Source organism: Lemur catta, chromosome 1, assembly GCF_020740605.2.
Source record: "Lemur catta isolate mLemCat1 chromosome 1, mLemCat1.pri, whole genome shotgun sequence".
NCBI classification, from domain to species: Eukaryota; Metazoa; Chordata; class Mammalia; order Primates; family Lemuridae; genus Lemur; species Lemur catta.
In genome coordinates, this window is record NC_059128.1 from 176,350,589 (window position 1) to 176,494,767 (window position 144,179).

Sequence of the window (144,179 nt, forward strand, 5' to 3'; positions counted from 1 at the left end):
AGAAATTTAACAAACAGACTGAAATAATAATAATAATAAACTTCAGTATGATGTTCTACATAGTTCAAGGTGGTAGCAGCTTGGCATCTAACATGAAATGATTCTTCCAGGAAGAAGTTTGTAGGGATTAGCTCAGAAAGTAGCATTGAGTATCTCAGAAAGCTTAATTCCTTTACAACAGGCACTGTTGTATAAAATTTAATTTCTAATAAAACCTCTCCCTGTATGTTGGCCATTTTGTTCTCTGGGATCCCAAGAATAGAATGCAAATAACTTGTAAAAGCAGCTATAGCAGAGTCTTTATTTTGATGACTACTTCAGCATTTTCCAAATGCCTGAAATGGCAGGATTCTTTTCTTTGAACATTTTCTCAATTGTCATTATGACCTATAGTTTATTTAAACTTTAGTCAAGGGTGAATTCAAGTAGCTTCAAGTTTGTGATTTTTATTTCAATATTCAGTTTCTTTCATCTTATCTATTTTACATTCTCTCAGAAAAATTTCATAATTTGGACCCACTGTAGTTTCTTTTTTTGTTTTTTACAGCTTGATTATAAGTGGATTTAAAATTTTTATTGTTTTTTATACAATTTATGGTGATTTGGGACAGAAAGGAGAGCCTATATTATGTGCATAATCCTACCAACATCTTTTTATCTGTAGAAATTTCTCAAAATTTCTGGTCTCCTCTGCAGATGCTGATTCAGTAGGCCTGCAATGGGGTTCAGGCATCTACCGTTTATTAAACTTTCCAGTATATTTTTATGCAAAAAATATCTGTAAATTGTCTGTAATGAACAAAAATCTAATTCAAATAAGGAAACTTGGGTTTTATTCCAAGCACTATCACTTAAAACAAGTCACTTACCATTTTGAACCTCAGTGACTTCTACAAAAGATGATATCTACCACTAATAATTATTGTGAGCAATAAAATGGGTAATATCTGCGAAGCAAAGTGCCTGACTGGTAATGTTCTATAAATATAATTTCCCATTCTATTCTGTGCTACCTTGATAAAGGGAAATAATCTACTTGGGGAACCTTCTAGAAGTATTGCTAGTATGGGCTCATCTGATCTCAGGTCTTGTATAACCTAGCTCTGTCATTATCATGCAGGGGAACATGATTGTCTGTACTTATGTTAATTTTCCCTGGTTTGTACCTCGCACCCACTTGGTAATATACTACATTAGTTTAGATTCTAATTATTTGTTATGTGATGATGGACACTGTGTGGCTGTCCCATGGACACATCTGTTATGCAGCTTCTGGCCATACCTACCCTGTTTGGACTGGTGGAATGGAAGGCAAATCCAGAAGTCAAATCTGCAGTAGAAAACAACAAAAACCAAGAGAGACTTAGGTGAACATTCTTCTGGTTTAAACATAATTTTATTTTACATTTAAATTTTATTTTATTTTATATATTTCTTTAATAAAGTCAGGAGAGAAACTGCAGGTTCATTTAAAAGTAAGATTTTAGAAGAGTTCTGATTTTTATCTCTTATACTTTTTTCATAACCCATGTAGTTATGAAAAACCTCACTTCTAGGACATTCAGTTCCGTTAAATTCTTCAAATCTTATTATATTAATAAATTTTAAGTTTTTACAAGTAAGTTTTTAAAATCTACTATGGCTAAGATAATCTGATTGCTATAGGAAAGATCGAATACTTAAATACGTACATGCATATATAACTAAAACATTGGCAAATAAAATTGTGCATCCTTCAACAACGTGATTATATAAACAAGATTCACATCCATAAACTATATTATAGCTTTACTCCTTGGGCATTTAAACACAATAACTATATTCACCACCATTCATATATTTATATACCAATTCCAAATTGATTAATTAGGAACTTTTTAATAGAATAAAGGGGTAATTCTATTTCCATCTTTCATGCAAAAAACACTATAATTTACTTGAAAGATTCAATAAAGATATTGATCTTCATTTGTAACATCTCACAAATATGCATACACTTATAGAAATAATGTATTTTTAGTTGTTTTATTTTTTAATTTAAACTAATACCTAATCATAAAATCAAATATTGATTAATAAGCCCTCTATAATAGGTGTTATGGAAAATTCCAGTTTAAAAAAAAGGCAGAGTACACCAATTAAAAACTAGTGAAGATTAAAGTGTTCTTAATTCCAATTTTCAATCTATTTGAAGTTTATCCACCCTCAGAAAGAAGATGAATAAATAAGAAAATTAATTCTGCCATTTTAAACAATAAAGTCATTAAAGAAAAACAAAACAAAACAAAAAGATGATTGTTAAAACAAACATTCTAGTTAACTACTAAAGACTGTGAAATAGTTTATTCTCTGTGTAAAATAAAATAAACTGAATTACTATATTGGAGGCATGACAAATATAAAAATATGGCAGATATTTATTTTTATGGATAACTAAGATATACACAATCTTTTTTGGTAAGCATAATCAGCTCAACCTACAGGTATCATTATGCTAACAATTCTTATACATGATTCTAAAATGTAACTTCAGGAGGTTTTTTGGAGTCAAAATGTTAAATTATGTTATTTTATATGAAAAGATAAATTATATACAGATTGAAAACTTTCATGTACTTATGCCTTCTTATATATTTAAGATATATCTCTTTGTTTAACAAGTATATATTAGTGTTTATTCTCTAAAGATATATATTGTTGCCTATACTGTAAATGATATTACAGACTGAATATTAAAATATTCTCTGATGTATCTATGTATTGTCAATTAAAATCTGTATATCATTCTATATACAAAAATCAAGTGTAATAAAAATAAATTCAACACAGCTAAATCTAAAGATCCAAATTAAAATATATTATAATTGAGTAGAAACTTTGCTTCAGTATAATTAGATTTAAAATCTCTATGGGAGCAAAATAATACTATTATTTGAAAGACATTTTCTGACTATACCCATCTCAACTACCCATTTTTCCTTTAGACTTTCTATAAGTGTTTATGAAAATGTAAAAGAAGTTTCTGGAGGTTTTTTTTTTTTTCCAACATCCTTATTTTCCATTGTGTTGGCTAGAGGAAGATGTGAAGAAAAGGAAGCTCTGACTCGGGGGAATGGGGGTGGGGGGAGGGGATGGGTATATACCTACATGATGAGTGCCATGTGCACTGTCTGGGGAAGGGACATGCTTGAAGCTCTGACCCAGGGGGATGGAGGGCCATGGGCAACATACATAACCTAAACTTTTGTACCCCCATAATAAGCTGAAATAAAAAAAAAAGAGAAAGGGTATTTCAATTATTTTATTTACTCATCATTGTCTCTTATTTCTTTAATGTCTGTATCAACTTAATTCTTCTTAACCAGCTATAGAATTTATGTTTTCAATGTAAGATCTCACTTCCTTCTTTACAAGAATATTTAAGCTATCATAGATGCACTCAAACAACTTTGTTTCTTCTACTTATAACAAAAATAACAACAATCACCTTCCTCCCTTTTCTCATTCAGGGTACATGGTTACACATTTCCAATCTAATTCTGAGGACTTCCACTTTACTTCTACTTTCTGATTGGTCTATCTTCATTAATTCTCCTAATTAATTTCATCTTTTTCTTCTCTCTTAACTGTTCCCTTAACCCTATAAACATTTCCATTCTTTCTATAAATTAACAATAAAAAACACTTTTCTTGATTCTTTCTTTATCTCAAGCAAACTTCTTGGATGGCATGCTGTGGTGTGTTTTCTGACATGAACCAATTCTCCAATTCAATTCTGACAATAACTACCTGGAGCTACAGCAGACACCAGGTTAAGGACTCAGTCCAACAAGACTTCCCTGACTTAAGACACCAGTCACAGGTTTCAGGTCATCTGTACTTCTGACCAACTGGTCGTAAATTAGGTGTTCCCATGATCCTCTCCTCAAATTTCATAATTGGCTAGAATGACTCACAGACCTTAAAAAATAAAAAAAGAAACCTTTTATTAGTACTTACTGGTTTATTATAAAGAATATTAAGTAATAGCCAATTGAAGAAGGGCATAGCGAAAGGTCTGAAAGGCAAATAATTTAACCTCTTTAGTCCTCAGTTTCCTTATCTTAAAATGGATATAATACAGTTCCTACCTCATATTGTGAATATTACATGATTAGTAAATGTAAAATGCTTAGAATGTTGCCTGGAAAAATAGCTAATTAAAGATTAGCCTTTTTTATTGATGGTGTTGTTATTTTTGACAGACAATTTAGTGAAACGATTAAGAGATGCACAAAGTTTGAATTCCAGCTCCATCACTTACTCATTTTGTGATCTGTCAGATATTTACTTAACATAACAGATCATCAGTTTCCTTAACTATAAAAGGAGAATTTTAACAACCTCTTACTCAGAGTTGTGTAATGATCTGATGAATTAATCTTTGAACAAGAAAAAAACATTATCTGGTGTCTAGTAAGCACTCAATAATCACAACTGGTATAATTATTATTGTCATTTTTTAATTGCCAATACGATAGGTATGAAATGGTATTTTATTTTAATTTGCATTTCTCTGAGCTCTTGGTAAAAATTGAGCATCTTTGCATGAAAATGTTGATAGTTTTGATTTCCTTTCATGTGAATAACTGATTGTAGAACAAATATTAATACTATACCTGATCTAAGGACTTCTTAGCATTTCTGCCAGAAATACCTGATTGGACAACACTCATTTCAGAAATAAACATGTACTATGTAGTGCAAACCTGAAGAGGCTGCAGGATAAGGTTGAAAACTGTTCTTATCTGAATAAACTATGTGCTGCTGTCATATTGTGTACTATATAGATGAGTGTGACTCAGTAATGTGGCCTCTGTTATATACCAAGATAAAGCCACATGGAGGACTGGTAGAATAAGTATAACTTAAGGGAATTACTCAAGGAATTCTGTGAGAGTTTTGCCCTCAATCTGTTCCAGCCACTGACATAATTCAATAGAGGGGTCTGCACCCATTCATGGCCTTTGCACATGTTTCCATGGGATTACTGGTCTCTTTATTTGTGGGAATTATTTCAATATTTCGAACAATAATTCTTTGTTACCTGCATCTTCTGCTAGTCTAAGGTTTGCCTTTGTTTATTTTGTTCTTCACCTTAAAAAATTCTCAACTTTAACATAATAAAACTAACCAGTGGATTTGCTTTCATTCTTTCTTCCCTATGGTACATTTTTCTTATGGGCAAGATGGCTCATTAGAGACATTTGTCATCAGATAGTCTCAGTAAGTAGAAAATGTTTTAGATGGAAAAATTATTTATATCATTTTGTTTTGTACTCTTCAATATTATTCCTTTTCTTTTCATTTTCCTTTCTTCCATTTGGATTTACTTATACCATTTTATTTTATGCTTTTAGTTATCATGTCCTTTTATTTCCCCTCTCTTCTTTCTAATGATAAAACCAAGTGTCTTTTGTTCTTCCTTTTGCTTTCTGCAGCTTTGGAATTGTATTTTCATTCTACAGTAATTTCCCTAAATATTTTACTTACTTGTTTGGTCTGAAGTAGCTTAAGGTTACTACTATTTCTATTGCCATTCTCTATTAATTTTTTTTTTTTGAGACAAAGTCTGGCTCTGTCACCCCAGCTAGAATACAGTGGTGTCATCATAACTCACTGCAACCTCAAACTCCTGGGCTCAAGTGATCCTCCTGCTTCAGCCTCCCAAATAGCTGGGACTACAGGCACATGCCACCACACCTAGCTGATTTTTCTATTATTTTTAGAGACATTTTGCTCTTGCTCAGGCTGGTCTCAATCTCCTGGCCTCAAGCAATTCCCTCACCTTGGCCTCCCAAAGTGCTAGGATTATAGGCGTGAGCCAAAGCACCCAGCCTAAACTTGGGTTTTAAAAATGCTTTAACTCTGCCACCTCATCCCAATTCTTCATTCATGTTATTATAATACTTCATATTGCTTGCATTTGGTTTTAAAGTATTCCTTTTTTTCTGGAACATGAGGATTTTTACATGTTCTTTAAACCTATAAATTTATGTTTTGCTATATATATATATTGATGAAACATGTAGTCTATACAGATATTATATTTGTACATATACACATATACTGGGAATCTATTTTATCAGTGTATTTAAAATGAGATGTGAGGTGTTACAGTTCTCATTATAGTCCTCCATATTGTGGAAATTTGTCAATTTAAAAAATAAGAGGATTTAAGAATATCACTTTAATATTCTTCCTTATATTGCATATACAATCTAATATTTGAAAAATTGAGTCAGCAGTAAAACTCAGTAAACTAGGAATTGCACATAATCTGAAACCAACATAATTATGCTGTAATCTACGGGAATTTTTCACAATTATGCACCCATTATTAGTTATGGTAGTGCTTCATATCTCCAAACATAACTGGAAAGTTTCAGTAAAATACGGACCTGAGTTTCATGTGCAAATGCTATTTCTTAAGTGTATAGGTGTGAGAAATTTTTGAGAACTGTTTCCTGTTTTTTAACCCTTGGTTTTACCTGCATCCATCCTTGTCCCACTTCTCTCTTTCCACACACTTACTGGTAATCACCATGGTGCATGTTATGCATCCTTGTGGTTGTAATCACCTGTAACACATTACTGATCTCACTGATCTTCAAAGTGACTATTTCTATTTGAATGTACCACCGTTACCTCAAACTCACCAAATTGAGCAATTCATCTCTTCTTTAAACCCTTTCTCCCATCATAGATTTTTCACGTTAGTCACACAAAGTCACTAATTTTAAATACTGTGTTTGAATTCATCCATGTGAAAATCACATCACAATACTTTTTTTTTTCATATAACAAAGCCATTATACAGAGCAAACTTATTTCATTTGAATTACTTTTATGTTTGTGGAAAAAGAAAAACATATCTTTTCCTTAGCTTACCCTTACTATATGACAATATTGAATTGATTTTTCATATATTTTTTGAAGTATAAGGTAGTGAATTTAGGGATTTTTGACATCTTTAACCAGGAAATTTGTAAATAAGAGTATTCAGGCAATGTATTAAAAGGATACAAAAGCATATATAAATTATTTCACCACAATTTTTGGTATATGAAGTAAGTATTTTAAGTAATACTTGCTGGAGGCTGTTTTAGAAATGTACTTAGTTTCACATTTCGGAACCCCAGATGCTGATCAATGCTACAGTTTAAACTAAACAAAGACAAATTAAATTTTTGCCCATATTGTTGAATTCTCCAATGAATTTTCTTACTGCTATTGAATATGACAAAGACTAAGATGCAAAACGTTCTATTAGAAAATTATTCCTCTTTCAGAGACTCTTGTAGTCTCAGCAAACATTTGCGTACAACAAATACATATTCAATTATAATGTAAATATGCACTAGGGTGCAGTAGGAATGAAGATATACTGCATTTATTATAATAACTGCTTTGTATTTAGTGCTATGTACAATATTATTTCCAAGTCTTTTAAAATAATTAGATCTTTTTTCTCTTTTCTGTAGGGAAAATTTACAGAATGATGCTGGGCAGAGGAATATAAAAGGAAATGGAAAAATATATTTCAACTAATTATTTTCCATTATTTGGATTAAATCAGAGTAGTCGGGGGGAATTTCTTTTTCATATATAATACAGTAAAAGTACTGCTTTTCCTTTATTTTCTTAGCTTTTTTGTCTGTTGTGTTTCCTCTCCATACATACATGTGTAAGACTGCCCACTCTACTCTCACATTATTAACAGCCAGCACTTACTTTTAAAATGTATATTCACTTCTGGGCCTAAAGTAATGCTTTGAATTCACTCAATAGTTATTGAAAAAAATATGTGATAAAGATCTACTATGTATCAGGTGGCATATGAAAGACAGGAACATAAAAAAAACAAATGGCAGTGATGGCAGCATCCCTGTTCTAAAGGAGCTCATAGTTCAGTCAGGGATATAGACATGTAAAAAATAACTCTGTTCATGGGTGACACATACCTTAATAAGCCTATGTGGCCATTAGAGATTGGTCAAGAGATCCTTCACCAAAAAAGTTGTTTAATTCATTCTGGAAGATGAGTACTGTGCCAGACAGAAGGCATGGCATTTGCAAAAGCATTGGGCTATGAAAAATACATTTTTGAGCATATTACAGTTTAAAAGAGAAGCCATTGGTGAAACTACTTTAAGTACATGAACTAAAAAATCAACTATTCATGTGATTAAAGTTTTATTTTTCATTTGTATATTAACAGTGTTAAGTTGTTAGATTAGTTATAAAATCAGAATTGCATCAAAATTAAACATGTGTATATGTGATCATTGCAAATCAGAGAAAAGGGACTCAGCCAATTATCAGAAAATGATCAGTTTCAAAGAGAACTATTAGTAACACACTCTTGAAAATGTATGTTAAATTGTGATAGTGCATATAAAACATATCTCAGAGGGACTGGAATCACATAGCAAAGAAAAGCAGAAGACTAGTTACAACTGGCTATGTGAATGAAGAAACAGTACGAAAGCCACTATTTTATGGGCATGTGGCTGCTTTAGTTCTCTGGAAGAAAAATGTACAGCAAAAGCAAGATAATTACACTTGTTATAGGTTCTAAGTAGTCATTAGAAAGGGTTTCCTAATAATGACCTTGATTTAAGACCTGGGCAAGGCTGACTTTCATGCAGTTGGAAAGATGATTGATAATTTAAGAACAGCTAGAAAACTAGCAAAGCTGAATGACGGAATTCTGATCAACATGCTAGATTTTATTTTTTTTAGTTTTATAGTTTTCTGTCTAAGGAATACTTTTGCTTATGCTGTTTATTTTAATGTTCATGCAAAACACTCGCATCCTGCAAAGTGATTTCAAATATTACATCTTTGAGATTTTCCCCAACTCATCACCTTATCCCCACATTCAAGGGAATGTGAAACTCAGCAGTTTAATCTTTGTTCTCTCAATAGAAATATGTACACTTTCTATGTTAAAAGTTATCATACTGTATAGTTATTTAGAATCTAGGATATGTCCGTTTGTAAAAAAGTAAATGGTTTTTAAAAATGAGCAAATCATAGCCAAAAATATATTTTTAAAAGCTAAAAAAATGCTACAAACATTTTATCTCAGTTTTCATTTTTTTGATTCTGTTAGGGTACTTCTGTCATATTATATTAGACTTTTAGTATGTGCAATAATTCTGACATATAAAGTTGAGGCACATAGAAGAGCCATTTTAATGCATTTTTAGATTTCATTGCATTGTATTAAGCAACAGAGTGAGAACTGTGTAATCAAATTGGTCTATTACTACATCTGCTGTCTTCTGCATAGATATAGGTAGGAACTGATTCACTTATAATAATATGGTCTTTGGTTCATTACCCAGAATGTTCTGAGTGGCTTAAGAAGACATTAAGAGGGCTTTCCCCCACACCCAAATTCACCGATGTTTGTGTGAAATTGTCTCTTTGGTAGTAACAGGTAAAACTATATACTAGCATTTAAATATTAGAGATCCTCTTTTCATAGCTTTTTTCTGATTTCTAATACAGTAGTCCCCCCCTTATCTGTGGTTTTACTGTCCACAGTTTAAGTTACCCACAGAAAGGTAAGTATAGTACGATTAAGATATTCTGAGAGAGAGAGAGAGATTACATTATTCACATAACTTTTACTGCAGTATATTTTTATAATTGCTCTATTTTATTATTTATTATTGTTGTTTATCTCTTACTGTGCCTAATTTATAAATGAAACTTTATCTTAGATTTGTCTATATAGGAAAAATTATAATACATATAAGTTTTGGTACTACCCATGATTTCAGGCGTCTGATGTGGGTGTTGGAAAGTATCCCCCAACTATAACAAGAGACTACTGTCTGAAAAATTTGTATCAGAATAAACAGAGAGGATAAAATGTTACTAAATAGAATTTCATATTGAAGTTTTAAAATCCTTCCTTTCCTTTGATAGGTGATGTAATTCTACCAATCACATTTTTTTCCATCAACTCAAACATTTATCATTTCTTTGCTTTGTGTTGGGAATATTCAAAACCTGATCTTCTAGCTACCTGAAAATATACAATAAATTGTTGTTAATTATAGTCACCATGCGGTGCTATAAGATCACTAGAAATTATTCCTCCTATCTAGCTATAATTTTGTATCTTTTAATCTCTGGCTATTCCCTCTTCCCTAGCTTTCCAGCCTCTGGTAACCACTATTCTAATCTCTATTTCTATAAGATGAACTTATTTTAGCTTTCACATATGAGTAATAACATGCAGGGCTTTTTTTTTTCCTTCCTGTGGTTGGTTTATTTCATTTAGCCTAATATCCTCCAAGTTCATCCATGTCGTGTGATTGTGCTTTTTATGGCTGAATATATTGCTGTATGTGTGTGTGTGTGACATTTTCTTATCAGTTCATCTGTTGAACACTTAGGTTAATTCCATATCTTGGCTCTTGTATTGTGAATAATGTTGCAATAAGGATGGAAGTGCGGATATTTCTTTGAGATACTGCCTTTCTTTCTTTTGGGTATGTATCTAGTAGTGGGATTGCTGGGTCATATGGTAGTTCTATTTTTAATTTTTTGAGGAAGTTTCATGCTGTTTTCCATAGCGGCTGTACTAATTTACATTTCCACCAATAGTGGAATACTATAAGAGTTCCCCTTTCTCCTCATCCTGGTATGCATTTGTTATATTTTTGTGGGACATGCTTTTTTGAAAATATCAGATTGTTAGACTCATAAAGTAGACACTTGATTGTAAGTTTACTTAAAATCATGAAAGGATATTATAGAATAAACTTAATATGACAGAGAGGCAGAGTATCTAAAAGAGAAATAATTTGTATTTGTTTCCATCAATATAATTTCTTCAAACTGGTTATAATCTTTCAAATAATGTTCTCTGTTACTTGACACTGTTTAGCTTTATCCACAATCACTGGAGAGAGGGGAGGGGGTTAAGGGTCACAGCTGATTGAATGTTACTCTCTCTAATTCTGAATCTGTGTAATTAATAGCCATTCATTATAAAATTTCTTTTCCTTGGAAACATTCATTTATTTTATGAAGATTGGAATTTCCCTTTTGTTCATTTAATATTTAATAAGATTTTATCCTCCCATCTCATTTTCAATATTGACCTTCATTTGCTCATTTTATTCTAGAATAGTAAGTGATGGCCTGCTTCTATCATCTTAGCTTTTATCAGTCACTGTCATATTTTCATTCCTAGAGGTTTATGCAGCGCTTTGCATAGTGATTGATTATATTTAATTATGAGAATGCTGCTGACAACCTGATAGCTGTTTACAGTCCATTCTGGTTCATAAAAGGAAAATTTTTAAAGGAGGGAAGGACCATTATATCTTTTCCACAATATTTTGTGTTCTTACATTTTGTATGGTATCTTTGACTAAGACTTTTTTAATTACAGTACATTTTTTGCAGACCTAATTGGCACATACTCTTACCGCCCCCGTACATTTCTGTAGGCCATGTCTTATAGCTATCTTCTATAATTAATTTACCCCATACATTGTTCATGTCACTGAAAACATGATACTGACTACAAAGAATATTTTTAGTTAGAATTGACTTGGATCTGACCTACCCTATTGGTCAGATTTCATGGACCTGTAAAGTAGAAGACTAAACTTACATATATTTTGATTCTTGTGCATCATGTGTCACATTTGAAAGAATATTCTACAACAGTAGCCTCTGCGGATTTAAAGGCCCATTAGTCTAACAGCTGTAATTACTCATTTTTATAACCAAGTTGATCAGTTAGTGCTGTGAAGGGCACATTGCTTTCTAGAGCTAATTAACAGTGATATGATTTCTATCAGGGCAATATCCCCCTAAGATATATAAACAGGATACTATACTTTTTAGTTCATAATAATAATAACCATTTATCATAACATTATTAGAACACATGATACTGACATATACATAGCTAATATTTGTATTTTTTCTGTAATCCTAATTAAATATGCACTTGTGTTATTACTATTTTTGCTATTATTAATATGTGCTTTTTCTTTTTTTTGTTAAAAATTTCTGAATATTTTCCACCTAAAATTAGGCAAGTAAGGCGATTTGGGGGAAATAGTGCTAAGAACTAGGATATCTCAGATTCATGACTACTCTTTTGCAAACATGCTTTATGGCCTTAAGCAAGTTACTTCACCACTCTAAAACTAGGTAAAATTAAACGAAAATAATATAGATAGCTTGGGAAAAGCAACCCATCAAGATATAGCCATTTACATGGAAGTTTTGGGAACTTAAAAAATGTACTTTCCTTCTGAAAGAGTAAAAGAGGATAACAAAGAGTGTGAAGATGCCTCAATGTCAGACTTAAGGTTATAAAGTAGATAGATTGTGATTAGCTAGATGGCAAGGACCAATATCTTACTATACTTGATTTTTTCATTCTCCTTACAGCTCTGTCCATATTAGTTCCTCTTCAAGAGTTTGCTGATCACTTTATGATATTGCTTTGTGAGTCACATTTGTAAATGGTAAATTCCTAGATAGCATAGACTATAATAGTTTATAAACTATGCATATTTCCAATTATGTTTAGGAACATAAACTATATTTTTTATAATTTACATATAAATCTCATTTTATCTGATAACAAATATCAGAAAAGCCTTTCTATGTAGCATTTCTAAAATAATAGGAATTTTAAAAGACATGAAAATCTTTGTTATTACTAACACATATCTCCATGGTTCTACAGATTTCATTTTTGAATAGTGTTTGGCAATATTTGTTGAACAAATCTACAAACCTATACAGATTGTTGAATTCAGACATTAAATAAGTATGGTAAGACTGACAAAATGAAAAATAACTTGCCTTGATGTATTTAGTATTAAGTGTTCTTTTCAAGAGTGAGCCAATGATACTCTGATCAAGACCTAATTTTTTCTTATTCTAAATTTAATCTGAAAGTCAACTGACCACAGGTATTTTTTTTTAAATCAGAATAATTATGTCATTACTTCCTGAGGCCACAAAAAATGATCATTCAGCTTGGTAGTGTGTATTTCTGATGTAAACAGAATATTCTTGAGTGGCAAATGACCATACCATGGTTATACTTCAGTAATTGTTTAGGCTTCTAAACCAAAATGACTAATTCAATAAAAGAGATGCTGGATGGAATGTGTTATAATGAATTGGTGCAGGACATGAAGGAAAACAACTTAAAAGACCTAGTTCAGCACATCATATAACATGTCTCTGCTGGATCAAACCAAATATATATTTTTTTCCTTGCAAAGAACTGATTGATGTCAAGATGATGTTTTCTTGAAAAGTGAACTTTGACACAAAAACAAAAACATTTCCATTAATGTTTGCTCAATAAAAATGTTTCTTTCTAAAAGCTTTATTTTTCTTCCAAAAAAAGGAACTTTAAAAAAAAAATCAGGGGTATGTGGGTGCACATGCTGTGTATAATATGCAAAATTATACACAAAAACTATCTTTTCTTTGGGAAAATTTATGTTAAGTGAATAATATACTTTTCACAGTAAAAAAAGAAAACTAAGCTAGTATATGCATGCAAGTATATAGAAATTTAAATGTCTAATATATAAAATTAAACATGATCTTGTGTACCATATATAATTGATTGTGTTTGGAAACAATCCAATTGCACTGCTGATGCAGAAATGATTTAAGTCCAGGTCTAGTATCCTTTCATTTAACAAAACACTTGGAAACTATGTGTTGTGCACTACTATAAGTATGGTACTTTTGTAAGACACATGTATGACAGTGTGGCATAACCTTCAAAGATTCTTATCTTTCGGAATAATGAAGTTAAGTGACATGAGAGAAAGTGCTAAATTTTTATAGCTACAGCAGAAAGTGTCATGTTGTAACAAAATCTGTATTTTACAACAAGTTTCTGACAAATAAAACTAAAATAACTTCAAGGAAGAGATGCTTTTTCCCAGATTACCAAAGTTTGCCATATGTGCTAATGGCATCCTTGTTTATACTATTTTTTATTACATGAATTAATGAGCCTAGAGCCTATAAATCTGATTCTGTCATGAGTCCAGGACTCCCTTTAGATTGTCTTGGGCTTCAGGCATCTTAATGTCCCATATTTTGGATTGCCTTTTTTGACATTTTTAACTTTTTGTTTTCTCCTTGAGGCTGGCTGAGTCTACTAGTGCCTCCACGGTGGGCATCCTGTCCAGACAAACATCCACGTGGGCCCTGATACCCAATTCTCTTTCTCAGGGCATTCTTTGACTCCTTTCTCCAAATGCGGAGTCAGTGAGATGCCTCAAGTAGCTCTGTGAGTACCTCTTTTGGGTCCTCCTAGGCATTGTGGCTAAGCTCTAGTTCCAGGAGAATGGTGTGGTCAGCAGATCACTCACTCCACTCACTGGCTGTCATGGTATTTTATTCACAGGGCCAAAAAAGATTGGCCTTCAAGGTGGTGCTATCATGCTGATATGGGGCAACTTATTGTATATATAGAAAAGAGTCCTAAACATACTAGTTTCTCAGGATCCTGCTCATGCTAGAGGTCGCCTTGAATAAATTAATCAGCTTTTCACTATTTTTGAACAAGGACTATAATAGTCTGCCTTATCAACTTTTGTATAAATGAGTTCTACAATAGCTCCCCTGCTGTTCTCTTCTTTGTTATGGTATTATTTTACTTAATTCCTTTGTATAGTTCATACTGAGTTCTCAGGAGGTAGAGGAAATAAATCTATCTGTTCATTCTGCACCTCAAATGAGAAATTACTTCTTTATCTTAACAATAAATTATGTCTTTGCTGAAGTAATTCTTGAGGAAGTTTCTGTTACTTTCAACAAGAAAGATTATTTGAGTGTGCATAATTATCAGGCTTAAAATATAAAAAAATCAGAATTTTTATTATGTCTGTTAGCTGTGTTCTCACCGTAGGTTATAACTCATAGGAATAAAGCACAAATTTCAATATCTAGGTTACCATGAATGTCAGAACCCAAAATATTTAAGGCTGTATTTGGAAAGAATGAAGCAGGAATGCTGGAAGAAATATATTCAAAATATAGTATAATGTCCCTGCTCTTTACAGAGCCAGTGGAAATATATGTAAAAACATTTATGGATGGTAAACAAGAAGTTAGAGGATGTTGAAGTGTTAAAAAGTTAAAAAAAAAAAAAAGACATAAAAACTGAAATGTAATTTTTGCAAGTATCTCCCTTCCAGCTGTGGGAGATAGAGAATGCTTTCCCAGAATATTTTTGGTGATCCCTGAGGTAGGGGGCAGTTTGGGGAGTTTAGCCTCTAAAATACCTCAAATTGTTAATTCTTAATGAAATGAATTCATGTGTATACTGTGTGCGTCTGTGTATTCAAACTGAATATTTTAGAAAGCATTTAATGTTTGTTAACTTGATTTTCCTTTAACTGCTTGAAGAAACAGTACAAACTACTAAAATTGACTAGAACTGATCCTCAGTAGAGAGGGGGAATGGAAGTTACTGAAAACTTGGACACTGGTGACCATACCACAGAATGTTAGAATCTATTTTAGTCAAAGAAGAGGAATGCATATAGTTTAAAAAAACAAAATTAGAAGTGCTAAATAAAGATAGGATTGTTTCAAAGCCAGAGATCTGGAAAAGAGAAAACCTGAAGAGTGATGGAAAGAGATTAAAAATAAAATTTGTAAAATAAAGACATAAATGGTACTGAGGGGGTGACATTTATATAAATACATTTGTTTTTTCAACAGTAGTCTTTGGGAGGCTTCGTGTGCCAGCTACTGTGCTGAGCCTCACACCACCACTGTTACCAAGGTAGATCAGTTCCTGACCTAAAGAAGCCCACTTTCTAGTGGAATAAATAGCTGGGACTATATAAGTTCCCAGCTGGCTGAAAACGCCAGTGCGTTACTTTAGTTTTGTATGAAAATGTGTATCCTGGACTTCTACCCACCCTATTCAGATACCTTTTTCCTAGTAATACTATAGCATTGTTAAGATAACAAAAATTATGATAAGAATTAAACCTACACTGTGGAACATTATCCCAGTTATTTGCTGACTATATATTCACAAATTCATTTACTGGCTAAAATTTATTTGTAACCCCAAAATCAATACTCATGACACTTTCAAGGTAATTCACAGACAGGAGCCTGTGCAGAGTGGTGAAAAATTTGAGTCACCCCAGATCCACATTCTCATTTGAAATTCAACAAAATGGTGCTCTACTCTCTTGCTTTAGCTATCTTATTGCAAATAAGTGTTCTTTTTGTGGTCTTGTCACCCAAACATAGTGCTGAAATGTTGTATAGTGTTCCTAAGCACAAGAAAGCTGTGATGTGCCTTAGGGAAGAGAAAATACAGGTGGGTTAAACAAACTTCCTTCAGATATGAGTTACAGGGCTGCTGATCATAAGTTCTGTGTTAATGAATCAACAATATAGATTAAATAAATTGTCTTTAAACAGAAACACATATAAAATAATGTATCGGTCAGTTGATGAATTGGCTGGCAGGAATCTAACCTTATATTTTCCCTAAAAGCAAATATTAAGTATTTTCTAATTAGTGTTCCTTGTGACTTTATTAAAAAATAACTATAGCAAACACTGTATATTTTCTTTTCTTATAGTTCATGCACCTAAGCAATCATACATTAATTTTGCTTGATGTTAACTTATAAGCCTTATTAATTTTAAATCTTGGTAAAACGATCAACCCTTGCTCCCATCAGCAAACCTTCTGTCCCTTAGCTATGAAAAGGTTATCCAATCTTCTTTTGAGTCCTTTTCTTTTATTGTGCTAATTTATTGACACTTGTTATCCACACTTTCTGCTCTACTTCTCCTATTTCCCATATCCCATCCCTCTGTGGCTGCTTCCTGATATTGGAGGTAGTTTACATACTGCAGAGGCCTCTGTATTTCTCTTTCTTTAGGAAGTAGGTCTTTGTTCATTTATTAAGGTAGTGACTTTCTGCCTCAAGTGCACAGACTTATCAATGGTATTTCTATCACTGTCATTATTTCTCTTCTTAATTGCCCTGGAAAAAAATCAGTGCAAATACTGAATGTCAGAATAAGCAGCTTTCTTTTCATATCAACTCACTCAAGGTGCTTTACAAAAACAGCTACAAATGCCCATTTTGACTTTGATGGAAGGAGTTTTATCGATTATTTTAATTTTAGGCAGGAGGAATGAAAAGAAAAGATCATTTAAGCTGTTGTGTAGATGACCTTGTGTCATTATTATTAAAAATAAAAAAAAAAAACCTTTGTTCTAAAATGTTTTCTTATTTCTTCCTGTAAGACAGTCTGTGGAAATACCATAAAACAAAGACACAATTTAAAAGCACATTTGGAAAAGCCTAAAATCTGGAACAAACTATGGACTGACTGTAAAATATTAGTCAACTAATAAAGACATTTACAAATTTTTGTTTAGCTTGAGGAATCATCCCAATAGTTCAGAAAAATACAGACAATATTACTGTCTACTCAACTTAAGAAAAAGTATTGTACTAATAGAGAATTTTTTTAAAGTTAATGCAAAAACAACCCAAATGCTCATCAATACATGAGTGGATCAATAAAATGTGTTATATGCATACCATGGAGCTCTACTCAGCCACAAAAAACAATGGTGATCTAGCACCTCTTGTATTATCCTGAATGGAGCTGGAGCCCATTCTACTAAGTGAAGTATCATAAGAATAGAAAAACAACCACCACATGTGCTCACCATCAAATTGGTACTAATTAATGAACACTTATGTGCACATATGATAGTAACATTCATCAGGTGTTGGACGAGTGGGAGGGGAGAGGTGGGGATGGGTATATTCACACCTAATGGTAGCCGTGAGCACTGTCTGGGGGATGGATACTCTTGTAGCTCTGACTCGGTGGAGGGGGGTAGGTAAAAGCAATATATGAAACCTAAACATTTGTACTCGTGCAATATTCTGAAATTAAAAAAATAGTTAAGAGAAAATGAAAGCCAAAGATATTCCAAATGAAAACTAAAAAGTTGAATGCCATTTAAATGATGACATTTCAGGCCCAGTCGTATCGTTGCCTCAAGTACTGAAGAAGATATTAGATATGATTAGGAAATTATATGTCAAGACTCAAGGTCTGGGTATATTTTTGAAAAAGTGAAAGGGTTAATTTTAGAATACACAGGGTAAAAAACATGTAATCAATTCATGTAAAAATCCTACAATTATCAAAACAAGTGGTTTTTAAAAACTTAAACACATTTACAAAAATCAATATCCATTCACATATGAGAGATCATAAACTTTTTAAGACTTCTTACTAACTTGATCAGGCTAGTACGTTCCATAAAATTGGTTTATTTGTATTCTGACATAGCCGTTTAAATGTAGTATAGAGAGATGTCAGCAAGATGGCCAGCTAGAGTACACTGCTGCTCATCCCTTGCACAAAAAGGGACCAAAACAACAGATGAAGAATGATATTTTGACTGAAATGACTGAGCAAGTATTCTGGAGAGCACTAGGGAGCAACAAATTCCCTGTAAAGCATGGAAGGCTAGGATAGCACCACAGAGAAGAGTGTGAGGCATTCTGACTCTGCCACACTGTCTCCCCTGCTGAGATTGATTTGGAGCTGGGGGAACTTCTTACAGGTAAAAGGTAAGCTACAGACTCTTGGTGGTCTCAATCACTGCCACAGACACCAAAGTTATTTCTACTGGAGAGTCCCCCACTTCTCACAAGCCCCATATCCAGTTTGGCCACTTGCTGGGAGTCCATGTGGCTGCATTACTCCTGAGTAACAGACCCCTTTGCATCTCCTACTCCTGTGACCTAAGCTGCTATGGCACAACACCATCTTGAAACCAGACCCACAGTTGCAGTGTGTCCTGCCAGGGGGCCAGCAGCTACCAACCCTCTCCATTACTTAGGCCTCTCCATCATTTCACTACATTCACACAGATGCTTGTGGCACCACTACTGCCAGCTGCCTGGAGCTGGGGTCCAAAAGAACAACCAAGACTCTGACATGGAAATTCATGGGGCACACTATCCCCCAGAGAAACAGGCAGACCTGCACAGCAGGGGGGTTGCCTAAAAGCCAGCCCAGCCCATGCATACATACACCTACACTGACAGCCTCCCAGTGGTGAGTCTGCCTCCCCAGAGAGAGTATCACACAGTTCCCTGATGTGATGGGCCCATGTCCATCTTGTCAGTCAAGATGGTGGTGGCACTGTCCCGAGCAAAATCACACAATTGCTGTCACAAATTCCTGCATCACAGGCCACCAAGGCAATTGCAAACATCACTGATGAGGATTACAAGTAAAGAGTATGTACAGAGACTGATCTACTGAGTCCACCTAGAAGGAAAGCCAATGCACCATTTCCAACTGACATTCTAGGACTCATCCATAGGAAAAGCCTCTCCCTACAAAATCTACTCCATAAAATTGGAAAACAAGGCATGCCACTAAATACATAGATATCAACAAAAGGGCGTAAGGAACACAAAACATCAAGGAAATATGAAACACTTTGGAGCACAATAAGCCTCTACTCTAGTTGGCCTCTATCAAGATGGTCAACTAGAATAGAATGCTTCTCTTCCCTCCCCCCCAAAAGGATACTAATGAAATGTGTGAAGAGGAAGTAAAAATAATGATTATAAGGAAACTCAGAAAGATACAAGAAAATAAACACCAAGACATAATTGAAATCATGAAAACAATTCATGATCTGAAATTCAACAAAGAGATAGATATTATAAAAAAGAACAAAACAGAAATTTTAGAGCTGAAGAATTCAATAATTGAAATAAATAATATAATTGAGAATTTCCACAGCAGACTATATCAAGCAGAAGAAAGATTTTCTGAACTTGAAGACAGGTCTCTGAAATAACCCAGTCAGAGGAAAGAAAAAGAAATGAGAATTTAAAATATTAAGAAAGCCTATGGAACTTATGTGACATCATTAAGTGAACAAATTTTCACATTATAAGAATACCAGAAGGAGAAGAAATGAAGAAAGGTATAGAAACCCAATTAAAAAAATATTACTGAAAACTACCCAAGTCTTTATAGAGATATGGACATCCAGATCCAGGAAGCTTAAAGATTCTTAATTATATTCAAACCAAAAATATTATTTCTGAGACACATTTTTGAAACTGAAAAGCTAAAGACAAAGAGAACCCCAAAGTCTTCAAGATAAAAGTATCAAGACACATATAAGGGAATCTCCATTAGACTACCACCAGAAACCTTGCATGCCATGAGAGAATGGTATGCCATCATCAAAGTGCTGAAAGAAAAATACTGTCAGACAAGAATTCTATGTCCAGTATAGCTATCATTCAAAAATGAAGATGAAATAAAGACCTTCCCAGACAAGCAAAATCTGAGGCAATTCATCACCACTAGACTGACCTTACAAGAAATGCTCAAGGGAGTGCTACAACTTGAAACAACTAAATGATAATTATTATCATGAACCACATGAAAGTATAAAATTTACCATTATAGGTGAATTCATAATCATATTCAAAATATATTAGTTCTGTAATGTTGCTATGTAAATCCTTAAATCCTCTAGTAAGAAGGTTTAAAATCATGTGGTACACTTTAAATATAAGACTGCAAAAAAAAGTTAATCAGAAGGGTTTTGCCAAGTTTCACCTCCATGTCTACTCACATAAGTATGTCTGAATTTTTAGACACTTCTTTCACTCTTGCTTCTATGGATCTCTTCTTTAATGCCACCCATTTTAGGCTCTATTTATTCTCACTCAGTAATCCTCACCTCTGTCTCAGGCATCATTATTTTTCCTCATTGATTCCCATTAGCTAGAAGCATGATGCAATTTTTTCAACGTTAAAAAAAAAATTCCTCTCTTGACCCCACATCTCCTTTCATAAATATTTCCATTTCTGTTCTTCTCTTTAAAGTAAAATCATGTGCAAGGTATTTCTACATACTGAGTCCACAGTCCAGCACCTGTTTTCCTATTCTATCCCATTGGGCTTGATATCCCTCTATTTCACCCAAAATCCCTCCTGTCAAGGTCACAGTTACCTCCATGTGGCTAAATCTAATTGTCAATTCTGAATCCTCTTCTCCTTAAACCACCAGCAACATTTGACACTTATGATTACTACTTAGCCCTTGAAACATTTTTATGGCACTGATGCCAAGACAATATATTTATTACATTTATTCCTCTCTCCTGAAAAGATCTGAGACTCTTATGTTGATTTCTTTTCATAAAGCTGACCTCCAAATACATGTGTACTCAATCTTATGCTTTTAATGCCATGTGCACTCTAAAGAGCCCCAAATGTTTATTTCAAGCTCATATCACTTTCCTGAATTTTAGATTGATATATGTATGTGCTCAGTTAACATTTGCACTTAAAGATCTAATAGGTATATATAATTTAACTTGTCTAAAAGCCTCATTCTTTTTTTTAACTAACCCCTCCCGTGGATTATCCTATCTTAGATGTTCAGGCCAAAGTCTGAGTCATTTATGACTTACATCTTCATCTCACACTCTTCACTCAATCTTTCAACTACTCTTGTTGGCTTAGCCTTCATAATATGTTTATAATATGACCACTTTTCATCACTGTTACTGATACCCCCTTTGCCTAGACACTCTGATGTGTCACTAGGAGTACTGCAATAACTTGCTAAATTATCTCCCTTCATTCTCACTCCACAAGGCAGATAGTATCATATCTCTGCTCAAAACATTCCTATGACTAAATTGCATGGAGAGAAAATCAGAAATTCTTAGTGAGCCCTAGTATACACTGTATCATCCGGCCTTAATTTTCTCCCTGTGCCTCATTCTTCATACCCCTTTCCACAGTATTTCTGCTCAGTTGGTTTTATTCTGTTTTCTAAGTACAAATATGTAGGTACACTTCTACCTCAGGGTGTTTGTACTGGCTTGTCCACATTCTAGAACTTTCTTCCAGATAGTCTCAAGGTCATCTTGCTCACTTCTTTTTGGTCTTTACTCAAACTATATTTTAAGCAACCTCTACCCCACATTCTCTTTCTCTCTTTTTTTTCCTCAAACTACTTTTAATCATAGTTCATGATAAATATTTTACTTATAAGTTAGTTAATTATTCTTTACAGCCTAGCAACTATAACATTCATGAGTTCAGGGATATTATCCGTTTTGATTATAGAGTACCTGGCTCATGGTAAGCTCTTAAACCGCTTTCACCTGTGAGTTACTCAAGCTGTTCTCATTCCAAAATCTGTTAAATAGATTGCTATGCAGTGGGATAAAAGAATTTAAATATAAGTGTAGATAATGGGATGAACAACTTTCTCTAGTGAATTCAAATATATTGGAAGATAAAGCACTTTATGAATATGACATGATATGAATATTACTATGATTTGAATAGTACTATGATATGAATAGTACTATGATATGAATAGTAATTCTACTTAGAACAATATTTTGTGCAGATAACCCAAGTTTGATACATCAAATATTTTAATGGCATTAGACTTAGAGAGTTGAACACAAACACATTTCTTTTATATTTGGTAGTAGATAAATAGATTTGAAGGAAAGTTTTATGAACCTTTGAAAATATTTTTCCTTATTTGTTATGGTTATAATTCAGATTTAAAGATTGAATTCAAGTATGCTTAAAATGCATATTATTTATATCCTTGTTATATTTTGTAATTCAATTCAGAATATACTTTCTGTGATTACCATTTAATTAAAAACCAGAAAAAATCATGAGGTTATTTCAAATAATAATTAAAATAAGAATTGTTAATATGTAAATTTTGTATGCATTACAACATACATATAAAAGTGTAAAAATTCTGAATAATGAATTTTCACCAAATGAACACACTTAGATACAGGAGATTCAGACCAAGCCATAGTACATTACCTTCACCTCAGGAGCTTCCCTTATACCCTCCCAAGTCACTATTCCCCTAAATATAAGCTTTACATTGACTTCTAACACTATGGATTTGCCTGTTTATGAATTTTTTAATATTGTATATACATGAAGTTGTATTATTTTGTTTCTGCTCTCTTTTGCTTCATCTTATATTTGTGAAATATATTCATCTTTTGCATGTGGCAACATGAAAATGACCATCCATCCCTATTGTGGTGGAGTGTTCCATTTTATGAATATAACAGGTTATTTATTGAGTACTATTATGTATCAATACTACAAGTTATCTGATGATATTTGGATTATGTTCAATTTATGACTAATATAGTGCTACTGTGTGTAGACTTATGCATTTCTTGGGTGGGTATATATGCTGGATTCTGTTAAATATATCAAGGATTGGAATTGTTGACTTGTAGGTATGCATGTAGTTAGCTTTAGTAGATGTTGCCAAATGATTTCCCAAAGTGTTTTCACCAACTTACAATGACTAGTAGTATATGATAGTTCTACTTGCCCCATATCCTTGTTTTTCAGCTCTTATGGTGAGATTACTATAGTATCTTGTGATAATGTTAATTAGCATTGTCCTAAGGACTAAAAAAGTTAAACATCTTTTTATATGTGCATTTTTATATAGTGCTTTTTATAATCTTGTAAAGTTTCTATTCACTTCTTTTGTCCATTTTGTACTTTTCTCCTTTTTAAAAAAAATTGAATTACTATAGATATAAAATCTTCTACTCTATATTTGGATTTTTTTTCTTAACAGTGTATTTTGAAAGACAGAGTCTTTAGTTTTAATGTAGCCCAATTCATTATTTTTTTCCTTTGGGATTAACAATTTTTGCCTAGTGATTAAGAAATATTTGCCCCCCAACTACACGGAAATATTTTCCTCCATTGTTTCATAGGTTATACTTTTACTTTTTACATTTAGATTGTCAATCCACCTGAAATTGATTTTGCAATATCTAATTAAGCCAGCATAATTAATTTAAAATATGATACTCCTCTATTTACTGCACTGTCACATGTGTCATAAATGACAATGACCATATATAAGTGGGTCTATTAAGTCCATTGGCCTTTTTTTTCCTAAACATACCAATTCTACATTCTCTTAGTTATAATAGCTTTATATTTTATCTTAGTTTAAAAAAAAACATGATATTCATTTTTTTAAATAAGTGTTTTAAGTCATTGGAGAATAAAATTTAAATCAAAATGATCTATTTATAATATATCCCAACATATTTTAGGATGAATGGATATCATTGCCAATTCTTTATTTGCCATTTAAATTCAAATAACTCTAAACTCCTTATTAACAACAGTGATTAATACATTTTATAAAATTCTGTGTCATAAATCTATCAGAAAATGTTATAGTAAATGATGTGTTCTGAAGAGTGAAATATAGGAATAAATGAAACAATTTTTTTATCATCCCCAGATTTTGATGGAGAATCTTGGGGATTCTATTATCAAAAGATGACAGAGGCAGAGGGATTCTGCATAGCATGGTAAAAAGAAGCAAGAAGTAACGGGGAGCACAATATGTATGAGAGAAGAGGGGAATGAATTACAAGACCATTAGGTCCTGAGAGAGCCCCTAAAAAGACACAAGTGGCTGGGACTTCAAACCTGGAGGAGAAGGGGAAAGGGACCTTACATACCCCATGAGACAGGGAACATAGCCATGTAAAACAGGGGCTAGGGTCATTGCTCCTGTTCCTAAATGGCAGAGTTAGCCAAATCTCCTCCGACTCTCAGAAACAGATTGCTTGCCTTGCATAGAATGAGCAAGCAGAAATACCCTCTAGACCAGAAGCTAAGTCCCTAATGTACCTGATTATGACACCAGGCATCTAATCTCATGAGGAAAAGTTCTCAGACAGCCCATGTTGGGTCTGCTTCTGAATTGTGATCTCTGGGAAAACCCAGAAATTGAGATAACCTTGAATTACCTGACAGAAAGAAGTGAGGAAGTGGCAGGGTTTGAAATTCAAAATGCTCTTGGAAACAGGAGCTCATGATGAACATTTTATTCTCATATTCAGATAAATCTTGATGGAAATCCTTTTTTAAACCATACCCTATCACAATGTCAAAGTTATAGTCTCTAACCAAGTTAACTTTTATCTTTGCTACAGATCCTTTTATTACTGTATTGGTTTTCATTTTGCTTCATCTGAAGAAGAAGCCATTGAATGTTATGGGACTTACTTCTGTTTCAAGACTGAATAAGTAATGCATTATAGCTTCCGAAAAAGTTTGAGGTAGGTGGAAATTAACTTCTCTTTCATAAATTGCTCAATAAATTATAATAAAAGCAGGTCCCAAAACAAATTTTCTCTCACCCATGCAAACATTTACTAATCATATGCTTATTAGGAAGCAAGCACACAACCGTTTAGTTTATTCTGTCAGCCTGAATAAACCTTTCATGTATCCTGACCACCTCATAAAAGGTCCATGTAAGGCAGACCCTCAGTCTTCTAGAGCCAGGCAAAATATTATGACCACTAGAGTTGGCATCTCAAATCCACCTAAACCAGCAGCTGTACATAGGACATTTTAAGAATCAACCGTCTAGTATCATCCACATGGGCTGTCCTGCCTCCCTGAATTTTTATGCCCTGCTTATCCACGAGTGAGAAGTGTGTCAATATATTTTAGCCATTCCACTCAACCAGTATATGTTTAAATTTATCAAAAAGACTGCATTTGAAATAGCATGCCAGTTGATAGGACATTATTTTCACCATTCAAAATCTATTTTTCACATCCACTATGTTCATTCCTGCAGGCCTAGGTTACTGAGCAAATGCAGATTGAAAAATCCTTAGAGAAGCCATCTCTGACATGCAGCTTTTTCAGAAGGCTACATAGAGACTATTAATTCTTCATTAGTATGCTATCTGAACAAGATTATATCTTAACCAAAATAACACCCTCATAGCACCATCCTGTATTTGATAAAGTATGTTAAAGTAAGTTGTAACTATTTTAAAAACTAGTTAGTTTAAAATAATCATAGAAATATTACTTATTGCTTAATATGGAGGGAGAGAGAAATGTGGAGACTAATAGTGGATTAAGTAAAATGTTCAAAACTATAATTACTGAATTGAAGCTCCATTTTGCATCTTGAAGGTTTATTTAAATCTACAAGAATATCATGAAACTATAGTATCTTTCTGAGACTGTAAATTTGTTCTGAAGTAATTAAAGAATCTTCTCATTTAATTAATTTTAATTAGGAGAGACAACAGGAGACAAATCTAAAATTCTGTTTTGGTTACGTTCAACAGTATTTATACCCCTAAAAACTAAAGAAAGGTCTGAGCCCCAAATTCCATGTTTCTGCAAGTCTTCTCTTCACTGTCAGTGGCCATCACTAGCAGCCACTCTCATCTGCATTGTCCTTTTAAATATCTCAGCGTAAGATAAGGTTGAGAAGGCAAATTGAATTTTAGAATCCAGAGATTCATCTCTCTCCAGTCAGCTTCTTGAAGCCTCCATACATAGTGTTTGGACATTTCACGCTGAATTTTCCAGTTATGTTTACACACAAACTCTCACAATCAAAGCAATGCCCACTGGCTATATCTTAGACTTAGGAGTACGCCTCCCACAGGAACAATGATCCACCTTCATTAGCAGGGACTTACTGAAGAGAAACTTGTAGGATTTGGATGAAGACTTGGAGCTGTTCCAACAGCAAAGCCTGGCTTCCTAGCAGAGACTGTGGCTTAGAAGAGGGGTTATGGCCTCATAATTGGCACATGCTCTCCGCCCAAGGAACTCTTCTTCCTGTTTGGGTAGGATTCCCTAAGGTTTATAATAAAGGGTCCTTCTTGCTTTAGACTGAATACTGTCCCTGCATTGTGCTGATTCAATTTACCAGGTATACTACGCTCTCAATTTGCAATAGCCATTTAAAAAAACGTTAAAGCAGAAGCTTTTATAGGCACTAAAACTAATAGGAATGCTTATATATTGAGCTGATGACTTATTTTCCAAAACTTAGTTTTATTCAAGTGCTCTTATTTTCGTTGTATTACTTCAAATATGCTTTTAAATATACTTTGAAACACTTCTCTGCTAGAAAGCCTTATATGATCTTGAACTAAATGTAATAAAGTTGACACTCTTCTGTTAGGAAAGATCATTCTTTGATATTTATTCTATGAAAACAGTGATGTTTTCAATAAGCAATTAAAGGATTTGTTTTGTCATTTAAAATCTAATTGGTTAGGTTGTCCAGGCTTAAAATTCTAGGTAAAAATTAAACATCAACACTAATAATAATAACAGCTGAGAAGAAAGAAACAAAGAAAATCTTTAACCATGAAGTAATAACTGACCAAATTATATAGCACTGAATCTTAAAAGAGTAAAAAGGAATTTCTTTTTTATAACCTTTAAATAATCATTAACTGCAAATGAGATAAATAATTAGTGAGTAATTGTGATTTTCTACACTGAATGAAACTAACATAGTGATTTTTATGATGTCACAATGCAAAATAATAAATATTTATATATTTGAATGATGGTAGAAATCAAGTTATATTAACTAGAATGTCTTCATGTAACTTTTAATTTCAATATTCTTTGCCTCTATGGCTCTTTCAAAGTTATTCAAAATAACTTAAAGGATAAGCACTAACATTATGACTACTTTTCAGATGAGGAATGTTAGCTGCATTATGACCTTTGATGAAAAGTTTTACATATGCTCTGTCGCATCATCTTTCATAATGTATCCTTTGTATTATGCAGAAGGTTGATACAGAATAAATTTAGTTCTTAATTAAAAGCATACAAAAATATATGTCTTAAGAAGTGTGTTATGCAGTTCATGTAGTTATCATAGTTCAAACTCAATGGCTGAATTTACATTGAATTTTTAAGATAAAGGCATAAACTGACAAGAAATAGCATCTCAGCATACTGAATTCTAGAGTAAAGTTTATTGTTCCTTTGAAAGAAGTAGTTCTTGTAGTTTGCCTTTCCAGAAAATATTGGACTTACTATGTTGAACTTTATGTCTCTTCAGGGGAAATCCATAAGTAACTCTATAGAGCTCATTCTCAATATAGAGTGGCAAATATATGTTAAGTACCATTATAAAATCAATATGAATAATATATAACATTTGCAATGCACTTATAACCTTTTAAATACAGAAGCTTTTCAAAAGAAGATAGACTAATGACCAATAAACATATGAAAAAATGCTCAATGTCTATAATTATCAGGGAAATGAAAATAAAAAGCACAATGAGATATCACTTAACTCCAGTGAGAATAGCTTTTATTAAAAAGTCCCAAAACAATAGAAGCTGGAGTGAATGCGGAGAGAAAGGAACACTTATATACTGTTGGTGGGACTGAAAATTAGTGCAACTTCTATGGAAAACAATATGGAGAGTCCCCAAAGACCTAAAAGTAGACCTACCATTTGATGCAGCAATCCCACTACTGAGTATTTACCCAAAGGCTAAAAAGCCATTTTGCCAAAAAGATACCTGCACTCAAATGTTTATTGCAGCACAATTCACAATTGCAAAGATGTGGAATCAACACAAGTGTCCATCAATTCATGGGTGGATTAATAACATGTGTTATACATATACCATGGAGTACTACTCAGCCGTAAGAAAAAATGATAAATTAGTACCTTTCATAACAACCTGGTTGGAAGTGGAGATCATTCTCCTAAATGAAGTATTGCAAGAATGGAGAAAAATAAACACCACATGTACTATTACATTGGAACTAACCGATCAGCATTCATGAGCACATATGGAAACAAAACTCAATGGAAATCAAGCAAGTGGGAGTGGGGAGGAAGGGATGGGTGAAATCACATCTAACAGGTAGAGTGTACACTACCTGGCTGATGGGTATGGGCTGGACATTCCATTCCATATGCAGCACCCTCGCTATTTTTTGTTGTTGTTTGTTTGTTTGCTTTTTTCTTTCTTCTCTCACTTTTGAGTAGCTGTCCACAGGACCAGAACTAGATCTGGTAAGGATCAGAGCTAAATTAGATGTTGATATTTATTAATGGTTGCATCAATATCATCATATTAAAATTGATTCATCATTTATATTTAAGTTTAACTTTTTACTTTCAAATACTCTGTGAAAATGAATGGATTTTTGCAACAGGTTTGTAAGGAAGACACAAATATTAGAACACGATTATTTAATTGAATTTCTATCCAATGCTTTAGATAAAATGGAGTAGTGAAGATGATGAAAATAGGCAAAATGTAACTGTCTAATAGATTTATCTTCAGGTGAGTATCCATTTATTCTCCTATGCTAATATAAATTTCAATTTTTATACATTTTTACCAGAAACTTAATGGAATTTTAATCGCTGCATAAGCAATGTTTTTTGGAAGAAAATAATCCACCATTCTCATATTCTGGTGCCAAAATCTTAGTCACAGGTGAAATATAATAGCAAAAATATTCATTTTAAATATATAAAACTTTTCTATTTTTAAGGTGAATTGACCAATCTAACTCTATACTATAGATTCTTAAGAAAGAATTCTCAACACTTGGGAAGCTTGTTAATGTTAATCACTGACTTTCTTGAGGAGCTTACTTATGGGTTCTTTTGTGTGTTATTTTTCTCTTTTTATTTGAGTCTTTAGAGAGTAAAAGAAGAGCAAGACAGAAATCATAACTCCAGGGTGTTTTTGGCACATAGCTTAGTTGCACATATAATAAAAAGAAAAAGAACGTGATAGGAAAGGGACATTGTGCTTTCATTTTCAATGAAGTTCAATAGCCAGAAGAACACTTAGAAAATCAAATCATATAAGATATTGAAAGAGTTTTGATGCTAACGAAGGTGGAAGAAGCTGTTGAGGTGAGTACAGTTACATATCGTACAATGCTGTAACTGTATTATTAAAATGGGGATGGAGGCATCACGAAGTTTAAAACACACAAGTGTAGTTTAGTTTCCATGTAATCTGACTGATTTTTTTTTTTAAATTTCCAGTGACTCACTTTCAACTAAAGTCACTCATGTTATCAAAATCCTCCAATGGCTTTCTGTCTCATTGAGAATAAATCTAAAATCCTTTCCTGTGCTTTCATCTGTACTGTCCCTCTTTCATGTATGTCTTTGAACACACCATATCTTGAACATGCCAAAGCCTTGGTGACTTTGTCCTCACTGCTTCCTCCACCTGGAAGGCTCTTTTATTGGTCAGATAAACCCAGAGCTCAATTCCTTCTTGTAGTCAGTTCCCAGACAGGAATACAGAAAACACTCTTTATAATTCAAGCGAGAGAGACTGAATGAAAGCATGGGGTTACAGAAGAAATGAAAGGGCTAGGAGAACAAGTGGAAGGTAAGATACTACCCAAAGATTAAAATCTGTTACCACCTGTGATAGGCAGAATGTCCCTAAACTCCCAAAGATGTCCGTGCCCTAATTCCTGGAAACTGTGAATGTGGCATATGGTAAAGGAAAATTAAGATTGCATATGGAATTAAAAATGCTAATCAGATAGCTTCAAAATAAGGAGATTACCCTGGATTCTTAGAATGTTATTATGAGAATGGAATCACAGTGGTCTTTATGAATGGAAGAGGGAGTCAGAAGAGTCAGACTCAAGCTATTTAAAGATGTTGCTCTGCTGCCTTTGAAGATGGAGGAAGGGAGCAGGTGTCAAGAAATCATCTGTGATTCTATGAGCTAATATCCTTTACCAAATTCTTTTCCTGGTTAACCAATCAAAAATATACAGAATTATAGGTATTTTCTCCATTATGACTGGAATGATCTTTTAAAATTGAAAATCTAATTCTACCGCCAAACCTCATCACTGCTGAATTTCTTCAATGACATACAGCAGGATGAAGTCTAAGCTTCTTTAAATTATATCCAACCTCCTCTCTGACATGGCTCCAGCTTTGGTGTTTATTATTTCTCATTATGTGTGACACTTGAAGTTACACCACTTCATGACTCTTGCTCTTGATTCTATCTAAAACATATGGCTCCCTAGCCCCAACCCCATCCCACGAATCACTAAGCTCCTGCTGATCTTCCAAAACTCAAACCAATCCTGAGCTACTCCAGGCAGCCATTGATGTATTTTCTGCATTCTACTCCAGTTTTGGGCAAAGTGACATTCCTCTGTGACTTCGTAGCTCCTTGCATATTCTTTTATCATAGTATTCTCTTTATTGTTTATATTACCTGTGTCCATGTGTCTACTCTGCCACTTTGTAAGTTTCTTGAGAGAGGCTGAAAATATTAATGTTTATATTAATTAAATTTGTATATTCCTATCACCTGGTTAGCATCTGCTATTTAATATATTTCTACATATTTGAGTGATTATTTTATTAGTAAGAATATAACTGTATGTGACTGAGATTATACTTATTACCAAAACAGAAAGAGGTAAGGATAGGGAAAAAAGGTTTCCCTTTCCCAGGGCATAGAGATCAGGAGAAATTTACTTCTTTCAAGATACTGTGTAAGGAAAAAATTCTGGGAAAAAACAGATTTAGAAAATATTGAAGAGGGAATCTTTTATTGGATATTTATTATATTTATGGACATATTAAGAGTTTGTGAAATCGTGCAATATCAAAAATATGTAACTTTATTTTTTTCTATTTTGTAATGCTGCATATTAACAGGTTGAGGAAATTGGGTTCCTAGCTAGACAAGTAGAATAATAGTGTATAGGTAAAAACAGAGTCAGCAATGTGTCTCCCTATTATTTTGTCTGTCGTATTCAATGCTAGGGAGGTGTGAGTCTGTTTTATTATTCCATTCCATTACACCATTTTCCAATGCTCAGAAAACTGTACTTTAAATGTTTTTATATGGAAAAAGAGCATAGTGCTTTTAGCTTTGATCAGAATCAATGATGGCATTGCCAAGCCTGAGCAAAAAATATTTGACAGTAAACTTCTTTCTTTAATCCATTCATTTAAAATTGATTTTGCAAAATTGACCTATGCAGCTGTCAACAATCCCCACTTTAATACTGATTTGACTCAATGTCAAACAAACCAAATAAGCAGGATTCTGAAGCAGGGGAAGTCAAATTACCAGACAGTAAAATCGACACTTCTAAAGAATAATTTGTTTTAAAATGATGAATATCATAATTTTCTGGAGTCTACACATTACAATAGAAGCTACATGTCTGTAAAGAATTGATTTCTTACAAAAATAGCAGAGAGAGGTATTTTTCAATGTAACTATCTATGAAAGTGTAGCAATTTTTTGAAATTACATATAGTAGTAAAGCAAATTTCATATAGTTATTAATTTTGCTCTCTAGGGATTACTGTGGAGATATTACTAATTGACTCTTTTTCAATATATTTTAATTTTTAGTTGTTGAAAATGGTCACCCAGAATAATACATTTCTCTACTTTTCTTGCAGTTCGATGTGAAGATATGACTACCTTGTAGCCAATGGGATTGAAATGCATATTTTCTGTATAGACTAGGAAAGCCCTGGCTGCATCTTTCTCCCGTATTGATGCCTGTAATGGAGAGGGAACTTTGTACAATGAGGTTAATGATCACACCATAGAGATGATAAATGAATACATTGGAAGAATCCAGGCTGTGGAAGATTGTGTTTTCCAGAAATGGCACAACAATATTTTAGATCCCAAACTTTCTAGAATTCATTGCTTGTAACTGTTGCCACTACCCATAAAGCAGTTTTGTGATTTCCTTTCCATTAGAACCTGGGTGAAAGTTTGTGATGGCCTCAATGAATAGTGTGGCAGAAGTGACATCACAAGACTTCGGAGGCTAGGCCACAAAAGGAAATAAAACTTCTGGATCTCTTTTACTCCTGAGACCCAGCGCCTATGCTATGAGGAAGCACATATGGAAGGACAACATGGAGAGGCACAATGACCAGACTTACCACCAGATGTGCTTTTGAATAAATTCAGCCCCAGTCTTTTAATTCTCCAGTTGACACTCCCCACTGTGCCCCATTCAAATTTTTTTACCTTTACAGACTGAAGATAATAAATGTTTGCTTTATGCCACTAGATTTTGGGATAATTTTGTTACAGAGCCAGATAAGTTAAAACACTGGATTACTGAGTATTTTGTGGATTACTATTGCCATACAACCTTTGGAATGAATGGCTCTAAACTGTGTTGTGAAAAATAAATCAACATTATTGTGTTTAAGCCATTGTTATTCAGGGTTTTTTTTTCTTTTTTATCTTTACTTATAGCTGAAGGTAATCCGATTCTTGCTGCGTGATCTCCCTCATGCTCATAGCTACAACTTCCATGAGCACATGCATTACCCGAATCTCTGTCTTGAACCCTGACCTTGCTGATGGGCTCCACATTTGTACATTCAATTGGCTACTGGTTATCTTGATATCTGATATCTTGATATCTTACAGGAAGATCATATTTTACACACACACATCAACCCAAACTCCTTAACATTTCTCCATATTCTAACACAATCAAATCTTCTTTCTATATTCTGTACTTGGGTTAAAGACAACATTAAACATCGACTCAATCAAAAACATCGGGTATCATCTTGGTATTCCTCCGTTTATATAATTGTTCAATCCCAAATTAAGATCTGATGATTCTACTAAAGTTTCCTCCATTCAGTACGTATTGCTCACGTTTTAGTTCTATTAACCCTTTCCTACCCCATCCCACAACCTTTGCTGCTGTAGTTTTCACAATTATGCTATCACTGATCCCTCCTCCATAAGGCAGCTAACAAAATCTTTTCCAAGAGAAAAATGCAATCATATCAGTTCCCTAATGATATGGCTTTATCTTACATCTCCCATTTAATATCTTGTCATACTGCCAATCATAGAAAACCAAAACTAATGGAGATAATTCTTCTCTGTATCCTCCTAGCACCATTTTCATTTAGCAATCACAGCATGTAACTTACAATTGCTCATGTTTTTCATTCTAATGTGATATTCAAAAAGTATGACTATATCTTCTCCCTCTATATTCTCTATCCTAATGCCTAGTGCATTACATACACTCATAATTTTTGAATAATTGAACTACTGAACAGCCTACCATTTGCCTAAAATTTTCACAATCATTTCCCATCTCTCCCTCCACTCTAACAATGAGAAAAATTAGCAGATGCTTCTTTTACCTAAACAGTATTTTATCTATTATTATAATAAATTTACTTTTATCATAATTGCCTATGCATATGACAGTGTCATTTATTCAGTGTAGAACAAAGTCAGATTTACTGTGAGTTTAATGAGGCTTAAGTATCAAGGCCACTTATTAATAATGGTATCATCTCTTCTAAAATCATGTATTTAATGTTGTTTTCATAATTTGTATTATTTATTTTAAACAAAGTTTTGAAAATTATATAGATACCCTGCAAAACCTGGATCCATCCCTGTTCCAATAAGAATTTGCTAAGTGCCTACCATGTGACAGAAACTACACTATATCTGCATGAATATAAGAATAAATAAAATAGTTTAGATATTACATAATTTCTTCGGGACATAAGAATGTTCCACTCCAGCAGGAGGTCATGCTTACTGCATCCTACATTATCACAGTATCTTTGAACGTCTGATCTCTCTATTCTTTCATTCATTCAGCTTACTGTTAACAAAATTAATCCCCAAACCATTGAACTCTAATCTTAACATGCCCTTTGGACCACATAGGCTGCAATGTCTCTACTTCCAAAACATCCCTTAACTCTCATAATTGTACATTTAAGGAAACTAAGTTATTCATTAATGATGCCCTGATTATTCTCTGTTCAAGTGACTTTTCTTCATTCAGAACCAAGTTTTTATATTACTGTTTCTTTCTAGAACATTCTCCAATCAATGCAAAATGGCAAAGTTAATCACTGTATTTTTTTTTTTTTTTTACTCCCTCAACAATTCAATAATACCTATAGCATGGTGTTTGTCCCACTGTGTCTGTTAGAAGATACCGGTTAGAATTGCATTTAGCTATTTGAAAGGATCCATTTATAACAGTGACTCTATTGATTATTTCCTGTTTGCTCATTTGGTCTTTTCTCCTTCTTTCTCTACCCTGCTTTTTGCCTAGGAAGGTTGAGTTCTACAGACTGCTTCATCCCAGTTCCTTTTCCCTTTAGATTCTGGTTGGGTTCTGTTAATTGGAGGCACTGGCAGGAAATTATTGTTTGAAAGGAGAGAGAATGGTCAGAGTACTTTTCTCTTTTATTTCCCTGCCATCCCTTGGCAGTAGCTATGTCTCCCTCCTTACAACCTCAGCTGCTTCTGAGTGACCCTTCTGTTGTGATCACAGCTCTTGCTTCTTATCAGGTTCTGGTATCATCTGTCTTCTTTTGTCACATCAGGCAAAGGAGAGGTAATGATTTTTTGCTCTTGCTGGATCTGGGTCCTTCATCATGTCTTTTTTATTTCCTTTAACCTTGACCTCACCTCTGCAAATAGTCCCTTTGTTACATTCATTACATTTTTTTAAATTACCTCTTTGAGTGTACCATCTGCTTCCTTCCTGCAAGGAATATTTTGGTAATTAGTATCATCTGTGGACACAAAACAATGTTCAAAATGGGATTCTAGGACTAGATGTCTCAGGTATTTGATGAATAAAGAAATGACCCCCTCTCCTACAGCTTATTTCCAGCAACCTATCTGAAATGGACACTTGGCTGCAACAGAGGCTGAAAACAGAAGTTTTATTCTAGGCAGTAATGGGTCATGCTAATTAATAGGGTCTTTCCTAAGGAGAAAGGTTGAATGGATAATTATTAGGCAACTAGCAGACTTTGTCACATATGGTTACACATGTATGAATCTAAATCCCCAGGAGTCTAAAATTCTGTAGCTATTTAAATTCTCAGATGACTCCCTCTTTGTCTTTTCAGAAATTTGGAGTTTGAAAATTGTAAAATTAGAAATAATTCATTCTCTTTGGAACCATAGCTTTTTGTCCTGTCACTTCTGAGGGTGATTGTATTTTGCCTAAAGAACTCTTTAGGCAAACTAAACTCAAGGTACTTTCCTCATATAATTGATTATCTGCCTTTTCTTATAATGGTAATTACTTTTTACAGAATGAAGAAGGAAAATCACACAAATATTAAAAATTGAACAAGAGTATTATTTTCTGAAAATCATTCCCTTATTGAGAGTTTGCAATAGATTATTTAATATTAGCCTGTGCCTATTCACTCGTATTATCAAATTATACCATTTTAGAAATGTGTAAGGTTATATTATTTTCTTAGAGATAAAAAGATGAAATGATTATGTATTTTGTAGCAGAACATATTTTTGGTCATAAACTACATTTTGATTTCATAGACATTTATCATAGAGTTGATTCTATGATGAAATTATAGAGCAGATTTGAGAAAATATTTGATTAGGGATGAGGCATTAGATTGTAGTTCTATGTCTACTAAGAAATCACTAATATGACCTTTCTGAACCTCAGTTTCCTCATCCTGAAAGTCGGAGATTTGATGGACCACATCATTGCTTCCTTTCCAGGTTTACCATTTTGGAATTCTGGTGAGGAATCATTAATTATAAAGAATTTTTCTTAAGATAAAATTGATTTTAGTTTCTGAGGCTATCACAATTTTTCCCCACTGGCATGGCTTGGGGCAAGTCTTTGATAAAATCATATACCCCTGGGAAAGGTTAAGATATTGCCATTAGAATTGCTGTTAGCTCATGTTCTCCAAATCAATAGTAAGAGAAGATACAAAGATACGATATCCCTAAGAAGACTGAAGCCTGACTTGAACCCTTGAGCAGCTAAGATGTACAGACTGGAACAACCCTTCTTTAAAGTGGCATTTGCTTTTATTGTATGTTGTCTTGTGACCATCATCACTTGCACCTTCAGGTTAAATTATCATAGCAACAGCCCTGGCCATCTCTGGATACTGAAGTCCATAGACAAATATCTGGGTAGTGCAACGTCCTCATCATCTCCTCATGGAAGAGGAGATGATGCCCTTCTGTATTCATTTCCCTCCCTCTAATCTCCCTCCTGTTACAGTCTGAGTTTCGTGCTGAAAAATCATTAATCTGCCATTCTGCTTCTGTAAAACCTGCTTGCTCCTGCTTGCTACCCCCAACACAGAAATTCCTAAGTGACTACAATACCCATGTTCTGCGTAAAATGATTACAGCCCCCACGTTTTGCGTGAAGCTATTATGACACTCACGTTTTGCATGAACAAGATATGGCACAGAGCCCAAACTGCCCAGATCCTGTTACACCAAAGATAAGAAAATGATATCATGCTTACTCAAGGCTTTTTGTACACGTGCTTGCTCTGTCTTTGTCTTAGTAATTGTCCACCCGCAAACTTACAACATAACAACTTTCTGTTTCAAAGGCTCACTGCTGCACTCTGTGCCACCTTGGGGCGGTGCAGAGTGTAGTCGCTGGCCAGCTAATAAAGACTCCTAATTTGGCTCAATTTGGTCTTTAGGTGGTCATTTCTCGCATCTCAGACCATAACACTCCTTACCATGATTTATTAATTGCCAGATAGGGTGTAATATTCATGAAGCTGCTACATCCTAAGTCCCATTTGCTTCAATACTTGCACTCTTAGCCTTTAACCCTAATATATAATAAAACACTGCTTGTCTGCAAGGGAGCAGTCCTATGTGCATATCCCTATTTATCCTATATCCTTGTCTTTATTCCTTATTCTTTTTTATTTTGTGCTCATGTGTTTTATTTTTTGTTTGTTTTTATTACAAAATGTTAATTAAAGGGGAGCAAGAGTTTTTTGTTACATGGATACCTTGTAAAATGCTTAAGTCAGGGTTTTTAACTATCACCAGAATGCTGTTCATTGCATGCAATAGGTAAGTTTTTATAGCACACACTGCCTGCCCACCCCAGCTTTCCTCTTTCTTGGTTTCTCGTGTTCCTTATATCTCTTTGTTTGGGTAGATACGCAGCAGTGGGATTGCTGGCTCAAAAGGTAAGTCAACATTTATTTCTTCAAAGAATCTCCATACTGTTTTTCATAGATGTTGTACTAATTTGCAGCCCCATCAACAGTGTATAAGCATTGCTTTCTTTCTGAATCCATGCCATCTATTGTTTTTGACTTTTTAATAATGCCATTTTGACAGGGGTAAGGCAGTATCCCATTGTAGTTTTAATTTCCATTTTCCTAATGATTTGTGATGTTGAACATTTTTCATAAGTTTGCTGGTCATTTATCTATTAAAAAAAAAACTTCTGTTCATGTCTGTTGTGCACTTTTTAATGGATTTTTTTGTTTGTTTGTTTTCTTGCTAATTTGTTTGAGTTCTTTGTAGATTCTGGATATTAGTAGTTTGTTGGATATATAGTTTGTGAATATTTTCTCCCATTCTGTAGGTTGTCTATTCACTCTGTTGATTATTTCCTTTCTTGTGAAGAAGCATTTTAATCTAATTAAATGCCATTTCTTTATTTCTGTTTTTGCTGTATTTGCCTTTGTGGTCTTAGTCATAAATTCTTTGCCCAGGCTGGTGTATAGAAGAGGTTTTCATGCATTTTCTTCTAGAATTTTTACGATTTCATGCCTCACACTTAAGTTTTTTATCCATCTTCAATTAATTTTTCTATATGATGAGATATAGCAGTCTTGTTTCATTCTTCTGCATGTGGCTATCCAATTTTCCCAGCACCATTTTCTGAATAGGGCTTCCTTTCCCCAGTATATGTTGGTTGTCTGCTTCATCCAAGTTCAGTTGGTTGTAGGTATATGGTTTTATTTCTGGGTTCTTTATTCTGCTTCCTTGGTCTATGTCTCTACTTTTACATCAGTACTATACTCTTTTGGTTACTATAGCCTTGTAGTATAATTTAAAGTCAGGTAATATGATGTATCCAGCTTTGTTATTTTTGCTTAAGATTGCTTTGACTATTTGTGACCTATTTTGGATCCAAATGAAGCTTGGGATTATATTTCTCAGATCTGTGAAATATGACATTGGTGTTTTGATAGGAATTGCATTGAATCTGTAAACCATTTTGGGCTTTATACACACTTTAATCATGTTGATTTGACCAAGCAAAGAACAAGAGATGTTTTTCCAGTTCTTTGTGTCTTCTACAAATTATTTCATCAATGTTTTGTAGTTTTCCTCACACAGATTGTTCACCTCCTTGGTTAAGTGTATTCCTAGATATCTTATTTTCTTTGTAGCTTTATGAATAATATTGAGTCCCTGGTTTGACTCTCAACTTTACTATTATTAGTATATAGAAATGCTACTGATTTGTGTACACTGATTTTGTAACCTGAGACATTGCTGAATTTATTTATCAATTCTAGGATAGGTAGAATCTTTAGGGTTTTCTAGATACAATGCCACACCATTAGCAAACAGGGATAGTTTGACCTCCTCTTTCCCAATTTGGATGCCCTTTATTTCCTTCTCTCCCCTGATTGCTTTAGCTGGGAATTCCAATACTATGTTGAGTAGAAGTGATGAAAGTGAGAACTCTTGTTCCAGTTCTTAGGGGGAATGCTTTCAACTTTTCCCCATTCAGTGTGATGTTGGCTATGGGTTTGTCATATATGGCTTTTATAATTTTGATGTATATTCCTTCTATACCTAGTTTGTTGAGGGGTTTTATCATGAAAGGGTGCTGAATTTTATCAGAAACTTTTTCTGCAACTATTGAGATGATCCTATGGCCTTTGTTTTGCTTTTGTTTATATCATCACATTTATTGATCTGCATACACTGAAACATCCTTGCATCCCTAGAATGAAACTCACTTGGTCTTGATGGATCATCTTTTTTATGTGCTCTTAAATTCAGTTTGCTAGTATTTTGTTGAGAATTTTTGCATTTATGTTCATAAGAAATATTGGTCTGTAGTTTTCTTTTTTTGTTGTGTCCTTTCCTGGCTTTGGTATCAGGGCTTCACAGAATGAGTTAAGGAGGAGTCCCTCCTTCTTGATGTTCTGATAGGTATCAGTTCTTTGTAGGTCTGGTAGAATTTGGCTGTAAACCTGTCTGGGCTGGGGATTTTGCTGTTGTTGTTCAGAGATTTTTTTGTAACTGCTTTGATCTTGCTGCTCGTTATTGGTCTTTTCAGGATTTCTATTCCTTCTTGATTCAGGCTTGGGACATTGTGTGTTTCCAGGATTTTGCCCATTTTCTCTAGGTTTCCTAGTTTGTTTGTGTAGAGTTTTTCATAGTATTCATGGCTGATATTTTGTATTGCTGTAGTATCAGTTGTAATGTCTCATTTTTCATTTCTGATTGAGGTTATTTGAGCCCTTCCACTTCTATTTCTGTTTAATCTGGCTAGTGGTCTATTGATTTTGTTTATCTTTTATAACAACAACTTTTTGTGTCATTGATCGTTTATATTGTTGTTTTTTGGTTTCCATTTCATTTAATTCTTCTCTGAGCTTTGTTAGTTCTTTTTTTTTTTCTAGTTTTGGGCTTGTTTTGTTCTTCTTTTACTAGTTCCTTGAGAGGCAACATTAGGTTGTTAATTTGTGATTTTTTTTTTAATGTAGGAATTTGAAGCTATAAACTTTCCCCTTAGGACTGCTTTTTCTGTATCCCATAGAGTTTGAAAGCTTGTGTCCTTTTTGTCATTCAGTTTGAGGAATCTTTTGATTTCCATCTTAATTTCATCATTATCATTATCATTATATAATGATCAAAGATCATTCATCAGCAAGTTGTTTAATTTTCATGACTTTTGGTAGATTTGAGTGTTTCTCTTGGAATTGATTTATAGTTTTATTCCACTGTGGTCTGAGAGGATACTTGGTATTATTTCAATTGTTTTGAATTTACTCAGACTTGTTTTGTGGCCTAAGATATAACCAATCTTGGAAAATGTCCCATGTGCTAGAAAAGAAAAATGTTGATTTAGTAGTTTTTGCATAGAATTTTCCGTAAATGTCTGCTAGCTCCATTGTTCTAGAGTCCTGTTTAAATCTAGTGTTTCTTTATTCACTTTCTGCTTTGATACATAGTCCAGTTCTGTTAATGGTATGTTGAAGTCCCCAAGATGTTACTTTTTATTTCTTTACTTGGATATAGAAGAATTTGCTTTATTAAACTTGGAACTTCTGTGTTAGATGAATATATATTTGGGTTTGTTATGTCTTCTTGTTGAATTTATCCCTTTATCATTATATAATGACTATCTTTATCTTTTTTTGTTATCACTGTTGATTTACTTAGTCTGAGATGAGAGCAGCTACACCAGCTCGCTTTTGGCTTCCATTTTCAAGGATAATTTTTTTTCCATCCATTAACCTTGGGTCTGTGTGAGTCATTGTGGTTTAAATGTGATTCTTGAAGACACCAAATATTTGGGTTTTTTTTTTTTTTCATCCGTTCAGCCAGTCTAAGTCTTTTAAGTGGAACATTCGGACCAATCACATTGAGTATTTTTATTGATATGTGGATTGTTGTTCTGTTCAGCATGTTGGATGATACTTTATTCTTTTGTTTTCTCTCTTGTTCTATTGTTTTATAAGAGCTGTAAGGTATAACTTTTAGGTGTTTTTACACTGGCACTTTTGAACCTTTCGTGTATGGTAGATCTAGTAGTAAAAAATTTCCTTAGTGTTTGCTTGTCTGGAAAACTCTTTATTTCTCCATCACTTATAAAACTTACTTTTTGAGGGTTAAAAAATTCCTGGCTGGTAGTTGCTCTGTTTAAGAAGATTAAAAATGCTGCCCCAATCCCTTCTGGCTTGAAGGTCTCTGCTGATAAGTCTGCCCTTAGCCTGATGGGTTTTCCTTTGTAAGTTAGTTGTTGCTTTTGTCTTTCAGCTTGTAGAATTTTCTCCCTCATTTTGATTTTGGCCAGGTTGATGAATGACTATGTGTCTTGGCGATGTCCTATTTGCTATGGATCTTTCTGGTGTTTGATGACAATCTTGTATCTTGATGTCTGAATCTCTGATGATACCCTGAAGTTCTCCTCAATAATTCCCTTGTATAGGTTTTCCATGTCCCTCTTTTCTTGTCCCTATGGGATACCTATAATTTGTATATTGGTGCATTTTACTTAGTCCCATATTTCTATGAGTGATTGTTCATTCTTTTTTATTCTTTTTTCTGCATCTTTGACTGACTGGGTTAGTTCAAAAGCCTTGTCTTCAAGCTCTAATATTCTTTCTTCTCCTTGGTCTAGGCTGTTGTCAAAGCTTTCTGCTGTATTTTGTAATTCCCTACCTGACTCTTTCATTTCTTTCTTTAAGTTCTGTTATATCCTTTCTTATTTTTTTATCTCTTTAGCAAGTTTTTCATTTTTTTAATTCAGGTCCTACAATGCTTTTTTTTTTTTTTTTTGCTTCTTTGTGTTGGTTTTCAACTTTCTTTTCAATTCAATTCATCTTGTTTGCCATCCATATTCTGAATTTAATTTCTGACATTTCAACAATTTCCCTTTGGTTGGGGTCCATTGCTGTGCACCTATTATTATCCTTTGGAGCTATCAAACTAGCTAATTTTTTCAAGATGCCAGAATTTTTTTTGCTGGTCTCTGCTCATCTGAGACCTCTTCTCTCAGCTCCAGGCTGATAAGTTTGCAGCACACCTGTTCTCCTTTTTTAGGAACTCTCCTACTTAGGGAGAAGGTGGAGATGTCCCTAGATAATGCTTTTGTATCCTACTCTGGAGGATTGATTTGGTAAGAGAGGGATGGATGCACTGAGAGTCTATAACACATCTATTCTTCTCATCATCTTGATCCCTTGTGGTTGACACAGTCTAAGCTGATGCTAGGGGATAATTCATTTAGATTGGTGTATTGGTCTCCGGCCACTGTTGGAAGTCCCCACAGGGAGCTACACAAGTCTTTCTCCACAGAGGCATTTGGAGTGACATTGGCCAGTACCTGGGCAGATCGCCAGACCTTGGCAGGCACCTAGACATGTCACAGGACTGCAGATGGTGGCAGGGTAGGTCACATGATCTTGTCAGGTTCCTGGGAGCATCAGGGTTCTGTAGTCAGCAGTGGGGCAGGTACAAGACCTTGGCGGGTGCCAGAGTGTATGGCAGGACCTTGGCCAGTGCCTGGGCAGGTTGCAGGACCTGGGCCAATGCTGAGGAATCTTCATGTGGTATGGTTTGTTCCCTAGGCCACTGTTGGAAGCTCAGGCATGGCACCGGGTAAGTCTCTCTCCACTGAGGCAGGCATTATGGGAGATTGCTCTTCCTGGGTCTCCCTACAGTGCTGGCAGTGGCTGTTTCCCAAGGCTATCTAGGCAGTGGCTGTAGCTGTCAATGCTGTAGTTGTTTGCTCCATCCAGGTCTAGGTGTAATGACAATATGTTGGGGGGTGGGTAGCTTGTGGCTAATGGGTCTGTTGTGGAAAGCTGGACCTTAGGTGAGGCAGTTGCTGGGGGCAGTAGGAGCATGGCCTGCTGACTGGTGTATAAAAGCAAGGGACATGGTCTGCTCATCTGCATAGGGTGTGGGTGTTGGGGGGCAGGCGTGGCCTGCCAGCTGTGCACAAGGCCAAGAGGCTGGACCATCAGATGGCATGTAGGTCTATGGGGGCATGGCTTGCTTGTCTACACTCTGGGCTGGGGGCCATGGCTGGCCACTCAGAACTCCTGTATGTAGGGGTGTGGACCTCCATGTGGGCTGGAGCCAAGGGTGCTTGTTCCACTGATCCGCATGCAGGGCCCCAGGGGCTGGGATGCTGGATGGCTGGGGCTTTCTCCTCAGATAGGTCCCACTGAGGCTGCTATCCTGGGACCTCTTGAGCTCTGTTAGAGTTCCCTGGTGGAGGGATGCCTGGCTCCCAGTCACGGAGCATGCAAGAACATCTGCTCTCCCTGTACCCCCCCCCAGCCCACCAAGGGGTGATATTGTGGCAGCTGCAGTGAAGTCAATCCCTGAGCAGACTAGATCTGAGAGTTCAGAGTGGCATCAGCTGTGACAACCCAAGAATAGAGGCCAGCAGGACCCTGCTTAGCCTGCTCTCTGATGCAACTTTACTATACCATTTCAAAGCAGTTCCCTGATTAGTAAGGAGGCCCATGGTGATGAAGGGTGCCCCTCACAACTTGAGTGGCATTGTCTGCACAGGAAACACAGGGTCTTGGAGTTCTCTCTTTTATTACTTCGCCATGTGTAGGGGTCTCTCCCAGGTACCTGCTGATCTTGGTGAGTGGAACTGCTTGTCCCTGTCTCCTTTACTCTGGGTATCCCCGGTAAGTTCTCTGATAATTTACTATGCTCTCTACAGAGGGTCCATCTGTAGGTGAGCATCTATCTATTTGCAGTTTTTGATCCTCTCCTAGAGAGCGGTGTGTACAGGTGGCTTGTAGTCTGCCATCTTGGCCCTTCCCCCTTTGCTGTTCTTTATAACATAGCACAACAGCTTTATTTTTTCCTGCTACTTCCTGCACCAAAACTTTTGCATTCATCCTAGTTTTTCCATTTTCAGAAATGTTAAGGTACGTGTAAGTGGGATATCTAAAAGGAGTATTGATAAGAGGAAGTCGAAGGGGAGGGGTAGGAAGTGTTATCATGGACCTATATATCATGTAAATGTGAAAACTGATCTCATGGAACAGACCTGCACAATTTATTTACATGCAGGCACTTGGCTTGAGTATAAGACTATAGCTTTTCACAGACTCTGTCTCTAAGTGCTCAGCCTGACTTAGTGATTTAAAGCTCAATAGATGAGACATAGTGATGGCCCCACCCCCATCATTTATGATCTTGCAATAATCTCACCAACCTTTATGAATATAATAGAACCTTTATGATATCTGACCTACAAAACATTCAGGAAAAACATAGGAGAATAAAATGTGTTAATATGCATAAATGTTCTTGAAATAATTTTCCTTTTAAATGACAATTACATACTTTGTTCTTTTCAATAAAAAATGGTTTAAAAGAGATTTGGATTATTATAGTTATTTTATTGGCTTTCACATGAAACACGTGAGCCCATGAATGATAAGACTTTGATCAGAATGACCAGAACCTATGTCTCAAACTTGACACAAAGTAGCCTGCTGCTTCTCAAACTCTGTAACAGGGGTTTCTGTTATCTTACCTTTCTCCCTCTTGGGTATTATGGTATATGAATACCAAGGTACAATGAAGTATGATGTTTGTGGGTGGAAAGAAACCATTTTCTTCATGGATGAGATTAATGTTCACATCAGTGGAAGCTCAAATCCTAAAACATGTCTTGCCATGTTCACAATATTATATCTGTCTTACTTTTACTTCTCTTCTCTGTCTTCCCTCCTACGTTTCATAAACATTATTAATTAATTTCTGTCATTGCATTTGTAGTGTTAAGTCTAGAAGTTAGATTTTCAAACTCACTATTTGTACTCTGAGCAAATTCCAGGCTTCTTTGTCCTAAGTGTGAATTTGTATGATGAATAGAAGGTGATCAGACCAAACTGAAAAGCATAGTATGAAATATACCTACTCATTTTGGGCAGATATTTGTCAAATGACTTGTGAAAGGTCTATCGATAATATTAACACAGATGTCATATACAGAAACAATCAGTTCCCTTTAGGGTTGCTAAAAATTTTCCCTGACACAGATAGTAACAGCATTTGTAAATATTAAGAACAGTATCTGTCAGTTTTATTCATTCCATCAACATTTAAGGAACTAGTGATGTCTGAGGATTATGCTAACAATCAATAAAAATTTACAACAAAAATTTACTTGCAGTAAATTTTATTAAATGAAATATCAAGTGGTAATTTGCATTTATAAATTTAAACATTTAACATAAAGATTGCTGCTATAAAAATAATTTCCCCTGTTTGAAATGATAAAATGTAACTATAAAATATGTAGTGTTATAATTTTGTGGGAGTCTAATGTTATTAGATTTATTTTAAAATGTCATAAGTTATAATATCACATTCCCTGCTATGTATATTTTTCTTGATGTTTACTACCTTAAATCTTTGCTCTATCTGGAAGATTAAAATTGTTTTAAAGTTTTGTCAGTATTATTGTCAAGAATGTAACAGAATTGCGGATAGCAGGAACAACTTAGCTTAGTAAGAGAAAAGAGATATATAAAAGTGATATTGGACTCAAAGTTTCCACATTTAGAAACAAAGAAGTAGGAAAAAATTAGAAAAACAATATTCTGAATAAGGAGTAAAATACAGTATCTAAGAATCTAAGCAAACCCAAGAAAAGCTACTCAAGGTATTTACTTTTTCTTTATTTCAGAGCAAAATCACACAAGACATATACATTCATAAAATTTCCAGCTCTGGAAATAAATTAATAGAGTACATATTAATATAGCACTTAAACCAGATTAAGTATTTGGTGGGGAAAGTGAGGCAGCTAAATAGTGTAAAAATGTTTTATATAATTTTACAATAAATGTGAAATCTCAGCTAAAAATGTAAATATGTTGGTTGAATCTTTATGTAATGATGTTTTCATTTAGAAGCAAGATCCTCATTGAGAAAAAGTTGAGGGTGCCAATTTTGAGCCCTTCTCCCTGATGTCCTTTCCTAAAAAAACTACTAATTGTTCATTGCAATTCCTATTCTGACAGGAAATGTGAAGTCTCTGGATCAGAGGACAGATGATTTATTACTTACAAAGCATCTTAGTGTCAGCTCCACGAGCCCCAGTTCTCATGGGATATGAGAGCCTCATGTTACTCTACATGTACAATGCCTTTGCATGGCAGAAGAGCAACACTGAAATGATGAGACTCAGATATTATACTGGGTGGCTGGCACACCTGCCCCTTCTCTTTTTTCAGGAGAGATGGATAAAGGATGGGGAGGGAGGGAGGTGGGAGGGGAGAGAGATTTGCTGTAGAATATAAACTAATGTTTGGGGGTAGGAAGAGGAAGGGAAGAGGCATCTCTCTAGCTTCACCATCCTAACATGTGAGCAAATGACTGTGAGGAAGATAAGTCTCCAAATCTCTCCAGAATAATTCACTATCACTAACTTCCAAGGCATATATGTCATTCAGTCATGTCTTAATTTTTGCTCTTTGCTTAGAAAACCCAGATAGTGTGCAGTAATTTGTGAAAATAATCACCAATAATTGTTTCCTAGCACACCTCTAGACCAAATAAATCTAAGATGTTAAATTGCTTAGTCAGTCATCATTTCGGTGAAACCTCCTAAATCAGCACTTTTCAAGATAAACTTTCTATCCAAAATGTCCTTTGCTAACTGGATGTACTCATCACTCATGCTAATATTGCAAGCTAAAGAGACATAATAGTTTAGTCTATTGGAATCATACTATCATGGAAGAAGATATTTCAGGGAGAGATTTTGAACTATGCCTGCATTTCAATAGCTTTCTAATCTCTCTGTGTCTACAGGAATCCACTTGCTTTTCACCTGAGTTTTCATTCTACTAAAGCTAAATTTTCATTCTACCAAAGTATGATGTTAGAGTTCTTCATCTAGAAATGCTAACCATTTATCTAATTTATATTTAGATGAATAAATAAATAATAAAATATAATTAATTAATTAATAATAAAATTTATTTAATAATACTAAATATTTATTAAATATACAAGGCAATTCAATATTTCAGTCATTGTTTTATTTTCTATTTGTTTTTGAAACTATAATGTAAAATGCCAACATAAAAGTTGCATATTTTCTTGTTCTTAATTTAATACTGGTGTAGCCATGGATAGTGTTTCTTTAAACTAAATATGATCTCCTTTCTTTTCTTTAGGTTTTGTTTTTAGGAAGGTGTCTTATGAAATTAATACTCCTTACAACAGTTTATTATACTATTTAAGTGAAATAGAATTAATAGTGACTGTTATTCTTCTGAAATTGGTTTAGATGAATTCCCATATATTCTTTTCTCTTTATTCCAAACATCATCCCCATAAGCACACAGACATATTTTTTTTCGAGAGATAGGGTCTCTCTCTGTCTTCCAGGCTGGGGTACAGTGGGACAATAATAGCTCAATGCAGCCTCAAACTCCTGGGCTCAAGTCATCCTCTGGCTGCCACCTCTGAAGCACCTAGGGCCACAGGTATGTTCAACCACACATGGCTAACAGACATACTCTGTTGTCCCTAAACCTTAAAGTAAAACAAACCAAAAATCTCTCATCCATTACCCCCTTTTTATCTATTCTTTTTATTCATAAACTTATTGAAACGTTTTTTTCACATTCTAAATCCATTTCTTTACCACCCATTTACTTTTCATTTTACTAGATCCTATTAACCCATGGAAAATACTTTGCATCAAGTTCATCAAGCACTGTCTTGTGCCAAATCTAGTAGGCAGTCATAGACATGATGTTTCTTTTACAAATTTTCTATGCAGATTATAAAATCCAACTGAATTGCTGAACAATTATTCTCATAGTAACAATGATGGGAGGTAAAGGCTCAAAATATTTAAACAAATTCCAAGCTGAATTGCAGTCAGTTTAGTGTAGATTTGATTCTGATAATTAACATTCTCTATTGTGTTTCTAGAGGTTGAGATATATGAATTGAAAATCAAAGATCTGTTTAAAGCAGCAGCAAGGATTTGTATTTTCCCCCAGGCAAAACACAGACCATTCATTTCATCAATAGGAACCATTATTTTGTTTCAATCAAATATTCTTGACCATGTTGACCTACTTTCTTAGTAATTTGGCATTCATACAATTAATCCTTTGAGAGGAAACAGCAATAACAGATACTACCCATGTATAAACTTTCCTTGCTAGTGGGTTGCTACTTATGAACTGCCTTAGTCGTAAGAGATAATTCATCTTACTTTAAAAATGCATTTAGTGATTTTCTTTGGTTCACCTGGTCAGATCTAAAGTTCCAGTAATTATATTTAACGCTACTTGTACAGTACTAGAATATATAGTATTTACATAGCAGGATGCATAGAATGTTCACATTAGTTATCATTTCCTTGTAGACATGTGAAAGCCTTTCCCAAATTGTTTTTATCAAGTCATATAAGTAGGTCAGGTTGTTATATTGGCATCAAACTCTACGTAACTTCAAATATGGTAGATATTTTCAATTGTTTCAGAAAAAAAATATTATTTTATAGAAAAGAATTAATCCTCTTTCAAGTATCTAAACATAAAAACTGTTATTTTTTATTCCGTACTCTAAGAGAAGAATTCAAAGCATATTTAGTATAATATATTGTTTAAAAATCATGGTAAATTACAAAATCAGTTGCTTACAAACAATCTGAACAGAATTCACACTGTTCTCCAAATAGTTTCATTTCAATCATTAAAATTACTTTCATAATCTTACAAAGAAAGACATTGCTATGTGGAAAATATACAAAACATAACAAAAATGATTCCTCTAGATTTGTTTCTGTAATATAATGACAAACAGCTACTTATATCCTTCATTCACTTTTCCTATTAACATGATACTCAGGTGTTTGATATATGGTTTGGGGGTATCATCCTAACCAGATATCCTCATTGTAACAGCTTATGTTGTAATTGAGTATAGACTCAGCTGCCCACTGCTTGCAAAAGCCAATGACAAGGAAGAAGTGGTGTAGTGAAAGGAAGTGAGTTTATGCCAGATGTAGCAGTGGGGAAAGGGCCAAGGCTTGTGCCTCACAGAAACCATTTTGAAGTCTTGGGCTGAGGCTGGGGGCTTATAAAAGGGAATTTGATATGAAGACTGTGCAGGGGAGGCAAGGAAATGTTGGTCATCACAACTTATTCTGATCACTATCTTTAATTATTGCTCCACCTGGTGAATGGGCTGGGCCAACTCAAAGGCTGTTTATCTGTGAATTAACTGAGGTATCTCCTTGAGGTATCTCCTGATGTGCAACTGAATTGTTTCAGGATTAAGTCCCTGGAATTTCTAAACAGGCACATAATTAGATAGGGGAAACTTGTGCAGGGGAGTGCCTGGTGGAAAGAAGGAGGGTAAAGGTCAGTATTTCCTCATTAAGATCGTAACAAGGAATGGGCAGGAAAATTTCAAAATGGGGCACTGAACAACAGCTCACTGGTTAGAATACATTTTCATGGCATTGCTACTGGTCTGTCCAAATGGAGAAATAACACTGATGATTCTGAACTATTGTGGTTGAAGATTACGGAGTGAGAAGATAATTGCATTATTCAGAATATATGCGTACATACACATATATACTTGTGTTCTATCTTTGTGTTTCTAGATACATAAGCACACTAAATAATATAAAACTACTTATCTAGAAATGATTTCATAGTTTCCCTCTGTGAATTACCTAACATGATAGAAGAGGAGAGGTGTAAACTAGAAACAGTAAAAGTAACTTGTAGATAGAGACAATATAAACAAATAATTAGCTGAGATGTTACGTAAAAATCATTAGTAAAAGCAGGGGTCTGAAGAACTTAGGAGATGGGCAGGTGTCACTCCAAACAGAGGGAAAGGATCCCCTCTTTATGAAGCAGATCAGGCAACTGGAATTAATTTTATTTCTTTGTTTTACTTGCTAAAAAAAGGAATCAAATCAAGAAAATAATTAAAAACTATAAACAATTTTGCTTGAAACAGTTTAGGGACCTATGTAAGTTTGTGAATTCAGAGAAGATCATTTCTAAAGTCTCACAATCCAGAGTTGCCTTCTTTTGGGAAATTAGCAATTTGATTTCAGATCCTTCCTCAGCTATTTTTATATTGTGCTTGTATTTTGTTTAAAATGAAAAAAAAAAGGGAATGAAAAGGATAAGTTTCTCACACAGAAGCTATAAGTCTCGTTGTGTTCTCTACTAATTTCTAACTAAACTTGAGGTGAGATTATATTTTTCTGAAAATAATAAAAAAATCAGTCAATTATGGTTTTAAAATTAAACATCAATGCAGACATGTTCACAGTTGCACATAGGCACACTCACAAAAACTTTTTTTGTTCTTGAAAGTGTACTTTTATGACCAACTTTGTTCTAATACAGGTGGATATGCTCTGAGTTAAATGATAAACTGTTTTAAACTCCTGTGACTAATACATATCTTCCAAGTATGGAAGATTTTTTTTTTTCCTGAAAGTATGAATTAGTGGGTCCACATTACCTAATCTCAAAGGGGTTTAGATATGTTCATTTTTTTAGTCAAACATTAATTGAGCATTTACTATGTTCTAGGAATAGTTCTAGGAAAGAGAATATTACAGTGAACAAAACAGAAAAATATTCATGACTACATTAAGTTTAGATTCTCCTAGGGAAAAATAAATTAGAACAAAATTAATAGAAATTGTTTATTGAAAAGAATTATTTATAATACTAGAAAAGTGCAAAATTATCTTATTACTTAAAAATATCTGATTGATGTATTGACTATATAAAATATGGTAATGTCAAATACTAAATATAGCAATTCCAAAACATAATCTTAAATAATTTTGAAAATTAAAATGCTCATTTATAATACTGAGTTAAAGAAAAATACAATTTTGTACATAGATTGTATATGTATACATAATATATACACACATATTTGTTTATGCATACTCACACACACACACACAGATACACACTGTTGATCCACATTATTAATAGATTCCTTACATGTAAAGTTGCCTATTTGCCAAAATTTATTCATGATCCTAAAATCAATACTTTCAGAGATTTCTTGGTCATACATTAACACGCATATATGTAGAACAGTAAAAATATTTGAGCTGCCTGAGATGAAAGTCCCCAGCAGAATTTGATCAAGAGGAAGCTCTGACTTCTTGTTACAGCTCTCACACTGCAAACAAGTATCCTTTCCTCTGTAAATTTAGTGTCACATTTTTTTCATTTTTGTGCTTTTGGTTGGTGATTTTGATGTTTAAAATGCCCCCCAAATATAGTGCTAAAGTGCTGTATATTGTTTCTAAGTGTTAGAAGACTGTGATATGCCTTAAGAGAGAAAATTTGTGTGTTAAATAAGCTTCATTCAGGCTCAAGTTACAGTGCTGTGGGGTCGTGAGTTCAATGTTAATGAAGCAACAAAATATATCACATAAAATGGTTTCGTCCCCAACTGTACTGAGGTATAACTGACTAATAAAAATTATATACATTTAAGGTGTACAATGTGATGTTTTGATATACATTGTGACATGATTACCATAATCAAACTAATTAACATATCCATAACCTCACCAAATTATCATTTTTTTCATGATGAAAACATTTAAAATCTATGCTCTTAGCAAATTTGAAGTTTACAACACAATATTATTAACTACAGTCACCATGCTCCAGAACTTACTCATCTTATAACTGAAACATTCTATCCTTTGGCCACTATCTCCCAATTTCCTCCATCTCCCAACCCCTGACAACAACCATTCTACTCAGTCAAACTCTTAGAAGACTCTACATATAATATAAATATGTTCATGAATTATTTGCCTTTCTATACCTGGATTATTTCACTTAGCATAATGTCTTTTCAGTTCCTCTATTATGTTGAAAAATGAACAGATTTCTTTCTGTTTTTAAGATAGAACAATATTCCATTGTCTATATACCATACTCTATATAAAGGTGTTTTAAACAGAAATACACATAAAATAAACTTGTACACTGATTGGCTGATGAACATGCTATAACCAGAGGCTTACATTAACCTAACTCTCTATTTCTCCTATGGGCAATGATTCAGTGTTTGCTACTTTAGTGTGTGTGGCTACTTTATATAACATAACTACTACAAATAAAGAAAATCAACTCTATGTGTATAATATATTTTTTGGTTTAAATGCTTGCATTGCCACTGATAGATTCATGAGCCTGTGTGAGTTTTATAATAACCTCTTGAATATTCAGTTTGCTCAATTATAAACTGATGGTAACAATAGTGCCTCCCTTATAAGGTTATTTTGAAAATAAAATAAGTTAATGCTTCCATATTAATTTGAAAAATATATTGTACATAAAGGGCAAATAAATTGGTAGCTATGAGTTGACATCTGCATATATATGACTTTATATTGGCTATCAAGCTGCTATGAATTAATAAGTGATATTTATTCTTAAAGTAAGACCTATGGAGGTATAATTTACATTCAGTAAAATCCACCATTTTTAGCCTAGAATTCTGTAAGATTTGGGAAAGGCATGTCATTGTGTAACCATCACAGCAATAAAAATATAGAACATTTTATTACCCCAAAAGTTTCATCATTCCCTGTTTTAGTCTACTAAACTGCTCTGCTTCACCTCCAGCCAATGATAACCACTGTTCTGTTTCCTGTCTCTATGGTATTATCCTTTCTAAAATATCATATAAGTGAAATTATTTGTCATTTAAATGAATTATAAGTATGTAGCCTTTTGAGAATGGATTATTCTACTTACCATGATAAATTTGATATTTATTAATATCGTCTGTATCAGTTGATCAGTTTATTTCTGAGTAATAATCTATTGTATGGATGTTCCATGATGTTCTCTATAAATTCACAACTGGAAGGATGTTTAGGTTGTATCTGGTGTTCTTTGATTTTTAATAAAATCTCTGTAAGCATTAACATACAAGTTTTTGTGTGAACATAAGTTTTCATTTATTTTTGGCAAATATCTAGGAGTGAGAATTCTGGTCACATGAAATATTCATTTTAAACTTTATAGGAAACTGCCAACTGTTTTTCTAAATGGTTGTGTTATATAGTATTCCCCAAAAGCAAAGTATGAGAGCACCAGTTGCTCTGATCATTGTCAGCTGTTAGTATTATTGGCTTTTTAAAAGATTTCCAAAGTAGTGTTGTTTAATTTTCATTTTCCCAACAAATAATTTATATTGAGCATCTTTTCATGGACTTATTTCCCATTCATTTATCTATCTAATGAAGTTCTTAATCCTCTAATATTTGGAAATTTAACAACATACTTCTAAATAACCTGTGAATCAAGAGGAAATTACAGGATAAATTAAAAAAACATTGTGAATTTAATGGAAATAAAAGCACAAATTATCAAAATTTATTGGATGCAACTAAAATAGTGCTTAAAGGAGAACTTTTAGCATTAAAATCTTATGTTATAAAATAAGAAAAATCTCAAGTCAATGATCCATGTTTCCCAAATCAGCAAATAGAAAAATAGAAATAAGCTAAACCTATGACAAGTAAAGAAAATAATAAACATGAGAGCAGAAATCAGTGAAATGATAATATCTATCTTGTAACTGATGTACTTAAGCCATGTATATTTAATATAATTATTTTATGTGGTTGTATTTAAATCTACCATCTTTCTAGTCATTTTCTTTCTTTCTCTTTCTGGTAATCATCACTATTACCTGGATATTTTTATGATTCTACTTTATCTCCAATATTGCCTTATCATTTATACCTACTTTTATATTGTCTCCTGGTTGCCCTAGTCTTTACAATACATTTATTAAAGTTATCACAGTCTCCCTTCAATTAACACTAAAATACATAGTCTGTAGTCTAAGAACTTTAAAATAGTCGACTTCTAATTCCTCTCTTTCAATCTGGATGCTACCTTTGTCATACATTTTACTTTATATATGCTATAAACTCCAATAACACCCAATTGCTACTACTATCACTTAAGATCATCAATTACTATTTTAGTGTCATGAAAAATAAGACAGAAATATTGCTTATTACATTAATTAAATTACAGTAATTAAACAATTCCAGAATGTTTTTTTCTTGTTAAATTCACATTTGTTTCTGATGTATTTTCTTTTTACTTCAGTAAAAGCTTTAATATTTTTTCTAGCACACAACTCTTGGTAACTTAATATCAGTTTCTTTTTCTAGTCTTAATCTTTTAAAAATTTTTATGAAAAATATTTTTGTTGGTTATAAAATTATAGATAGCTATATATTTTAATTTTCTTATTTGAAATCTGTCACTCCATTATCATCTGACTTACATAGTTTCTGATGACAAACTGTTAGTTGATCGTTATTCTTACATTTTTTTCTATCGTATGCAGTGTATATTTTTCTTTGGCTACCTTAAGATTTCTTCAGCAGTTTGTATATGATCTGTCTAGTGACGCATGTGTGTGTTGACGAGAACTTTCTCATTAGCCAAACTTCAGTTAGTCTCCTCTGAGCCTTCTTTTGGACTAGGCTTTATCCTTGGCCCACCACCTTTGGTCTACTAAGCTCAGTTGTAGCAGGAATCCCTCTGAACTCAGTTTATCAAAGAATCTGCCAAGTCAGTTTAGCAAGAATTCCCCCACCCTCGATACCTACACAAGTTCCCATTATTAATATCCATCTACTGAGTCCTTCATCTTGCCTATTGGTCATTTATTCCCCATTGCTCCTATTGTATTTTCAGGTGAGATCAGTCCTGTACTGAAATCTATCTCCCCTACTGCAGCCCAAATAAATCTATCTTTCCCTGTTTTACAAGTGTCCAATTTAATTTTTCTTCAACTTTGTGTTGTGTTGTGTGTGTGTGTGTGTGTGTGTGTGTGTGTGTGTCTGTCTCTGTGTGTTTGTGTGGGGTGGGAAAGTAGAAGGGGACAGGGCATTTATTCTGTGATAGTCTGATATTCTTTGATTTTTTTTATTTCATATCTTTGATTATTTTTAGAAAATTCTTGACCATTATCTCCCCCATTCTCTCTCTCTGTTCTACTCTGGGATTCAAAATACATGTATGTTAGACTATTGGCTATTGTCCTAAAATTATTTGATATTCTGTTCTGTTTCCTTTTTTTCTTCTTTTCTTTCAATTTGGGTAGTTTCTGTCTTCACATTCTCTGATTGTTTTCTGAGTCTACTCTCTAGTCTGTGAAAGCATTCTTCATTGGTTACCTTTTTAAAAAAATTTCCAGAACCTCTGTTAGACTCTCTTATAGTTCCTATCTTTTCCCTAAACTTCCCTACTTGTTTATTCATCTTTTCCACCTTTTCCACAAGAGACTCAGTCATACTAACCATAATTATTTTAAACCTACTTTGTGATATGTCCAACATATTTATCACCTCTGAGTATAATTCTGTTGATGGCCTTGTCCCTTGAGAGTATTTTTTCCTCTTGTTTCTGTCCTTCACATTGTTTGTTTTGTTATGATTTGAGACGCGAGAAATGACCACCAAAAGACCGAATTGAGCCAAATCAGGAGTCTTTATTAGCTGGCCAGCGACTACTCTCTGCACCGCCCAAAGGCGGCACAGAGTGCAGCAGTGAGCCTTTGAAACAGCAAGTTTTTTTATTGTAAGTTTGTGGGTGGACAATTACTAAGACAGAGCAAGCAGGTGTACAAAAAGCCTTGAGTAAGCGTTACATCATTTTCTTATCTTTGTTGTAACAGGATCTGGGCAGTTTGGGCTTTGGGCCATATCTTGTTCACGTAAAACATGAGTGTCATAATAGCTTCACGCAAAACGTCTGGGCTGTAATCATTTTATGCAGAACATGGGTGTTGTAGTCACATAGGAATTACTGTGCTGGGGGTAGCAAGCAGGAGCAAGCAGGTTTACAGAAGCAGAATGGCAGATTAATGATTTTTTGGTGCGAAACTCAGACTGTAACAGTTTGAATGTGAGGCATTATGTCTACAGTAGTATAGAATAATATATTTGATAGATAAATAATGCATTTTCTGTGAATAGGTATATATCTTCCCATGCTAGTTGATTAGTGTGAGGATTTTAGTCGGTTTATTCAGGAGTCGGGCTGAGTGTGGGCTTCATTGTTGCTATGGTTACTTTGGGTGACCAAAGGCTTCAAATTTAACTGATGTTATTGGCTGTTACTGGAATGTTACCTTGTGCTTAGGATGATGGCAGATTTTCTCAATTTTCTCATTTTATTCTAAGCTTCTTGTCTTCTGTGTATGCCCACAGCACTTAGATCTCTCTCCAGGCTTTTGTTCTTCCACCAGGAGTAGATGGCTGTTGCTTAATATTTGGTTCTTGTTAAACTAGTAGTGAAGGGCAAAGAGAGGTTTCTCGTGTTCTGTTATAGCCTCAATCTTATTCAAAAACCTATGTGCTTGGTCTTTTGTCTGTGAAAACTATCTTAGGCTTACGGATGCAGAGACCAACCTTATCACAATTATGGTGATGGTGCTATAAAAAATGGCAAATAACTCTCAACATAGTGGTTATTTAAAAGGTTCTGCCACATACTTCTTGGAAATATCCACTCACCTGGGCCTACGCATATATTGGTCTAGAGAGCCATTCTGGATTCCCAGCTGATGAATCAAATCATTCTTAAAATAACTAGACTGAAACAGGATCCGCACTTTTCACCTCTCACACAAATGCGCACTTCTCATCTCTGGCCATAATCAAATCAAACACAGGACTGACAGAGGACCTGCACTTGCCACCCCACACAAAAATCTCAACTCCAAGGAAGGATTCTTATGCTAATAGCTGAAAAGTGCTCTGGTTCTTGAAATAATGGTGAAACGATGGTGGAATAATACTTAAAAGAATGGTTTCTTCAAAGGCTCTAGTACCAAGTATTAGAAATACCAAGTTAGCCTGGCCTCAGCATAATTTGGTCTGTGAAAACTATCTTAGGCTTAAGGATACAGGGGCCAACCTTATCACAATTATGGTGAAAAGTGCTATAAAAATGGCAAATAATTATCAACATAGTGGTTATTTCAAAAGTTTCAGTCTAAAGACTGAAACAGGATCTGTACTTTTGACCTTTCACAAAAATGTGCACTTCTCATCTCTGGCGATAATCAAATCAAACACAGGACTGACAGAGGACCTGCACTTGCCACCCCACACAAAAATCTCAACTCCAACGAAGGATTCTTATACTAACGGGTGAAAAGTGCTCTGGTTCTTAATATAATGGTGAAACCATGGTGGAATAATACTTAAAAGAATGGTTTCTTCAAGGCTCTAGTGTCAAGTATTGGAAATACCAAGTTAGCTGGGCCTCAGCATAGTTTTGTCTGAGAAAACTATCTTCAGCTTAAGGATGCAGGGACCAACCTTATCACAATTATGGAGAAAAGTGCTATTAAAAATGGCAAATAATTCTCAACATAGTGGTTATTTCAAAAGTTCTGCCACATACTTCTTGGAAAAATCCAGTTACCTGGGCCTACACATAGACTGGTCAAGAGAACCATTGTGCTTTCGCAGCTGATAAATCAAATGATTCTTAAAATAACGGTGAAAAGTGTGGATCCTGTTGTAATCTCTGAGCCATCCTATGAACATCAGTGGCTAAAATTTTAACCATTTGGAATAAAACAAAGAATGTAAATGCTCTGCGAACATTTTGTTTTCTCTAACTTGCGTCTTGGATTTCTGTTCAAGCATTTCCTCTACTTCTCAGAACAAATAGAAAGAGAAGAAAGTAGAATATCTGAATGTCTTAATTTTGTGTTTTATGGCATGGATAAGCAGTGGAGTTGGAAGTTCAGGAGTGCCATTGTTGGAGAATATTGATGAGGAATTTTATACTAAAAATGGAATTATTGGCATCTGCCAAATGATTGAGGAAAAAACTTAATGCTATTAGGTTTCTTGAGAACAAAAATCTCTTAAATGAAAGATTCCCTGGTGTAATGGTTAATTTCATGTGTCAGCTTGACTGGGCAATGGTGTCCCCAGAATTTTGGTAAAATATTATTCTGAGTGTGTTGGTGAGAGTGTTTCTGAGTGAGATTAACAAATAAATCAGAAGACTGAGTTAAGAAGATTGCCTTCCTAATGTGGATGGGCCCTTTCCAATAAATTAAAGACCTTAATAGGACAAGAGAAATGAGAAAGAGGAAACTTCTGTAGCCTGAATGCATGAGCTGGTGCATTCTGCACTCATACTGTAATTTATACTTATTGACACTCCTGACTCACAGGCCATTGAACTTGAACTGGAATCACATCATCAACTCTCCTGGGCCTCCAGCTTTCCAACTACAGAATGTGGGGATCGTCAGGACCTGTAATTTCATGAACAAATTTCTTATAATAAATCAACTATCTTTCTCTTTTTCTTTGTCTACTTCTGCGTGTATCTTTACACTAATTTCTGTGCATCTGCAGTAGCAGTTGTTTATTATTATTTTTGAATTTACTTTCAATGCCCAGGTATTACCAAAAATTTGGCACTTGTCTCTGAGGCCACATCAGAAGAATGAGGACAAGTGTTTGAGGGGAAGAAGAGGGAGGTTCATTAATTTCCCAGCAAATGAATACCATTTTCCTATCTTTAATCATAAATACAGAGCTTTATAGGGAAGATTTCAGTTTTAGGCTATTGTTTAACTACAGATGATGGTTCTTATCTATTACATCTCCAGCAAAGACAATCTCATGTCCTCCCCTGGACAATTCTGCTGAGCCATCTCCTGTGGTACAAAGAACAAAGGACATTCTCTGCCCCTCTGATCACTGACCATGGGCAGGAATGTAGGTTTTCATTTCTAAGAAGAATAAGGGAGGTTTTAAGGAGACAACTAGTAAAATATTTTACTCCTTTTCAGGTTGCTGCCTCTGTTACACAGGGACATTTTTTCTTGAAGATGTAATTATGATGCATGTTGGGTAGGGATGTTTGGCTTTACTTCTGGGTGTGTGCATTAGAAAAAACACTATATGATTTGCTTGGGTATAAATAGCCTTCTTTAGTTCAGTGTTTTGTTCAAATGCTGGTTGTAGCAGTGTACCAGGCAGGTCATCAAGATCATGATCTCCTGAGCATCTTGGGTAGCACACACAATACGATAGCAGTGGCTGTGAGAACCTTATCTAGTGCCCAAGTGCTGTGCTCTTGTGTCCACAGTTGTTGTGGGCTATGCAGCCTGATCTCCAGCCTAGTAGGTTGTACTTTCAGGTAAGAGTCAGCTTTAGTAGTAGCAGTATGGTTACTATGTGACTCGTTAATTGAGAGAAGTTCTCTGGTGTCCTGGGTAGTGGGTTGGGCTGTGGAATTTCTACAGGGGCCTTGGTCCTATGCTCCATCTTGGAGAAGGGAGGGCAAAGCTTGGCAGAGCTGGACTGACGAAGACTGTCAGGACCCCTGTGGTGGGTGCAAGCACTAGCTCTAACTGGGATGATGGGGCAGTTCTCAGGCCTCTCACAAAGTGCCTGTGTAAAGGACAACCAGTGTTGCAGCAAGGTCTCAGCACAGGGAGGGAGGGAGAGAGGACCCATCCCAGTACCATAGTCTTAGCCAGTGGAACTGATACCTGCTTCCCTCTCATGCTCCAGATCCAGTGGGGCTCACTCCCTTATCTTAACTGTGGCAGGCAGTGAAGATATTCAATTAGTCACTGCAATCTGCCTTTAGTCTGTAATGCAGACCTGGGCCTTAGGAGTTGCCACCCAGGGTCAATATTTTGCCTTCCCAGCAACTCTCCTCCTGCTCCATCCCTGGGAGCATCCTAGTTACAGTGCCAGTGGCCAGACTCTACCACTATACTCATATCTCCGTTCTGGCAGCAGGAGCCACTTCCTCAATTGAGCCCCAGTTCTCCATGCCCTGGCCTGAGTCTCTATAATGCCAAAAACTGTCACTGCTCCTAGCTCCTAGGACCCTGCAAACCTTTCCAACAGCTAAGATTGAGAATGGAGTTCTGTACATGCCCATGTCTAGAGGAGTACATGGGACTCCTAGAGCAGTTCCTTCCCACAGTCTCCTCGGCAATCTCCAACTTTTATCCAGGGCTTAGGAGAGTCAAGGTGTTCTCTTGTGGTCTAGACTGCACAAATCCTTGGTGGGGAAGTGGACCACAGAGAGACACTCACTCATCCTTTCTTACATTGGGGATTCTTATCTGGTTTTCAGCTGTTCCTGGCCACATGGGCTGCCTGCCCTCCTTCTCCTTCCCAGATTCTGAAGTTTCCCTTCATTTTTTCTATTGAACTCCCATGTTCCCTCTTGCATAATGTTCAAAATGTGATTGTTTACCTTCTGTTTTGGTTCTTAGTGAATGATGCCTGCTGAAAATGTCTCCAGTCAGCCATCTTGGGGGAAAAAAAATGGATGAAGTTCTTGAATTGATTCTGGGGTTTCTGGAATTTATCTTTAACTATATTTAAATATGCTAATTATTCTATTCATAGTTTTAAAGAGAGCATAGATAACTCATTATTTAATGAAGATATGCAAAGTATCATCATTAGATACTCCTAATTAACCACTTATAAGAAGCAAGGAGATGGATAATTGTATATAAAATATTTTATACATTTTTGGCAAACTAATAAATATAATGAGATTGGCAGATTTCACTTAATATCACTGAACAAAGTGGGAAAAACATAATTACCTCAGGAAAAAATAATTTGAATTTCCAACTGAATTATCACATAAATAATCTGAAAATTTCTCTGTGTACCTTGAACAAGATCCTTATCTCCTGTAGCCACAGGGCTAATTTTTGAAACTGAAACCCAGACTCCCATCCAATGGGAGGGTTGAACTCTTAGCCTTATTTGGTTTCTACTATTAAACTGAGAGCATTGATTGGGAAGGATGATACCCTGACTGTTGGAATGGAGACATGCATGAACACCCTGATAAAACTGGAGACACTGAAACCCTGAATTCTATCGAGTCTTTTTTGTCAGTGGTAGAGGCCTCACGACTCTCAACGGGAGTGGCCTCTACATCTCCAGTGGGACCAGACTCTTCTTTTCCAATGGGAATTTCCTCTCCATCCCTATCTGAGGGAATTGATACTGCCTGGGGCCTGTAATTGACTCCCCTGAGGCAGTTGACAAGCAAGATAATGTGAGTCTCCTCTTGATCCACCCCCACCACCCTTCTTTGCTTCTACACATATAACTAGATTTAAATTTGAACAAATCCCTAAATGTGAGGTAAAAAGCATGGCTTATAAGGAGATTCACTACTACTCAAAATAATTACTTGCATTTTCCAATTTATACAAACAGAAATCCAGAAAATATGTGTAGGAATGGATACTAAGGGTGCAAAATAATGTTAGAAGGAACATAAAATTGGATTAAGTAAATTTTTTAATATGGGCCCACTAAGAATAAATTATATATTTAATATTGCAGCTTGGGGAGTTAGAAAGGGCTCTGTTTGCTTGAATGGCTGAAATATGGACCAACAAGGAGGCCTACAGTGAGCAAGTTGGAAATGCCAGAAATTCCACTGGTTTAATGTAGAGGAAGATATTCAAAGGCTTAGGGAGATTGAAAAGTTAAGGTGGATTTTTATTTAATGCCTACCTATTCACCCACACTAGGAGGGTCCAAAAGACAGATCTTTAACCAACTCTGTGAGAAATAAATTTGAGCTGAGGGCCCTGGCATCTTTGAAGAATTCAGTGATGCCTCTTTTTTGCAGGCCATATCTTACAGTGGGAACTTCATTTACTTAATTTAGAAGCTTAAATACAAGGGGAGTAATTGGATTCTGGGAGAGCAGGGGCTGAGTAGTGACACTCAACTGCTACAGGCAAAGTTGATGTGGTTATCATAATAAGCAGAAGAGACAAAGCAGTAACCAGAATAGTTTGAATTGTGCAGCCTAGTTGTTCGTGGTGTTTCTAGAAGTTAAATAAATAAGAAGCCCACTAACTTCTTACTTGATCTATGTAAACAGAATAGCTGCAAGTCAAGTGGACAAAAGTCTAACCTGAATCATGAAAACACAGAATCGTGAAACTTAAATCAATTACTAGACTTGAAGCAATTTACATACCCCAGAACCTTTTAAATGAAGAGAAGGCCAGTTCCCCTTGAGGAAGGACTGCCATATACTACCAGAAATTTATACTGTTAGTCTTTGTGTCAGCTTTCCCCAAAGGGCTGTAATGGCCTTTTACTAGGTGTTTAAGGGTTTTTTTTTTTTTTCTTCTGTTGCTTAAAACAGGATACCTAAAACTGAGTAATTGATAAAGAAAATGAATTTATTTCTTATAATTAGGGAGGTTGAGGAGTCCAAGGTCAAAGGGCCACATCTAGTGAGGGCTTTCATGATGATGGAGAACCTCTGCAAGGTCCCAAGATGGTACAGGGCATAACATGGCAAGGGGGCTGAGCATGTTAAGTCAGGTCTCTCTTTCTGTTCTAATAAAGCCACCAGTTCTATTCCCAGTGTAACTTATTTTCTCCTTTATCCATTGATTCATTAATCTATGGATGAATTAATCCATGTATGAGGGAAGAGCCCTTAAGACCCAATCACCTTTTAAAAGCCCCATCTCTTGAGAATTGCTTGAGGTCAGGACTTTGAGACCAGTCTGAGCAAGAGCGAGACCCAGTCTCTACAGAAACTAGAAAAATTAGCTGAGCATGGTGGTGTGCAACTATAGTCCCAGCTGCTCGGGAGGTTGAGGCAGGAGGATTACTTGAGCCCAGGAGTTTGAGGTTGCTGTGAGCTATGATGATGCCACCACACTCACACTCTAGCTTGGGCCACAGAACAAGACACTATCTCAAAAAAAAAAAAAAAAAAAAAAAGATCCATAAAAGCCCACTCCTCAATAGTGCCATATTTAAGGATTATATTGCATCATGAGTTTTGGAAGGGACAAATATTCAAACCATAGGATCTGAGCAATTTTGCATTGATGGAAAGGCAATACTCATTAGATATTTTAAGGAATACTGGAAACTGACTTTGGACTTAGACTAATTCCAGGAAAACCAAAACATTACTTTGACCCACATGTCCAGGCATAGTAGGGGCTAATGGTGGTCAGGTGATCAAAGGAATTTTAACTCAGATCTGTCACACAGTGTGGCCAGTGCTTCTAGAGAAATAACGAATCCTATGGTTATTTCCCAAGTACTGGAGTGCAAACTTGAAATAGATGTGCTTAGTGGATGGAAGAATCCCCACATTGGTTTTCTGACCTGTGGAAACAGGGGTGGTACTTTGGGAAAAGCCAGGTTAAAACTACTAAAATTGCCTATCTCTAGAAAAATGGTAAACCAAAAGTAATACCAACCACATTCCTGAAGTGATTGCAAATATTAATGCCATCGTCAAAGACTTGAAAAATGTAGGGATGGTTATTCCCATCATATCTTCATTCACCTAGCCTATTTGGCTTATCTGAAGACAGACCGATCTTGCAGATCCCCTAGTACCTGATATGAAGCTTTTTATCTGACAAATATCTTTCTCATCCCTGTCCATAACACCACAAGAAGCAGTTTACTTTCAGCTGTCAGAGCAAGCAATACACTTTCACTTTCTTGCCTCAGGGTTAGCAATGCTCCAGTCCTATGTCATAATTTAGTTTGAAAAGACCTTGATTACCTTTTCTTCCATAAGATATTACACTGGCTCATTATATTGATGACATTATGCTGATTGGGCCCAGTGAACAAGAAGTGGCAACCACTATAGACTTATTGGTAAGACATTGGCATATCAGAGGGTGGAAAATAAGTCTGATAAATATTCAGGGGCTTTTTAGCTCAGAGAAATTTCTCAGGATTCACAGATGTTGGGCATGCTGAGATAGTCCTTCTATGGTGAAAGATAACATGTTGTCTGACCCCTCCAACAACCCCAAATGAAGCACAATGCCTAGTGAACTTACTTGGATTTCAGAGGCAATATTTGGGTATTTTACTTCAGCCCATTTACTGAGTGACCTGAAAAGCTGCTTGTTTTCCATGAGCCACAGGTCAGGAGAAGGCTTTACAATAGGTCCAGACTACTGCGTAAGCTGCTCTGCCACTTGGACCATGTGATCCAGCAGATCCAATGGTATCTAAAGTTTCGGTGGCAGATATGAATGCTATTTGTAGTAAAGCCCTGGCATTCTCTGCAGACAACTACTCTCTTTTTGAGAAACAGCTTTGGGCCTGCTACTAAGCTTTAGCAAAAACTGAATGCTTAACCATGGGTCACCAAGTTACCCTGAGACCTGAGTTGCCTATTATGTACTGGGTGTTATCTGACCCACTGTGATGGTTAACTTTTGGTGTCAACTGATTAAGAAGTAGCTAGATAACTGGTAAGGCTTTATTGCTGGGTGAGTCTGTGACAGTGTTTCCAGAGGAGATTAACATGTGAATCAGTGGACTGATTGGGGAAGATCTGCCTTTCCCCAAAGACCGGCTGATAGGCACCATCCAATCAGCTGGAGGCCCAGATAGAACAAGAAAGAGATAAAAGGATTTCCTCTCTCTCTCTCCTGGGGCTAGAGAACTCTCCTCTTCCTGACTTTGGAAGTCAGAACTCCAGGTTCTCTGGCCTTGGGACTCTAAAACTTATACCCGTTCTGCCTTCCCAGGTTCTCAGGGATTTGATCTCTGACTGAGAATTACACCGTCAGCTTCCACGATTTTGAGGCTTTCGCACTTGGACTCAACTATGCTACTAGCATCCCAGGGTGCCCAGCTTGTAAAAGCCTGTTGTGTGATTTCTCAGCCTCCATAATCACATGAACCAATTCTCCTAATAAGCCTCCTCTCATATATTTATATCTGTGTATCTGTCTATCTCTCTATTTACATATCTTATTATTCTGTCTCTCTGGAGAATCCTGGCTCTTTCTTATACACCCTAAGCCTTAAAGTTGAGATACATGGCAGAACTCCATCATAAAATGGAATTGATATGTATGTGATCAGGCCCAAAGAAGCCCTGAAGGCTCAAATAAGTTACATAAAATATGGCCCAAATGCCCATAATCACCATGTTGACCACACTGTTTTCTCTCCCTAGTCTGTGCCTATGGCCTCATGGGAAGTTCCTTATGATCAATTGACAGAGAAAGAGAAGACTCAGGCCTGGTTTCCAGATGGGTCTGCATGGTGTACAGACACAACCCCAAGGTGGACAGTTGCTGTACTATAGCCCCATTCTGAGACATCCTTGAAGGACAGTGGTAATAAAAAATCCTCCCAGTGGGCCTAACTAGAACTATGAGTGGCACACCTAGTTATTCACTTTTCTTGAAAGGAGAAATGACCAGGCATGTGATTATATAATGATTAATAGCCTGTGGCTGATGATTTGGCCGTATGGTCAGGAATTTGGAAGGCATGTTATTGGGAAACTGGTGACAAGGGAATTGGGGAAAAGATATGTGGACAGACTTCTCTTTATAGGAAAAATACATGAAAATATCTGTGTTCTGTGTGAATGGTTACTAAGGGGTAAACTCTGCAGTCTAGGATTTTAATAATCAAGTGAATAGAATAACCCATTGTGGGGATTGAGGTTGTGCATGGGCTCACTAACATGGACTTCTACTCACTAAGGCCTGCCTAGCTACAGCAACAGCTGAGTGCCCATTCTACCAATAGCAGAGATATGCAGCACTGAGTACCTGTTCCCTGGGATAATCAACCAGATACCTTGTAGCATATTGATTATATTGGATGGCTTCTAATATGGAATGGGCAGTGTTTTATTTTTACTGTAATGGACATTTACTCCAGATACAAATTTGCCTTTTCTATATGCAATACATCTGCCAAAAGTACCATTTGTATACTTACAGAATGCATTATCCATTGTCATGGTATTCCACACAGCATAGCTTCTGATCAACAGTAAATGAAGTGAAGCAATGGGCCCAGGCTCAGAGAATTCACTGGTCTACCATGTTCCCCACCATTTAGAAGAAGGACTTGATAATATGGTGGGATGTCCTTTTGAAGACTCAGATACATTGCTAGCTAGGTGGAAATATTTTTCAAAGCTTGGACAAGATTCTTCAGAAAGCTACATATGTTCTGAATCAGAATTTAATATACGATTCTATTTCTCCAATAGTCAAGATTCATGGTCCAGAAATCAATGGGTAGAAACTGAAGTGGCAACACTATTAACTTTAGTGGCCTGCTAGCAAAATTTTTTGCTTCTGATTTTCATGATTTTATGTGCTACTGGCCTAGAGGTCTTTATTCCAAATGGAGAAATGCTTTCATCAGGAGAAACAATAATGATTCATTTCAACTGAAAGTTAAGACTAACTCCTGGCCACCTGGGACTTCTCATGCTTTGAATCAAGCAAAAAAAGTGAATAACTGTGCTGGCTAGGGTGATTGATCTTGACTACCAAGGGGAAATTGGACTTCTACTCCACAATGAAGGTAAGGATTACTATGTATGAAATATAGGCGATCCCTTACGGCATCTCTCATTATTACTATTCCCTGTGATTAAGGCCAATGGCAGACTACAAAAATCCAATCCAGGCAGGATTACTAATGGCTCAGATCATTCATGTATGAAGGTTTGAATCACCCCATCTGGTAAAAAACTATGACCAGCTTAAGTGCTTGCTGAAAGCAAAGGGAATACAGAATGGGTAGTCGGAAAAATGTAATTATAACTCCCAGCTATTACCTGTATGTGGCCACTTACAGATATGAGAATGGGAATTATTGTGAATATTTTTTCATATTTTATTATGAATTTGTGTATGGGTATATGTATATATGTATATATATTCTTTGTTTTCTTCTCTCTCTTATTATCTTACCATGTAAGATGTATTTGCTTTATATTCTAGTATTTAAATATTGTTAATTTTACCTAATAATATTTAAATTACATAATATCACAGAGCAGAGTAGAAGTGTAAACATCACTCAGGACTTTACCTCCTCTTCTGGGGTAAAGATTAGTGGGCTTACAGTTATAAACAAGATAGTCATATCATAATTGGTGGAATTATGACTTTGCTATTGTCTTTATTTGGGGATTAAGTATGGTTTGAGGAGATGTGTATGGTGTCAAGTGAACAAAGTGGTAGACTTGTGATTGTTAATTTTATGTGTCAACCTGACTAGACTGTGGGGTACCCAAAATTTAGTCAAACATTACTCTGGGTGTATCTGTGAAGGTGTTTTGCATGAGATCAGCATTTTAACTGGCAGACTTAGTAAAGCAGATTGCACTCCTTAATTGGGGGAGCCTCATCCAATCAACTGAAGACTTGAATAGAATAAAAAAGGTTGAGGAAGAGGAAAGTGTTTGAAATGGGACATGATTCTTCTCCTACCCTCAGACTTGAATTTACAATCATTGGCTGTTCTGATTCTCAAGCCTTTGAACTCTGACTGAAACTATACTTCAGCTCTCCTGGACCTCACCAGCTTTACAACTATAGAATTCAGAAATTTTCAGCCTCCCTAATTGCATGAGCCAATTTCTTATCATAAATTTCTCCCTCTTTCTCTCTCACCTCTTTTTCTTGCTCCCTAGGTCTCTCCCTCTCTCTCCTTCTCTATATACTATTAGTTTTGTTTCTCTGGAGAACCCTAACTAATAAACCAGTACCTTATCGGTATGGATCGATATGGTGAAAAAGCCTTTCACACATCTGATTGTTTTAGTCATGGTTTACTTCAGAATAATGTACTTGTATTTTTTCTTTATTTTTCTGTTTTTCTTTCTTTTTGTTTTTCTTTTTTATTTCAGCACATTACGGGCGGTACAAATGTTTAGGTTATATACATTGTCTTTGCCCCGCTAGAGTCAGAGCTTCAAGTGTGTCCTTGTATTTTTATACTTGTTAATTATTTGGGCTGCTGTCACTCACAACAGGAAAATAGTAATAACCAATGTAGTCTTTCATATTCTACTCTAAAAAGAGCCAATTTCATTTTTTCAAAACCCATGCCTTTTTTGATAAAATTAAAAATCTTATTTTCATGTCAAATAATAAGCAGCTCTGGGGGAAACTAAGAAGGTTTTATCTAAATATCACCACAAATCAAAAATATTTTGTTCTGTTTAACTTTTTGTAGTTTATTTTATTTTAAAATAATCATGGTTGTTTTTAGTTGTTTTCAAAATATGAAATTTTAGTTCAACTAAACAACTTGAATATGTACTTTCGAGCTAATTGGTCCTATCCTGGGCTTCCAGATACTCTACCTCATGCATCAAATACTAATTACTAGGGTAAAATATCTCTAGCTTATGTATTTTAAGGATTTATTGAAGTACAGTAACTTCCAATTCATTTTGTTTTAGTTTGTATGCTCAAAATACCTATATTATTACCTCAGAGGAAACCACATTCTCTATGAATAATTTGCCTATTCTTTTCAGAGGAAACTAAGCTATGATAATAGGAAATATATTTTACTGAATCGCTTATTAGGTCATTTAGTTAATACAAATGCATTAAGTGTGCAGTATGTACCACATAGAGTTCCAAGATGTGGGGATATAGTCAGTTCTATTATGCTTGTTTTGAAAGTACGAATTTGTTTGAATGCAATTGTTATATTAGGGAACAATTTGAGCATAACATCGACTTAGCATTTACTTATACATGGTTTTGTGGGGAAGAAACATTTGTTAAATACAGAAAACTGTACTCAACTAAACCAAGCTTTGTAGGAAAATATGCAAGTAGGCATGCCCACATATGTACACATACAAACACACACCTCTCAAACATCTACCAGCTACCTGAGTTCACCACGTGTGTTATGAGCTACACTTATTCACATCTGATGTCACAACTTGCCATAAGATGACCCTCTCTCTACTACTTCACAATAATGCACAAGCTGCAATCCATCTGAAGACAACTTCCATAAGCAAACTTCAGGCTTCTTCAAGATAAAGTGAAGTATTTGTTGTAGTGTTTCTATGTTTCCTAGCCATTTAACATGTGTTTGTGCAGGTTTTAAAAATGTGTCAATGGCAATGTTTTCTAGTGTCATGTCGCTAACCCCATTTCCCTCATAGATTCTGTGGTTTTTATTGTTAAATTTTGCTTAGCGTGATGATTTTTAGGAAAGCGTTTTAGCAGAAGTGACTGTACATTAGTGAGTAAAAAGAAAAAAATTATGCCCTTATGGAGCTTATATTCTAACAGAAGGGAGAGAACATAAAAACTATACAATAGTAAATTATATAGTAGGTCAAAAGCTCAAAATGCTTCGAAGGAAAATAAAAAGACAAAGTGAAACATTTGAACTTGAAGCAACTAGAAGAGAGCGAGTTGTCCCTAACTGTGAAGTCTGTGGGTGGTGCAGGGATAGAGGGCAAGATTAGGAGTTTAGATTTAGACCAGTTATACTAGAGTTGTGTCTTTTTTCAACTTCTTTGCCAAAAGCTTTGGTGTTTAACCTAGAATGAAGAAACAGAAGCATCTTTGTGAAAAAGAAGTACATTTTTTCTTTAAAGCGAGATCTTCATAGATCCAAAATCTTCAGGTTTACTTTCGGAACTTTTTTTTTTAAATGGAGATGATTAGACTAATTGCTAATAAACAAAGAATATTCTAATTACTTGCTGTAATGAAATAGTAAAAACAGTTATGAATTAAAAGCATACTGAAAATTTGAAAACTCATTGGCTATTTTCTTAGAGTGAGACTTTAAGTATGTAATGTTGACAAGTTGTAGGTTATAGGCATAGTAGGACAGATGTAAGTGAAAATGTTGGCTTGAAATCTGTCCTGTCCTAAGCAAAAGTCACTCAGGCTGACTCCATATTGGTCTTTATCTGTGGTAAAATTTAAACTAATTAACGAAGGATCAAATAAGTTTAAATTATTAATTTTCCATGTTTTCATATATATATTACACAGAATTACTGTGATCTACCTACAACTTTTCATATTTATTTGAATCATGAACTTCATTCCAATTTTTAAAAATGTAACCTATTCACTTGTGAATGATCCATGCCACTATAAAACCATAGGAAAATACTTTTTAAAATTTTGGCACAATAAATAATGGCAATTATTTTTGTCATTGCTATTATTATTTCCAAACTCAAATCCTGAAATCATTTGTTTGATTCTCATATCTACTGAGATATAATATTCCAATTTTCCATGGAGATGGATTTTTTAATTTTCTCACTATTATAAACTTAAAGTAGAAGAAAGAAAAAATAATCATGTATTTAATCATATTGTATGCATTTTTTATTTTTTCTATTAAAATATATATAATATGTTCAGATATTAAATAAAACATGGTTTGAGATATTAATTTAATAATTAAATCTAAATATTAATAATTATTTTTAAACATTTTCTTCATAAAGGTAATGATCTAGACTCCAGAAGCACAAGTCAAATATTCTCATAATAAAATAAACTGCCTTATGTCAAAATACATTTAGCTTTTTTACATTCTTCTTTAATTCTATTTTTGGTGTTGTGGAGGATGAAGGACAAAGAATTCTTTAAGCTATAAATGTATTAATATTATATGTCAAGATATTTTAAGAACCTTTTGGGATTCAGGGAAAAAGAACATTTTGTCAATCACAAAATAACTGAAGAAAGAGGGTTTTCATTGTTTTTTTTTTTTTTTTTTAAGGAACTTTTATTCAAATTCTGACCCTAAAGGTACAATTTATTTTTTCCTTTTTTGGCTCACATCTTCAGTTTATTGTATTTGTATATAGTAATGTTTTTAGCACATTAGCTAAACTTTGCAGATCTCTCTCTCTCATATGACATTTTTTGTTGCTATTCCTTCTTTTTATTATTTATTTATCTTTTTACTTATTTATTCATTCATTCAGAGGGTGGTTTTAGTTGTTCTTTGCAAAATATGGTGCACAATTTACCAATTAAACATAGTAATTAACAAAGTAATGTATCTCCAAGTGGACTGTGAAGTGCCAATGGTGGCAAAAAAATTTTTATCACTAGGTTTGGAAATAGGTCAACTTCTTCTGAAATACTGTGTATATTGTATACTTATTATATTACAAATAAATGATTAGTAATGTACTACTTTTTAAGCAATAGTGTCTCTTAATACTAATGGAAGTTTAATCTTTAGAGTGTAATTATGAAACTAAGCTAAAGTTTAAGAAGTCAAATTAGCTAAATCATTATAGACTACAGAAAATTTCTTCCTTAGTATCTTAAGCTTTAAAAATCAATTTTGTTTGATTATTATCATCGATTCTTATGATTCGGGGTATTATATTCTGCCAGATGTCACCACTATGTCTTATTTCAATTTGATATAATTAGAAGAGGGAAATGGGATTGATTTTTTTAAATAGTATCTTTCATTTAAAGGCAATAGGGACTGAATTTTCCCAAGCATCTACTTTGATATTTTAATGTGCTGAGTATGTGCACATTATTTTTATTTTTATTTTAAAAAATTATATTCTGTCAACGAACTCTGGGATATCTTTAGGGCAGGTATATAGATAAAAAACGTAAAGATGCAAAATGTTTAGGGAAAAAAGAGATAAAAGTTAAGCATCTATTATTATGGTAAGTCTGTTTATAATGTGTGGTATTGTGAAAATACTTGTATCTTTTGTCAGAAGATAGGTTTCTGCTTTTGATCAGCTATATTGAAGCTTGATTAACAGAAATAAGTCTCTGTGGTATAAAGGAATAAATCTAGACTTTGGAACCATTTTTAGCAGAATTTAAGATCAGTTCTACTACTTTCTGCCTAAACTTAGGTAAGTTATATAAACTTTATGAACTTCAGTGTGGAGGTTAAGATATGTACATTAAGGATTTTATAATTGTTAAGAATTTTCATTTGAAAGTGACAAAACAATTCAAACTATATTAAATAAAAAAAAACACAAAGGAAAGGAAGGAGGGAGGGCATGAGGGAGGGGAAGAAGCAAGGAAGGAATGTTAGGTTGGGACAAGGAGGAAGGGGAACAGATGCTTTATCTAGGGATGTCCATTGGGAAACAGATGGCACTAGGAGATGCTTTGACTACTGGGAGGAGCAAATTGATCAGAGGGGACTTCCAAAAAGGAACAGATGATATGTCAAGAGGGCTTCCAAGGACTGAACAGATGTTTGGTCTATGATAGGGGGTCTCCAAGGACTGACCAACCAGAAAGAGGTAGAAAAGCCACAAAGTGGAGATATGAACAAAGCCACAAAAGATGGTCTTTGGAGCATGTGCACAGATAAGGTGACGGTATCCTTAAGTGACTCACCCTCATTGACATAGTAAAAATCACACCATGACAGTTTACAAATACCATGGCAACCCCCAGAAATTGCCTTACAAGGTTTAAAATGGGAGGTTCTCAGTTCCAAAAATTCTCCACCCCTTTCTAAGAAAAATCATGAGTATTCTACCCCCCACTTAACATAAAATTAGGGAATCAGCATAAAATGGAAAATCCTGTTAAACTTAGGGTCTGCTCCATTCACAGTGGTTGACCCATTCCTTCTCCTGAATGTACTTTGCTTTAATAAACTTTGGCACTTTGCTTGCTTCCATCTGCTTGGTCTGCTCATTTGCACTGTGGACTCGATACCAGTAATCATTCATCAGTACTGGGAACCAAGAAGCAGGGAACACAGATCTGACAGCTGGTCCCCACACCTGACAGGAAGATGGAAAAATAGTTTATTGGCTTATGGAACTGATAGTCCATGTGCAGACTTGCCTTCAAAAATGCTTTGATCCAATAGATTCAAGTGATATTAAAATCAGGCTCTATTTATCAAAATTTCTTGGCATATCAACTGTATCTTCAAGTTGTCTTCCCTTTTGTAGCCAGAGTGGTATAACCCCCATTTTCACATCATTTTGCGATTCCTGAAGGACAGAGAAATCTTCACTCTTTCTTAAGTCACAGTATTAATAATCTCCCATTTCTACCTATACCTAGTTTTGATCATCTATCTCTATGAAAAAAACATCATTATGTCCAGAAAGTGATGCAAGCTGATTGTACGAAATTACCCTTAGACTTGTCCTTAGAGTTGGAGCTAGGATCAATCTTACACAGACCACATGGCTGATAATTGCAGAGGGATGGTTTCTTAAAGGAAATTTTGTGTGGCCATCTGATAGAAAGGAAATAGATGTGGGAGAGTCAATGGCCCCTTCAAGGATTTCTTGTGAAAATGAAATGTGTCAACATAAGCAACCAAATTAGATGCTCAAAAATGTTAGAGCTATGTAACCATTTGGAGTTTATCAGTGGTGCTCATTAATATTTTGATAATATAGAGATGGCACAACATACCCTAATGTAGATACCAACATTTAAAATGAAATTGGCCTGCTCATAATTATGAATTTACTTTAAAAATATGTTCTATGCAATGAATTTATTCTTACTTTCTTGAAATCCATTATTTATTTATTTATTTTTGTATGGTAGAAAAGGACAAAGAATTAAAGCTATGCCTGTATTACTCCAGTTCTACCCCATCATGAGCACATTATAGTATTCTGTTAATTGCTGTCAGGATTGTAAATTAATCATCTGTTTTTCTACACTTTGAAGATGTTTAGATTTTGACTATATCAGAGTATAATCATAAGAAAGCATAGTAGCTATTGGCATTATTCATGTGTGTCTTGGTAGAGCAATGAAAACATTCTGGACATTGTGAAAATTGTCAGAATCAAAATAGAGTCACTTGTGTTAAAAACGCTGACAAATCAAGCCAGGGAAGGACCTGAAGGAACGGTTCTCATGCACAAATGCCTAATAATAACTACTATTACAAAAGATTGCAAAACGACAACCTTGAACAAAGGTCATCACAACCTTACACAAAATACTTCTGCAAGGATAATTGCTCGATGCTGCCTGTCCAAAATTGGACTGATCCACCCTTGTTTTGATCCTTGTAGCCAACCAAGGACAACTATCTCGAAACAATTATGTAACCCTCTTCACTTTTCCTTTAAAGACTTTTGTTTTCCTTTACCTTCCTTGAATACATGCAGTTTACTATGGCATACATATTCCCTTTGCAATGCCTTTTCCTGAATAAACATCATTTTCTAAGGAGTTATCCACTTTGGTCGTTATTTAGGTCGACATCATAAAAATTACAGTTTCTTTCTGGTTCTAAAATGATGTTTTTTTCTGTGAAAATTGATTCCATTAAGATTATTTTTTTATTTTTTGTTTTATTAGTGTAGATGTATTCTAGTCCTGAACTGATCGACTAAGTATTTACCATTTAAAAAAATGTCAGAGAGAAATATATATTAATATTATTCCATATATTACTCATGTGAGAATTATATACCAACTGAAAGTGATACTAAGAAAATATTTATTTAAAGAGAAAGGTTTTTGCTAACTTTATGAACAAATTAAACAAGCCTCTAAAATTCTATAAGTTACAAGGAGTATTTAAGCATATTTATTTTGAACCAAATGTAGCACATACATGAAAATGCTTAGTAATAGCTTTTCCAGTGTGAGAGCTACAGTGCCTGCCAGCAAATGGTAGTAATTAGTCAGCAAAGCAATACCACAACTCCTGTTATGGTCACTTCGGTTTCCTACTGCTTTTCATTTCAAATGTAATTGCCCACATAAAGCTAAATGCTTTGAAATAATCATCTCTGAATCTATCAAAGAGTTTTATTAAATAATCAATTGTAACTTAGCAATTCTATGGAATGTTGGAAATGCTTTCACCTGAAAAGCAATTTTAGTAATGTTTTTAAAACAGGAAAATCATGTTTCAGGCTACCACTGCAGAGATAGAAGCAATAAAGCCAATTTTTATTTGTTGTGAGGACTTGCAAGATCCATTGTGTTTACATTAATGCAGATATATAAATATGCAATTAATTTTGAAGCAGTGGTGCAATGCACAAATGATGAGCTCATAAAGCTATGTTCATTTTTGCCTACTAGAAGATGATATAATATATGAAAAATCAATAGAAGATGAACATTTATCAGATGGATTTCTTTATATGGTGAAATGAGTAGGGATAATTGATTTTTCTTTTACATTTCCCTCCTTGCACTACATATTTCTTAAAAATTCACATGGCCTTGGAAATCGGATGCTTTTAAAATAAGGTGTATTTGATGTTCATGATTTCAGCTATTGATTACAATATTTAATACTTTCCCATGGATGTATTCTTCCAAACAAATAGAGAAATAAGAAAATCCGTGTACTGTACATAAGACATTTATGTCCTTAACTTCATTTTTGAATGATAAACTTTGAATGGACCAATCCAGTGCATATCCTTGTAATAGTTTTCAATTAAAATAGTTTTTTTTTCTCCTTAGGGATGCAGTATGTGTGTGTGTGTGTGTGTGTGTGTGTGTCTGTGTGCATGCATGTGTTCTTAGCCAAGAAGAACATTTTAGATTGCTATAATCCATTTAAATAAAGCAACAACATTTAAAGAATATACTGGAGATATTTGGAAACAAGCTCAGAAGAAGTCTTGTAAAAAGTGCAATTCTGCCAGACACAAATAGAAATGATGCTGAATTGCTAAATCTACACAACAGAAAAGCTAACAAGCCTGTCATGTTTATGGAGATTTACAAAAAAAATCTTTGTGCGGACGTGACATTGCACAGATAGAGAAGCTTAGTTAGTGGTCAAAACGTGTTTTGCACATTTCCAGGCATTGTTATCATATATAAACATGAATAATTGACCACATATTCAGACTTTTTTCTTTAGCATTCCAATCACATACAGTACATACCTCTTCCACTTGTCTTGGTTTCAGTTACTATTGGTAGACCATAGTCCAAAAACATTAAATTAAAAATTTCAGAAATAAAAAATCATAAGTCTTAAATTGCATGCCATTCTCAACAGTGTGGTGAAATCTTGCTTTGTCACATTGAGTCCTGCCTGGGCCGTGAATCATCCCTTTCTCCAGCATATCCACACTTTATGTGCCACCTTCCTGTTAGTCACTCAATAGCCAACTTGTGTATCGGATTGACTGTCCTTGTATTGTAACGCTGGGTTCAAACAAACCTTATTTTACTTAATAATGGCCCCAACATGCAAGAGTAGAGAGACTGGCAATTTAGATGTGCCAAAGAGAAGCTGTAAAATGCTTCCTTTAAGTGAAGAGGTGAAAGTTCTTGACTTAAAGAAAAAAAAAATTGTACACTGAAGTTGCTAAGATCTGTAAGAACAAATCTAACCATGAAATTATGAAGTAGGAAAAAGAAATTTGTGCTAGTTTTTCCATTATACTTCAAACTGAAAAAAGCTAGGGCTACAGTGTGTGATAAGTGCTTAGTTAAGAAGGAAAACGCATTAAATTTGTAGGTGGAAATCGTGAATAGAAATGAGTTCTGATTAATGGTAATCAGGTTTGGTACTATCCATGGGCTTTGGGCACCCAGTATGGGTCTTGGAATGTATCCCACATGCAAAGGGGGAGAGTTGCATATTTGTGTTGCCTGAGGCCATTTTTCAATTTATTTCTGAAGAAATGTGTAATATTCCAGCTTTATTCATAGCAACCCTAAAAAGTGGATTAATATATTTATTAGATATACCTGTAAGCACTTTAGGTTCTAGAACACTTGCCAGAGACTGAACCATTGTTCTACTCCGTACACATAGTCTTCTAGGAGGTCTAGTTCAGTCTCATTACTCTACTACATTTCAAACTTTAGCATGCATCAGAGTCACCTGGCAGTCTTGGCACTACCTCCAGAATTTCTGGTTCCATAGGTCTGGCCCAAGGCTGAAGAACTTTTATTTCTAACCAGTTAGTATGTGGTGCTAATTCTGTTGGTCTTCCAGGTAATTTTATTTTGTATCATAGAGAGAGCCTCCCATCTATTCTAATGAAGGCAAGAGAGGACTGAGGAATACACAGTAAACCACAGAGATACCTATTAAGAGTTCTTATGGTTAGTTCTAAAATATGCTTTAAACATCTGAAAAGATAACATAACTTTAGTTATGGGCCATATTGTGTTTGTTTAAGTCTCTTGAGAACAATTTAAAATTACTAAGTGAGCAAAATATAAATGATGTTTCCATTACATATTTTGTTTGCCAGCCTTGACTGTGTTTTATTGCTACAGATAAACAATTGAAGAAGGATCAATTAGACATTTAAAATCCAATTGTACTAAACCCAGTTTAAGGTTTCTTAGGAATCTGATTGAATAACAGCTACTAAAAGCCAGAACACCCTTGTAAATAAATATTAGCAAATTTAATCAAATGCTACTCATCAGATCAGCTGTCAGCCCTAAGTAACTCAGGAGATGTTTAATTCAGGCCATTGCTTTTGTTAAGATTGAAGATACTTTACAATTTTTTTCAGTTGAGATCTCTACACAGTCTGGGCTTATCGAGGTAGCCATGAATAAGGGAAATGGCGTTGGAAAAATTGATAGTTTATGTAGAAAAACTCAGTGAACTATTCAAACTCAAGTTGAAAGTAGACAGAAATTCGACTTCATTAAACATGCCTAGGAAATAAGATGTTCAGATAAAAAGGAAATGAATAGTAATCAAGAGAGGATTATGTCATCATTAGTCACTATGTATTGAATATATTGGATATATATGTATTATATTCTCTTCCCCCTACAATAGTGCTGGTTATATTATATACTATCTATTATCTTCACATTATTCTGCATAAAAATGACAACTATAAGACGTTATTTTTACAAACTTCTATAGGAACCAAACAGAAAGAGAACCCCACTTTAATGTAATCTGCTCACCTTTATTTAGGAAATAACATATTTATAATAAAATATTATATGTGACCATGTATACTTGGATTTCAGGTCAAATTTAAAATAAACAAGAGAGAACTGGGTGTGGTGGCTCATGCCTGTAATCCTAGCACTTTGGGAGGCCTAGGCAGGCAGATCCTTTGACACCAGGAGTTCAAGACAAGACTGGGCAACACAGTGAGACCCTGTACCTACAAAAACTATAAAAATTAGTCAGATGTGGTGGTGTGTATCTGTAGTCCCAGTTACTCAAGAGGCTGAGGCAGAAGAATCATTTGAGCCCAGGAGTTTGAGTTTGTAGTGAGCTATTTTGACACCACTGCATTCTAACTTGGGCAAAAAAGTAAGACCCTGTTTCAAAGAAAACAAACAAACACAGAGAGAGTATTTTATATGAAATTATGAAGAATGCATACAGCTGGAAAAATATCGAAATGAAGCCTCCGATTCCTTGTTTTAAGAATGATGACACTGGAGCACTTGTCCTGAAGTTTCAGTTCACATTAAACTTACTCCCTAATTATTAGGTGAAATTGCTGGAGATAGTCTATTGAAAATGCTACTCTATATTTGCAAGGTTGAAAAGAACGTTCAAGCAATCATCACTTCAGAGTAAGAGCTATAAGCCTTGGAATAATAGTAGAAATTTCTAAGAAAAACTCAAAGGCTACCTTCGAAATTAACATGTCATAAATCTTCAAACAGGAAACAAAGTCTTTTATCTTGAGAAATCATTTCAGAAGATAGAATATTTTGCTTATGCTATGTGCTATAAAGCAAGTATGGAAAACACAAGAGAAAATAGACTTTTGGCTATACCAACCTATAAAATAATGTTTCATTTTATCTATCTATCTATCTATCTATCTATCTATCTATCTATTTATCTCTCTATTTCCTGTGGCTGCTGTAATAAATCACCACAATCTGGTAAGTTAAAGCAAGATAAATATATTCTCTCACATTTCTGGGGTCCATAAATCTGAATTTAAGTTGTCAGCAGGGCCATACTCACTCTGAAGTCTCTAGGGGAGAATCTGCTCTTTACTCTTCCATCTTCTGGTGTCTGTTGGCATTTTTTGGCATTCTTTGACTTGTAACCATATTATTACAATCTCTACTGCTGTCTTTATTTATTTATTTATTTTTTTGAGACAGAGTCTCGCTTTGTTGCCTGGGCTGGAGTGAGTGCCATGGCATCAGCCTAGCTCACAGCAACCTCAAACTCCTGGGCTTAAGCGATCCTACTGCCTCAGCCTCCCGAGTAGCTGGGACTACAGGCATGCGCCACCATGCCCGGCTAATTTTTTCTCTATATATATTTTAGTTGGCCAGATAATTTCTTTCTATTTTTAGTAGAGACGGGGTCTCGCTCTTGCTCAGGCCGGTCTCGAACTCCTGACCTCGAGCGATCCACCCGCCTCGGCCTCCCAGAGTGCTAGGATTACAGGTGTGAGCCACCCCGCCGGGCCTCTACTGCTGTCTTTACATCACTTTCTCTGTGTGTCTCTTCTACTCTATATGTCTCTTCTGAAAATACTTGTCACTGGACTTAGGGTTCACTCAAATAATTCAGGATGATCTCATCTCATGATCTTTAATCACATCTGCAAAGATCCTTTTTCCAGATAAAAGCAATCTTCACAGGTTCCAGGAATTAGGACATGGACATGTCTCTATCTATCTATCTATCTATCTATCTATCTATCTATCTATCTATCTATCATCATTCATTATTCCTGTGTTGGGGCACATGCCTTCCTGAGATTGTTATAATACAACAAGAAAATGAATGTCTACAAACTCTTATTTGAAATACCTGAGCCTAGAATTGCTTTGAAATTCATAATGTTTCAAAATTATAAAAAGGAATAAGGTAAAATTACTCTTTATTACATTACACTCCCAGCATGTTCCAGGAATGCACCCCACAATCTGACACATTGACTTACTGTGGCAAAATTTAAGAACATTCACATTGTATATAGACTCATATCTGTTCATATCACTTACAAATTGAGTTCAGGTCAATTTAAGTTTCTCCACCAAAAGAACTGAAAAGCAATAATGCAAAAACAGAACAACCAAAACCATGATTTTCATAAGCTTTTGGATCTCAGAAATGTAACTATGGGTTCATGGACTTGTACTTAGACTAGGTCCAAATTAAGGTAAGAGAAATTTCTTATGGCCTCTCTAAACTTGTTTCAAAGTATCTGAAGATATGTAAAAGAAGACAGATATATTGTTTAAATGGTATTAGATAAAATTTTCCAAAAGCATTGTTGTGAGGCAAGGGTATAAAGTCAATACTTCTACTATTATGCTAACAGACAAATGCAAGTCTAAAAATTGTCTAGTATTTTATAAACAGTAGAAGTTAATTTTCACTTTTGTAGACTCCCAAGCAGAGTCTGATTGGTAGGCTCCCCTTCTTCAAATAGTGGGTGTCTCTGACTGCCAGTTTCCTTCATTCTGTGGCTCTGCCATGTTCATTCAACACAGTGCATTCATGTTCACTGTGCCACTTTGCATTAATTCAGCACAATTTTTTAAAAAATGGAAAATGCACTTCCTCTTTCTAATCACGTTAATCGAAAAGTAACAGATATCACTTCGCTTCATATCCTCTTGGCAAAATCTAATCATATGGCCACATCCTGATGCCAGGGTGGCTGAAACATGCAGACTACTCAGTCCCTTGCCAACTCTCTAATGAAGACTGGAAACATGACTTTTATTGGACAATGTGCTGTATCTGCCACACTTACATTCTAGAACTAAAATGAATATTTAAAAAATGCAATATCAGTGATGCTTATCCATTCACTGCCCTTCAATAAGTACCCTATGATTGACTATAAAACAGTCCAATGCTCCCTGTAATTCTGGAATAAACAAAAAGGAAAAATATCAAATTATTCTTACACCTGCCATTCATCACTTCATTTCTTCTATACATTTTCAAGAAATACCAGGCCCTGAACAAGACCTATACTACAAGACAGAGATTAGATGAAGATGGCAAGTGTTCCATTGCAGTATGTTGATATGAAGAAAGAAGGAAATATAAAGGTATATAACAATCACAATATTTCTGAAATACCTACAAATTCATTCAACTTCTGCTTAACATTAACAGAATTTTGAAATCACTGCCAATTTTATTTTTAGTGATAACACTAAAAGTAGCCAATAATAATATCAGATTGGAAATTTTTTAAAAAATTAAAAAAATTAGACACGAAGTCATAGATCATGAACCTAAAGATTTTATTTCAATTTTGTAAATATCCATTAATTTATATATCTTGGCAAAGCTTTTCAGCCCATTGTTAAATGGCCAATCTCACCACATCTCATTTTCTTTAACTAAAATACAGAATCATTTCATGAAGTTTACTTATTAAGTCAAGATACAAGATATCTTTATCAGTTGGGAATGATTCAGGAAAAGAAAAACAACACCAGTTACTCTAACAGAATTTAATGATAAGAACTGGTTAAAGACACACTAGAGGGCTAAAGAGGGAAAAGTAGAAAACATACACAGTAACTACAGAAAGCAAATATTGAGCTTGAGCTACAGAACATAAAGGAAAGGAGTTTGGAATATTTAAACCTGGAAGCTTAGATAGTAAGTACAGAGAGGTGAGAAGTGGTTGCTGCACTGTATCTTTGAGGATGTACAAGGAGACTGATTCGGGGAGTGGAAACAAACTGGAAACTGTAATCAATTGTCTTTGCCTAGGTGACTGCCTGTTGCAGGTGAGATGCTGACAGGAACAATGACTAAGCAGGAAAGAGTAGTTTTCTTCTCCCTCCTCTCAAGCTCCACATTGTCAGAAGCTGTCAGGATACCAGTTGGAGAAGGGGAAATGTAGTTTGCTTTAAAACCAGCTCATTATCTAAGTAATACAATTTGGGAGTTATGGGTGGGGATAAATAAATAATTAAATTTAATGCCTATGCAATTTTACTTGATCAGAAAACTTTTCAGTATTTAAAACACAATGAGATGGATTTACATAGTAAACCTAGCAAAATTTATTCTCGAGGAGAGCATACTCCCTAAATTCTATCAATTAACTTAATCTAGAGACACTTATATACTATATATTAAATAACCTATTAGATTTTTCCAAGGATTTGTTTTCAGCTTACTTACGGAACTTTAAATTCTAGAATTTTAACTCTGGCCATTAAAAAAAAGTAACATTTATCTGTCATTATTACTTTACAGTTGCCTCATTGTTTTTTCACAGTCACTCTTTCGTGATTCTAAATCAACATTTATTTGATTCCACGAATTTCTGTTTTTCACCTTTGTGAAGTTATAATGAATGATTTTATTCTGCCCTCTAGATACATTTTATTTAGCTTAATCCATCAGATACAACTGTAACTTTGTGTTTTTTATATGTCTTCTTTCAAAGTATCTTGATATATCCTTGATGTTGTGTTTACTAGTTTGAAAATTTGTCTGAAAATTTCTCCCCTAAGCCAAAAATAATCTCTTCTGCCTCTGAAATCTCATAAAATTTTATCTGTAATTCTATAATAGTGTAAAGTTTCCAATCAGACCTAAAGTTATCTGTTTATATACTTTCCTGCTCTACTTTTAAATTAGAACAGCGTCTTCTTGCAAGCATTATTATATGCCAAATATTTTATTAGCTACTAAGAATGTAGATTTAAATAAAACAGAAAACTTGCTCTGAAGGAATTGAAGAACAGCAAAAAGTGAGCCCATTCTTTTAAGTGAAGTATCACAAGAATGGAGAAAAAACACCACATGTGCTCACCATTGAATTGGTACTAATCAATTACCTATGTGCACATATGGGAAGTAACATTCATAGGGTGTCAGGCAGGTGGGGGTGGTGGGGATGGGTAAATTCATACCTTACGGATGTGATGTGTGTTGTCTGGGATATGGGCACACTTGTACCTCTGACTGGGGTGGTGCAAAGTCAATTTATGTAAGTAAAATATTTGTACACCGATAGTACTCTGAAATAAAAATAGAGTGACACTTAAATAAATAATTAAAATAGTGTGTGATGAGTGCAATAATAGTAGTATATGCAAGATACAGAGAAAGAAAAAAAATGGTGATTAATTTTGCTGGGAGTGGATTGAAGCAAATTCCAGCTTGAATCTTGAGTTGACACTTCAGTTGGTATAAAAGAAAAGGGTAGGTTGATGTGTCAAAGGAAGGCATTTGACAGAAAACACATCATAAGTGAAAGTACAAAACTATGAAAGCTCAACACACATTAAAGTAATTGCAAATTTAGTATAATTTGATATGTGAGGGAATATCCAGTAGATGAGACCTGGGCTGTTCCCAAATCACGAAGTACTGGAATGGAATGAAAAAAAATTGTACTTCAGTTAGCTGGAATTTCATAACTAATAAAATATTATAAGTAGAGGAATTTCACTATCAGAGTTTTAGTTAAGAGAGATCGTTTTGGATCTCCTGGATTGGACTAAAGACCAAATGAAAACAAAAAGTCTTTAGGATATAAACTGTAGGCATATAATCTAATCAAATATTCTTGTTCAGAACATTAAATTTTGAAGTATTACAGAGAAACCCAGAACACTTTGGAATCAAATTCAGCAGTGGAACCATCCAATGCCTACTGGCAGAAATCTCAAGGTTGTCCAGGGTTTAGTATCAACAGTATAGTTTAGAAAGAAATAACACCCTGACTTCTATTTTTTTGCAATACACATAAATGCTATTCTTACTCTAAATACTAATCTGTCTCATTCTAGTTCTCCAGTATTTCTTTCTATTTTGTAAGTTAAGTGATCTCAACAAATGTATTTTCTCTTTAATTTAGCCAAACTTATTTTCTATAGAATCCCATTTGGCTATGTACAGATCTGAAGAGTTCAGCTATAAATTACATCACAAAATCTAGGAGAATATCTTTAAAAAGATATAAAGGGTGATATCAATTTCAAATTATTCTTTCTCTGAATGTTTAAACATTATTGCAACATTCAAGATATTTCAGAAATTCCTTGTTTAAAGTAATAGTGGAAGGAACTGAATTAGAATGATAATTTAATTTGAAGACTAGAATTACTAACTGAATGTGTTTTTTACAAGCCCATGTGAACTATATTGGAGGGTAAGAAGAACATGTTTTATAATTTCAGTGTGTTGATTTTTATCAAGGTTTGTATTAATTTTCAGCAGCAAGGAAAAGAAAAAAATGCATTACAGTAGTATAGAGGAGAGTTATTTGAATTTTATAAATCTTCCTACTGTTCTTGTCAATGTTTTTATGCCCTTATTTTGCCTTACATAGTAACTAGTTACTATATTCTAATTAATATTGATAAAATACCACTATTTATTAGGGTTTGAACATAAAAAAATTATTGTGTTCGATAAGTGAAGTTTATTTTAGAGAGTATCATTAATTTTCAGGTAGGTATAATTTACACAGAGAAAAAGTTTCCCTTTGTTGTGTACAGCTCTGTGAGTCTTGTCATACACCTATAGTAGTATAACTACCACCACAATCAAGATATGGAACAGTTCTATCACCCCAAATATTTCAACTACTTCCCTTTGTAATCAATCCTTCTTGGCAAGCTATTCTCTGGTTATATAACTGATCTGTTTTCTGTCCCTACAGGTGTCTCTTTACCCAGAATGGAATCATAAAGAGTGTAACCTGTTGAGTCTGACTGCTTCCACTGAACATAATGCATTTGGGATTTACCATGTTGTCCCGTATGTACCTCTTTTTGTACCACTTTTCCTTTTGTTTCAAAGTATTATGGGGGTAAAAATGGTTTTGGTTACATGGATAACTTTTGTAATGCTTGAGTCAGGGTTGTAAGCGTGCCCATCATCCAGATAGTGTTCATTGTGCCCATTAGGTAGGTTTCCACCCATCCCCTCCTCTTCACTCCCTCGTTTGATTTCCATTGAATTATACTTCCTACTATGCACTTGTGTACTCATGAACCTTTTTATTGTTGACTAGTATTCTCTTCTTTCTTGTACCACAATTTGTTTATCTATTCCTCAGTTGAGAAACAGTTGGGTTGTTTCCAGTTTTGAGTCAATATAACTGCTATAAATATTCAGGTACAGGTTTTGGTGTGAACATAAAATTTTATTTAACTTAAATAAATAAACATGGGTGGAATTGCTGAGCCAGATAGTAAATGAGGTTTAACTTTATGAGAAACTGTCAAAATATTTACCAAATTGGCATTATTTTACATTCACACAAGCAATGCATGAATTGTGAATGCTCACCAGTACTTGGCATTGTGTTTTTGTTGTTGTTGTTAGCCTTTTTAATAGTGTTACCTCAATTTGGTTTTTAATTTACATTTCTCTAATTAATAATGATATGGGGCATTGTCTCATACACTTATTTTCCAAATATTTATCTTTGTTGAAGTATTTCAAATTTTTGTCCATTTGCCTCTTTATAGTGAAGTTTTGTAGTTATTATATTATTCTGGATACAATCCTTTTTTAGATATCTGATTGGCAAAATTTTCTCCCAATCTGTGGTTGAAACAATAGTCTCTTATTGCAAACAGTGTCCTTTGAAGAACAGACATTATTAGTTTTAATAAATTTTAATTTTATATTATATTCACATTGTAATTTCTCTCTATTGTTGGCTTATTATTTATACCTTTTATTATTTTTTGATTACTGCCCCAGGCATTACAATATACATCTTTAATTAATCACAGCCCACCTTCAGATAATACTATACCACTTCACACTTAGTGTAAAGAACTTACAACATTGCTCTTCCCATTCCTTCCTTTCATATTTTGTGCTATTAGTTTCATATATTTTTACTTCTACATAATCTGTAAACAGGTATTATTTTGCTAATAATTTCTTTATAAAGTTCATTAATGTTTAGGGCAGTTGAATATAAGAAAATAAAATTTACAGTCACCCTTAATTATTACATTTCTAATATTCTTCCATTTTTTTGAGAGGATCTAAGTTTTTATATGATGTTAATTTCTTCCTCTTCAATATCTTCTTTTAACATTTCTTTAAGTACCAGTCTACTGATAATTAATTATTAATTATATATTGACTTGAAAAGTATTTTTGACTCCATTTGAAAACATAGTTTTGCTTTGTTCAGAGTTCTTGGTTGTTTTTGTTTGTTTATTTATGTATTTTTCCTTTTAAAGATGTCACTCTATTGTTTTCTGACTTGTATAGTTGCTGCTGAGAAGTCTTCTCCCTGTAATTCTTAGCTTTGTTACTCTTTATGATCTATGTCTTTTTTTCTGGTTGCACTCAAAAATTTTGTTTTTATATTTGGTGCTTAACAATTTTGATATTATGTGTCCAGGTGTATTTGTGTGTGTGTGTGTATGTGTATGTTTTGTATTTTGCATTTATCTTTTAGCTTTTTGATGTTAATGTTCTAGCTTCTTGGGTATTTGATTGGCTATATTATTACACCAATTGTAAAAAATTCTACACCATTATTTCTTAAAAACATTTTTTCTCTACCATTCTCATCCTCTTCTCTTCTGACATTCCAATTATATGTATATTAGAATGTTTGATATTTTCCCCCAGCTGCTGGATGCACTGGTGTTTTTAGTAATTTGTTTTATTTTGGTTTTGCCTTAAATTTTTTCTCGTTTTTGTTTGGGTAATTTCTGTTGATCTACCAGTAAGGATACTGATTCTCTCTTTAGTTTTATCAAGTCTACTTTTGGGACCATCAGAGGCATTCTTTATCTCTCTTGCCATGTTTTTCATATCTAGCATTTTAATTTGATTCTTCCTTAGATTTTTTTTATCTCTCTGCTAAAATTCCCTGTTTATGCATGCTGTTGATCTTTCCTACTTGTGCCTTTAACACATTAATTATAATTGTTTCCTACCTGAGAGTTATCACTTGTGATTTAAATCTTAATTTCATTTTATTGAACACTTTATCTCTCAACAATGACTTTTTTTTTTTGCCTCCTACAATTTTGGCTAAAACCTTGACATATTGTGTAGTACAATAGAGACTAAAATATAAATTATTTATACCTGGAAATGGGTATATCTCTTCTTTTGTTTGGCTAAAATGTGGGAAGTTGAGTCAATCTTTCATTGTGGAAAGAGAAAAAGGAAAGGTTGAGTAAAGGTAGAGGTGAAGGAATGGCCTAACAGAGGGATTATATTTATTGGGGGTTCAGTAACTGTCTTATTGCATTTTCTGCTGCTATCACAGAATACCACAGACTGGATAATTTATAATGAACAGAATTCATTTCTCACAGTTATGGAACTGAGAAATGTAAGATCAGCCAGAAAGTTTGGTTGCTTGGTGGGAGCTATATCCACCAGAGGGGAGGAATGCTGTATCTTCATGTGGTGGATGGTGGAAGAACATGATATTGAATACAATGTGAAGCCTCTTTTATAAAGGAACTTAATTATATTCATGAAGGAGTAGCCTCATGGCTTCAGCACTTCTTAAAGGCCCCACCTCTTGATGCCATCACAATTAGCCATTCAGTTTCAAAGCCTGAATTTTGGAGAGAACATTTTTAAATCATAGCAGTAACTAAGATAGAAAGGTGGGATAGCAGGAAGCCACTAAAACTCCTTGCCTCTGAGGATTTTCAGTCAAGTAGAAAAAGCAAATATATGACTGTAGTGAATTATTATATAATAAAAACAAGATCTAGAATTAGAAAAAAGGTAAAAATGTTTAACCCATACATATAAGCCAATTAAAATTACAAAATTATAATCAGTGACTTAAAAAAAAAATAGCCAGGCGCAGTGGCTCATGCCTGTAATCCTAGCACTCTGGGAGGCCGAGGCGGGTGGATCGCTCGAGGTCAGGAGTTCGAGACCGGCCTGAGCAAGAGCGAGACCCCGTCTCTACTAAAAATAGAAAGAAATTATCTGGTCAACTAAAAATATATACAGAAAAAAATTAGCCGGGCATGGTGGCACATGCCTATAGTCCCAGCTACTGGGGAGGCTGAGGCAGTAGGATCGCTTAAGCCCAGGATTTTGAGGTTGCTGTGAGCTAGGCTGATGCCATGGCACTCACTCTAGCCCGGGCAACAAAGCGAGACTCCGTCTCAAAAAAAAAAAAAAAAAGTAAATAGGAGACTATGTTAGATGACAGAAGCATTATGCTAAAATTGTGAAAATGAGCAAGACATTTGAGTGGGTGTGTAAAGGTGAGATTTGATATCCTATCCTTCGCTTGTGATCCCAGGAAAGGATGCCGTTAAGGTCCCACTCAAGATAGATGTGGTTCATGATAGGTGATGTGGTAATTGCTGCTCTTGGTCCTTGATTTGGCTGAGCAGAGTCCTCACAAAAACTCTCAGACACTGGCTCCTCCCAATAATCAGCCCTCAGTTGTCTTACAGTATCCTCTTTCCTCCCACACTATGCTTCTATGGACATGAAGGTTTTACTACCAGGATTATTCCACTAGAAGTGGGAGCTTACAGAACAATACTCTATCTTACCTTCTAAGTGGTGTTTTGCTTGGTTGTGGGAGGTGGTAGAGACAAGATTTTATTCATCCAGTAAATCTCTGTAAAACACAATAAATGTAATTCAAAAATTCAATCACATACAATTAAAGTTACTCAAATGCTTAGAAGCAGACAGTAGATGGTAGTTGCCAGGGGCTGGGGTATGGAGGAAATAGGGATATGTTGGTCAAAGGGTACAAATTTTCAATTATGTAATATGAATAAGTTCTGGTATCTAATGGACAGCATGGTGACTATAGTTAATAGTTTAGTAATCATACCCTATTGTATACTTGAAATTTTTTGAGAGTAGATTCTAAATGTTCTCACCCTCCCACAGGCACACATAAAGTTGAATATGGGAGATGATGAGTATGTCAATAAGCTTGATAGTGCTAATTATTTCACAATGTATCAAAACATCACATTGTACAACTTAAATATATACAATTTTTATTTACTCAATAAAGCTGAAAAAAATAAATAAAAGTTTAAAAGTTGAAGTTACACTATTTATAAGTTAGTAACAAATAATATCTTTTTGGGGCATTTTTTATTGTCAGAAAAAGGGAAAAAATTCAAAACAAGGAATGTTATACTGCACACAAGTAACTGAATTCTGATCTGAGGAAGTCCTAAGTGATTAGGAAGCACTTGCCTCCTAACAGGCACTCGCTCATCAATTAGGGATGAATATCATAAGGGAGAGCATTCTCACTACTACTCAAAATCCTAAACTATTTGAAGAAATACTAACAAATTCAACTATATAATCAACATCCTGTATACACAAATATTAGATTAAAATAAAATATACCATAAGCAAAACAAAAAGAAAGTGATATATACTGGTAAGAAATATTTACATCACCAAAAAAAGACTAATTTCCTTGACATACAAAGAGTTCCTAGAGTGGTGTGTTAGCTCAGAAAGTAGTACAAAATACCATAGTATGGGTGACTTAAACAATAGAAATTTACTTTCTCCTAGTTCTGAAAGCTGGAACATCTAGTATCAAGGTCAGGTACAGTTGGATTTCCACTGAAAGTCTCTTCCTAGCTTGCAGATGGCTGCATTCTTGCTGTGTACTCACTTGACCTTTTTCTGATGAGTGAACGGGGAGACACAGTGCAAGCTCTCTTGTGTTTCCTTTTATAAGAACATGTGTCCCAATATAAGGACTCTACCCTCATAACTTCATGTAAGCCTAATCACTTCCCAAAATCCTTATCTACAAATACTATTGTATTGAAGGTTAGGGCTTCAACATATGAATTTTGGGGTTACACAAACATTTGGTTCATAATAAGTGGTAAAGACCAATAACATAACAGAAAAAAAAAATGAACAAAGGATGTGTATGCATAATCCTCAGAAAAGAAAATACAAATGGCTATATACATATAAAAAGATGAGCCACTACATTCATAATGAGCAAAGCATAGTGAGATAGTATTTTCCACCTAGATAACTGTCCAAATCCGAAAAGTTTAATAATATCCTTTGTTCATGAGGTTTACAGAAAACAGGAACTCACAAATCACTGAAGAAAGTGTAGATTTATACATCTCAAATGCCCACCAATTGGGAATTGCTTAAACAAATTATGGTATATCCTTCAACAGAATATGTACAGTTATCAAAAGAATGAGGTAGTTTTCTATGATATATGAGATATATGGTTGGTATGATATCTGCATCTATATCTAGATATAGATAAATATCTATGACATATGAGATATAGAGCTAGTCAAAATGTAGCACACGTGTATAATATACTAAATTTTGTGCAAAATTCAAGGAAATATGGATTTGTATTTGCTTGATTGTGTTTAAAAATAAGCAAACAGGTAAGAAAATACCAGTTATTTCCTATATTTTTAGTGAATGGCTAGGATTGGAAATAAATTGATAAGTGATAGAGATGAGAAACATCTTTTGGCTATGTACTCTTTATGCACATTTTTGTTCTTAAATTATTAAAGAATAGAACCTTGTCAAAAATTATATTACAATTTCACTGAAAAATATTTTAATTTTGTAGAAAAGTAGAACCCAGAAAAAAATCTATTTATAAAATACTGGAAATAAAGCAAATCAAAATGTTTACTGGATAATGAGATTTGTAAGATCACTGTACTAAAACTTTTACAATAATGTGCTATATAAAATATAATTTCATGTTTAAAATACAAAATAATGCAAATACTATGAACTGAACTGCTGTGTGAAGTAAGAAGGTTTATAAGAATCAAAACATGCAAACTTTCATTGAGTGGTTCCCTGAAGAAGAATAAACCAGAAGCATTAGAGAAATAAAATAAAGGGAGGAAATTTGTAAGACTTTTATCCTACATTACCATGAGAAGAAAGACAAAGGACTCCAAAGAGTTAGAGAGTAAAAGTTGAAGATAGGATTCTCAAACACTATCAAAAAGAGTTTACCATTAACCTACATCAAACTGTGAGTTGTTAAGCCATGAAGATTTTGAGAAGTTCCCTCCACCAACAGTAACTTACCATGTTTGTGCTTTCTCTTTTAAATGCAATAATTACATTCCCTGTCAAGTTATTTGACTAAAATAGCAATCCTGATGACATTTTAAACCAATCTCAGTGAAACTGAAGAACAAGACCATTTTTAAGGTATATTCTTCAGCTTCTTGAGCAGAGAAAAAATGTGTGTTACTTCCTTGATATTTCCTTTAGAACATAGCATAGGTCAAAACATATATCCAGTATACAATATTTTATTTATTTAACAAAAATCAGTTGATACTATGGAGTGACACGGAATCCTATTTCAAGTAATACAAGTGAGTAAAATTGTAAGCATGTTTTCATAATATTGGCACAAACTTTTTAAATAATATACTTATATTGGCAGAAATTCTTTCAGATATGTTTTGAGATATATAATATATGCATTTCTTCCAAGTTGATGTAGTCCCATGCCAAGCTTCTCAGGTGGATTTTAATTTTCAGAGGCCTCTTTATTTGATGCTCTTGTGTAAGGCACTGCCTCCCCAGCCTTCTAAGGTGATATGGACAACTTTGAATTGCTGAGAGGTGATATAGCTAGGGAGAGGTAAAAGAGAGACTGAGCAACTTGAATAGAAAATTTTATATTCTTGAAGTTATTTTATTACTCAAAGCTTAGAGCAAAGGCAGTATTAGCATCTTTTAATGACGTCTTTATGACACATAGCAAAGTTAAGATGGTCCATGGTATTTGATGAATATTAGGCTAGACTTTTCCAGAACAGTAAAGATTCTTTGTGGAGTAAGTTACAGACTGCAGGGGGATGCATTGGCTCTTTCATGACCCTAGAGTTCCATTTCTTGAACTGCATAATATTAGAAACTCAAAGTACCTAACTTGCTACCAGGGACACAATGATATCTGGGGAGACCTGGCTTTCCACACAGCAGTGATGAGGCAGCAGAACTGGGAATGTCACACTGTGCTGATGTGTGCTACGGGAATAATAAGGATCGAATTTATGGCACCCTCTGCATTTTCTCAAGAATATCCTTGTGTGTTTGGAGCTGTTCTTAGAATCTCTGAACCCATGTATTTTATGGAAATATAATTTTCTTTACTTGTTCATTCACTATATCGAGAGTTTCTAGGTATGTATCACCCAATGTAGTGAGACACTATAACATAAACTATTTTTTTCTTTCCTTTTATGGAAATAAATCAGATAGTTTAATTCATTTGAATTCATTTTGAGTCAAATTCTCTTTGTATTTTTATGGTGGCATAATAGCTATCAGAAACACTCCCGTGGCAGCTGTGAGCACTATAATAAGCAAAGTCACAAAGAATGATTTCAGATTATGACCTAAATGTGCACAAAAATAATTTTGGAAAACTATATTATTTACTTAATAGTCCATTCTTAAGCAGTTTGAAAATACAGAATGAATATCTAACGCCATCAAGCATAGAAACATTTTGATAGAGCTAAGCTCATCATAAACTTGATGTACTGGGATATGCAGTTGCATTTTCAATATAATATGTCTAAAATATTAATAAAGATGTAGATATAAAATTGTATCAAAGCATTAAAGATGGGTAGTATTCAATTCTTCATGAGTTTGTGCCCGCTTCCTTTTGATCTTATGATATATCATAATCAACTTTATGACCTAGGGAAAATATTAGAAAAAGATGAATGTATTAAAAACCCAGGGACATCAGCCATATATATTTCTAAATTAGAAAAGAAAAGAAAAATGTGTTTTGTTTTACTTTACTAAGCATTGTGCTTCATAGCAAAGAAATTACAAATGCTATACTAGGAGGAAGACAAATGTTTAATGATAATTGAAGTAAACTGTTGCATTGTTGATGAATTTATAGTCAGGTATAATACATGGTTCCCAAGAAAATTGCTTAATGAAATAAGAATATTACTGAATATTTACAATTGGATGTAGGAAAAACTATAAAATAATTTACATTTTTTAATTTAATTTTGCATAAAGGCAGTGAAACTAACATTGAATAGTTATTTAACTTTTCTAGTTTCTTTTTATTTTTAATGAGCTTCTAGCTAATAGTTCCTGGTATGGCCTCTTATAATTTTCCACTAAATTACCAGTTAAGAAAGTATCAAAAACAAAAACTCACACCACTGAAAACTCAGAGTAATAGACAATGCCTCTAAAGAATTTGGGAGCAATTTTCTTAACACATAGTTGACAGTATTTTTAAAAAATTATACTCTACTGGCACTCTGTCTTATGAATCAGAGAAGCCCTGCAAGTTAAAAGATTAGAAAAGTGATGCAAATGAGAGATGTACAGCAAAGCACAGATTAATATACTGTGGTATATTATAACAATATTTTGTGATGGTATATTGGTTCATCATTCCTTGTATATGTACTGATAGAGTTAATAGATGACAGGGAGTCATTTTATATTCGACTTTAAGGTTTTCCTAACTTTCCTTACTTTCTGCACTTCTCCATACCTATATAGAATACAGTGCAGAGAAGAAGGGTGATGTAGTGAATTGAATGGTGACCTCCAAAAATATACATCTGTGTCCTCATCCCCAGAACCTATGAATGTTAACCTTTTTTTCAGAGAAAAAAATATATACTTGTAGATGTAATTAAGTTAAGGATCTTCAGATGATTCTGGATTACCCAGCTGGGCCCTAAATCTAGTGTCCTTACTGGAAACAGAAGAGGAGAAGACACAGAGCGAAGGTAGTATGAAGATGAAGGCAGAAAGTGATGTAATGGAGCTGCAAACCAAGAAAACCAAGGAATGCTGACAGCAACCAGAAACAAGGAAAGATTATTTCCTAGAGCCTCCAAAGGGAATGTGGCCCTGCTGACACCATGCTTTTGGAGTTCTAGACTCCAGAATTATGTGAGAGGATAAATTTCCATTGTCTTAAGCCAGCAAATTTGTGGTAATTTGTTGTAACAGCCATAAGAAATGGACAAAGGTGGGGACAAGGAGATGGGGGAAAGGCATGCACATTAGTAGAGCACTGATGTGATAACATCATTTCATGGAAAGTGGACAAGTGTTCACCAAGAAAAATTAGGGTGAGTGTATACCCTTGGGTTGATGATGATGATGGTGATGATAATATCTTCTATGTTTCCATTTTTATTATGGAATAATTTATTGTTGAAAATATTGATCATGAAACCTCACTTTTTGAATTTAGCTTCTTAATAAATTACTCTTTATTTTGCTTTGTGAATACACTTTAGTGAGAGAGAAGAACTAAGTTAATTATGGCTCTTGAAAGCACCTGTTTTTCAAACTAACAGAACCCACCTTCATAGAATTTTACATTGAATAATGATTTTTTTAGACAAATGCAAAGCATTTTTAAAATTGTCCTGTATAATGGTCATAAAATAAACTTTACCTCAACTCAACTAAACTGAAATTATTCAAAGTATTTTCTTAGAGTTGAATTTAGTAGAAACCAATCATAAAATGACAAATAGAAAATAGTTGAATTCTGGAAAATCAAGGTATACATTTATAAATAGCTTATGGGTCAAATAAAAAACTAACAAGGGTAATGAAAAAACATTTTGAATTAATTAACTTTAAGTTATGATATAGCAACACCTGAGGGATGCATCTCAGCAATAATTGGATGAATGTTTGGTCTCTATCACGCATACATTAGAGAAACTATAAAAAAACATTGAGCTAAATATCCATTTCAAGAACCTAGAAAAAGAAGACAAATTAGACACAAAAATAATGAATAAAAGAAAGCAATGAAACAAGACCAAATATCAGTGAAATAGAAAGCAAATATACAATAAAGAATACCAACTGAATGAAAGGTTACTATAATGGAAGCTTAATAAGATGATAAAACTCTAGTTAATAAGAGTAAAGATAGGAAGCAGGAGGGAAGGAGGAAAGCAAATATAGAACAAATAACTAATATCAAGAATGTAAACAAGGACATCACTGTAGATCTGCAGACATTATTGTGAGAAGTTAGTAACAACATTATGACAACAAATTATAACAATTTAGATGAAATAAATTCTTCAAAAACACTATCTGGAAACACTGACATAAGTAGATTTTAAAAACAACAACTTAATAATCTTATATATCAAAGCATAATTGGATCTTTTACTAAAAAGATCCCAATAAAACATCTCAAAGACATGATTACTTCATTGGTGAATTTCTTCAAATATTAAAACAACAAATAACAGTCTTCCATAATCTCTTCCAGTGAATACAAAAAGAAACCACAGTGTCTAACCTGTGTGAGAAAATATGACAATAATAATAATCATCTTGTTAGGTGTAGAAAATGCATTTGATAAAATTTAGTAGTCATTCATGGGAAAAAAAGAAAAGCAATAGAAGGGAATTTCTTTAATATGGCTGAGGGTGTTAAAAAATATTAATGGCTTGCAGTAAACATCAGACAGGGTGATATTTTTTCCACAGTTTTTTTTTATTTTAAAATATTATGGGGGTACAAACATTTTGGTTACATTAATGCCTTTGCCTCATCCAAGCCAGGGCTACAAGTGTACCCTTCCCCCATACAGTGTGCTCCACACCCATTAGTTGTGAGTTTACCCACCCTTCACCACCCCCTCCCACCTGACCGGCACCCAATGAACATTACTACCATGTGAGCACCTTAGTGTTGATCAGTTAGTGCCAATTTGATGCCGAGTACATGTGGTGCTTGCTTTTCCGTTCTTGTGATACCTCACTTCAAACGTTGGGTTCAACCTCTATCCAGTATAATATAAGAGGTGCTAGTTCACCATTGTTTTTTTTTTTTTTTTTTGTAGTTGAATAGTATTCTATGGTATACATATACCACATTTTATTAATCCACTCATGTATTGATGGGCACTTGGGTGGTTTCCACATCTTTGCAATTGTGAATTGTGCTGCCATAAACATTGGAGTGCAGATGTCTTTATTATAGAATGTCTTTTGTTCCTTTGGGTAGATGCCTACTAGTGAGATTGCTGGACCAAATGGTATTTCTATTTTTAGGTCTTTGAGATATCTCCAAATTACTTTCCACAGGGGTTCTACTAATCTGCAGTCCCACCAGCAGTATAAGAGTGTTCCTATCTCTCTACATCCTCACCAGCATTTGTTGTTTTGGGACTTTTTTATAAAGGCCATTCTCACTGGAGTTAGGTGATATCTCATTGGGTGATATTTGAATGCTTTTGTCCAGATATTGAAAACAAAATAAAGATGACTACTTTTTTAGTTGCATAGCACCACTATAATGCTGTGCTGAAAAATACAAGAAAAAGCAAAAGCAAAGAAACACACACAGAGACAAACATACACACACGCTGACATTAATTGCCTAAATCAATAAGGATTTATTTACTTCATTAGTCAGTGGGTAGGCAATTAGGCTGACCTTGGCTGGATGGTTGTTTTGATCTCTGCTGAGCTATTTCACATGCTTTATGGAAAGCAGATTGTCAGCTGACCTAGAATGACCTCAGCTGGGATACCTGTGAGACTCTGCTCTTCTTTATCTCTCTCTCATCTTCTAGCAGGCTAACCTGTACCAGAGTCTCTTGTCAATAGCTAAGAGCAAAAACAGAGGTAAGCCTCATAAGGCAAGTGCTTCTCCAGTCTCTACTGAAATCACTTTTGTTACTATCCCATTGACCAAAGTCAGTCACATGGTCAAAGTCAGAGTTAGAGTGGGAGGATACTGAAAAATTACCAGATAAGAATGTGGAAACAGGGAGAGATGAAACATTGATGCCTTCAGGAAAAATTAACCTATAGAGTTAGATACTAAAATGATAGTTATCAGTGGAAGTGAGTGGAAGGGGCATAGAATGCTTATGGAATGTTAGTAATACTCTGTTCTATGATCTAACTTTTGTTTTACAGTTGTGTTAGTTTGTAAATATTCATTGAGCTGTATACTTATTTGTATATACAGAGCACAAACATTTCACTATAAAAAAAATAAAAAATTTGAATTGAAAATTACAGATGAAAATATAATTAGAAACATATGTATTACTATATGATCACAAGATTTATTAAATTTGAAAACAATTTAAAAACAAAATGAGGAATTAGTAAGAATGTGAATGAGAAATCTTATATTTTCTTTTAAATTTTTTAAAATTTTTAATTATTAGCATATAATAGTTGTATATATTTATAGGGTACATGTGATGTTTTGATACAGGCATACAATATATAGTAATCAAATCAGGGTAATTGGCGTATCCATCATTTCAGGCATTTATCATTTCTCTGTGTTAGGAACATTCCAATTCCATTTCTTTTAGTTACTTTAAAGTACACCAAAACTTATAATTGACTGTAGTTACTTTCAGGTGTCACATATTGGTCGTTCTATCTTACTATATTTTTGCACTCATTAACCATTCGCACTTTATCCCCCCTCCCCCATACCCTTCCCATCCTCTAGTAACCATCCTTTTGCTCCCTGTCTCTGTGAGACCAATTGTTTTAATATTTAGCTCCCACATATGAGTGATAACATGCAAAATTTGTCTTTCTGTGCTTCACTTAACATAATGTTCTCCAGTTCCATCCAAATTGTTGCAAATGACAAGATTTCATTATTTTATATGGATGAATAATATTCCATTGTGTATATGTAGCACATTTTCTTTATCCATTCATCTGTTGATGGACATGTAGATTGAATCCAAATCTTGGCTACTGTTAATAGTGCTGCAATAAACATGGGAGTGCAGATATCTTTTGGATATACTGATTTCTCTTCTGGGTATATACTCAGCAGACTGTGCTGGATCATATGGTAATTCTAATTTCAGTTTTTTGAGGAAACTCTATGCTGTACTCCATAGTGGGTTGCACTAATTTACATTACCACCAACAGTGTACAAGTGTTCCCCTTTATTCACATCTTTGCTAATATTCATTATTATCTATATTTTTATATGAACTATTTTAACTAGGGTGAGATGATATTTGCCTGTAGTTTTGATTTGCATTTCTCTGATGACTAATGATGTTGAGCAGTTTTTCATATAACTTTTGGCCATTGATGTCTTCTTTTCAGAAATGTCTATTCAAATATTTTGCTCAGTCTTAAATCAGATTATTAAATTTTGTTTTCTATTGTGTTGATTGAGCTCCTTATATATTTAATTATTAATACTTTGTCAGATGTGCAGTTTGCAAATATTTTCTCCTATTCCATGGGTTGTCTTTTTACTTTGTTGATGATTTCCTTTGCCATTAAGAAGCTTTTTAGCTTGGTGAGATATCACATGTTAAACTTTGCTTTGGCTGCCTATGCCTGTGAGATATTATTCAAAAAATAATTGGCCACCCAATGGCCTGGATCATTCCCCAAAGTTTTCTTTCAATAGTTTCATAGTTTCAAGTCTTAGATCTGTCTTTAATCCATCTTGATTTGATTTTTGCATTTGGTGAGAAATAGGAGTCAGCTTAATTCTTCTGCATATAGATAACCAGTTTTCCCAGCACCACTTATTGAAGAGACTATCCTTTCCCCACTGTATGTTCTCGACAGCTTTGTTGAAAGTAAGATCACAATAGATGTGTGGATATATTTCTGGGTTCTCTATTCTTTTCCTCTGATTTTTGTGGAACCATAACAGAATCATGATGTTGAGTTACTGTAGCTCTGTAATGTAATTTGAAGTCAGATAATGTGATTCTTACAGTTTTGTAAATTTTTCTCAGGATGGTATTGGCATGGTCTTTTATGGTTCCACATAAATTTGAGCATTTTTTTCTATGATCTTTTAATAATATTGATTCTTACAATCCATGAGCATGAAATATCATTCCATTTTTTGTGTCCTCTTCTATTTCTATCAATGTTTTATAGTTTTCATTATAAGTGATTTTCACTGATAGTGTGTTTTAATTTCTTGCTTTTATTTTTTGTACATCTCTTGAAGGGTTTTGATTTGAGACTACCATGAGGCTTATAGAAAACATCATATAACCAATTATTTTGAACAGAATACAACTTAAATGTGCCTACAAAAAATAAAAAAAAACACAAGCATATGTAAAACCGCATTAGAAAGTAGACATCTACTATCTGATATACAATGGATATACAATGCCATCTGACCTGGCAACGTCACACCTAGATACAGATTAAAGAACTCATTAAATACATGTACTAAACAATTTGTACAAGCATAGCCTTATCTAAATTACTTAATAATAACCAAAAATGTGTAACATTCCAAATATACACTTAGAATGAATAAGTTGTGATATCATCATACAATAGCATTCAGTAGTACAATAAATGAAATATAGCTATACATAATAATATGAAGAAATTTAAGAAGAATATTGAACAAAAAGATCCAGATCAAAAGAGCACATATTATGTTGATTCTATTTATATGAGTTTCAAAAATCACCAAAATTAAACCAAAGTTTAAACAGCTGCCTGCTAAAATTGTAAAATTCTGAAAAAATGAAATTATAAAACTCTGAAAAAATTCAGCACACTGTTAACTTTGGTGGCAGCTGATGACTGAGAAGTAGCACAGAAGGGACTTCTATGGGTCCCCTAATGCTATATTTCTTTTCCTGGTTGGAGGTTACAGAGGTTTTTCTTTTTGACAAATTTCTTCAATGCAGATTTTTCTTTATTTACTTTTCTCTATGTGTATTATTCCATAATCAAACTGAATAAGAAATTCAAGTTAGTGGTTGGCATTGTTTGGAGTAATGAGGATGCATTTGGATAGAGCTACTTTGAGGGCATCAAACATAATGGAAATATTTTATTTGTCAATCTGTGTACCACATAAGTGCATATATTTTATGATTCTTCTTTTAAATTTGAAATGTTTCCTATAAACATGGATTGATGAGTCGGAGCTATTTCATAACAAACAAGTTTTTTAAGAACACTTGGTCATGTATTTGCAGGTTAAAATGTGCTTTTCTGCAAAATGTTGCCATGATTCTACAATTCTTTTAAAGTATTCAAATAATATAATCCATTCTTTCAATTTATGTGCAAGTTGAATAATTTTAATGACATATATGCAAATGTAATTAAGAGTGTTCATATATGCAAATAACCATAACTTCCAACTTGATAAATATTTCAGTAATCCCATAACAAGGATAGCATTTATCAGAAAATGATTGCCTACTGCATCTTATTGTAAATTATTATAATTTAAAAGTATTTCTTTTATATATATTGAATTACTAAAGACATTCAAGTTTTACTAGAACCCTTCATATATCCTGCAATAATTATCACTGTAATATGTACACGGGTGGTCAGAGAGATTTTGTTATTCAATCATATTATTGCATTAGATCATATATTACCTGTACAACTAACCTATTAGCATTTGACAAACTTTGGTGTCCCTGTCCACACCCCAATCGTTTCTATTTATTTCCTTTTTTTTCTTACACTCAGAACTTCCTAACTTGCTTTGTCCTCTTTTCCATTGTGTCAGTACACGTACTGACTCTAACCATTTACTTCCTAAATTTATTTATTTATTTCTGCCCTCTTTCAGATTTATTCACATCCTTTTTTGTTTGTTTATTTGATTCTTTGCTCAAACCTTAGGGAATCTAGATTTTTTGCATGTCCTGAATTATGTAACAAAATGCCATGGGTTCCCTCCTTGGTGCTATGCCAAGTTTTACCTTGATCATTTCCCAAACAATGAGGGCAACAAAACAGAAACAAACGTACATATATCTTTCATTATTTAAATATAATTTCATAGTAAAATTTTTAATTGTGAAATTGCTTTAAAGACAAGTCAGAACAAATTAAATGCATAGTATGGTTTATTGAGTGTATTTAAAGAACATTGCTTCTAAAAATACATCTTGTGGCTTTTTTTCCCAACATCTTGGAGAAAAGGAATAATAATGATAATAATAATTGAAAAGTACATGGACTAAAGTCTTCCCTAAAAAATTTAAATTTCACATTTGACAGATTGTTATTGCATAAAGCTGTTCATCAGTGACTTTGCCTTAGATATACTTCTCAATGTTAAATGCTATCTTAAGTGAATCTACATTTTGTAATAATTCTTTACACTACTGCAAATTTTTCAGGCTCACAATTTGAACCATGTAATAATGGTCATGATTCCGGTGTCAATACAACATTTTGGTCTTTATGAAAGATTCATTTACAGACATCTGTAAGTTACACTTTAACCTATAGCATTCAATTTATTTTGGGGCAGAGATAGGATTGAATTTCAGACTGTAAGTCTGAGAAGCAGATCCTGGAAAAAGATAATTTCACCAAAATAAATATCCTCTTGTATGGATCTGGCTAGATAATCAGTTAGATTTCCTGAATGATCAACCCTCCCTTACCTTGACTTCTATCCCAAGGAATATTATCTGCTTCTGTGAAGTTTTCTTTATTTTTAAATAGACTTTATTTTAGAGCAGTTTTAGGATTATAGCAAAGTTGATCAGAAGGTAAAGAGATTTCCCATATACTTCCTGTCCACCCCCCCACAGCCTACCTCATTATCAACATCCCACACCCAGAGTGGTACATTTGTCATAATTGATGAACCTATCTTGACACATCATGATCACCCAAAGTCCACAGTTTACATTACAGTTCACTCTTGGTGTTATATTTTCTATGGGTATTGGCAAATGTATCCACCATTACATATGTGTACTCCATTATAATGTGTTCTACAGAATAGTTTCACTGGCATAAAATCCTGTGCTGTTCCTGTTCCTCCTTCCCCACCACCTAACCCCTGGCAACCATGGCAACCACTGATATATTTACCGTCTCCATAATTTTGCTTTTCCTGAAACCCCACATAGTTGGAATAATACAATATGCAGCCTTTTCAGATTTGCTTCTTTCAGTTAGTACTATGCATTTAAGTTTCCTCCATGTTTGCATGGTTTGATAGCCCATTTATTTTTAGAGCTGAAAAATATTCCAATGTCTGGATGTGCCAGAGTTTATTCCACTCTATGGATGTATCAGAATGTGTAGGTTTTATATGGGACATAAGTTTTTACACTTTTGATCAAATACCAAGGAGACTGATTGATGGATCAAATAAGAGTATATTTAGTTTCGCAAGAAACCGCCAAACTGCCTTTCACAGTGACTGTACCACTTCGTGTTTCTACCAACAATAAAAGAAGAGTTCGTGTTTCTCCACATCCTCACCAGCATTTGATGCTGTGAGTTCATGAGTTTTGACCAATATGTGTGTAAGAGGTATGTAATAGTATTTCATAGTCATTTTAATTTGCAATTCCCTAATGATATCTGATGTTGAATATCTTCTCATATGTTTATTTGCCCATTGGTTTATCTCCTTTGGTCAGGTGCTGGTACAGTTCTTTTATCTATTTTTTTCATCAAGTTGTTCATTTTCTTATTGTTGATTTTTAAGAGTTCTTTATATATTTTTGTTAATAGTCTTTTATCAAGTACAGGCAGACCTCAAAGATATTGCAAATTTGGTTTAAGACCATTGCAGTAAAGTGAATAACACAGTAAATCAAGTTACACAAACTTTTTGGTTTTCCAGTGCATATGAAAGTTATGTTTTAAAAAATGGCAGACTAGAGGTAAACTGCCACCTCACTGCTCCCAGGGAAAGAGGTGAAAGGTGCAGGCAGCTGCCTACATGTGGATCTCTCGCCTGGAAGCGACATTGTGAATTCACAGAAAACCAATGTGGGACACTCAGTGTGCAAAAAAAAGGTGATGGGGAAACACATATACAAAGATTAGAGAAGGCAGGGAGAACAATAGAGGATAGAGTGCAGGAGGGCCGCACTCGCCTTGCTGGTACAGTGTGGTCTGACCTGCAAGAAGACACCTACCACCCACACAGATAGGAACATGCCTGGAGTTAGTGCAGAACCTTTGCAGTAGACATCAGTTGCTGTGGAGAGGAGGCAAAAGCCAGGGCCATCCTGAACACAGGGATGGGGAAGGAGTGGACTGATTTGTGGCTTCTGTGAGCTATACCCTGGAATTTGGAGCCAGGCACTTTATCCCTAGAATATAGCAGGAGCTGAGCATGGGAACTTACCAGAGAGCAGCAGGTGGCAATCTGGTAAAGGCACATCTGCAAATCATGATAAAATGTAGCAAAATAAAATGGGATATGCCTGCATATCTTTTGCAAATAGTTTTTCCCAGTCTGTGATGTGTCTTCTCATTTCTTTCACAGAGAAAAATAACCTTAATGTTAATGAAGTACAGCTTATCAATTATTTCTTCCATGAATTGTGCCTTTGCTGTTGTAGCTAAAAAATCATTTCTGAACCTAAAATCATCTAGATTTTCTCCTATCTTATCTTCTAGGAGTTTTATCATCTTGCATTTTACACTTAAATCTGTGATTGCTTTTGAGTTAGTTTTTGTGAAAGGTGAATGATCTATGGCTAGGTTGATTCTTTTGCATGAGGATGTCGTTTTTTCAGTAACATTTGTGGAAAAGACCGTATTTGCTGCATCACATTTGTATCCTTTTTGCTCCTTTGTCAGACATCAGTTGACTTTATTTATGTGGATGTGTATTTCTTTGTAGTCTTCAGTTAAAAATTTCCTTTGCAGGTATAGTGGAGGCTGTGACATACCATCAGGTACCCTTTGAAGATGGAAGAACTTATTTTTAAATCTGCTTGAAGTGTTGCTAGTAGAAAGCCTACAGCTATCAGCCTTTTGTGGGGTTGGGCTTGGCAGAAGTAAGCAGCTTTGTACATGACTATGAGCCCTTTATGAGGCATCCCAAAGAATGATTAACACAGTGGGAATAATAAAGCAGCATCTTAACCCAACTCAGGATAATGCTGAAAGGCCCTGAAGACTCACCTGAGGTGTTGGCTAAGGCCTTTGCTGAGAATGCACTGAAGCCTGTCAGTCTATTTAGGCTGCTATAACAAGGAGCCATAGACTGGGTAGCTTATAAACATCAGAAATTTCTCTCTCACTGTCTGGAAGCTGGCAAACCCAATACCATGGTGTCAGCAGATCTGACATCCAGTGAGAGCCTGTTTTCTTGTTCATAGATGGTATTCCCTGTTGCTATGTCCACACATGGTAGAAGAGGGCGAAGTAGCTCTCTGGGATCTCTTTTATAAGGGTGAATCCCATTCATGAATGCAGAGCCCTCATGACCCAATAACTTTCCAAAGGCCTTTTCTTCCTAATAGTATCAATTTAGGGCTAGGATTTCAACATATGTATTTTGGGAGACACAAACATTCAGGCCACGAAAAAGCCTAGTATTTCTCTTTGCCCAATCATTTTTATTTTCCTATTCTTTCATATATGTTGGTTGGGAAGGCACTTCCTAATAAACATCCTGTGAGCTAATGTTTGTTTCAGTATCTGCTTCCAGGAACCAAACCTGTGATAGTTGGCTGAATTATGGTGTAAGTCCTCAGTGCTATGCCACTGTTTAGGGAAAATAATAGAATGAAAGGAACAGGGATTTTTGGTACTTGAAAGTATGTTTACTATGTTTTCAGGTAATTAAAGACATGGATGAAGTAAAGATGTATTTTGGCCTAGATTTCTATGGCAACATTTTCTTGTTACTTTACTATTTTGTTCATTTATTCAATCATTGCCAGATTTGTTTCTGGAAGATTTTGGTGATTTTTAAAAGCCTCCTGCTGTTGAAACATAATTTATTTTGGGAAAAAAAATAGACTGTGGAAGAAGCTTGGAAGCTTCTATACAAAATTAGGCTGCCTAAGGCAACTGATAATCATCTTTAATCATCTTTACAACTCTAAAACTTCTAGAACTCAAAAATAATTTTTATGACAAGCTTCACTGAACAAGAATCTTAAATATCATCCTGTGAGTCTAACTTGGAGAAAAAATGACTGATTTACTGCTTCATATTTTGATATTAATGATTTCTAATTAAGTTATGATCTTCACTGTTAACCATTAAAACAAGTTTACATAGCATACTCTTCTTTAAATACCATTTAAAATTTTTCCATGGTCTTAATGTTGCTATAATTCTGACAAACCACAAATGTATTTTAAAATTCTGACAAATCAATGCCTATCCTGTAGCAAGTTCATGTCTTACCATCTTAAACATCATTTCCTTGAATTTCAACTGGATGAGATTTAATTTCTGTTATCAGAAACTCCAAATTTTATTAGGAATTTTTGTATTATTTACACTTTATTTTATTTGTTTAGTTTATTTTCCTCATTTAAGAAAAATCACCTAGTAATATAATGTGTATATCTTTCCTTTCATCAAAAACATCGTGAAATAATTATGTTAATAGTCAATTGAATAAAACAGCTCTACTAGTTATTACAGGCAATATTGAGCTTACAGGTAAACATTAACACATTACAGGTTGTAGTGGCCTTGAAAATGTATGCTTCAGATTTCTTACTCCAGGCAGCACAGTTCACTGACAGCTCCCACTACCACATCCTCTGTATCTACCATGATGATTACCCAAAGGCTGAACATTGTGGGTAGTTCCTAGCTACTGAATGTTCAAGGCCATTCCTGTGGGATGCAGGAATTTGACTAGATAGTCTCCATTGGCCTAGCCAATACTTTCTTAGCATTGCACTACAGTCTGAGAGTCTTCCCATCTGATTCCTCTTCCCTGTCTACTCCCTTGTTTTATAGATGTTAGAGTGCCTTGGGGTATGAAAGCTCTCCCTGTGTACTCCTGCTTCTTTGATCTTATTCCCATTTACTGTTTATGTTAGTGCATTAGGCAGTGAACAGCAGCACTCTGTCCTGATAGATCAGGAAGCTCCCTGGGAAATGCCTTTTGGGGAAAAGGGCAATGCTTGCCAAATGAAAATAGACTAAAGTAATAGGCCAGGTTATTTCATCTTTAAATTTCAAAACCTGAAGAGGTTACTAATGTATTATAAAAACTAAGGTAATTATCTAGTATTCTTTATGGTACTTGATTTTTCCATATTGATTCATAGTACTTCTTTATAATTTTTTCTTACTATACTATTTATTTATTAATTCTTGAAACTAATACCTTATCACTTTTATGTGCTGTAAATATATTTTCTTAGATCTTGTTTTGTGTTCTCATTTTGTTTTGGAATCTTTCTTGACAAGGTATTTTTCTAGATGGGCTTTAGGATGTCTTCATCAAATTAAAATAACAAACCACCACCACAGCAATAGAAACCTTTGGGATTTTGGTTACAATTGCATTAAGGCAATACACTAATTTGAAGATGAACTTTTTGTAATATCATATCTTCCATTTAGGAATATGATGTATATTTTCATTAAGTTAAGGTTTGTTTCCCAGTATATGCAGGTCATATAACGAAAACGAAAGTGAGAAGATTCAGTTAGATGTTTCTACAGTAAATCATGAATATGAGCAAAGTTTTAGAATTCAGAGCCTAATTATTTTGCAACTAATTATAATGCCAAAGCAAATAATCAAGTATGTATGAGAGTAAAACAGATATATTTCAGATATGCATATTACTATAACATTTTCTGAAAAATTTGCTGGAAGGTATACTTGCAATGGAAAGAAAATTCAAGAAAGAATAAAACATATGATCAACAAAACTAAACAATGAAAATCCAACAGTACAACCTGAGTACAATGGAAAATTCTAAGGATTAAAATTTAATCTAAAAAAGTCAAGTCAAATTAATATATTTAACCACTATTAATAAAATGTTGATGAAAGGGAATTGTACTTGTCTCAACAAGAAAAAACTTTAATTAGAATCTGAATAACAAACAAAAGAGTTTATAACACTGTATTTTGTTTGAAAATATACAAATAATGGTGGAGCTGGCAAAAGCAATCGGTCTCAGTTTTTAAAGGTGGAAAGGAGCAGTCATGAATAATGTAGTTGTGTTAATGCTTTCATATTATTTAGTGTGGATTCCAAATACTGCACAGTATGTGCAATTGAAAGAAGAAAAATATGTGTTTCACATTTTAAAAATTTAAATATATCTGGGCCGAGTGCTGTGGTTCACGCCTATAATCCTAGCACTCTGGGAGGCCGAGGCGGGAGGATCGTTTGAGCTCAGGAGTTCCAGACCAGCCTGAGCAAGAGCAAGACCCCATCTCTACTAAAAATAGAAAGAAATTAGCTGGACAACAAAAAAATACATAGAAAAAATTAGCCAGGCATGATGGCACATGCCTGTAGTCCCAGCTACTTGGGAGGCTGAGGCAGGAGGATCACTTGAGCCCAGGAGTTTGAGGTTGCTGTGAGCTAGGCTGACACCACTGCACTCTAGCCCGGGCAATAGAGTGAGACTCTGTCTCAAAAAAATAAATAAATAAATAAATAAACATATTTAATAGAAGAATTGACCATAATAAAAATATCCAACCCAGGAAATGGAATGGAAGATGGATAGAAATGGAAATGACTTAAGGTAGTGCTTTCAAACTATATTCTAAGAAACTACGAAAATAGGACATTTTAGTTTTAAAGAAGTTTTTAACATACTTTATTTTTAAAAGTGTCAAAATTTCAAGAGCACCCTTATAACTTTGACTCAAACTGTACAAAAGCAAATTATGTAACCAAAATGTGTTTACCCCATAATATTCTGAAATAAAAAAATCAAAATAAACACTTTATATGAATAACATACAATAAATACAGTAAATATGTACAAAATATTAACTTCTGGAGCCAGGTGAATTATTTTTTTTTGGACCTTGTAGTAATACTTCTCCTGCTTTCTTTATTCACATATTTCTGCATGTACATCTATTTAGCACTTCGTGCATGAGCATTTCCCCTCATGTTAAGCTCTAGATGTGATTATACTTCCCTAACTACATGCTTCATGCTTGGTTAAATGGTAGGAGCATGTTCTGGAGCCAGTACTGGGTACATACTGAGGTTCTAGCTTATGGTTCAGCAGAAAAGTGCAATCCATGCCATCACTATTATATCACACCTCATAGAATTTTAAGGCTTATTATAAATTTGAGGTACCTTTAAAAATTATAAATATGATATGGATTTGTAGATCCATATCTTTTACATGGTTCAACTTCTAAATTCAAATTTCCTATTATTTTTCTATTATGTTTATGAATGATTTTAATGAAGGAGTATTGAGTTTACAAGGTGCATTATTTTTTAATTTTTTAAAATAAATTTTATTATATGTATTTAAGGTATAAAATATGATGTTATAAGATATATATGTATAGTAAAACGGTCACTAATTGGAACAAATTAGCATATCCATCGTCTCACATAGTTCCCCATTTCCCCCATACTGTGTCAAAGGCAGCTATAATTTACTTATTTAGTTAAAATCCTAAATACAATACACTGTTATTAACTGTAAGTTTTCATGTTGTACATTAGCTCTTTGAGTTGTTCATCCTACTATAAATAATTTGCTGCTTTGTAATCCTTTCACTTACATCTCTCCATTTCCTACTGCCACCCCCACCCTGATACACACAGTTTTGTTCTCTAACTCTCTATATTTGACCTCTCTTTTATTTTTTAGATTCCACATATAAATGAGACCATGCAATATTTTTATTTCTGTGCCTGTCTTATTTCACTTAGAATGTCTTCTAGGTCCATCCATGTTGTGGGAAAAGGCAGGATCTACTCCTTTTTTAAGGCTAAATAATATATCTCTATGCGTGTTTTTATATATATCTCACAGTTTCTTTATCCACTTATCCACTGCTAGGCACTGAGAATGTTGCCATATCGTGGCTATTGTGAACAGTGCTGCAATGAATGTGGGAGTGCAGGTATCTTTACCAGGTGGTGATTTCATTTCCTTTAGTTATGTACCCAGAAGATGTTATAAGAAGAGAGATTGCTGAGTCATATGGTGGTTCTATTTTTAATTTCTTTGGAAAATTTCATACTATCGTTTTCCATAATAAATTCTTTAAAAATTCACATTTTACCATTTGATTTCATTATCTCTGCCAAAAGGAAATTATAAAAATAAATTTAATGTTGAAATTTATAAGAATCCATAAACCTATTTATAATTTTTGAGGTGTTCATCAAAACAATACTTTAATTCAAGATTACTAAGTTATAATATACAGGCTATAAATGTAACTCCTAAAGTGAATCTATAATTTTTAAATGTATATGGCTCTTAGAAGATCTGTATATTCATATGCAGATAAAGTAATAAAGTGGTTATATGTTCTAATGAATTTGTCAAACTGAGGAAAAATACAAACTCCCAAGAAAGGCACAGGGAATGTTAAGGCTATTGACACAAATACATCTTTAAACAGAACTTGATTTCTTATTTCTCATTTTAGAACTATCTATGCAATCTCCTCCTGAGATATGTTATATTTATTGCTCATAATTACGCTAGTGAAAATTATTTTCAATATATTTTTTCTCCATAAAATCTAATTTCAGAGGTAATGTGGAAATCTGTTTGGATTATGTAAGGTAAGGAAAAATCTATTTTTACTGAATGTACTATATCTGCAATAGCATGCTCTATTCTGGAAGGTCCAGGTGCTATAGGGTATGGCACAGTGCCTGAGGCAGGTGGTGGGAGTCCGTAGAGGTTGGAGAGGGGCAGGAAAAATTAGTGGGAAGAAGCTGAAGACAAACATTGATTATTTCAATAGTTAGGAGATTGCATTTCTATTTTGTCTCCCTGATGCAAGTTTTGGTATGTTTTATATCAGATCCAGGATTCAGAGGGGCTGTAACAGTTATTTAGCTCAGATACAATATGGTTTAAATGGAATTTTGTGTGAAGCAACTACCAAATGTAACATTGTATTGCACCTTTGAGAAAAAAAGTTTAGAACTCCAAATAACAGACCTTACAAATAAAATTTCCTAACAAAACCTGTCTATAAAATAAGACTTATTCACATAAATAAATACTGCTTTTCTTGAAAGCAAAATATGACTCTTTTGAAGATTTTCTTTATATTTCTAGAAAGCTTCAATATGTTTTGAAGCATTATAATTCTCTGAAGTAGTATGAGATAGTTCTTCTCTCAGGAAAATATGTTTAGCATGGCTGCTATTGTGACAAAATAAATCACATCTGAATGCACCTGTGTTTAAACCTGAAATAGCAAGCACATATAGATTTTCTTTGTAGCCTATGACTCAGACACAGAGTAAAAATTGCATGTCTATTCATTATAATTTGCTTTATAATAATATTTTAATGAAAAAGGAAGCACAATTTTTAATAACCTCTTCAGATTTAATCTGATGAACTTGAAGAGTCATTACAAATTAAAAGTATGAACTTTCCTCTTATTTTATTTGTAAGTTTGTTTTGTTTTGTTTTGTTTTTGTGGAGACAAGGTTTCACTCTGTTGCCCGTGCTAGGGTACAGTGGCACAATCATAGTCCACTGCAACCTCACAATCCTGGGCTCAAGCTTCTCCTGCCTCAGCCTTCCAAGTAGTCGGGACTGCAGGCACATACTACAGCAGCCAGCTAATATATATATTTTTTGAATTTCCGTATATTATAGGCATACACATTTTTTAGTTACATAATTTGCTTTTTTTCATTTTTATAGTTTTAATACCTTACAGTTTTTAAAAAAAAATTACACACATTGAATCTTTTTGGCACACAGTTCTAAATTAAGCACATATATAGATTTATGTACATATAAAAATATATATTTGAACCAACACACATTCAGAATAGAGAACATGTACATGACTCAAAAAATTCCCTGGTGTTACCCCTTTGTAGTTAAACATTCTCTCCACTCCTAAAGTCCAGCCCTTTTCAGATTGTCATGTAAACAGAACCATATAGTATGTAGTATTTGGGGACCGGATTCTTTTATTCAGCATGATTGTGTCTATATAGAAAATCTTAAGAAATCTACTAAAAAGCTCCTAGAGCTAATACATTGATTTAGCAAAACTATAGGATACTAGGTCAACATAAATTATATTTCTATATACTAGCAATGAAAATTTGGAAAATAAAACAAAAATACAATTTTCAATAGTTACATAAAAAATAAAATAGGTGTAAACCTAGCATCCTTGCCAGCTCTTTGAAATTGGACTGTTTGTTTCTTACTATTGATTGTATTTTCCTTGCAAATTGTTGAGATTTTTCTTGATTCTTCTTTTGTCAAGTAATTTGGATAATTTGCTTTTGTACAGTTTGAGTCAAAGTTAGAAGTGTGCCTTTCACCCAGATAGTGTGCATTGTACCCATTAGCTATGAATTTACCATGGAGTACTACTTAGCCATCAAAAATGCTGATCTAGTATCTTTTGTAACTACATGGATGGAAGTGGAGACCATTCTTCTAAGTGAGGTATCATAAGAATGGAAAAACAAATACCACATGGACTCAATACTAAATTGGATCTAATCAATCAATACTTATGTTTTTTTTTTAATACTTTTGTAGAGATGGGGTCTCACTATGTTGCTCAGGCTGGTGTCTAACTCCTGGCCTCAAGCAATCCTCCAGACTCAGCCTCCCAAAGTGCTAGGATTGTAAGCATGCACCACCCTGCTCAGCTGTAAGTTAATTTTGAAAAAGGAAAGAGCTTTCCATGTCAATCTTTGTTTTTTAGATACAGCATCTTATACTTAAGCTGTACCATGGACTCTTCCTTGCCAAGAGTGTGTTTCAGTAAATATCTGCTCATGAATTATTGATCTTAAAGAATTAGAAAACATCTCTAGTGTGGGCAGTTAGATCTCTTTTTATTGTTAAGTTCTGGTTCAATAGGCATGAAATTCTAGGGCATGGATTGTGAATTATAGCACTCCAGGGCGCTTACTCCATTGGCAAGTTGTTATGTTTCCATAATGAAACACTAGCTTCATATTCAAAATTCTCTTTTGTTCAACGATCCCTGTAATGCATTTTGATATTTCAATCTCTCAAGTGTTCATTGAGTCTAAGTTTAGAAAACACTATCGAAGTTCTAAGCAATATCGAAAGATAATATTCAATGGAACACACTATGCCATGGAACACACTAAAGACAGATGAATAGACTGATAAAGAATTGGATAAATTTTGTATAAATAATTTGTTAATTCTAGCTGATATTCTGAATAAAAATATGCTTCCCTCTCCACTGAGGCTGTACATACCCATGTAATTATTTCTGGCCAGTGATATGTGAGCAGGGGAAATACATTTCACTTCTGGGCCAGGTATTTTATTTTTAATGGTAAATTTTCTGACCTTCTCTTTCCATACTGCAGTATTTGTGAAGCATGTATCAGAATGAAACCTCCAAGCATTCTGGTTTCTTAAGTTACAGCAATGACCAGAGGCCTCCACTGCCTGCCTACACTATGCATATAGGGTATATGAGAAATAAAACTTTGTTGTTGAAGCTACTGAAACCAAATCTTATAGTAGCTAGGTGTAGTCTACCCAGGCTAATACAAATAGAAAGATGGAAATGGATGTCTGCATAATTATTGGGCAGGTATTATGTAACAAATATAAAAACAATTTTTTTCTCATAAAAAAGCTCTCTTTACTGGCTAAAATTTGTCACACCAATATTTTACATTGTCTAAAAATCACATAATTTTTCTTGCATGACCACTATGTAAGTATTGCAGACATTTGCACATTTTGCACATTAATATCTGCTTATTGAAAGACCAATAATTGGGCTAGAATCTTAGAGAAATTCACTTCAAGCTCTTGCTTTCACAAAAATAACTGAAATTAAAGAGGTTTACCCAAAGTTACCCATGAAAATGAAAAAATGCAAGATAAAAACACAAGGTTTCTGAAAACCAAGTCAAGGTTTTATTACTTACACCAGGTTCCATCCATATCCTCATCTGTCTGTGCATGTGCAGGGCAGCTTCAGAACCTTGTAGAGGAGAGGTTGTATTGCAGAGTAACTTTTCAGTGTTTTAAAGAACACATAAAGAATATATTTGGGTATAGAAAAAGAAAAGTTATAGAAAAGGAAGAAGGTAGGACAAACTAAATCACAACACAAAAAATGCAAATCCCTGCATTTTTATATGAAAATCACATAACTGTTATTCCAAAGGGACTCAAAGTGGCTATCCAGTCCTCAGGTCCATATCTCAAGTGAGTCACAACCTTCTTACAATCATTTCAATAGCTATTATAAGAAAAAGCACACATGAACTTTCTGAGCAGGTCGGTTGTACATCTCAGGATCGTTTCCACAAATTTCACACAAAATTTTATTTTTCCCTTTGAAAATTTCTGGATTTATTTGTCTAGCCATTTTTTCCCCCAGCTAACATGTTTGATGTATAAGTAGATTTTTTTTTACTCTACTGTTGTTTTAGAAAATATATCCTGATTCTTTCAAAACATCCTCAAAATAATGACTTAGGACTACATTAATATTTCTAAAAGTCACTGAGATTTTAAAATAAAATTTAATATAAATACACCTAGTTAATTTTTTTTACCACTTATCAGAATCAGGCTTCACGTGGTATGGTATCTGTGCTTTGTTTATCTCTGTTTTAATAGGCATTCCATTGACATTTTGACAGACTCCTCCAGTGCTAGAGGTTATTAAATTCTGTTTTCCAAGTTATTAAAGTCAAAGCAATGTAATTAAAAGCACTCCTTTGTTGGAGCATTATTCATTTATTTTTAACTTTGGATATTACATTGGAAAATTTAAAAAGCTTAAGGTTTTGGATATTTTGAAGAGATCTTTATAAATAATAATAGCAGAGATACAACTATTTCTTTAAAACTGCTGTTTGGATGTTTTGAAATCCAATTGTCATTGACTGTCACAACATACATATAAATTTGGGGCAGAAATTGTTCAGACTTGATTTTCTCCTTCTTGAATGAAGGGCAAAATGCATGAGAACATGAAAATTACTGTTGAGAAAGTCAGTAGTTTTATATCCTTGCAAATATGGCAAGGAATTTAACTTCAAATAAAGTTTATTTCACATTCAATTTGATTTTTATATTACCATGATTATATAATACTTCATTCATTATGCAACAATTAAATGGTGAGCTGACTGTAGTTCATAACAGCAATGATTATAATACCTTTCATTTGCCAAGATTCTGCTCTATTTCAAATTCTGTATTATAAATACTGTGTGTGTGTGTGTGTGTGTGTGTGTGTCTCTGTTGTGGTTGAACCTAACAACAAATTAAGAGATAAGTAGAATTATTAAATATTTCCCCTCTATAAATGAAGAAACTATAGCTTAAACTAACTAAAATTATTACAGTAATAAGTGACAGAGCCAGAATTCAAACCAGATTAAAATCATTCCAACTATATGTTATGATACTTCACTACTTTGCCTTGCATCAAAGTGTCTTAAATTATACTTAAACATTTATAATGATAATAGCTTATAGTTCTAGAACTTTTACATTGTGCCATGCACCATTATCATATGGAATTTGACATGAGATGTTATTTTGTTTTGGTAGATTTTGTATTTCTATGGTGATGGTTTATTTTTTTACTTCATTGGAAAAATAACCTTAAATTCTATTCCTAATTTGATTAATAATTTTATATTCCCTTAAATATCTGGAATTAAACATAATTCTAGTAAAGAAAATGTAAATACCCTTAAGATAGCACACTTCCTATGTAGTACTGGCTCTGCCTTCAATGTGATAGGTGAGTGCTCAAGCCACAGGCCTGAGCTTCAGTTTCCATTGCCAAAGATAACAACCGTATGTTACATTGTAATAATAATAAATAATAAGAAGTTGAAATTTGAAGTCATGAATTAAACCATTAATAACATGTAGTGTTTTTTTTTCATTTTGGACAATATTTTCATGTTTTTGAAACTTACTAGAAAGTGCCACATTCAGGTTCATGATTCTCCACAAAGAGCACAAATACCTGAGAGGAGTAGGAAGAAGGGCATGATCACTGGACACTGCTATGCCATGTTATGTAGAAGCACATGGGATCACACCTCTCTTTTTCCCTCAGACTCGCACCATGTCTGTACTGGAACTCTCACTGGGAAGCATAACCTTAACGTAATATATATTTTTTTCTTATTTATTTTGCGAGGGGAAAGGGATTAAATCTATTTTTTGTATAATTATGACACATATTGATAATGGTGCCATATATTTTATATGTCCATAAGGCATCAAATCATATTATAGCAAAGCACAAAGCCTAAACACAGATATGGATTATGGAGTGCTGTGTTCTTGCTGTTTTGAGAATTTATGTTCTGTCTCAATATTGAATTCCATTTGTTCTTTATGATCTGTTTTTAATCTCATGTAGATATTTTAAAATTTAATTCATTAGCATTGTGTCAGATTAATGATTTTCGAAGGCTCACAGAAAGTTCCATGACCCCCAGTACTTCTATTAACTGCTTATTTCAGGTTTGATGTTTCATTCTGGAAAATAGCAATTAGAATCTTTTGATTTTTACCCAGTAAAGGTTGGAATTCATTCTATAATAACTACATATAATTATTCACATCTCTTTATAGACATGTTTCCACCAATTCCATTTTACAGATGAAGGACCAGTGAAGTTAAGTGCCTTGCCCAGGATCGCCCAGTGGGAGAATAAAAAGCTGAGATTAGAATTCCAAATTTCAACTTCTGTGTGTCACTTAGCCTTGCTGCCTTGGAAAATATTGAAGGATTTCTCTGGAAATTTTCTTAAAACATTTCACGTTTCATGATGAAATTTAGATATTTTTTCAAGAAAACTCCCTTACAGTAAAATTTAAATGCAACAGATGTACATAATCAAATGCAATACCAGTTGTTTAATTAATTTATAACACAATTTTAGCATGAATTTATTTATTAGTAATATAATTATGACTGTGTGTTTAGATTATAGAATTTTGAATTACTTTATTTTTGTTTTATAAATAAAATATAAATTGTTCTCAAATGATGGTCTGTGAAGTTGATAAATAGAAATATAAACACTGTTTTTACCCAACAACTATTGTCAATTTTTGTAAAATGTATTTATAGCAGTTTATATTACAGCAACAAGCATTCTAGACTTGTACACTGTTAATTTGTGGCCAATTTCTATCCATGAAAGGCTAATGCATTCCTACACTGAGTAATAACAAATCACCTCTAATTAAAAATAAATCATATGTTATTAAAGTTGTTTAAAAGCTTACTGTGAAGTGAACTCATTTTTGTGTGAAAAATTATATTGCTTAATGAATAACTTAATAACATGTAATATGACTGGGGAAAATTTCTGCAGCATAATCACTGACTCATGGAAAACAAGGTCCAGAACATATTAATGTCTTCTGAGTCCTGATTGTAGAGCAGAGAACAAACACATCAATTTATTCATTCAGGAAACTTAAGTTTTTACCTTGACTAAGATACGGCATCTCCCTTGGATAGATGCTTCTATGTCTGTGTTTCACTGGGTTTCACAACCATGCCTAAGTTTCACTTTGCCATCACTTACGAAATCACATAATGTGAAACTAAATGAAAATTTGGGATCATTTATACTATTCTTTCACTTTACAATGATGAAGGAGAATTCCAAAGAGACAGAGCTACCTTCCACAGCTTATACATTTAACCTGCAGTTTTGCCATTATTTATTATGGCCCATGTTCTGAGGCAGTAGGAGGCATGATTCGCTATGAACTTTCTTCCCAATGCCCTGGCTTTATTTCTTCCATAGGGAAAAATTTATTCTTAAAGTCTGTATAATTAATGAGAATCACTTCAAACCGTGCCAGTTAATTAAATTTGTAATCTATAAAATAAAAAAAAAATGATGCTTTCTATTTCCTTATTGCCATAAGGATTACATGAGATAATCAATATAAGCTACCTTGCTAGCGCTTGGTTTTCTTTTAACCCATAATTCTAGTGCAGAATATGTGATCGTTACCTGAAAAGTTGCATGTGGTTATTTCCACAAAAGAGGTCTGAAGTGGGTACAGTCTCTCCACATGATAGTTCTGTGTGGACACTAAAGCTTGGATTTTATATGTGTTTTGCATACTTCTATATTTTCAGATTTTTCTTTTTTCAAAATATGAATGAAAGCACTGATTGGAGTATTAAATATCTAGAGAACTGACAGAATTCCAGAGTTTATGTTGGTGGCTTTCCCCACCACATGTAAAATTTTGGAAAGATTGGAGAAATACCAGGGAATTAATTAATTGCTGGTGGTTGGGAAGGTAATAGTTCCATGTTAAAAGTTTAATGAATGCTCTCACAAAACTGGAAAAAGATGATGCAGAAAAAAATTTTAGGTAGCAGTAAAACATTTGATCTCTTTTACAAATACTGTACTAATTTTTAAGTAACAAATGTCATCATGTGATTATTAATGTTACTGGAAGGGGAAGCATCCACTAATGAATAATAATTTTCACAGGATAATAGAGTTATCACTGACATACTTAAAGTGAACAACTTTATATTTATATAGCCATCAAACCATCACTAAAATATAAATAATGAACATCCCTATCAACCCCCCAAATTTCCTCATGCCCCTTTATAAACTCTGTTTCCCACAACTTCCTGTCTGTCCTCAGGAAATGACTGACCTGCTGTTTGTCACTATACATTAGTTTGTACTTTTTAGAATTTCATATAAATTGAATTATTCTATATGTGATATTTTTTCTTGCTTCTTTCACTCAGCATTATCATTTTGAGATCCACCAATATTGTTTCTCATATCAATAGGTCATTTCATTATATTGCTGAATAGTATTCCATTTAGCGGATATATCACAATTTCTTTATTCATTAGATGACTGATATTTGTGTTGTTTCTAGTTTGGAGTTACTACAAATAATGCTGCTATGAACATCTGCAAACATATGCTTTCAATTTTGTATATTATGCCCTCATTTATTTTGCATAAAACTAAAAAGTGGCAATGTTGAAACATGGTATATACATATGTTTACATTTTTAGGAATCTGGCAAGCTTGTTCTGCAAAGTGGTTGCACCATTTTTTATTTCTACCAGCAGCATGTGAAAGTTTTGGTTACTCCACATCCTCACCAACAATTGGTATGACCAGTCTTTTTCTTCCACACATTCTAGTCAGTATGTAGCGGTATTCATTTGCTTTTCTTAGAATTTCCCTAATGATTAGTGAAGTTCTCGATCAAAATTTTCTGTAAAAATACTGTGGGATAGAAACGAAAAAAAAAAAAGACATTTTATAAAAAAGACACTTGCACTTGAAGGTTTATAGCAGCATAATTCACAATCACAAAGATGTGAAAAAAACCCAAGTGCCCATCAATACGCGAGTGGATTAATAAAATGTGGTATAAGTATACCATGGAGCACTACTCAGCCATAAAGAAATGATGATCCAGTATCTTTCATAACAACCTGGATGGAACTGGAGACCATTCTTCTTAGCGAAGTATTGCAAGAATGAAAAAACAAACACCACATGCAATCAATACTAAATTGGAACTAATCGATCAACACTTATGTGCATATATGGAAGTAAAATTCAAAAGAAATCAAATAGGTGGGAGGAGGGGAGGGGAGGGGTAAATTCACACCTAACAGGTACAATGCACACTTATAACTTTGACTCAAACTGTACAAAAACAAATTGTGTAACCAAAACCTGTGTACACCTATAAAACTCTGAAATAAAAGACAAACATTAAAACAAATTTTGGGGATAAATTTGAAATACAAAAACTTCACAAATTTAAAGTATACATTAGTATATTTTAAAAAATGTATACACTTGTGAAAGCATCAATAAAATCAAGATAATAAATATATCTACCTACCACAGAAGTTTCCTCATGTTGCTTTGTAATCCTCATTCACACATCTCAATTTCCCCAATCCTGAAGAAGCCACGGGTCTGCTCTCTATAATTATAAATTTGTTTGCATTTTGCTGAATTTCGTATAAATAAAATTATAAACATGTACCATTTTTAACACTTATTTCACTCAGCAAATTATTTTCAGATGTGTCAGTCTGCAGTTTCATGTAGCATGCATCTATTGGGCATTGGCCCGATGAATGTTACTACTATATATGCACATAAATGTTGATCAATTACTATCAGTTTGATGCTTTAGTACATGTGGTGCTTATTTTTCCATTCCTGTGATACTTCACTTAGTAGAATGGGCTCCAGCTCTATCGAGGATAATACAAGTGCTAGATCACCATTGTGGCTGAGTAGTACTACATGGTCTACATATATCACATTTTATTAATCTACTCATGTATTGATGGGCACTTGGGTTGTTTCCACATCTTTGCATTGAAATGTATTATGTAAAAAATTGAAGAGTTGATTTTGATTGTCAAACATGAACTATTTCCTTCAAACAATGTAAATGATAGGGAATAGTTTAGTTAACTCTGTCTTTGCTCTAGGAAGTATAGATTATGAAGATATGACATTTCAGTGAAACCTAAAAAATATGAAATACATTAAATATACTATGACTTTTAACTTTGAGAAATTTTATGCTTTTTATGGAACTGGAAATTGAAGGAAGAAAATTCATTTACTGAGTCATACTTACAGCGAGGCTATTTTGGAGAATGAATGAGAAGTGTGTATATAAAAATGAAAATAAAATGCAAATGTAGCAAAAATATACAATTTGGTTTGATTATAGTATAGGTCAGCTTGGCAGATGAGCTGCTTGAAATAGATGATCAAGATTGTACCAGTTAATTCTGTGGCATGCTGAGACAACTGGCAGTGTTTCTAATGCCCTGCACCAGGAAGCATATAATTGCTGCTGTTATGGAGGATGTGAATGTGGTCTCCTAGCAATATGCTAAACATCCTCTCTCTTGAGCACTTTAAGTGCTTCATCTGCTCCATTGGTAAAGTTTTGATTTGTATACAGAGTAGCTATTAAAATTTAAAAGTAGTAAAAGTATTATTTAATCTCTAAAAGTGGTTATGTATATATATATAATGTATAGATTGCATATATAAAATATATATTATCTATGCTACATATACATAGTTAAAGCTAGTATTGATTTTCAAATTAATTCTCAGTGAGTGATTGAGTGATAAAGGGAATATTTATCTGTTCTATAGGCAAGATAATCTTACCTTCTAAATAGTTATTGATATACTGATAAAAAGTAAAGCTATAAATAAAAATGTATACATGTATAATAAATCCATAGTCATTTGGATTAGTAAATACTAACTATTAAATATTATTTTTATTTGAAAGTATATTATTTTCAGCTTTCCTTAAAATGCAAATTGTTCTCATGTGTCTACAAATCACTGTTTTGTTGAGGCATACTAGTTAAAATGAAATTGAAAAATTCAAGGAAAAATACTATCTACCACAATAAAATCACTGAAGAAATAATAAAATAAATTGTTACACAAATTACATTTTAGAAATAAGTCCTCTGTGTTAAGTGAAGCACTCTATTTAGCATGATTTCACTCTTTCATTTCTATTCAATGCATATTGTTTGTGTGCAAGGAATAATGCCAAACACTATGACTTTTCCTCTAAAGCCTAGATGAAATTAGAGTAATTATTAATAAATTGCTCTTCTTTTATCCAAGTCTTTGCTTCTGGAATTATGGAAGGTAAACACCTTATGTAAATTCACTGAAGGTGATCCTATAAAGAAGACATTAATTTTTTTTCCTCCCAGATTTTCACAACATGCATTGCTCATTGGCAATATGTAATTAAATATCTAGGAGCTGTTCAAAGACCTGGAGTGTCATTGAAAATATCACGTTAATTTGTTATTATAGCTGTTCTTTTAGTAAAAGTCAATAATTTCCAACCAGGATCAGCTTTAAAAAAAATAAGAGTGGGGCATTATAGATGCTAATAGCTGATAGTGGTGGCTTGCTGAATTTATATCCTAAGATTCAATTCCACTGTCCTAATTCTGGGGAAAATAGATTTTTATTTACACCTACTTCTGCAACAAATCCATAGTACTTCTTTTCTAAAAATGAGTGAACATGGAAATATTTTCTTTGTGGGAGCATTTGAGTACGAGCATTCATGAAACAATTATCTTTCTCTAAGCTTCTTTGTGCTTATAATTAGAATCACACAAGTGTTATTAATTCAAACACATTCACCCCCTTATGCCAAATTACTGAATTAATTAATGGTGATTTTTCCCACTGTAGCTGCCCTTTTTCTCCAACTCTTTTCCATATCATAGTTAGTTGTATCCACTTGCCTAATTCTGCAAATGTGAAGCTAAACCAGTCTAAATAATCACACCAACCCTAATATAAAATGAATAAAATCTAGAAATTAGGTTAAAATGCAAAGTATTAATAGAAACAAATTCTGCACCCTTACTATGTGCTAGGTCTCACATATATATGAGGCTCTGTTAATTTCTGCAAGAAGTCTTGGAGAAGATGCATTATTCTTAACCCTCTGTAATAAACTGGGAAATTAAAGTGCCAAAATGCTAATTAACTCATGAAAAAAAAAACACATCTAGAAAGTGGGGAAGCATTCTGGCCCAAATACTTATGTTCTTTCTGTTATTCTATAGTGTATAAGGCAAAAAGTGAGATACAAATGAAATGCATGTTAAGGAACTTATAAAAGAAAAATAAAGATCTGTACTCTAGTCTTTCAGGGAGGCAGACAATTTACAAACCATAGACAGTATAATAGAATAATTATAAGTTTCTCACTAGAGTGATGACAGAATATGGAATTATCGAGTTTAGGGACTATAAATAAAAATAGTGGTTCCACATCATTAGTTTAATAAATATTTGTTTGGTTTCTTGCAGATACCCAGCACATGTTAGGCTTCTGGATGTGAACAGAACAAGACTCTTGGCCTTATAAAGTGTGCATTCCATAGAAAAGAGGGAGAAGATTTACCAACATTTAGTAAATCAAATTAAAAAGTTAGCTTCAGATATTGATAAATACTATTGGGGGGAAAACAGAGTAGTGTTATACAGGGACTTGGAAGAGCCACTTCAAAGGAGATGGCATTTGAGCTAAACTTGGAGGATTAGAGTTGGTGAGTAAGTGAAGAATTTACAGGTGGCCTTTCAAGGGGATGAATGTGATACCATACCATTGTAAAGGCTTCAGTATTTGCCTGGGACAGAAAGCAGACAAAGTGAGTAGATATAACAATTTAGCAGTAAATGGAGATAAGGTTGAAGAAGTAGGTGTGTAATACCCACTCAGGACCTTGTAGGCCTTGGTGGGGAGTTTGGAATTTATCCTGAGAACAATGGCAAGTTAGAGAGTTTTATGCAGCAGATTGACGTGGTATTTTTTAAAATTTGTTAAAAAGATCAGACTTATGTTTCTGAGCTAGATGGAGTAACAAGGATCAGATTTTCTCTCCTCTCTGAACAAAGAAACAAACAAAAAGGCAAAAAACAGATAAGCAAACAAACAACAGTTTTCAAGACAATTTACATCAGATAATGAAAAACAATAATTATATCAATCAACTCAGAAAAATCATTTGACAAAATCTAATATCCATTTCTCTAAAAAATTGAAGGAATCCAGATTAAATATGACAAAGTAAAATTGTCTTTTTCATAGTTGCTATGAAAGTATTTGCTCATCATATGTCAGATATAGAACTTTTATCCCTAATATACAAATAGCTTTTAATACAACTTATAAAAATGGATAAAGTGTTTGAATAGAGCCGTCATGGAGATGATACACAGATATCAGTAAAGTAAATAAAATAGACGACTGACATCACTAGTCGTTAGGAAAATCCAAAGCAAACCACAATGATATGCCACCACATACCTATTAGAATGTCTGAAATCAAAGACTAGCATAGCAAATGTGTGTGAGGATGTGAGGGAACTCGAACTCTTATATACTACTGATGGGAATGTAAAATTGTTCAATCACTTTGAACAACTATATACCCATTTCTTTAAAACACCAGGAAATTTAACACATTAACTGCTATGTGAGTTGTATTTAACTCACCCTAGTTTTGAGCCTGGGGCCTCGTGAAGTTTATGTAACTCACCTGTCTCTTTACCTTGGGAGCTGCATGGTCTGCAGGCAACTCATGCTGCCATGCTGTAGCATACACGTTATGTGATAGGTGGCCCCCTGGGCAAAACCCTGCAGATGGTTGGTGAAAAATTTACTTGTTGATGTTCTTATTGTTATAATTAATATTGACAATTTAATTGCAAGTAACTCACACACAGAAAACAATAAAAAAATAAAAATTTTTTCATTAAATTAGAAAGTATTGTTTTGTTTTTGAAGCTTTTATACTATTTTCATAATAAAGCACCGTGGCCCCAAGGAAAAAAAATTTTTTCTAGTGTGACAGTCAATGTGTTAAGGACACTGAGATATAAACAGATGTGCCTTATTCAAGGAGCAGAAAAGGATCTAGTGAGCCTACAGGCAGAATGGTAAAGATCCAGTCAGAAATTAAAAGAGGACCAGATGTTGTTAGAATATTGACATTCATTTTGAGATAAGAATCTATTGGAGAATTTTATGCAGAGGGAGAACGTGATCAGAGTTTATAACAGAACTACCATGCTTTTCCTGTTGACAATAGATTCTATTGACCATAGAATACAGCAGTCAAGGGTGTAAAACAGATAAAAATTTAGGAGACTTCTGCAGTGGTCCAAGCAAGGGATGAAGGTGGGTTAATCATGACTGATAAAGGTTAACATATTTTTATGCTGGATATATTTTGATGTTTGATATATTTTGAAGGTAGGGCTAACATAATTTGTTGAATTGAAGTAAGGGGTAGGGGTAAGTCAAGGCTAACTGCAAAGATGTTGGCTTGAGTAACTGGTAGGATAGAGATTATATCATTTAAGATGGGAAAGATTGGGGGTTTCAGAAGAAACTAAAGGGATTTATTTTTGAAAATGGAACAATATCACATTATATATATATATGTGTGTGTATACATATATATGAATTACTAATTCACCTTAGCAAAAGGTATTTATTCATTGTTTGCAAAAAATATAATGTGAAAAAAATTCTAAAAAAATGCTTACGATCAAATATTGAGTCTACAAAGAGGGAAATAAAATATTGGGAAAGGCAAAAATGATGCATTGGTAGAGAAAAGCCAATGACTATATATTAAATGTTATGTTTAGCATTTTGTAGATGTCAGAGTGAAGAAGGAATCTGGTATCATCTGAAAAAATTGATTTTTAAATCCTCAGAAAAAGAAAACCAGATCCATTATTAAATATTGGAGATAATTTATGACATGAAGTTTACATTGAAAATATAATTGAATATTAAAATATACAATATATTTAACAAAGATATTTCAGCCATCTAGGAGCCTAGTTACTAAGGTTGTGTTGTTTAGCTAATTTCAATAAAGATAGAAGAAAGTATACATAAGGCTATAACTAATGTTTAGCATGAATAAAATTTGGGTCTCATAGAGCTATAAATTCCTATTCATGGGGTATTTTCAAACCATTAACCAGAAGCTAATAAAGTGTCTTCTTATTAACTCGTCTTCTGTTTCTTTTACCTTTCAGTTCTGGGTCACCAGGTCTTGCTATCCATATTTTGCCAGTCCGTCCACAGTGGATTTGTCTCTCCTTGACATCAAAGCTGATATACTCATTGTAATCATCGAAACTTATTGTGATTGCTGAAAGATTACACTTTGCTGCTTTTTATATTGCTCTAGCTACATTATTCCAGGATTTAATTTGTAAAATTCTGTGTAACAAAGGTTTATTGTAGGTGTAAATTTTATGAATTAGATTGTACTCTAGAAACCTTTTTGAAAAATGCTTTGCCAATGCCTTGTAATCTCTTGTAGTAGAGGTCCTATAGGATTTTTATCTTTGGGAAACATTAATATTTTCTTCTGAGCTGAGGGTAGTCAAGAATACTTATTATTATTGTTATTATTAGTAGTAGTGCTTCTTATTTCTCACTTTCAAGTATCTCTTACTCTATAACTTTCAGGTTAAAGTAAAAGTGCCCTCTTTGTGTTTTCATTTTTTTTTATTAAATTTGATCATTCACATTAATTTTTAAGGATCTTAAATTTATTCTACATATAAAAAAGCTTCATCAAAGCTGTGGCTTTGTACATTTGATTATTTTCCAGTTTTTTATTGAAAAATAGGACCAAACCATTCCTCAATGATTCAGTAAGTTTTAAATTCCTAACAATCGTATATTTGCAGGTATTTTGTAAAACATGATACTAATATTGAATTGGTCACTAAAAAAGCTACCTATTAATCACTAAGATGACAAAAAATTAAATATTCCTAGGAAAATGAGTTTTAATTTATTAGACTCTGACTAATTGTTCTGTACATTTTACTGAGTCATATTCCATTAATTATCATTAACTAATAATTTTGTCTGTCATGTCTATTGAAGCAGGGTATAAGATGCAATGATTTCATATTATAAGCACTTTGATAATCAAACAAAAATAATTCTTACTGTTCATGTGAGATTATAGATCCCAGCTTTAGATCAGCCCAGGGCTCATCAAGGTCTACTCATGAGCCTCAGCCTGTCGTTCAGCTCATTTTGTTGGACTGTACATGAAGTAAGTATGCTTGCTAACATTTCTTTAAAATTAAAAAGAAAAGTAAAGGATTCATATTTGTTTTATGAAGAAAGATTTAAAAACCAAAATGTACTGGATGCCAAAAATATACATATATATATATTTACAAAATAATACATGATATTTACATGTGATGTATACACGTGTATGATAAATATGCAAATATATTCAAAACATTCACAATATTGCCAAGATATATAAGCATTTACTGTTGAAATAAAATTTATAACATCACTTTATTAGAGATCTCTGAATTTATGTTTATGCCAGGGGTGTGTAGATGTGATTACTTAAGATCTTAAAAAGAAATAAATGATTTTTAATCTATATTTTAGCTCCCAAGTTCTCAAACGGAGGCTCTCATCTCAGTAAAGCTCACGGTAGCTTCTTATTCCTTCTGTTTTTAGTGTTGATACATTTAATTAGGTTATTTTAATATTAAGACAGAGTAAAATGCATCTTTCTCAGAATTAATAATGTCCATAATTAATAGACTTAAATTGGTATGAAAAATTTTAGACAAGGCAAGAATCATAATGAATTTGAACAAAGCAACCAAATTTATTACTTTAAATCACTCTTTTATCCTAAATCATTTTGACTTTTATGTAAAAAGATAATGTAAAAACAGAAAAGTACATGTCCTTTCAGAAGCTAAAAAAAGTATACTTGTGAAAATTAGAAGTAAAAAATATTAGAAATAGCACATGAAACAATTTGACTAGTAGGTTACACATATATATTATATATAATGTATGCGTGTATATATATACTTGTACAACATAAGTTTGAACTGTGCAGTTCTACTTATATATGGATTTTGTTCAAGGAAAAACATGGAAAATACAGTGTTTCATGAGGTATAAAACCCATATATATGGAGTGCTGATTTTTGTTCCACAGGGTTGATTGCAGAGTTGAGTATGTATAGATTTTGGTATATGAAAGAGGTTCCAGAACCAATCCCCTGTGTACAGCAAGGGGCAACTGTGTATGTATATATGTATAGTAGGCTCCATATATGTATGTATGTGAGTATATATATAAATATACAAGTTGTCACACTTCCACTCAGTACTACTCTAAGGTAGCTGATTTCCCCAATTTTTTCTGAAAATTATTCTTCGATTTAGATCAATATAATTCCTGTATACACTTTCATTTTTTACTTCAATATTTAATTTATGAGGTATATTTTATACCGTTATATGCCATTTTTGTCATTCTTTGTTTTTTGATTTGTTTGGGTTTTTATTTATGTTTCTTAGCTCCAAGTTCAGCTAGTTTCCTGGAAAAATGACTTTATTCATCTATAAACATGGTTTTCTATTTCTCTAGATAACATCTAGGACAGTTCTTTATATGTAGTAGGTTTTCAGTAAATCATTGTTGACTAGTAATTATTTTTAATTGTCAGGAATACAGCTATGAGTTTGGAAAGATCCCTCCTTCTTTGAAAGTTGTCATATATAATAATATTACAACAATCAATTTTAAAATGTGTATTTTGGAGGTTTTTTAATAGTGTGTATATTTTCATCATTTTTAATCCCACTGCCCATAGTCGTATAAGGAACATAATGGAGACAAAAGAAAAACTGTGTGTTGTCTTTCCAACGCCCACTCAACCCATTCCCAACTTTGTAGTAGTGGTATGTTTTTGGTAAACTTGAACTCAATACCAGTTCTGAGGATGACCTCTGACAGATTTATGGCAGTAAATGTTGTAGGAATTGCTTTGTGAAAACAGTTCTTTTCCGTGTCCCATATAATGGAAATATGGTTAAGAAGGATCAATCCATCCAGGGACTATAGTTTCAATAATTCCTACACTTGGAAAAGGCCAGACTTACGTGCTCATTAAATGGATGTGAGCAGAAGTGAAGCGCGTCCTTTCTAACCAAGGTGGTTAAGAAGGGCCTGTGCTTGTTTCCCTTCTGTTTCTCTTTCCACTAGTTTGATTCACATCTGGAAGGCAACCTTGCAAGCTATGTCTTGAAGATAGTGAAATTGTCTGAGATAGTGTGAGATTGGAAGATTTGAAGATAAAGGAGGTCTTCCTTAACCTCTTGTCATTAGACAGACACAACAGTAGGATAGATGCCCACACGTCTGTTGTGTCTCTTCCCACTTGTGCGGTGGATAGTGTGTCCTCTGTCTTTCTGAAGAACTTTTCTCTACTGATTATCCTCTACCTCTGATGCTCTTCAATACCTTCTACTCTCCTGGTCATCTCCTACTAACATTCAGTTATGTTTAAGTCTGTTTTACCCTATAAAACAACTAATGAGGGACTCTCAACTATAAAATATCCTTTGACTAAATTTTCACCTTATAATGCTCACATAATAGTCTCATACCCATGCTCTGATAACTTCCACATTTTCACCTATTGAGCCTCAGATTGCAGGAACCACTCCACAATATGGCCTGAGGTAAGGAATAGCTTTTATTTTGAAGGCAAATATTTACATGGCTAGTGATCACAAGAAAAGAGAATGAATGGGTCTCTCTTTTTTCTTTTTTTTTATTATTTCTTTTTAATTTTTTTTTAAGTTTTGAAATGAAGTTTATTGAGGAAGGACAAAATAGGTTTACAGAGTAAGAGCAAGATACGTTTGCCACAGAATAGCAAACAGGCCTCTTGTAGTAACAAAAAGGCAAGCATGGACCTCTGTCTGATTCTCCCGTAATACCAGACTGAAGTGTATATGGGTCTGGTTTTACCTCTAATCAGATGGAAAAAAGTACCTTGCCAGTTTAGAAATAAACTGGTTGGCATCAGGGAATGTAGATTTGGATGTTAGTCTATTAATCTACTTCTTTGGAAAGCTGAGTTTGGATGCAGCATCTTCCACTGGGAGAGCTACCTGGAATCTACCGTGTTCCAGGTAGCTCTTTATCTGGTCAATACAGGGTGAAAAGACAGAATGGGCAAAACTGTTTCTTGTATTACACTTCCTGAAAGAGTAATCAATTTACTGTTGCCACTCTCTTATCTTTGGTTTCACATCTCCACGACTCTGAAACTCCTTTGACCACATCATTCATGCATTACTGTGGCTAAATCCAAAAACACTAAATTCACATTGTACTTAATGTTGCAGGCTATTTTATCACAGTTGTTCACTTAAATCCTCTCAATTTGATACTCCCCTACATCCTTGCTGTGAGTGATTGTAATGAGAAAAGCCTTATGTCAAATTCTGTCATGTATACAAGTATTTATTAAACAAATATCTATAAGCAAACTGGACACAAAGCAGTTCATACAACTTGCACTGTCTACAGAAAAGTCTCAGCTCTCTTTCCCTTCAAGTGCTTTGATTGCACCTTCATGAGGCAAACACAAACATTCCAGAGCCAGGATCTTGTGTCCTCTTATTAGCAACATGTAATCAGAAATGAAAACCAATGTCAGGACACAGTGTAATACAACACCCAAACACAGGAACATTTTGGGATACGGTTTTAGTTGTCACCCTCAAGGAGAATTGTAGGATATTTATACCTAGTTGATAAAAGGTGGCTAAAGTCTGTGAATTATTTCATCTAATACACATATATCAAATACCTTTAATTTACCTTTTATCATTAGATGCTAATTTTCATAATATCAATTATTGATCAAGACAAGAATTTTAGAAAAGCTAGCATCAGCTCCTTCTGTCTTATGACACTGCCCTACATAATACTGGATCACATCTCTGGAAGGTTCATTCTTGGTATCATGACAGTTGAGCATTCCTTACTGCAACTGACTCTTACTGGAAGTCAAAGATGAGAGTAACTGACATATGCATTGTATCACACCATCACTACTGATGTGATTTAAAGGTATCATGACCACTGGCAACATCGTATCATCCCATATGCTTCTGCTCAGCTGGCTGTTGAAGCCAATAGTGCTCTTACCAGATTAGCAAATTTACTAAAGATAAAGTCTTTACTTAGAGACAGGAGATTTTGGCCTATTCGTTTTCTCCATACCTGCCCACCTCTGCCCTCTTGCCTTGCTCTTTATCACCATGCACTTTCCAAACTAATGTTCTTTGAAAAATTTAATGCTCAAGTGGTCAATATTGTAAGTGTAAAAGTAACCCTTAGTGATTTTTTTCTTTGCAAATCCTAAGAGAAATAAGTTATTAATACAATGTTCAGTTTTATTACACTATTTTTACCACTAAAAATTCATCTCATTGTTTTCTTTCTGATCTTTATCCCTGACTCCTATCTCCTTTCCTGTCCAATCTAATAAGTATGATATATGTCATCATGATGTATATATTTTTATGTAACATAAGTGTTGCTTTGTTGATATTTTTAGTTACTAGAATTTATTTTTAGAGCAGTTTTAGTTTTACAGAAAAATTATACAGAAAGTACAGAAGGTTCACACATACCAGCCCTTGCCCCTAACTACCCCTAATTATTAACATCTTGCAATGGTCTGGTACATTTATTACAATCAATGAACCAATATTTACACATTATTATTAACTAAAGTCCATATTTTACATTAGGATTGACTCTTTGAGTTGTACAGTTTTATAGGTTTTAACAAGTGTATAATGTCAGGTACACCATCCTAACACCACACAGAATATTTTCACTGCCCTAAAAATCCCATGTTCTACCTATTTATCCTTCTTTCTTCTTCCCCCAAGAAGGAAGCTTGATAGTTCTTTTTTAACTGCTAAATAATATTCAATTTTAATTGCTAAATAATAGTCCCCATTTTGTTTATACATCCATCTATTGAAGGACATCTGGGTTGCTTCCAAGTTTTGGCAATTATGAATAAAGCTGCTATTAATATGAACATCTGCAAGCTTGTTTTCTTGTGGATGTAAGTTCTTAATTCATTTGGGTAAATACCAAGGAATGTAATTGCTGGATCAAATAAACCAATGTGTTTAGTTTTGTAATAAACTACCAAACTGCCTTCCAGAGTAGAGGCACTGTCCTCATCAGCAATGAATGAGATTCCTGTGGTTCCAAACGACAGCATTTGGTGCTGTCATTGTTTTGGCCATTCTAATAGATATGTATTGGCACCTCATTGTTGTCTTAAATTGTAATTCCATAATTACATATGACATTAAGCATCTTTTCATATGTTTATTTGCCTTTTATGTAGCTTTTTGGTGTTGCATCTTTTTGGAATTTTTGGTCACTTTTTAATTGGGTTGTTTTTTTATTGTTGAGTTGTAAGAGTTCTTTGCCTTTTTTAAATAATAGCCTCACCAGTTCTGGCTCCAGTGAGGGGATTCTGCTTCTGGGAACCTGTGATTCTCAGTATTTGCCTCACTGTCAAGTTTTTAGGTCAGAGGCCTGCCTTGTAACATCAATTCTCTAATGCATCAGTCCCTCACCTTTTTGGCAGCAGAGGCCAGTTTCACGGAAGACAATTTTTCCACAGAAGGAGGGGGCAGGCAGAGCTCAGGCTGTGATGCCAGCGATGGGAGTGGCTGTAAATGCAGATGAAGCTTTCCTGGCTCTCTGGCTACCCACCTCCTGCTCTGTGGGATGCCTTCCTAAATTTCATGGAAAATAATTTTGCCAAAGATTGGGGGCAGGGGCGGGAGGCGGAGCTCAGGCAGTGATGCGTGGCCCGGTTCCTAACAGGCCACTCACAAGTAGCCGGCCGTGGCCTGTGATTGGGGACCCCAGCTCTAATGGATCTAAGAAGAGTTGTTGATTTTCAGTATGTTCAGTTTTTTCTTGTTGTGAGAATGAGAGTGATGACTTCTGAGAGAAGTCTTTACATGTCTGCTCTGAAACCAAAAATCCAACATTTGGTTTTGATTCAATTAAATTTACGCTAAATATTTAATATCTACTGTTTTTGCTCAAGATCATCAATCTTATCAACCTGCCTGACTATGCACCAGCAGTATATTACTTTTTATTTCCCTGATGATAGACATCTAGGATGGTTCCAACTCCCTGCTCCAACAATCACCTGAGAGACATACTCTTCCGTTTCTTAGTTCATATTTTCTTTTTTATTTATAATGTGCTATATGTTTTCCTAAATACATTACATCTATAAATTTACTTTGTATTTAAAGTAATCTTATGAGGGAAGTATTATTCCGATGAGCTTTTCAGCAGATCAAACTGAGGCACAGAAAAGGTATGTAAATTGTTCAGTAGTCAGTGGACATGTAGAGAGTAAACTCAGATTATGTGACTTCAGAGATAACTTTTAACCACTGTATTATATTTGATTTTATGCCATTTTAAAGCTTGGATTATGGAAATATGGAGTGTAATCAGTTGTAATAACATTAATTTATATACATTGCTTTTCCAAATGGAGAAGCATTTCCTTGGGGAATTTCAACTTCTACTGGCAATGGTCAATGAATGATTGTCTCCTCTCAACTTATCAACCCTTGTTACTAACCCTTGTTACTATCAGTCTTACTTTTTGCCACCATTCTGATAAGTATATATATATATATATCTTATTTTTGTTTTAATTTAATTTAATTTGATAATTTAGTTATTTAATTTCTAATGAGGTTGAACAATATTCGGGCTATCTCTTCCATGAAAATTCTAGCCTATTCCTTTGCCATTTTAAAACTATTTCTCATTATGTTCTCTTTAATCTTTAGGAGTTTCTGATGTAGTCTAGATAGGCATGACTTATTAGTTTTGGTATCTTAAATATCTTCTTGAAAACTGTCTTCAGTCTGTTACAGGCATCTGTGCTGTCTTTCATTAAATACAAAATATAATGTAGGCAAGTTAATCAATGTTTTGCCTTATGTTGAGTGGTTTCAGAATCCTATTAAGGACTCTCTTTCTACCCTAACTCATAATGATACTGGCCTCCATTTTCTTCTTTAAATTTATGGTTTCATTGCTTACATATTAGTCTTTAATTTATCAGAGGTCTTCATTAGCTAGGTATTTAGTTTTTTTTTAATATAGTTAACCAGTTTTCTCATTACCCTGCACCACTGACATATACAGCCACCTTTACCATATATATTTCTATGTATGCATAAGTCTATATCTGAACCCTCTCTCTTCTGTTCCAGTAATCTAGGAATATCTGACAGAGTGCACCATCTTCTTTAAAATGACTTAGCTTTTAGTGGATATGTAGACTTTGAAGCAAATTTTGGGAAGATAGATTTCTCAAAAAAGAAAAATAATTCAAATTGGATTGGGATTTCTTTGACTGTATAGTTTAGCACTTGGTAAACTTATGCCTTTGTGATGTTTAATCAACCCATAAATTAACATGGTATATATTATTCAGCTCTCTTGTTATGTACTTCAATGAAGTTTATAAAATGGCTACATAAAAATTGTGTATTATTTATTTCTATACCAAAGTATTTCCATATCAGTCACTATATTTAAGTATAAAAACAACCTAATGATTTAGACATGCCAAAATTATTAACACTTTTTTTTTTAAAGAAAGATGATGGGATATTTAAAATCTTGCCCAAGGATGTATGGCTTCTCTTGCAGAGTGAAGCCTAGAAGCCATGTCTCATCCATCTAGTCCAGAGATCTTTATACTGTACTCTGTAAAATTGCCTTCTATAGAGATAGTGACATTCACAGAATCTGCAAAACTAAGTTTCTGAGTCTGTTTAATGGAAAGGTCTTTTTTAAGCACTCTAGAGGAATATCTTTTTCACTTCTTGTAGCTCATGAAGTCATTCGTGTTGGAAGCATATTTTGCTATGTTGACCTAATTTTATTGCTTTGCCTTTTATTACTGGCCACATTCATATTATTGAAACAAGTTGGAAGAATGAACCCAATTGAACTTTTTAGGAAACTATTATGATATTCAGTTGAAACCTCCAAAAAATTTTATTAAAAATAAAAACAAGAAAAACCTCACTCTCCTTTGGATGTTTTAACATTTGATGCTAATGAATGAGACATTCTTATGCAAAATTTCCACCAACACATCTAAATAAAAATATATGCTTTTCTTACCACTGTGGTTATGTATAATACATGAAAGAAGTCATTTTTTCTTTGCCAGGAAATTTGTTGGGGCACCATAAACACAATCCACCTTTAGTTTTCATGTTGGATATGTTTTCTTTTTAAGGGGCACAATTTAATTTATCCAAATCATCTTTCTTGTTACTGACGGGCATTAACTGGAAGCAGATGAGTTGGTGCCATCTGGCATTTTTTAGAAGCTTATTTTGACACCTCATTCATTTGTTTAAATAATTCACTGATCCAATATAAGCTAACATTCCAAAATGCAAGATACTTTCATTCCCAGATTAAAGCAGCATACATTTACATTTTATAGTTAGGTGCAAATGAATTAATGCATGGAACACTACTAAGTCAAATTGGTAACTTTGCTTATCCACTCCCAATCTATTCACTTGCTCTCAAAACTCTTTTCCTATATTTTGCATGATATTAGGCTAAACTAGAGACTTGGGTTTGCTGCATAAATGTTACATTGACTGACAAGATGCCAGAAATCTCCAGATACTGGAGTAGAAGAATTATTCTACCATTTTAATAATTGACATATGTGTACAAAGTTTTAAAATTTGTTGAATGATATGGTGTTGTGATAATATTTTTGTGTCTATACATACATCATGACAAACTCAGCAGAGGCATAATCATTCCTCTTAACTGTTGGAATCCCACAGAAACACTTTTCTTTTGTCTCTTTACTTTATCTGGTAAAGAGATTCAAATTTACATATTCAATATAGTCCATCCTTTCATTTTAATTTAATATATCAGTATCTATGTTGGAGTGTGCTCTTTCTTCCTATTATTTCAATAGTAAAAATATCTAAGCTTATATCTCCATAGTCTTGAGACAAATAAAATATCATATGATTAATCTGTTTTAACTATTAACTATTCTACATTTTGCAGTGCAATGACATGTGAAGGACACACAGATAACCCTTTTTGAAATATAAAATATATCAAAGTCTTACATATATTTTCCTGTTGAAATATAAGAGTGAATTTCCAAAGTCTCTAAAAGTCATTTTTGTGCTATTTTTAGGTATATTTATGTTTATTATATAATGGCATTTATAATTAATAATAGTTCTAGCCATAATGTCCCAACATAGTCAACATATTGTTAATACTTAAATCATTTAGTAGGCCCTAAAGAGTCGAACATTTTGTTTTTCGTTGTAGGGCAAATATTTCCTTATGATCACCTAACTAGGTGACAGTAAGGTAAAGATATAGCCTAGTTAGGTAGTCATAAAATAAATATTTTTCCCATGATTAAAAACAATACATATCTCCATATATTTTTCTTTATGGAACTTTATAATCTATTAGGAGATATGCACAAAAATAATTAAACTATATCATGGTAAATACATGGAGCAGATACCCTTAATGCATCATATATATCTTCTTTAGTGTTTATAATTTTCTTGCATGACAACCTTACTGCCACCAAATAACTTCCCATTTGTACCTAATGTGTCTTGCTGACTGCTGGTGCCTGCTCCACCTGGGAGAAAGACAGGTCAGAAGTCTTGGGAAAATAACAACTTCAACCTAGCAGCACTCTGCTAATAACTGATGGAGGTTGGATATCTCCATGAGTATGTTCTACACTGACTCTCACTTACCCAAGCATAGTGATAACTTTTTAAGATCATACACCATTATCAGTTCTTTTTCCTGCTTTTCTAACTTCTCCAGTCTGCTACCAATGTTTAGTGGGATTAATTTTGAAATAAAAATCCCACATCAAATTCTTGTGTACCTGCTTCTGTGGGAACCCAAATAAAATAATACAATAATAGATATTCATGGGAGCAGAGATGAAGGATGCCTTACATTTAGATATGATCATGAGAAACTTTCTGAACAAGATATCTTAGTCTGCTCAGGCTGCCATAACAAAATACTATAGATTGAGTTGTTTAAACAACAGACATAGATTTTTCTCAGTTCTGGAGGCTGGAAATCTGAGATCAGGGAGTCAACATGATTGGTTTCTGGCAAAGACCCCCTTCCTAACTTGTAGAAGGCACCATTTTTCTGTGTGTTCACATGAACTCCTGTTTGTGTGTGCATTGGGAAAGAGAAAAGAAAACCAAGCTCCCTGGTGTCTCTTTGTACAAGAATATTTATGCTTTGTATCAGGGCTCCACACTTAAGACCTCATTTAACTTTAATTACCTCCTTAGAGGCACTATATTCAAATACAGTCACATTGGGGGTTAGGGATTCAATTTATAAATTTTGGAGGAAACCCAAATCGGCCCATAGTACAAGGTGAATACTGGATTGAGTCTGAAGAGATGAGTAGGACTTACTGAGGTAGAAGTATAGGAATTTCATTCTAAGAAAAGAAAGCCCATGAGAAAAACCACAAAGGTAAAACGTATCTTTGTGATATTTCAAAACAAAAGAAGTAATTCTTAGCTTTAGAAAGATAAAATTGGAGGTGAAAAATGTAAGATATTTGTTGAAGAGTTAGTAAAATTGGAATTCTGGCAAATAGATGTATTGAAGGATAGAGATGGAAGAGAGTATCGAAGAGCAATTTGACAGCCATGCATGGGCTCTTAAGTGGAAATCAATGAAGAGTGTCAGATATGCTGGGAGAAAATAGTAATATCATAATGTACATATCTGAATGGAATTGAACAAATTGAAAAAGTAAAAAATTAAATAAAGAAAATCATGATCCTGGTGATAAAAATTATAGTGACAGATAAGTTACAGATGATAATATTGGCCAGGGTGACCCCCCCCCCCCCCCCCGCCTCTTCCCCCGCCAGGTGCAGCATGCAGGTAGTTGGAGAAACGATAGAACTGTGAATGTCTGACACTAGGTGGTGTGTTCATTCTGGCAGTGTGTGAACAAGACTGAAGTAGAGGGAAAGGTTTAAGCGTAGAGTTCATCAATGGATAAAAGGGTCAGGGATGATAGGTAACAGATGGGTTATATTATGTGGTGGAACTTTCTATTTTCTTAATATCATGTGCTACAAAGAAGAATTGACTTTTATGTAGGATTGAAAATATCAACTTAAAAGTAGTGTTAGTACATGGGAGAAAGTTCTTTCCTCAGTTAAGGGCCATATTCCTAGTAAGTTCCTAAAGAAAAAGAGGCTGGAAATTTTAGTAAAATAATTATGTCTGGGAATTTTCTTAGAATATTTAAAAAAAATATTTCTTGAGCCCTTACTGTGTGTAAGGCACCATGCCAATCAATGACCTAAGATAAACACACACAAACACACACGCGTGCACACACACACACACACACGCACTAACTTAGTCTTTAAATGATTATTGTAAGTATGAACTAGGAGACTGCATGGACATAGGGTTTAGAGGGCAAAGTGGGAATGCATTTATTGCTAATTTCTTCAATTAAGTAGGACTGTAAATATACAGTATTTATTACATAATATTTAATATTTTCGTGCTCCCAGGCTTTTCTGCCTGTCTCTCTCACTCTCTTCTAATCCATTAATTTGCATATATGTCTATCTATCTATTTTATCTATCTGCATATCTACCTATTCATCTTATCTTTCTTGGGTCTACTTTTATTTTCCTGTGCACTGTTTTAAGAATCATTCATAGCTACAGATTTCCATTATTTCTGAAGGTTTTCCATGCTTGAATTTAGTGGAAAGAATCAAGTAAACTAAGTAATTTAAATCAATCATTATATCATACATTATTCCAAATACTTCAAAAAATCTTTCTAGATGGATCATTTGATTTAATCATTTAATGTGTCTCACAAAATAGTTTCTGAGAGTTAAAGAATATGAAACTTGTGCAAGTTATATGATTTGGCCTTATAGAAACAAGGTGTGATTCCTGGTTTCCCAAATATAAATTAAGAGCTCTAGCTTTTCTAAGATATCATTTCACTAAATATAGTCTATCTTATAAAAGAAACCTTGATTTGAGCTTTTTGCTGGCACAAGGAAAACTACACACCTGCTCTGTTCCCCAAATTTTATAATCACCTTGGGAATAGAGGCATAAATGCAAACATCTATAATACTTGGAAAAATGAGGAGCATCTTAAGTATGAGAAAAGTATGTTTCCATTTTGTACTGTTCATACTGAGAACAAACCATAGTATTATTCAGTTTGCACAATGTCTGTAGGAGAGAATAATACATGTTCTCAATGGAGTCTTGAAATATCCAAATGATATTTCATTTTCCCAAAGCTTCACTAAAAAAAAAAAAAAATGAATTTGTCTCTATTTACCCAATTACCATACTCACATGTTTAAAAGAATAAGAAATCTATTTTCATTTTTACTTGTTATATATGTTTTCCCTCTAATCATGGAAAAGCTTCAAAGAATAGTTACTTTAACAGTTCTCTTAGATTTTTAGAGCAGTTGTTCTCAACCACTTGTGAACGGAACTCTATACTCACTTTCTATAACTGGTACTAAAACACATCACTAATCCAGCAACTGTTTCACTGTGTATGATAACATAAATGTTACAATTTAAACCATGTTTACTTTGCTGTCTGTCCTAGTATTAGAAGTTTTCTTTTTCTCCCTGTACCAGTATGATGGGTAAATGACAGGATGGTGTTTTTGCTATAAAATGAAAATGATATTGAGTATTTGAAAAGTGGCCCTTTTCAAATGCTATCTTAGTACCACTGTAAAATCCTTATTTGTATTATGCCTATAATTTAATATTTACTATAATTGGAATATTTTGAAACTTCATGGGTAAAAGTCATTTTGTTACAAATTTTGTGACACAGTGCTAATATATTTACTACATCTTTTTAGCAGAGATTTAAAAGAAAATTATTTGTGTTTGCCTGGATACAGAGTATGATCAGTTCTTTTTTGACACATATATTTGTTATAATATTGTTTAATATATGTTCATTATTTTAAAGCAATCAAGAGGGATAAGAACTCAGCTGAGATTTATATAACAAATCTAATACCTTTGTCATTTAATATTAATACAAATACTTTTTGGAAATTTTCTATATATATATCAGAAATGAAATTATTTGAGTTGAAAAGAACATTTGTAGGAAAGTGATGGTGACAAGAGTCAGAGTGCTATAGATGCGAGTCATGTGAAATATGGTCATATTCAGAATATTAAGCATTAAGAGGTAATATGATATTATAGCTTCAAGTTATCTTAAAAGGGTTAGAAAAGAGACAGAAATAGAAAGAGAAGGCCAGGTGTGGTGGCTCACGCCTGTAATCCTGGCACTGTGGGAGGCCAAGGTGGGAGGATCGCTCAAGGTCAGGAGTTCAAGACCAGCCTGAGCAAGAGTGAGACTCCATCTCTACTAAAAATAGAAAGAAATTAGCTGGACAACTAAAAATATATAGAAAAATTAGCTGGGAATGGTGGTGCATGACTGTAGTCCCAGCTACTCAGGAGGCTGAGGCAGAAGGATTGCTAAGCCCAGGAGTTTGAGGTTGCTGTAAGCTAGGCTGATGCCAAGGCACTCACTCTAGCCTGGGCAACAGAACAAGACTCTGCCCCAAAAAAAGAAAAAAGAAAAAAGCAATAGAGAGAGAAGCAGAGAAAGGGAGAAGCAGAAGGAAAGAGAAAGAAAGAGGGGTTGAAGGGGTCAAGAGAGAAAGAGAGAGAGAAAAAGAAAGATAAACGTAAAAAATTGACAATTGGTAAATCTAGGTCAAAGTGCAAAAGTATTTGAGAGTTATTTTTTCACCATTCCTGTACTTTTGTATAATTTTGAAATAATTTCAAAATAGAAAAGTTTAATATATGAGTAAAAGATGCCCTGATGTCCTGGATTAGTTTTTAAGGATTCTTCTTTAAAATTGCCTTGGAAGATGGACATAGGTTCCTCCTATTAAGCAAAGGGCAAGTACACTTGCTGCTCAGATAAACAAAGATAATTTCTTTCTCTGGAGCAAAGGTTAGACAAGTGTAGTACCCATTATAAAATATTCCTGTTCCCTTAAGTCAGGATTTCTCTCCCGTAATACAATGAATTGCTTATGTATTTGTCATCTGGCCCTCTTTGTGTCACCCTTTGGGAAGCAGAGTTCAAATAACTGGTACCAAGATACAGCAATAATTCAACAACTGCTTTCACTATGTATGGTAACATCTTTTGTTTTGAATCCAGGATTCTTGTGACTTCTGCCAGCATCTTGAAACTGTGGTATGCTAATTTGTTGCTTTGTAAGTAAGATAAAAATCTCAGATTCTTCATAGTTCTTAACAAGAACACTTTTGATTAGCTCCAGTCTTCTTTATTGTCCTTCAGATATTCAAACCATTTTTACATAAAGTTTATACTCAGTATAGGTTAGAATTAAATTCATCTATTTTGTGAGAACTGAGATCATTATGATATTGAGATTTTATCTCAAAAGACATAGTATTATTATACTTTCTATATGGTTATTTTTTTTTGCTATCAATTGTTGCCACTTAAAACTTTCTTCATAAACTCCTTAAAATTTATTTTAAGTTGATTTTATATTTAAAGATTGTATATGTGTGTATATTTAAACAACATATAGTTGAGTATTGTTTTATTATTCTGTTTAATAATACCTGACTTTAAGTCCTTTTATATTTAATGCAATTATAGATATGGTTGGCTATACATCTTCCATAAATAGTTGTTTTATGTTTATCCTAATTTGTAGTTTCTCTTTCCTTTTCTGCCTTATTTTCAGCATTGTAGATTTTTTTTAGTATCCTATGTTTTTCTACATTGAATTTTATCTGTAACTATTATATCCTAATAGTTAATCTTGATATTGAAGTTATCCTTAGGTTACCACTTTTTCCCTTTAAATAACGTTATTTCATTTTATAAACAATGTAAGAACTTCACTACAGTGATATTTCTGAGACTCTTTAAAGCTTTCCTCAACCACACCAGTCTATAGCATGTTTTCTTCTTTTGAAAAGTGGTAGTCTTTATAACCATTTTGGTTAGTTCGGCAAGTTCAACTGCTTATTTAGATTGCTGCTTATTTTCTTTACGTATGTATGCCCAATATCCCATCTGGATTGTAGAATCATGCATGGGGAGGACTAGTCTTATATTTTTACTGTCTTGAATAATGTTTTGCAAATAGTAAGTTACAATAAATTTTTTGTTCTTACTTATCATGATATGAAAGTAATTGGAAATATTCAGCAAACATTTCCAGGCAGGCCTCATACTTAGATAACTGTTTAAAGTTGGCTTATAAAATTTCAATGTAACAGAATATTTATAAATAATTCACATTCACATTAATGTTTGTTAGACACTGTATTTATATCTTCAATATTATTTCTCTTTATTTTGTTAAAATCACATAGATTGTTTTTATTTAAATTTGGCAGCTTAAATTGAAACAGAGGCAAATTTGTAAAATTTTTAGATATATTACAAATATCAGAACCATAATTTAAATAAAATTTTTTAATATGTTTCAAAAATACTGTAGGGACATAAAATAAGAAAATGACAGAATAGAATTGATATAAAATTTAGGAATTAAACTAGTAACATGTTTGAAATCAAAAGAAAAAGGAATGGGATTAGTAACATATTAGGGAAAACACAACACAAATATGATCAAATGAAGGATAGATTTGAAAAAGTTTCCTGAGAGAATCACTCCAAGAAAATCAAATATATGAAGAGGAATTTGAGAAACTTGCACAATAAAGTGAGAATGTCTAACATATGTCCAACCTCTATAAATAGAAACTTTGTTAGATGGTTTGTGACCAATACAATTCTGAAGTAAACATAATCTCAATGATTTCCAAACTAATCTAAAATATAGATAAATAAAAAAAAATTCTATCTCACCTTATGGAGTTTACATAAACTTGACACCTAAATTTGATAATAATTGCACATGAAAAGCAAATCTATTCAATTTATATTAATGAAAAAATGCTAGTAGAAAATTAGGGAAACTATTCAAGCAATATATAAAAAAAGATAACATATTTTGACAAAGTTGAGAGTGAGTTTGTTACCAGAGATAAAAGATGGTTTAACATTAGAAAATGATTGAATAAAGTTGACTATATTAATACATTAAAGTCAAAACATATATAATCATGTCAAAAGAAGTTGAGAAAACATATAATTGAATTCAACACTCATGATAAAAACACAAATGAAGAGTAGAGATAACTTTTACGTCCATACAGAATTCTAATTATTAAGCAACAGCAGTGGCTTCAGTAATTGCAAATACCATACTTAATGGTGGAGATCAGTAGCGTTTGCTCTTGAAGAACAAGACATTGCCACACATAAGTAAAGCTGTATGAGAGAACTAGCATTGGACATCACTGAGGAGGGTGTTTACTTTGACTTTTTACAATGACTGATGAAAAAATCCTAGAATCAGATCCTTTCTCACACCATCCACATACAGCATTTTATAACTGATGAAGATTTAAATGTGTGAGATAAAATTATAAATGTTTTGAAATAAATAAGAGTACTACATTTACAATATCAGGGTTGAAAAATATTTTCTAAGTGAGATACAAAACTGCAAATAATAAAGAAACCACTAAGAATCATTAAGAAATTCTATTCAACAACAGGTTGGTTAAGAGAATGAAAGGATCATTTAAAAATTGAAATGAGATAGTTGCAACATAGAAAACCAAATTACTGTGATGCAAATGACAGTCCTTATTGAAATTACATAATGTTCATTCAACAGGCCTGATATTCAGCCAGTAGACCCCTAAATAGATGGTCTCATCTATTATGTATTTCCATCATCAATTTGTTTTGTGCTCATGCCATGAATTGTTAAATATATGGAATATTATCCCTGACATGTAACAAGATGGGTAGACCTTTAGAATATAGTATTGTGTCATAAAATTTAAGAAACAGAAAACAATCTATAGAGAAAATATCACAATTTATATACATTAAACACACCAATGCCAGGCTTGCATAGTTCACAATGATACATGTGTATTCATTGACATATATTAGTCAGATTAAAATTGGTTCATATAAGAATAAAGTGAATGAGACCATGAATTGGAGATGAAAAAAATCAAAATAGTAATGAGATGCTTCCTAGTACAGAGCAGTGACATTTGTCATGACTGCACAGTACGATTAACTCATCTGTTTGCATTTGAGTTTTTACATGTGTGTGAGCATGTGTGTGTATGTGTGTTATGTATAAAGACTCATTAGTAATTTGCTATACACAATTATCAAGCCAGAGAGAAAAAATAATTTTCAGACATGAATAACAGAAAATATTTTCAAAAGGATATTTTCTATCCTCTATTTATAAAAGATGATATCTATTCCCATCACACTAAAATATAAAATAACATCATGAAGTACAACTGAAGAGTTTCTGCTCTTTTAATTGGATCAGTAAATATTCAAGCAATTCCTAGCAGTGAAAACATGCCAATCATTTATTTTTTTTTAATATAGTTTTTTTGGACCCTTGTTTTTTAAGAGGAACTTTTCAGTATATAGTCATAAATTTTTAAACAAATCTGATCATTTTAGCATCTAACAGTTGAGTTTGCATGTGAGTTAATAAAAAGCAAAGTGTGAAGAATTTTTCCACAGGACAATGTTTCCAGTTGTGAATCTTTAGAGAAACATATCACTTGCTGAGAAGCAGTGACTTTAAAAATAGAACTCATTGCTATGCATATTAGTGGACAACCTGCTGTTCCAGACATTCTAAGAGGAGTTATTCTGGCTCAAGCAGTAAATCAAGCCTGAATGTGAGAGTGAGTGTCCTTACCTAAATCATCATTATGCTGTAAGCATTATATAAGTCATATAACCATGGGGCCTTGTACAATACCTACTGTGAAGCAGAGAGAATAAGTGCTGACAACCTGCCACCCTATTTAACTATGATTACTTTGCATCTAATCAACAACATTTGTTTCAGATTGAAGCTATGGCTATACTTCCAATCCAGTCATACGGCAGTGATTAAAATAATGAGGATGTTCAGTGATGAATCAATATGCTTTCATCTCGTGGAAGTTCCTGTCATTTTGAAACTGGAAATGTGGTTCTATAGCTCAGCTCTAGCTAAAATAAGTAAGGGTTATGATTTGCTACAAAATCGTTGTTTTAAAATTCATTCTTGACCAAAACACTAAGCTATAATTACACT